Here is a 144179-nt window from a genome sequence, read left to right on the forward strand (position 1 = left end):
CATATACTGTTCATTTTCAGGAGTCAAACATGCTTTATATTTTAAATGAGCAATCTCTTATTATAATTAACATGGCTAGTTATCAAATGCTCTAAAATCAATACTACCTTAAAAGTACAGTTTGGTCAACTATCTGGTTAGGTATTGTTAGTGGACTTATTGCTCCAACACAGCCAAATATTTCAGACTCGAACAAGTGTCGCTAAATTGCATTGCTTTTTTCATTGTCTACTACTATTTACAACTAGAAAACGCAACTTTCCTAGCATGCTAAAGTAATAATATAACAGACTGAAATCTTCACAAAATTAATTAGATATTGTCAAATCTCAGCCTAATCCATCTCATAGTGATGAAAGATATGATTATAATGGGAGGACATAAATGTAATAAAATTCATTCTTTTCAAATTAAAGTTATTGTTTCATAAAAGCCATATTTTTGTAACTTGAAAGAAAATAGGGGACAATATTATAAATTATATGATTGTGATATGAAGATAGGGATTGATTTCTTTTTGTTTAAAACAAGCTAAAACAGCAGCAGTAGGAAATTGTAATGTTTAAGGATTAAAATATGTAATACTTTAAACTCTTCTCATGCATGTAAAATATTATTTACCAATATGTGTATTGTGTTGTACTGAGTAGCAACTCTGTTTTTAACAAACTGTACAAAATGAAGATTCCCACACAGAAGAGGCTCTAGTATAGATCCTGCATTGATCACCAAAGTTTTCCATAATGTTGCAAAAGATTTCTGGACATTTATTCATTTCTTGCTATTTGTCAGAGAGATAGTTAGACTATAAAATAGTTTGAATGGAATCTATTCATTTTTCAAGAACTGTTGTGATCTTTTTTTCTTAGTTTGAACCAATTTAGATTCTTTAAGGGTTATCTAGTCTTCTGAAGGGTTTCTCTCCAATGCTAATAACTGATTTTATAATTTATATGTGTTTCTTGTGGCTTGGACAACTTCTCTTTGCATTTGGTTTCCAGCCAATCCTTGCCTAGACTTCCCTTAAATTTCATTGTTTTTCTTAGCCTTTCTTACATGTCTAATATTGTCAAACCAATGAGTTTTTTTATGTACATTTCTATTCATCACATGATACTCTTTTGAAATGAGCAATGTTACACAAAATTCATAAAAAATAGGAAAAAGAGAATTTGGAGGAAAGACAGAAAAGGAACTCTAGATATAGTTTACACTAATATATCACTATATGTTTTTATATATTTGCAAACCATCTTTTCTTTTCATACTGTATCAATTAATACACTGCATTTGCTTTTTTAAAGGTTGCATTATCTAAAGTAAGCCCATCCATAATATAGAGCAAATAATTAATGTAGAGATTTTAACTAAGATCATACATCAAAGCAGCTGATTTCACCTTATGACAGCAGGTTCTTCAAACCATCTACTCTGGCCCCAGGATAGTTATCATTGTTTCTCATCTTTTCCCTACAGATTTAACACCTGTGTGTGCCTTTTCTTTACCACTTTCTCTTTCTTCTCTCTATGAACTGAACTACCAAAAAAAAAAAAAAAAGCCTTTTCCAGCAGAAACTGATTTTGACTTGATTCACTACAGCACCCAACTCCAGTTTTCCTTTAGCACTATTTTCCTTGTATTGATTTTGCATCAGTTTTCTTCATCGTTGTTGACCTGTTATATATTAGAAGTCTGAAAGATCGGGCCACCTCACCTGCATAATTTCTGATGCAGTTAAATTTAACGTCAAGATTTCAAAGACCGTGTTTCTGCTTCCAGAATTTTTGATTTGAGGCTAAGAATACAGCACCCGGGCACCACTACTAACTGTAACATCCCCTAAGTAGGATTGTACAAAAGTATCTAAAGCAATGGCAAACCACTGTTGGAAGAAATATCCTTCTGGGTTCAGTTCCAAGTGGGGAAGAAAGACACTGGAAACATGGTGACTGCTTGGAAAGATGATTTAATGGTGGACAGGACTACATGGCTTGGAGCTCCAAAGTGAAAAGGGTGATCACATACTTCAAGATGTTGGGTGAAGGAAAAGAAAAAAGGGAAGAGATGAGAGTCCCTTTGTTTTATGCCCTCTGTTGGGATTTGAATTTGAGCTTGTATTCTGATTGGTTGTCAGACTCTCATGGGGCCATGCAGGAGCTGTCCTGAGTCCCAGGCTTGGTTGAACCTTGCTGGACAATGAGGATGTAATGAAAGGGCTTTGGGCAAATCCCAAATAGCTCTACCTGAAGATCTTTGTTATGTAAAATAGACTGGCCCAGGCCAGAGTAATAGTCCATTAGCAAAGGTGGGGGGAGAGGGGCTGAGTTTCTGCCTCTCTGAGTTTCTACTTTTCTTTTTAGGGGTATTCTGCCTTTTTAGTATATCCTAAAATATTTCATTTTCCTAGGAGAGGGGTGGGTTTTAACTTCCAACATCACTTCTGAAATCTTGCCAAGAAAACTGCAGGGAATCATCATGCACTGACGATGTTTACTAGTCGGATAATGAAACATCTTCAAGCAAACAACCAAGCTCAGAGGCTCAGAGAGCACCAAGGATTCTTTCCACAATCAAGACTGGCTCAAGCACAAAACAGGACAAAAATCTTTAAAGCGGGGAACCCAGTCTTGCCTTGAAATCTACAAGGCTGCAAATAATTCGACTAAGTTCTTTGAAAAAGTTCCCAGCCTGTCTTTTAAAAATGGTGAAAAACCTGGAGGGCAGAGCTGGCATCACGACCATACGGCATGCGATCTTGGAGGTCTGAGATCGCTGCTGATATCTTTGCTCCTGGACGGTCCTATCGGATCTAAACCGTCCCGAAGAGACGGTGAAAGTGAAGAGTGCATCCTGTCGATCCCAGGGATACCGCAAAGTCCCTGGTAGATCCAGAAGCTCTTCTTGCCAGCGGCAAAGAGGCAGCCATTAAAACTGCTGAAGTTGGGACAGCTCCGAAAGGGAAGAGAGCAGAAAGAGAGAGTGTGCCGGTTTGGTGAGAACTTCTTTTTTACTCTAAGATCTGAAAGGACACCCTAAGGAAAAGAAAAAATCTGTAAAAGTTTTGACAGAAGTGATTAAGTGGCGATTTTAAACAGGAATGTCAAAGTAATGTTTGTTTGTTTTTTCTCATTGCTGGATTTTCTATATATGATCTTGTATTTTGAAACTGGACTGGTTTTTTCATTTATATCTATTTTTTTCTTCTCATTTTTGATTTTGTAATATTTTAGGCTAGAGGCTCCCTTTAGTTATTTCATTTTTTAAAAATATCTTTTTCTTTTTTTATTAATTCTTATGATATCCTGCTCGGAAAAGGAGGGGGAAAGTGAGAGCAAAGAAACTTTGTAACACTGCCAACTAGAGGCTTGGAAATATTCTATTTCTCTTGTGACCAGACAAAGCTGAGAAAGAAAGAACTGAGACTCTTTTTCAAGGGCATTGCTATTTGATAAGATAGAGGGAAGAGCATGAGAGAGTATTATTGCAGGTGCTCTTCTGGGTTTCTATCAACAGCTGGAGTCTGGTGTTGAAATGTAGGGGGAAAAAAGGTGATAAGTTTTTGGAGAAGAGTGTTATAATAACAGCCTTGGATAATTAAACAAAGTGCAGTGTGCCCTTTTTACTTTTCCTAAGTTGTGCTATCCCTCCTCACCAGCTTTATTGTATTTTTTTTATTTATTTTTTTGTAATAACTATTTGGGTTTTTGGGTTTGTTGGAGCTTGTCTTTGTTTTTCTTTCTTTCTTTTTTTTGGAAGTCCAATCTCTACGTTTGCTTTTTATTTTAAAGGGAAAGCCTTAAAAGCCTCTTTTTTTCCTTTCCTGGTATTTTTGTTTTTTCATCTACCTTTCTGGTTTATTCTTATGCACTTTTTTCTATTTGAGACCTTTCAATTGGATTAAGGTGTTGAAGAACCTGAAGAATTTTTTTCTTTTTTCTTTTAAGTTCTTTTTCTTTATCCTACTATTGATTGGATTAAGGTATACAAGAACCTGGAGAAATTTTGTCCTCCCCTTTTCCCCCCCTTTTTATTATTATTATTGGGCTTATTTTTTCTACTATTTTTATTTTGAACTATAATTGGTTACTTCACAATTGGTTTAGAAGAACCTGAAGGTTTTGAATTGCTTAAAATGAGTAGGAAATTTACAGCTCCTGGTTCTTCAACTTCTACTTCTTCCTCTCTACCATCTGGAGGACAATGTTCAATACAGACAATGTTAAAGCAAGAAAAAGAACAAGAAAAAGTGACTCTGCAGATGATTATGCAAGGAATTCAAAATATTCAAGCAAGATCAGAGAATATTGAAAAGAGAATAGAGAACATTGAACAAAGAACAGAGAACATTGAACAAAGAACTGAGAACATTGAACAAAGAACAAAGAACAGGGAAAACCGATGAAAAAGTGGAGAACATCCAACAAATGATGTTGAAGTATGATGAGAGATTCCAAAAAATTGAAGAAGATAAACAAAGAGACAAGAAGATTGGAGATATTGATAATAGATTAACGGTGGTTGAACAAGATAAAAGTGGTATGTTGAGATGGGAGATGGATAGATCAGAATTCTATCAGATTCCAAAACGTAGAGGAAGAAAAAGGACAAAACCTAGCTGAGATAATGATAGAAATACTGGCTGAAGCTTTGGAAATAACTCAAGAGAAGATGATGGATGGAATAGATGAGGTTTATTGAGTTTTCACAAGATATGCGATGAGAAATAGCTTACCAAGAGAAGTTCACATTAGATTTACAAAGAAAGCCATTAAAATGCAAATATTGCAAGTGGCAAAAGAGAAAACATTGAAATACAAAGACAAGGAGATCTTGACAAGGTGGTCTTGAAACAAATACCCAGAAGAGTGAGAGAGATGAGAAGAGAATACCGATTCCTGACTAAAATGCTACTTAAAAGAGGTGAATTATAGATGGCTGATTCCAGAAGGTTTAATGTTCACATGGCAAGAACAGAGACACAGAATTGACTCAATTGAGAAAACAGAATTATTTTATACAGAAGTTTTGGGAAGGAAAGAGGAAGAGGCAGAAAAAGAGATCTCATTAATTGAATTCCAAGAGGACTGCCAAATGGTGACTGAAAAAGAAGAAGGCGCAGTAGGTGGAAAGGCAGAAGCCAAAGAACAACGTGAATTAAGATCTACGAGAGCTGCTAAACCTAACTATAAAATATAACCATGGAAGAGAAAAAAATGATTACAATTAATATAAATGTTAAAAGAAGGAAAACCTTTCATAAATTGGAGAAATTAAAATTTGATATAATCTGTCTACAAGAAGTACATATTAAAAAACAATATGAACAATTGTTGGTACAGCCAAAATTAGGGAAAATATTTACTTCCTTGACCCAATGTAAGAAAAGAGCAGTGGTTTTATATATTAAAGAGACCACCCCAGCAAAATTGATCTATACCAATGATGATGGAAGAACACTAATGGTGGAAATAATGGACAATAATATGAAAACACTCCTGATTGCAATTTATGCTCCGAATGACAAACAAGAAGAATTCTACAAAAAACTACATATGAAAATAATTGAACTGGACTATGCTAATATAGTTATGATGGGAGATTTTAATGGAATTGTAGACAACAAATTGGACTATACAGCACAGAAAACAACAAAGCAAAACAGAAAGACTCTCCCTAAATCTTTTTTTTTAATGGTAGATGAAATAAACTTAAAAGATACATGGAGAGAAAGAAATGCTAAAACTAAACAATACACCTTCTATTCAAATAGACACTTATCATGGTCCAGAATAGATATGATATGGATGTCAACAGAATTAATATCTAACATTCAAGAAATAAATATTGAAACAAGTACTTGGGCTGATCACAATCCAATGACAATTAAATGGAAAGGACAAAAAAGAAGAAGATCCAGATGGACGTTAAGTAATACTATTTTAAAGGAAAAAGACTTCACACAGTGGATGGAGAAAGAATTGGCCTTTTTCTTTAGAGAAAACAAAAAAGAAGATACATCAATTCAGAATGTATGGGATACAATGAAGGGATATGTTAGAGGCTTGATAATAGACTATACAAAGAAAGGGAATACTATGAAAAGATTAGCCTCTAAGGCATTAGAAGATGAGTATAAAGGACTTGAAAAAGAGCTACAGAAAATGCCACAGAGAAAGGACATTAAGCTAAAAATGGATATAACCAAACATAAAATGGATCTAATAGAAAAAGAAGAATTAGCACAAAAAATTAGAGGTACTAAACAGAACTACTTTGAAGACACAAACAAACCAGGTAGATGGTTAGCATACGAATTGAGAAAGGAGAAAGAATCAAGGAAAATATTGCAATTAATAGATGACCAAGGCCAAGTTTGCCATGGTAGCAAAGAGAAGAAGGAAATCATTTGAGACTTCTATGGGAAATTATATATGCAAGAGAATATTGATGAAGAAAGAGTCAAGCAGTACTTACAGAATGCTAATTTACCTCAGATACCTAAAGAGATGGAAAAAATGTTAGAAAGCAATATCACGATGATGGAGTTAACTGAAGCACTCAAGAAGCAAAATAATGGAAAGGCACCAGGCCCAGATGGACTTCCAGCAGAATTTTATAAAACATTACAAGAATCGTTGAATTTTCCATTGCTAAAAGTTATGAATGAAGTTATGTTAAAGAAGAAGATACCTAAATCATGGTCAGAAGCTTATATTACACTTATTCCAAAAGAGGAGGCCGACTCATTACAAATTAAGAACTATAGACCCATTTCTCTACTAAATGCAGATTACAAAATTTTTGCTTCAATATTGGCAGAAAGACTTAAAAAATATTTAAATAATTTTATCCATCCTGATCAAAATGGATTTTTGCCAAAGAGACAAATTAAAGACAATATGAGAGTAATCATGGACACCTTGGAATACTACGAGGCACATTCTGAAAAACAAATGGCTCTGATATTTCTAGATGCACAGAAGGCATTTGATAATGTGAATTGGCGATTCATGTTATTACTGTTGGAACAGATGGGTTTTGCTAGAAAATTTATTCAAGCAATAGAAGTTATATACTATAAGCAAATGGCAAAGGTAATGATAGAGGGAGAACTGACAGAATCTATTAATATAAGAAAAGGAACAAGACAAGGGTGCCCACTATCACCTTTGTTGTTTGTGTTAACTTTGGAAGTGTTAAACAGAAATATTAGAGATGAAAAGAATGTAAAAGGAATGAAAATCAAAAAGGAAGAATTTAAGCTGCAAGCATTTGCGGATGATCTGGTTTTCATTTTAGAAGACCCTTTAGAAACAGCATCAAAACTGATAGAAAAGATAGAGACATATGGAAAGGTGGCTGGTTTGAAAATAAATAAAGACAAAGATTTTGACAAAGAATATGCTATTAAGACAAAAGGAAGAACTGGCAGACTTATTGAAAATTCAAGTCATGAATAAGATCAAGTACTTGGGGATACATTTGACAGCAAGATGTAGTACATTAAAAGAGAATAATTATATTAAACTTAAACAGCAGATAGCGCTAGATTTGGCGAAATGGGAAAACTTATAACTGTCACTAATAGGGAGAATTTCAACAATCAAGATGAATATATTACCCAGAATTTTATATTTGTTTCAAACAATTCCAATTAGGCTTGGAAAAGACTACTTTGAAGATTTAAATAAAATTGTGTTGAAATATATATGGCAAGGTAAGAAAGCGAGAATAAAGTTAAAACTTTTGCAAGATGCTAGAATTAGAGGAGGATTTGGTTTGCCTAATTGGGAATTGTACTACCAAACTACAAATCTGATGTGGGTTAAGGAATGGATAACACTAAGAAATGCTCGATTATTGACATTAAAAGGACATGACCTGTTGTTGGGGTGGCATGCTTTTTTATGGTACAAAGGAACTAAAACACAGGGGTATTTTAGAAGACATTATATACGGGAGTCTCTGTGGTTAAACTGGGAGAAGATTAAAAGACAATGTTATTTGAAAATTCCAGTCTGGTTATCGACTATTGAAGCATTTTCGTATCCTATAATATACAAAAAGGAACAAACAGTTAGATATGGTGAAATACTGAATGAAAAGGGTGAACTTAAATCTATGCAAAAACTAGAGGAACAAGGTATAAAGATGAATTGATTTTCATATGTGCAAATACATTCAAGGTATGATAGATTCTAAAACAGAAGGTTTCTATGTTAAACTGACTGACTTAGATAAGATTTTGACAGGTACTGATGAAAAGGTGATTAAAAAATTGTATGGATATCTATTAGAAATTAAACTAGAAGAAGAACAAGTTGAAGAAACTATGATTGCTTGGGGGAAGAATTTTGGATATGGGATTGATTTAGAGAAATGGCAAAAATTGTGGTCTCAAAATTATAAAATGACAATGTCAACAGCATATAAACAAAATTTGTATAAGATGTTTTACAGGTGGCATTCCCCCCCTTCCAAGAATAGCAAGAATGTTCAAGAATAAATCCGAAAAATGTTGGAAATGTCATCAGACACCTGGCTCACATTACCATATGTGGTGGACTTGTGCGGATGCTAAAAAATGCTGGACTAAAATCCACATGTGGTTGGAAAAAATGACGAAAAAACATACGGACTTGAAACCAGAGATATTTTTATTGGGAATTTTACCTGAAATATATAGTAAAGACTTGAAATACCTGATTGTAAATGTATTAACAGCGGCTAGGATTGTATTTGCTAAAAACTGGAAAAATGATAAAATACCATCATAGGAGGAAATCATTAAGAAAATATTGGAATGTGCTGAAATGAGTAGATTGACATTTGAAATTAGAGAACAAGAGGATAAACAATTTTACAAAATTTGGGATCTTTTCTATCAATGGTTAGACAATTAAGTACAGTAATGAAATATGTAGATTTTTAGAAAATAATATATAAAAGATGTATTTCTTACTATATCTACAAAATGATTTTAGGATAGATTTGGGATGATAATATGAACTGTTATAAAATAAATTAAGTAAATTATGGTTATCTTGTAAAACATGAATGAATAAAAGTATAGTCAAATGATTAATAATGATACTAAGGTATTTAATTTTTGATTGACAATATGAGATTATATGTAATGTAATTGTAATTGAAGACTACGAAATGGAAGCACAAAACAATTTGTAAACCAACCGGCACACCTATGGAAAATAGCTTGATGTTTTTATGTTTTGTTTGTTTATGTTTGTTTTTAAAAACCAATAAAATTTTAAAAAAATGATGAAAAACCTAACACAGACAACATGATTGACTGAGATGTCTTCCAGCTTCGCCGCTGTCCCTCTCTTCCGCAGCGGAATTGAGAGCGACGGCCAGACCAAAACAGGAAGAAGTTTAGCGTTGTTTTAATGATTTTGGTCCTTCGCGGCCTTCGTAGTCAAGGGGCGGGGGTTGCAAGTAGGATGAATGTACACGGTGTTTTTACGATCTTGATGTGCAACCCCGGAAGACGGCGATGGCGGCTGCAATGACGGCGTCGATCGCCGGCTGGTCCTCCGGAGAGCCTGGTCTCGAATGGGGTAAGGCCGGCCGTGGGAGTGGAGAGCTCGGCGGGAACCTCAAGCCGTACTTGGTCACCGCCGGCAGTAATGGTGGTGGTGGGGATTGTCCCGGGTAGAAGGGATTTAGTGAGAGTTGCACCATGTGGGGCTGGTTTGCCCCTGGTTTGTTCATTGCTACTTCTAGTTGTTTCCCCTTCTTAAGCTTTCTCGGGGCGCTTCCTCTTTTGCTCTTACGATGATCCCCCGAGGAGACAGAGGGAGGTTGAAGAGAGGAACGTGGCCAAGTTTATCTAGGGATCTCCCTACCTGCCGCCGGTTCAGCCGCCGGCTTTCGCCGATGAGTCTCCCTCTCTCTCGCCATGGGTATTTCCTATGTAGCTGTAATCTTATAGGGCAGGTGTTATTTATATATTATTTATATTCATATGTTGACGTTTATTGCTGGAGGCAAAGAAACTGGTTAAAAGCCATCAAGGACGTTCGTGACAGAGGCTCGTGGATTTCCTCTGTTTTTCTTACAGAAGGCGGTCTCTGTATACGCACTCTGTGAAACTGTAATTAAATAAGGTTGGACTTGGAAATGTTGTTTGAACCAGAGCAAGGACTTCTAAAAACACAACACACATTTATTGCCTTGACTGATTTTTTTTTTTTTAATACTTGGTTCTCCAACTTGAAAGATTTTTGGAAGTTTGTAGAATCACGGAAAGCCTTGACAGTTTCAGCCCTCAGATTTATTTTCTTACAAATGCAATTGAGAGGAGAAAGAGAAATGGGGGGGATACACAATATCTAAGACAGCAAATATTAATTTTATGGTTAATATAATGGCCAACTTTAATGGAAATGGGCTGCTCAGGAATGCCCAAATGACAATTTTGCCTCTTGTTGCCCTTTTTGGGGGTGGGGAGAATGTGCTTAAAAATGGGAAAATGGCATGAGAGAAAAACGCTGACTGTCCTCCAGTATTGCACCCCTGTTATAATTGTCCACAGGTAGCTTATGACTCCATTTATAGATTCTGCAAAAATCTAATACTTTTGTTTAATTACGAACAAAATACCTTCCGTGTGGCTTCTGTTAGTGGTGGAAGTGATAAAACATTCCATGATATCTGAACCAGATCCTTCTCTAGCTTTTGTTTCCCCAGGATGCTAAGGATTAGATATCTTCAATACATTATGGTTTTTGATGTTGATGTGTTAACAGAGAAACAAACAAAAAACAATTCCTAGTCTTTGAGTTTATGTAGTTTATTTAACTTAGTGAGTGTATCCAAATTAAAATAATCATGCAATTTGCAATAACATGTTGGAATTCTAATATTATTATGACATGCAAATATGCTACAGTATCATCTCATTGGCTGATGTAAGACCAGAGCTTAAAAAGTAATCTAGTTCACAGTGTAACATTGCTGCATATGTCAGCAGTGGTGCTTAAAGCCTACATGAATTTTCAATATTTCTCAATTTTATATGAGATGATTGTTCAAGTTTTAAATTGGTGAAAGTTAAAAAACAACTTATGGATTAAGATCAATATGGATCAAGTTTTAATCATTCAAAAGAAAGATAAGAGAACAGTAATTCCATTTGTGCTAAGTGAAATCTAATTGCTTTCTCTTGGTAGGTAGTTTTGTCCTACTTCTTAGACCATCTTGCCTAGTAAGCAGAGCAGCTGGGTCCAGATAGAACTCCTAAAAGTCTAATCTTAGCAAAATGAAAAACCTCATTCTGTCTTCCATTACTTCTTTCCCTGTCCATCAAAACCACAGCTACTTCCTGGAAGATACAAAACCACTATAGTAGGGCTGTCAAACTTGCAGCTCGTGGGCTGGATGCGTCATGCGCTAGCTATGCCGATTTAGCGAAGGGGGAAAAGTCCTGATACATCACGTGATGCCGCCATGATGACACGAGCTTGGCACTCCTGCACTAGGGAGATATTCAATTTCAGATCATAAACATAGCAAGACTCTCTTTTGCAGCACTGGCACTATGCAGGAAGCATGGCTGAACAGTCTGCTGGTCCCTCTGGTGCCAAGTTAGAGTAATGCTTAAACATAGGTCAAATCAATGTCCAGACCCTAATCCTATAGAAATGTTATAGAAGGAGTTGAAACAGGTAGTCCATGCAAAGAAGGCCACCAACATCCCCGAATTGAAACTGTTCTTCTATAAGGAGGAATGGGCTAAAATTCCCCCAAACTGATGTGTGGAACTGATCAACGTTATTGAAAAAGTTTAGCTGCAATTATTGCTGCCCAGAGAGAGCGCACCAATGCACAAATAGGTAGCTTTGGATCATTTTCCTCAAGAAATAAAATGAAGAACTATAATGTTTTTTAACTAATTGGTTTGCCTAAGTTCTCTTTATTTAGTTTTAGAACTAAATAAACATTTCACATTTTAGGTCATATTTATGCAGAAGTACTAATAAATTCTAAAAGGGTTCAGAGACTTTAAGCACCATTGAATAGGAACAGCTGGGAGAGGTCATCCATTGGGGTACTGATGATATGGATTCTAATCTCCAATCTGAACCCAGTGAGAGACACAATAGATGCCCTATCCCAGGCCTTGGAGACTTCAGGAACTGAATGGGGAAAGGCAGGCTGAGACTTGACTCAAACAAAACAGAGTTAATTGAAGAACTTTCTGACCATCTTGGACCCTTGAAAGGGTTGTGCTCCCTTGAGTTCATAGTTTCATTCATAGCCCTGGGAAACCATGTGATCAGCAGGGGCTTTGCCCAGCTGGGGCTAGTATGCCAGTTGTGACCTTATCTGAAACAGGATATTCCTAATTAGATTTCTGTAATTTGATCTCCTTAATGTTGTCCTTAAAGACCACCTGGAAACTTCAGTTGGTTCAGAATGCAAGAGCTAGCATGTTTGTTGACCAGTCTTGGCATTGTAATGATGCACTATTATTATAATTGGTTGCCAGTGTGTTTGTGAGTGCAATTCAGTATAATGGTTGCTACCTTTAAAGCCCTTAGTGCTTAGGGCCTTGGTATCTAAGATATCATCTTTCTCAGATAGTCTCTAGCTAGCTAGCCTGCATGGCTAGAGAGTATTAAGAGTTCTCATCTATCAGGAGGGGATGACTGAAAAGGTAGATATATATGTAAATAAACAACCACCTAATTTGGAAAAGGGCCCATTTCCTGAAAATTAAATGTGCATTTATATATTTTGGAATGAAAATAATTTGAAATAACATAGAATAAAATTATGTTCATTTCATAGTTGACACCTTCTTTGTTTTCATACCATTGCAGAATTTGCCCAGTGAAATGGTCTCTTCCTTATTTCTAGGAAATGAGGAAGGTCTGAATTATTTTGTGTGATTTATGTACCTTATGTCTTTATTTAAATCCTAGAATCTCTTCTCTTCAGTGAAATTGGTGATCTCTTAGGAGAAGATGAACTTCAGCTAGATGTAGAGAATGAAACCTATGTGAGTAAGAGGAAAGCATTCTTAACCTTAATTATTTTATAGTGTTGGTTTTTATTCTTTTCAATCCAATAAAATGCTGCAAAGAATTTTATGTCAAGGGATTTAGGATTTTGTTCAACCACAGAAAAGAAAGCAGAACAGAAAATGGCCATATTTAATAGGTGGAGAGAACTAAGTGATAGAAAGATCAACTAATAAACTGTATCAGCCTTGGTGCTATGAAATTTTTATGATCTTTCTGAATTTCAGATTTCACTAATCACAAGAATACTATGAAACAAGCCTTTATTTACACTGAGAGCTTATGCACCAAAGACAAATTGCTTGTGTGTCCAATCACACTTGACCAATAAAGAATTCTATTCTTACTTTTTCTGATTAGCAGCAGGTGGAACTTGCCGTAGATTTAACATAAGAAATTTGAAACAATCCGGCTATTTAAATAACAGAATAACAGAGTTGGAAGGGATCTTGGAGGTCTTCCAGTCTAACTCCCTGCTCAAGCAGGAGACCCTAGACCAGAATTGCCCAACCTTTCCAGATTGGCGGCCCGGAGCAGGGGGGGAGGGGAAAGGGGATGGTTTTGTAGGAGGGGCAGGTGGATGTGCACATGCTGGTACACGTGTGAATGCCCGTGATGTTCATGGCAACGCTTGGACAAGTGGGACCGCAAGCACCTGTAACGAGGCTCATGCAAGTGGGGCTGTGACTGCCAGTGACGATGCTTGCACAAGTGGGGCTGCAATAATGCTTGTGCAAGTGGGGCCATGGCCTCCCACAATGCTTGTGCTGATGCATGAGTGGGGTGTGTACACCAGCCAGCCACTCACATGGCCCGGTGGTGATTAGGCCACGGCCCGGTAGTGGGACTTGGCCCACAGGTTGGGGTCCCTTGCCCTAGACCATTCTCTGTCTCTTATTATTTAGCAAGCTTTAAAGGACCAAAGGGTACAGGTTGTAGAGGAGCCAATTAAATGTATTTATATCAGAAAGCATAGTTACTATCTCTAAAATTGGCCTGTGACTACCTTCATACTTGCACTTTCAACAGTTTGCTTTCAGGTCACAATACATGCATTTTCAGTTTTTGCATTTTGAATGTTTCATTTATTTGTTTATATGTATTTATGTGTACAAGTAGTCCTTGACTTAAAACCACAGTTGGGACCAGAATTTCAGTTGGTAAGTTTCCTAGTCATTAAGTGAATTGCACCTGATCTTGTGACCTTTTTGCTGCAGTTATTCAATGAGTCATGCAGATCACACAGTTGTTACACAAATGTGGTTTCTCTCATTGATTTTATCAGAAGCTTACTGTGAAGGTCACAGATGGCAGTCATATGACCTGGGATGCTACAACTGTCATAAATACATGCTGTCTACCAAGCGGCTGAATTCTGATCACATGACCATATGATGGTTGCAGGTGTGAGGATCAATTGCAAGTCGCTTTTTTCACCATAATTGAATGGTCATTAAGCTAATTGTTGTAAGTCAAGGACAACCTGTATTAGATATTTAAAAAGCTTTTTCACTGTCTCTTTCTCCTGCATTACTAATGTATGATGTTAAATTTATATTTTGTTGGCAAGTGACTAATCAGACAAAACCAATGTTGCAGTAATTCCTGAAATGGTGATTATTTCCATGTTAAAATATGGACTTGGAATTGGTTAAAGCATCTGATTATTGGGAATTGGGAGAAAGTGAAATATTAATTTGTAAAATAGTGTTATAGTGCTGTCATGGCTAAGATGAGTTCTTCTGTCTCTGTATAAAACTTAAACTTGTTCTTAAAATTAAAAAAAGCTTTTTGAAATTTTAATTTTAAAATTTCAGGCAAGATATATGGAAAGCATATATTGATATGTGAATTCTACTTATACTAACATATAAGTAATGGACAGTGAATAAAATAGTATAAGCAATTTGTATTCAATAATTACTGTTTAAATACTTATATATCATGACACAATAAATTAAATACCACTGCTATGGATTATTAAGGTAGTGTTTTATGAGGGAATATGCAATATTGATGGTCCAAAGTTTCACATTTATAATACTGAATGCTGGTGAAAAATAAAAGAGAACATAGGTACTGCCATGAGAGATTACAATGTTAAATATTATCTTGGTAAACATTCTGTAGCAATTAGTCTGTGTCCTGGAAGGCATGGCTTGTTTGTGTTTGATATATAAAGCATATAGTTTCAGAATTATAAAAGCAAGAAACAACAATGAGAAGAGATTACAATTGATCTGTCGATAGTAGCCTACCATTTTTATCCTTTATTTTCAACCTACCTTCGAGGAACTTATTTGATAAAGCAACTGGTCACTTCAGTTTTGCCATTCTTTTGTTGTTTGTCTTTCCATAACCTTGCTTATTGTCATTTATAGGAAAGCAACCTTGGTGACCTTGACTTTGATTTAGATTTGATGTCTTGGGATTCAGGTGCATGGGATATAACGAAGCAGACCCCAGCAGGTAATTTCTGGTTGAGTTTTTTAAGACAGTAAGCAGTTATAAAATTGTATAACTCTTTAAAATATATCTTTTTACTCACAGAACTTAAGCCAGGAGAGGGAAATACTACTTATCAAGAGCAGTTAACCTAGGAGAAATTAAGTTGCTTTGGAGGCAGACCAGGTGATAAGTTGAAGTCAAGTAGTTGGCTCTACTTGTTCTTTTTCATAATTAGAACACATGAGATATGGATTTGTAAAAAAGTTAGCATTGCTAGATGAACCTTATATTATTTTTCAATTGCATGCATTCCTTACAGTAATAGAATATTTTTTTATTTTACAAAGCAATTGACAAAATAGTTTTGACATTCTGTGAATAGGTTATTGATATATGGACAGAGTATTTGGCTATTGGTACACCAAGTTTGTAAATCTGTAGTGAATCAATAATCCCTTGTCAATCTTGAGCGAAGTACAGATATTTCTCAAGTTGATATGACATGATAGCAGTGTTCCAATATTTGAGGGGCTGTCACAGAGAGGAAGGAGTCAAGCTATTTTCCAAAGCACCCGAAGGCCAGACAAGGAATAATGGATGGAAACTGAACAAGGAGAGATTCAACCTGGAAATAAGGAGAAATTTTCTGACAGTGAGAACAATCAACCAATAGAACAGCTTGCCTTCGGAAGTTGTAAGCGCTTCATCACTGGAAGCTTTCAAGAAGAGACTGGACTGCCATTGGTCAGAAATGGTATAGGGTCTCCAGCTTGAGCAAAGGGTTGGACTAGGTGACCTACAATATCCCTTCCAACTCTGTTACTCTATTCTATTCTAACTTCCGAACACAATAGGGACCAGGAAATTCATTGTTAAGTGATGCATCCTGAAGTGAGGCATCAGGCAACTTGCGCCCATTTTTTAAAAATTATTTTTGCCACTGGCATTAAGTGAATCACCTGTAGTCATTAAACAAGACATTATTACATGAATGTGACTTGCTACCTCCAGCTGGTTTTCCCATTGACGTTGCTTGCCAGAAGTTGGCTCAAAAGGTTGCAAATAGTGACCACAGGGGTCTGCAGCTGTTGTAAATGCAAGCTAGTCACAGCAATTATTGTAAGTGCAATCTGCTTCCCAAGAACCCAAATTATGATCCATGTGACTACATAGATGCTACAATGGTTGTAAGTGCAAGGACTGATCATAAGAAACTTTTTTCAGCATCATCATAACTTTGAACAGATGCTAAACAAATGGTCATTTAGCAAGGCCTACTGCACTGAATATGGAGTTCTCTCCTAGACATTGTACTGTCCATTATTTTAGTTAATACAGAATTGAGGCTATAACTAATCAAAATACTATCAACTGACTAAGAAAATGGGTTTAAAATAACAGCATAGAATTTAATTGCAAAAAAAAATCTCTAAAAACAAAATCAAATGCTAGTTTGTTTATAGTAGGAGAAATTATATTTTACCAAAGCGAGTAAAAGTTAGTAGTATGATGTCTGCAAGAGATACAAACATAATTTTAGTTTGTACTTACAGAAGTATTGTTTTCAAATCTTGGGAAGTAATTTTGCTCCATGTTGAATACCTCAGACTCCATCTCAAGTACTTTTTCCAGTTTTGGACACCCCAAGGTTCTGTTGTGGCGGAGGGAAGAGCAAACAAGCTATAAGGATGGTTAAGGAAGGGATTGGAAACTAAATTCAAAAGCTGAGAGACTTGAGTATTGTGTTTAAGGCATAAAAAGGCTATAGAGACGCATGCATTTTAAAACTAAGCCACTCAGAGTTACTTGGTATAGAAAATGAATGAATAAATAAATATTCCTGACTATCTATGGAAGTGTAACTGTTTAATCAACTTCAGATTGAAAAGAGCTAGAAAAAGTTGAAACCTTCCAAGCTGAGGGAAAATGTCAGCTTGTTCAAAAAAGCTAGTAACGTAGTTTTAATCTTTTAGAAGAAAGCTCAGTCCATTCTGTAGGAGAAATAAATTCCAGATCCCCAGTACCCTCTTTATGAGGGGAAGGGGGAGTGGCTGTGAGCTAGAGCCCGACTATGAGCACTATGCTTTAGTCCCCAGTGTACTGAATGTGGAATATACCTTTGGATGCCATCCTTGAGAGAAATCTGTTAATTTTCTTTAATTCTTTCTATTAAAGATATAGAGTGCAAAGCAGAACCTCTCTCACCAACTGCTTCAACAGATTCAGTTCCTTCTCCTTTACCTGTGGACTCTCCAGTACAACATGTACCTGTAAGTAATTTTTGGGGGCTAGTTACCCTGTTTCTCCAACAATATGGCCTCCCCCAATAGGAAGTCCTAGCATGTTTTATAGGCATGAAATGAAATTAAGCCCCTCCCCCCAAATTAAGGCCTATATTAAAACATGCAAAATGGGGGGAATGGTGGGGGGGCTTGCCGTTAGGAAGTACTTTTGTTGCACACCCGGATATGCTGCTGCCTGCGTTGACCCCGATACTAAGTGCCTCACCAACGCCGAGGTCAACATCCAAGCTGTCGCTGCCCGCCCGCCCAAAGATGCAAGGGGGGGGGGGGAATTAAGACACCCCCGAAAAGACAGCCTAGCCATTTTTTCGGGGCTCAAAAAAAAAATAAGACTCGGCCTTATTATATGAGAAACACGGTAGATGCAATAAGGTAATATTTAACCAGATTAATATTCAAAGTAATCTTTATTTGTCATCGACTAATCCAGATCCAAAGAAACAATTGCATTGCTGGTTAACTTTTCCTTTATTGTTGGTGCTGGGTTTTTTGAAAGTATTTGGGAATCAATTAGTGTTCAGAAGAAATGATACAGAGAGCAAGTGCCAGTTTTGAAATCCAAGGTTAGGAGACTTGCCAGAGTTAGTGAGTGAGCTCTTGATGTCCAAAGATAAATTTACCGAATCTGGAAACTGAGACAATCTGTTAGATCTGCAAGTTTGTGGCCTCAACAGTATTCCACATCTCCTTAATTCTGTCTTTCCGCCCTATCTTTTTATCCACCCCCATCAGCTTCTGTGGTAATTGGTGGACATGCATGTACCCCATTTCCCACCATCCAGCCAGAGCTGAAGAAGCTTCTTGGATGAGAAGCAAAACATCTTCAAAGAAAAACCAGAAAGTCCAGTTGCCTCTTGATAAAGCACGTTTGGGACAACCATGACCTGGATGACTGAGAATCTCCATAGACATGGACATGCAGAATTTTGGATGGAAATGCAAATGATTTCGTGGCCTAGTTTAGAATTTTTGAGGTCTCCTATGTTATGCAAAAGTGTTTTAAATGCATTGTGACTAAAGTATAACTGGGAAAAATAGTTCTGCCGGTGTGTATTTGTCTTTTGCTTGTTTGTTGTAACAAGAAGAATTACAATGTTTGTAATTTTTTGAACATTGCCAGGAAGATGTGGAGTTTGGCACTAATTCTCACTTATCCACTGCATCTTTATATGACAAATGCAGCTCCAAATCACCATTACCTTTAGAGAAAACTAAGAAGTCTCTACCTAAAACTACGCGTTCAGGTATGATTTTTATTTGCCCATTTTCCAATATGAGAATAATAACACTGATCTAAATTAGTAAGAATAGCTAAGAATTGTGTCTTTCGCATATGCACAAAATAATTGTTGGGAATCATTCCTTGTTTTTAGATTTTGTATACTCATATAATATGTGGCATTATTATAGAAAAGATACTTCATCATAAAGACATAATCCCCTACTGTTCACATTATTTACAAATAATGTGCATGATTTAGAAACTTTTTTAACAAATATACTGCATGATTTAGAAATTGGCACTTTTAAAACTTTTAATTAGCTCAATTAAACAGTGCTGCCATACTGTTTTGAGTATTACAATGTAATGTAGAAGTAGTGTTGAGGTAGTTGAGGATAATTTGTGTTTGCCACTTTTCTTTCTTTAGTGTCTTCCTTACTTGCTTGTGATTTTTAAGCAGAGGTGGGCAGTGTATCAGCATCTTCTATAGCTAGAACATAAGAAAAAATAGTTACTGTTGTTAAGGCTATTCATTTATTTTCAAGTGTATAGAACAGGGGTGTCAAACTGTTTCATTGAGGGCTGCATCAGGGTTGTGTTTGTCTTTGGGGGAGCTGAGGTGGGCGTGGCTGGGGTGGGCATGGCCAGCTCGATGTCACTCATGTTGGGGGTGCCTGTGGTGGCCCGAGCACTCTGTCAGCGAAAACAGGCTCCCAAGCTCTGTTTTCAGCTGTGACAGCCTCCTGCAACCCTCTGCCAGTGAAAACGGAGCTTGGGAGGGCCACATGCAGCCCTCCTGATCTTCATTTTCACTGGCAGAGGCACCACTGGCCAGTTCTTTGCCATTTCCAGGGCAGCCCCGCAGGCCAGATCTAAGTACCCTGTGGGCTGCATCCAGGCTGCGGGCCTTGAGTTTGACACCCCCGGTATAGAGCCACCAGGCTGATTATGACTATAATCTATCACTATGATTATGAACCACCAGACTATAATGTTATGCTAAGTACACAAGCAAGAAAGGATATCTGTAAAAGAAAACTTGTCTTTGTGTGCTTCTATTTTCTCTTGTACAATTGAACTTAATTCACTGTTCCTTTCTGGTCTTAGCTTATTTTTCTGTTTAAACTAGAGATTGTCCTTAAAAGCAAGCTCTGTTTAATAAATGGTGTGCCACTTATTTGAAGTTGGCCAGTGATGAGTTTATATCACCTTTTCTAATTGATATTAAGAATGAGCCAGGATTTGAGCAAATTAAAAGCCAATACAGTTATTGCACTGAAGGAAGAGAAGGGAATATGCAAATGCCAGGCTTTACTTGATCTGACTCCAGTTGATATATTTGAGCCAGCCCATATATTATGAATAAGTAAAATGTGTTTTCTTTAAAGGCAGGTTTGATCCCGGGTTGTGTTGTACTGTTGGCTTCATTTAATGAAGTTCGTCTTCCTGCCCTCCTTATTATCAGAATTGCTATTTCTATTGAACTGCAGATAATTGCATGAGGAGGAATATTACCTTTAAAAAAAACTACTTCAAATGCAAATTCTCTTCTACAGCAAATGGATCATCGATGACCCTTAAACGAAGTAATCCAGCAGCCCCCAAACCATTAATTCAGCCCAAGCCTCTGTTGCGTGCCTTTTGTGAGACTCAGCCCAATCACCAGGCAAAAGCCATTGTCATTCCAGCTCTTCCCACACTCCTGACACTGCCCAAGCAGCCGCAAGTTGTTACTATTCAGCCGGCACCTTCAAAAGGTATATGAGTTAAGGTTGCAATGGGATGCATGCTAGGTTGTCAGGATTTAGCAAATGATGTTGAATGTGCAATATGGAGACACTGCAGTTTCCTAAGAGGATTTCTAAATATTTTTAATGTAGAATTGCTTTAAATGGGTACAATTTTAAGAAGTCCAACCTTCAAATTTACATTAGCTTTCTGTCAGCATCTATGACAAACATATCAAGTTTTATGTCTGAAAGGGCTTTTTGGGAGCAAATTGTGGTGAAAAAAGTAATTTAATTTCCAAATGGCAGGATTCTTGATCCCTAATTACAGGTAGTCTTTGCTTACCAATTGCTCATTCAATGACTGTTCAAAATTACAATGGCATTGAATAATGAGACACAGCTGACCCTTGAAGTTGCAGATGTCACAGTACCCAGCAGTCATATGATTGTGTTTTGGGTGTTCGGCAAACTGGCACATATTTATAATGATAGGTACATCCCATAGCCACATAATACCATTTGCAGCTCTCACACTTGGCTTGCAATAAGCAAAGTGGGAGAAGCGGGCAGGAACTTGCAAGTTTCAGTTAAATGATGTTGTGCTTAATGACCCATGGTGATTCACTTAACAATCACGACTGGAACTGTCAAACTGCCATCATAAATTGGGCATGGTTGGGTGATTTTTCACTTTATGATCGCAGATCCTAATTGCGTTGAGTAAGCGAGGACTGCCTATATTAGCAAGAAATTGAGGATTTTTAATTAAAACATTGGGAGAGGATATTTTTTATTTACTTAAAGCCTTTTTTATTTTCCCAAGGAATTTGTCTCCAGTGCATAAGCTCTCAGTGTACATACAAATAACAAAATATAATCATAAGATACCAATAATAGAAGATTATACGAAAGATGAGAAGGGTTCATTATATCTTATATCATTATATTCATTATATCCTTCTGTTATAAATATATCAAAATTAACATTTGTACATTGGAAGTGGAATGGCTGGCCACTAACCAGCCCAGGGCAATCTGTGTGATTTTGTCTCCTTTGGAAAATGAGTAGAAACTCACCTACACAATAGAAATAAGCTATGTTGAAAAGCAGTATATCTATGAATTTCAATTTTTGTTTACTTATAGCACATTAGTTGATAAGCAGCTCTGTCTAGATGTGTTGCTTAGAAACAATTTGTGGATATTTTATGTAGACATTATTTGAATTGTTGGTAATAAGTAGGTTGGATTGATGCTATAGAAGTGGCCCTCTGCTCTAATCTGCTCTTTAACTATAATTTATGTGCCACACATAGCAACCATTTTAAAATCTAATTACAGCCTCAAAAGTAGTAAGTGATATATTTGCTTTAGTGTATGGTATTTAAATGAATCTTCAGTGTGCAAACGCAAGCCTTTAGATATGACTAAAAGCAACGTATTTGAATTCTTCAAAAATTACTGGATGCCTAGGATAGAAATGTTCTAGGCCTATATATGTTTAGCTCTATAAAGTAAAGCAATATTTTGTCTTCTTTGTACAGCTATCCTGAGGCAAAACGTAGCATGCAAGGTAATTAACATTTTTGATAAGTACTAAATCGCAATACCAAATTTTTTTTGTTCCTGTCTTAGGTCAGCCACTAATGCTATCTCAGCCTGCTGTGGTTCATCTTCAGACATCTGGAATCCTTCCTGCTTCAAATCCAGCCATTGCTGTTAATGGTGGAGTAAAACCATTAACAGGTCACACCATTAGGGTATTACCACAATCGGCAGCAAAGAGTTTGACCAGTGGGAACCTTTCAGAAGCTAAGCCTGTTCTTCACACCACTTCCTCAAACACAAACATGGATGTAAGTTCTTTCCAGCTTCTTTGTAATTAGCCCTTCCACCTGGAAAGCTCATTTGCTGCTTTCAGGGTCCCAAAAATGTTTTAGCCACAACCGCTAGTGTCATAATTGACAGCATGCAGTGTCCAGAGGGGGATTTCACCACCCAGCACCACCCATTTAAATTTTTCTATGAACTGGCAATCTTCTAGATTTTCTACTAAAGAGAATATTGGAAGATAAGTAATACCTGCTGAAGGCTTGGAAATTCAAGAGGTGACATTTCAGTTGGTGCTTCTTTGCCCTTTTTATTTCTGGTGGTGGAGATAGTTCCCGGAGTAGCCTCTGAGAGTGTTTGTGTGCACCCACATGCTTATACATGGCTGACTGTATTCAGTTAGTAAACTATATATGAAAACTGCCAGGTAGTCTGGACTGGGCTAGAAATCCTGTTACATTAATTTTGTGTGTTGGAAGGCTTTTATTTTTGTTATTGTAGGGGGAGTATTCAATCATACAGTCTGAAGGAGTCAGATACCAGTTTTTCTCTTTAGCAGAAATTAAACTACTGATCAGCTCTGCCTTTACAACTTGGCATTCTTTTCAATATCAGATGCAGTGCCAAAGAAATGCCTTGTCAAACCATCTGGTGAGCATTGGATCAGTGAGACTGAAATGAGTATAACCTGTACTTTATCCCCCCCCCAAAAAAAAAAACACAGCTAAATCAACATTGCCTAACACTTCAATCAATACAAGCAAAATGTGTGCAAATTACTCCTGTTAACCTGGGTAAAAGGTCACTTCAATGCATCATCAGCGCAGAGACCAAAAAGGTTTCTCAACTAATCTATGCATCAAGCAAACAAATTCTGTTTGACCTCCAGTGGCACTACCGTATGGCTGGAAAGGGAGCTTTTAGCAGCTCTGTTTTTACAGAGGAAGAGATGGTAGAATACATAAGTTTATTGAGAGCTACTCACCTAACCTTATTCTTTCATCTGTGTCCATTCCTGGGAGATGCAGGGATTATTCTGGCACTACTACCACCATTCCATTAGTCAGAATAGGGAAAAGCTGGAATAATTGGAGCTGAATTTTATTAATGTGATGTGTTCAGGCTGCTTCCTATGTATTTCTTAACAATGGTCCAATAATACAATCTAATTTCTCCTTATGCTGTTGTGCAATGTCACACGGATATGAGAAAATGCTAGTTTGAAAATAATTTTAAAGGTATCTGATTGCTTCTGATTGTTTGTATTCTTTCTCTAAGTGTAAGCATCTGAAAAAAGTACTGTCAAATACTCAAATAGTCTTCAACATATGACCATTTGCTTAGTAACTGAAGTTACAACAGCACTGGAATGGTTACAACCATTTACAACTGATCCTTGCACTTATGACCGTCACAGCATCTCTGTGGTCACGTGGTCAAAAATCAGGCACTTGGCAACCAGCATGTTACTTACAACCGTTTTAGCATCCTGGTGTCACTTTACTATCACTTTACTGTCAGATTTACTATCTTCCCAATTGGCTTCTAATGAGCAAAGTCAATGGGAGAAGTTATATTCACTAAAAGCTTTTGATTCACTTAATGGCCATGGTGATTAGCTTAGCAAAAAAAGGTCATAAAATTGGGTGCAACTCAGTTAATTACGGCTTTTCTGGCTAACAGACATTCTGGTTGCAATTGTAGTCGTACGTTGAAGACAACCTGAATCAGATTTAGATAAAATTATATAAATTCAAGTAACTAGAGAAATGGGATCTTCTGGAATTCTTAGGAATACTTGTTTTTGTGCAATATAATGACACCTTTCCCTCCCCCACCCTCTTTTTAAAAGAAAAGCCTTTATTGTTGTCAATCGCCTGTGTTGGCTGTGTTTGTTGCAAATTTTCTGAGCTTTGAAGAGGTTTCCCCCCCCCATCATCTATTATTCCCAGATGAATGTTCTAAGACGGCAGCAGCGCATGATAAAAAACCGGGAATCTGCTTGTCAGTCACGGAGGAAGAAAAAGGAATATATGCAGGGTTTAGAAGCTAGACTAAAGAGTGCTTTGTTAGAAAACGATCATCTTAAAAGAGAGAATGGTTCACTGAAGAGACAACTAGATGAGCTGGCAGTAGAGGTAAGTGTATTAATTATGAAAAATTGCTTTCTATGGAACTAAGTGTTGCCAAACATTGAAAATGTGATATCGTAGAGTGAAAAAGCCATAGAAAATCAAATGAAACAAATTCCACAGACAGCGTATCAAACAATATATGGCCAGGTCAACCAGACGTATAATCCATCTCCCGGAAGATGGATTGTCTATTGTCCTGGCCCAATGCTTGCAGAAAAACTAGGACTTTGAAGCTTTTTAGAAGACTTAATAGGATTATGGTCATCCAAATCTGGGTAGAGAAGATCATTACAAAGGGAAGGTGCTGCCACAGAAAAGGTACACTTCCCATCATATCCTCAGGGAAGGGATCTAGAACATGCTCATTCAGCTATGGCAGAAATAGAGCAAATGACCCCACAGATAATCTGACCCCGTGCCATGCAGGGTAGATGGCATAATAAGTACTAAGAATTGCATTTGGAAGTCTGTTGAGAGTTTCTGCAGGTTGTGCAATAATGTTACATGGATCACCAGTGCCACTGCATCATGGACTAATTTCAGCTCCTTCATGGTCTTTGAAGGTAGCCACATGTTGTCCTCATTGCATTAATCCAACCAGCAGGGAACTAAGGTATGAGGGAGCATAAATGAGGCCTTCCAATCCAGTAAGAAAGAGATACAGTTGGCACACAAGATGGAATCGTGCAAAGGTCCTCCTGCCCATGACTGCTACCTGTTCTTCAAACAGGAACCAAGTTCAGGAATTTCCCAAATTGCACACTGATCCTGTGAGTCCCACCTCTTCAAGAAACAACTATGGAAAACTTCTGTATTCAGGTTCTGACGAGACACAAAATATATAGCCTCTTGGGCTTACTAGGGTTAAACCAAAGCCTGTTCTTCCCACAGTATCAAATAGCACATGATACTTAATGCTAGGAATAATCTCACTCAGTGGCTTCATGTAGGTATTAAAAATGGGGAAAGAATAGACCCATGAGACACCCACAAGAGCAGGTGTTTAGAACAAGACCTTTCTGTCCCAGAGAAAACAGGAATACCATAATAACACCCTCTTAACCCTTAGCTGTCCAAAAGGGTGTGATGAAAGATTGGTAAGTGTTCAAGGAGGGTCAGGATGGATGCACTTCCCTTATTCCAATCCTGTGATCAACAAATGAGACTAAAGGTATTTTAGTACTATATCTGAAAATGGCCAGATAACCAATTTCCTCCAGAGCTGCCAGCCAATCACCTTCCTCAGGAAAGTTGCTCATCATGGTAAATGCTGCCAAAGCTAAGGCACACACATTCAGTGAGTGCATCTTTCCAATATAATTCATGCTAACTGAATTAAAAGTGGGCAAGCTAAGTTAATAGGCGGTATCCCTCATTGAGCAACCTCTTGATACCAGCAACTTGATCATTAAGTGAAGCAATTGTTAAGTGAAACATCACAATTTTATAATTTTATTTTAACTTTGCTTTGCAGACCTGCAAAGGTTGTAAATGCGAGGACTGGTATAACCATAGTAACTGCTAGCAATCACTAAATGAATCAGTTACTAAACAGGAATTACCTGTAGATCTTAATAGTTATGAATAAAATAATTTGAGCAATTCCTTCTACCTTTGTCATCCAGTACACATACCTGATTGAGCAATCCTTTGAACATTGATCAGGACATGTATATTTTGTGATTGTCATATAGGCATATAATTTCTCCTGCTCATTGAGATCTCCAATGACATTTGCAATATTGGGAAAAGGATGAGAAAAACGAACAATAGTAGCTAGTATTGTTTTTAACCAAGGCTGCTGCCCCTTGATTGCCCTTTCAATGTTGAAAGTGAAGCTAGTTGATTATTATTTTTTCCTTTAATTTTCCATTTTCTATCTAGAATCAGAATCTCAAAGGTTCCCCACCAAAAAGAAGAGCATTCTGCGTGATGGTTTTGCTTGCTTTTGTAATGCTAAATTATGATCGGCTAAGGTAAGATTCATAGGGAAGAATATATTTGGGGGTAGTTGCAAAATAAGCACAAAATATGAGCTTATAATTTAGTTCTCACTTCAGTAGTAGTTTCTTGGGATTAGCTGGTAAAATTCTATTGATTTTATTGACTACTTACCAATCTTCCACTGGAAATGCATCTGTGGGCAAGCGGAATGACAATGACCTCGAGAGTTTTTTGGATATCGCAGCAGAATCTTCTACTACATAGTGATTGTATGATAGACAAATAATATGTGTCTATCATATAATCATTTGTTTTTCAAACGTGTGGTGTTCCTGATTATTATAGTTGAAAACCACTGGCTTAGATTATGACAACATTGGGAATTGCAGGATCTGAATCCAGCAAGGTTGGAAATAAAGTCTGAGATAAGTAAAGATTGTTTTCAAAACACCGTACAGATACTCAACATCCAGGACTGAGAAATGGGCAGCAAAATGTCTATTACTATATAAAGATATGAGAAAGTGACATATGATTCAAACACTGGAGTCAATTTTTAAGTATGGCTCTATTTCTGGATTCTGCTATAGCTGTTCTTCATCATTAATAACATTTATTCTACACCTGCAGTAAAGATAACTTATCTAAGTTTCACCTTTGAGTCTTCTGCTCTGTGTTTTTCTATTTACAGAGAGATTTATTGCTATGCCCAGGCTGAACTGTGACAGGAGCAAACTTTTCTTATAAAAAAGAACTTAAGTATTTGTGAAAGACATAGCAGTGGAATTGAGCGTTACAGAAGAAACATAACATATTCAAAGAATAGGGAGAACATTTTTTTTGGCATTCAAGAAATCCATATTCCCAGTGTCACCCCAAGAACTGACTAGAGTTTCCTCAGTGCTTTTGTTGGCCATTCTCAGAAAGATTATATGAGCAACATCACCAACATTTATTATGCAGAGGGTTTTTTTTTGTACTGTTCTCTGTATCTTTAGATTCTTTCATTGTTCTTGTTATTCTTTATACAGCATGTATATACTTTATTGAAAATCTTACAACAGTTTCAAAGGCAACTGTAGGTAATAGCACTTCGGCTAACATTGTTTTATATAAAAACGAAATACCACTCATGCAGTATCATGAAAGCTCCAGAACCATAAAGCCTACAAACTTGAAATTTGGCACATATGTTCCTTTTGGCTTCTAGGTGCTCGCTAAGAAAGGATTTTTCAGACCATTAGTATTTCATATATTATTAACATGCTCTGATGCTAAGGAGTTCTACTCCCCTTCCCCACCTGAAAATAACTCTGTTCCAACTGCAAGTTGCCTCACATTCCATTACCTTAGTAACTCTATAGCTATTTGCACCACTCAGGTGACCCAAGGACACTGACAAACCTCCAAGTTGCCTCAACAATTCTCTAAAAGGATGCAAACTACACTTCCAAACAGGAATGTACTTTGCCCTCAAAGGTTGTAGTATTTTTATTACCCACCATCCAGTCAGAGCCGAAGAAGCTCCTTGGATGAGAAGCAAAACATCTTCAAAGAAAAACCAGAAAGTTCAGTTGCCTCCTGAAAAAAAGCATCATTGAGACAACAGTTGGAGGATTGTATTTTACAACACAATAAAATACAATCCTGGTAATCCATCTCTCCATCATCCATCCATCCATCCATATGCTGGATGGATGGATGGATGGAAGGATGATGGAGAGATGGAAAGGAAAGGAATAAGGAAGGAAGGGAAAGGAGGAAAGGAGGATGGGAAGGGAAAGAATAGCCCGAGCACATAGTTTTATCGCGAAGCACAGGTATCCAGCTAGTAGTTAAAATATAATTGATTTTTATAATCAATTCAGTTCTTTGTGGTATTGTCCATTTCAAGGCTTTTGTGGAAGGTTTGTCTGGAAAGGGAAAGATCTTTCTCCTGGCATTTGCCTGTGTCATCAGTTTTTCATTTAAACTGCTTAAACTTCCCAGCCCCAATTCAGGATTGTTTTGTCCTTAGAAAACTTTTATAACTAGCATGTGTTTAGGATGAGATCATTGTTGGCAGGAGCAAAGCAGTTACTGTACAATTTAAATTGTCTGGTTCTTTTACTTAAACAGAGCTTGTTTTTAGCCAGATGTAGAAATCATATCCAGTTCAGCTAGCTGGACAGATAGCCTTCCAATTTGTCAAAATAATATGTGGCCCAGAGAAGATAGAGTAGAACTAAGCACTGAATGATGTTGGGCAAACTTGTATGTTGCTGATCAAGCTCCTGGTTTTGTGTTCTTCTTTTCCTCTTTCAATCTACTCATTCTATTTCATTGCTGAGCATTACTCAGTGAACCATATAGCTCAAAAGGAGCCCTGAAGTCAGTCCTTGATTTGCTGAATTTGACTTTCAGGAAGTCATCGTTATCTTTACTGTATGCCAATGTCAGTAGCAGTACAGTCGAACATACTTTTTATGTGCAGTATCTGGGGGAAAATTGTCTCTGCTGCTTGGCTCAAAGTTTGGCTCAAAGTTAACTTCCATGTTTAGCATAATAGAAAGTTTCTTGCTGAAGAGACTACAGCTCTTGTCAGGAGCTCTCTTGTGTGGTGAATGAAGTCACTGACTAGGAATCTGGAATCCTGTTTGAGGCTCATGCAAAAGGTTTGTTCCATTTCAAGAGGGGCAATAGGTTCTTGACCATATAAGAAATTATTTGTGAATAGTTCCAACTACATTTTCTTTAAAGGACAAGAATATTTTTTCCAATGTACTGCATTATTAAAATTAAGTGCATAATTAAAATTGAGGATAACACATAGTCTACATACAATAATTGAAGCAATAAATATTATCCTCATAGATTACAAGAACAATTGCTTGCTCTGTTGATTTAATACTTCACATTGGATATGAATTTTGTAAATCTAGTTACCATACCGTACCATACCATACCATATGTAGAAAACCAGTTTTGGCACCTCCTAATTGTAAAAAAAATATAAAAAAAAAATAGTGCAATGTCCAGGGCAAAGTCAGAAGTAGCAAGTGTGTTCAAGCCATGAACTGCATAATTAGTGCGTTGAGAAAGTATTCAGACCTCCTTCACTTTTGTCAATTTTGTTACACTGCAGCCTGATTCTACAGTTGTTGAAATTCATTTTTTCTCATTAATCCACACTCAGTTCCCGATAATGACAAAGTGAATTTTAGAATTTTAAAATGTTAGAATTTAAATTTATATTCTAAAATTTTAGAAATGTCTGTACATTTATTAAAAAGAAAAAAATCTGAAATATCACAGTGGCATAGGTATTCAGACCCTTCACTCAGTATTTTGTTGAAGCACCTTTGCAGCAATAACAGCCTTGAGTCTTTTTGGGTATGACGTGACAAACTTTGCACACCTGAATTGGGGGATTTTCTTTCTTGCAAATCCTCTGAAGACTCAATCAGGTTGAATGGCAGCTGTTGGTGGACAACCATATTCAGGTCCCTCCAGAGATGTTCAATAGGGTTCAGGTCAGTGCTCTGACTCTAGGACATTCATAGAGTTGTCCCTAAGCCACTCCTATGTTGTCTTGGCTGTGTGCTTATGTGTACTTACGTGTACAGCCCAGTCTGAGGTCCTAAATGCCATGGAACAGGTTTTCATTGAGAATATCCCCCGTACTTTGCTCCATTCAGCTTTTCCTCAACCCTGACCAGTCTCCCAATCCCTGCTGCTGAAAACCACCCTCACAGCATGATGCTGCCACCACCGTGCTTCACTGTTGGGATGATACTGGGCAGGTGATGAATGGTGCCTGTTTCCTCCAGATATAACATTTAGAATTGAGGCCAGTCAGTTCAATCTTGGTTTCATCGGACCAGAAAATCTTGTTCGTCACAGTCTGAGAGTCCTTCAGGTGCTTTTTTGCAAACTCCAAGTGGGCTTTCATGTGTTTTGTTTGGGGAGAGGCATCTGTCTAGTCCACGGGTGTCAAACTCAACTTGTCATGTTGCCATCATGTGATGTATCGTGATTATTTTTCCCTTTGCAGAGCTGGGGTGAGTGTGGCCTGCGTGTGACACATCCAGCCTGCAGGCCGCCAGTTTGACACCGCTGGTCTAGCCACTCTGCCATAAAGCCCAGATCGGTGCAGTGATGGTTGTCCTTCTGGAACTCTATCCCATCTCCATTCAGGACCTCTCTTACTTAAGGCCCTTCTTCCTAGATTGCTCAGTTTGACTGGACAACCATCTCTTGGAAGAGTCCTGGTTGTGCCAAACTTCTTCCATTTGAGAATTACGGAGGCCACTGTGCTCTTAGCAAACTTCAGTGCAGCAGAAATTTTATTGGAGCTTTCTCCAGATCTCTGCCTTGCCATAATCCTGTCTCTAAACTTTGCAGGCAGCTCCTTTGACTTCATGGCTTTTGCAGTGTATGCATTGTCAGCTGTGAGGCCTTCTATAGAGAGGTGTGTGCCTTTCCAAATCATGTCCAGTAAATTTAATTTACCACAGGTCGACTCCAATCAAGGTGTAGAAACATGTCAGCAATGATCAAGAGAAATGGGAGGCACCTGAGCTAAATTTCAAATGTCGTTGCAAAGGGTTTGAATACTTATGCCAATGTGATATTTCAGGTTTTTTTCTTTACAGACATTTCTTATACCTTCTTTTTTCACTTTGTCATTATGGGTACTGATGAGAAGAAAAATGAATTTCAATAACAGTAGAATCAGGTTGCAACATAACAAAATTAACAAAAGTGAAGGTGGTCTGAATACTGTATTTTCTGAATGGACTGTAATTCCTAAGTACTTTGTTCCTTTCCTTTCCTTTTGTTTTTTGCTGCGGTAGCTATGTCATCCTGGAAACAGAGGCAGCTCCCTATTGAATTACAGATAGATAATATGTTTGCGCTGCCATAAATAGCAGATAACAGAATAACAGAGTTGGAAAGGACCTTGGAGATCTTCTAGTCCAATCCCCTGCTCAAACAGGAGACTCTAGATCATTCCAGTCAAGTGGCTGTCCAGTCTATTCTTAAAAACCTCCAGTGAAGGAGCCCACAACTTTGGAAAGCAAGCCAGTTAATTGTTCTCACTGTTAGGAAATTTCTCCGTAGTTCTAGGTTGCTTCTCTCCTTGATTGGTTTCCACCCATTGTTTCTTGTCTTGCCTTCTGGTGCTTTGGACAATAGATTGAGCCCCTCTTCTTTGTGGTAGCTCCTCAAATATCGGAAGACTTCTATAATGTCATCCAGGTCTTTTCTTTTCACTAGACTAGATAAACCCAATTCCTTGTTCTTCATTTGAATAGAATAGAATACTTTTATTGGCCAAGTGTGGTTGGACACACAAGGAATTGTCTTGGTGTAAATACTCTCAGTATACATTAAAAAAAAGATACATTCATCAGGAGTCGAGAATCAACACTTAATGATAGTCAAAGGGTACAATAAGCAATCAATCATACTAGGAAACAGTCAATATAAATCGTAAGGATACAAGCAACAAAGTTACAGTCTTACAATCACAAGTGGGAGGGGATGGGTGATAAGGAGTGATGAGAAGATTAACAGTGCAGACTTTGTAATAGCTGAACAGTGTTGAGGGAATTATTTGTTTAGCAGAGTGATGGCTTTTGGGGGAAAAACTGTTCTTGTGCCTAGTTGTTCTGGTGTGCGGTGCTCTGTAGCGTCATTTTGAGGGAAGGAGTTGAAACAGTTTATGTCTGGGACGTGAGGGGTCTGTAAATATTTTCACAGCCCTCTTTTTGACTCGTGCAGTATACAGGTCCTCGGTTGAAGGCAAGTTGGTAATAATTGTTTTTTGTTTTAGCCTCCAGCCCCCTACTGTAGTGTTGGATTCTTACCCCTAGAACAATGATGGCTAACCTTTTCGGGACTGAGGGCCCAAAGCGCGCAAGCATGCACATCCCCAAAATGCAATACGTGTGCGTGCCCCACGCGTGGGCCCTGCCCCCTTGCGTGCACGTTCATTCCATGCATGCGTCCCCATGCCTGCATGCGCATCCCCTGTGCATGCATACAACCGGAGGTCCCCCCACATGCAGCCTGTCCCCGCACATGCGCCACAGAGACCTGAACACCAGCTGGCCGGCGGGAGGTGCACATGTGCATGCGTGGCAGAGCTGAGCTGGGGCAACAGCTCATAGAGAGGACCCTGTGTGCCACCTCTGGCACGCGTGCCATAGGTTCGCCATCACGGCCCTTGAAGATATTCAGCTCCATGATAGTACTCTTGGGTATAAATGTAAAGTAATTCCCTTTTAAAATTGTTTTTCCTATGTTTATAAAAGGAAACATGTTATGCTTGTGGTTCTGTATAAGACAGATTTTTAAATAAGGTGTTCACATTTGTGAATACATCCTAGAAAACTTATGGTCAAATGCCAGCTTTGTCTTCCAAAAATGAAAACAAAAAGCCCTTCTTTGTCTTAAGTCATATGAGTCTCCCAAAGCCTTAATCTAGCTACGTGCCTTTGGTGTTGTTTTAAATAAAAATCACAAAATGTTGCCTCTTTCTGAGCTGCAAGACAGCTAATTGAAATAGTTTGGGCTCAAAACATTGACCTGGGTTCAACAATAGGAGGGGAGGGGAGCTCTCCCTGGGTCTCTCTTTGTTCCAGTGGAAACTTTGAAAGCAATAATATTCTCCCTCAAGGAGCAAGTTCACAGCATGGGGGGTCCTTCTCAACTCACAACAACCCTTTGAATAGGCAGAGGGAGGCTACCGATGAGGCGTGGAGAGCTGTGCCCATTTTCAGATGGTATCTCAGTTACACCCTTTCTGGAGAGTCAGGCCCTGGCAACAGTGATGTACATGCGTGTTTCCCCCAGGTTATATTATTGCAATTTATACTACATAGGTCTGCCTATGGAAACTACTTGATGGGTCCCAAAAATGTAGCAGCCCACTTGTTAACAGACAAGCGCCACTGTTCGCACATAGCTCCAGGGCTTTGAGTGGCCACTGAGAGGCTTCTGAGTAGAATTAAAAGTCTAGGCCAGTGGTGGCTAACCTTTTTGGGTTCCCATGCAGAAAATTGCCCGTGCGCTCGGGTGCCAGCACCCAGAAGGCAATGTGCGCTTCCCCCCACGCCCCCTGCGCATGTGTGTGCAACCCCCCCGTGTTGCATGTCTCTGCACATGCACGTGCAATTCCCCCATGTGCCCCGCATGTCTGCACATGTACACATGTCTCCCGCACCCTCCTTGCATGTGTGCCAGATACCTGACAATCAGCTGTCAGGCTGGCAATGCACACGCATGGGCAATGGAGCTCTTCCGGGCGACCTCTCGCATGCCGGCAGAAGTGGCTGTGTGCCATTTCCAGCGTGCGTGCCATAGGAACACCATCACGGGTCTAGGCTTTGAGTTTTAAAACCTTATATGATTGGTACCCTGCTACTTTAAACACCACCCACTTGAAGTGGATCTCACCTGACCAGTACATAAATCTCACATTTTGGTTTTTCATGTGCACCACCATGTATTTATGCAGGATGCAACGTGAAGATGTACTGAATGTAAACTACTGTGTCTCTTGCTTTCAGTGGGTTTGAATGGGGACCTGATTCTGCTGAACATCTTGCCAGCACTAGCTACCAAAGTCGACATCTTCTTGAATTTTCTGCAAGCAGGTCTCAGGAAACAGATGGCAAGAATAATGATGGGTAAGCATAAAACTTCATACTTTAATGTCTTCCAGTTTGCAATATTCTACATATGCAAATGTAACAAATGGCTAACGTATTACTTATTTCTACTTAAGGGTCCATAATTGGTTGTTTTTTAATGATACAAAGCTATTTTGATCTGCTAACATTCCTCTCTGTCTCTGGTGCATGTATTGTGTCTCAGAAATGTTGAAAAAGTAACAAGACACAATTTCCCAACTATTCCTGAGGCTATCAGTGCTATGTGTCTGATCCCAAACTCTGATCTTACAAGTTGGGGAGTATTTGTGCTGCTGTGAAATTCTTGTTCCCACCATTTAACAGAGAAGTACTGCCTTTTCTAAGCAGAATTGATATCCTACGTAAAGCTGACCTTGCCATAATTCTGTATGTATTTGTCAGACCTAAAATATGTGTTTAGAACCTTCAGTTGCTACAAAATGCAGCTACAAGTTTTAACAGGAACTGCTCAATATATAGTTTTAAAATAAAATGAAGTTGCATATTATTTGATATTGTGTTGCTGATTTTGAATGGTTTCTCTGAGCATCTGAACTTGCTGCTATCTAGAAAAAAAGAAAAAGGGGAGAGTGTTTTGGTTAATATACGTAGTCCTCGACTTATGATCCCAGTCGAACCCAAAATTTCTGTTGTTAAGTAAGACATTTGTTAAGTGAGTTTGCTCTATTTTACAACCTTTCTTGCCACAGTTGTTAAGTGAATCACTGCAGTTGATAAGTTAGTAACTTAATTTATCAACTTATTCACAGATGTTAAGTGAATCTAGGTTTGCTTGTCAGAAGGTCGCAAAATGTTATCACAACAATCATAAATATAAACCAGTTGCCAAGCATCTGAATTTTGATCACATGGTCATGGGGATGCTGCAAATGTCATAACTGAAAAACAGTCATGTCACATTTTTGGAGCCTTGATGGCGCAGTGGTTATAGTGCAGTACTGCAGGCCACTTCTGCTGACTATCAGCTGCCTGCAATTTGGCAGTTCAAATCCCACCTGGCTCAAGGTTGACTCAGCCTTCCATCCTTCTGAGGTGGGTAAAACGAGGACCCAAATTGTTGGGGGCAATATGCTGACTCTGTAAAACTGCTTAGAGAGGGCTGTAAAAGCACTATAAAGCGGTATATAAGTCTAAGTGCTATTGCTATTTTTCAGTGCTGTGGTAACTTTGAATGGTTACTAAATGAACTGTTGTAAGTCAAGGACTACCTGTGTTTTGTCTGAGGGCTGAAAACTAGTTTGTAAGTACAAAAACTAGCATTCATTCTTCACCTTCAGTATAAAGTAGGGCTTTGGATTCTGTGCTTTTCCAATTGTTGTTGGGTTACAATCATAGAAGTGGTCAGAGGAAAAGTACTTCGAGTCCAGCAGTATCAGGAGGGCCTCCTGTTCCTTATTCTAATGCTTTGTTCTGCAAAAGGACAAATGTATTTCAGAAAAAGTCTCTTCTAATTTTAGTTCTTATGTATCTCTTAGAAACAGTTATGTTCCAGTATCTTGCTGCCTCCCTCATTTTTTCTGCAACAACTTTGTTTTTCCCAGATGGATCAGTCTAACATTATTGGAAACTTTTGAAATCTTCTGAGATATAGGTTTTTCCCATTCCAAATAGGTCTGTTCTGAAGCAGTTTGTTCAAATAACCAAATCCAAACATTGGGGCGGAGGGCATTCAAACTGCTGGAACCTTTGTCTGGAAAATAATCTATTATTTTCTTTGGACATAGCAAGCATTCTATGTAGTGAACTTGGAAAAGCATTGGGAGTTTTCTTCTGTGCTGAGACAGATTCATATCAATTTATAGCCTGGAAAACAGTTCACCTTTTGGTGTTTAGAGCCATGATCTAAGAAGACCTTCTCAGGGCAAGTCTAGGTTTACTGGCATATACCTTTGGAATGGGAATTCATTTTACTTTTATCTTAATACGCTTTTTCTTTGTTAGTAGGACTAGCAGAGAGTTTAAGCTGATTATGGACCAAAAGCCAATGGAAAATCCTGCTCTAATTTGCCAAGGGAATGGCATGCCGAATATAGAGGCCTTTTATTGTTTGTTTTCTCCAGAGCCTTCCCTTTCTCTGCCTGAGCAAATTGTTCTGAGCAAAGTAGTTCAGAAGACTAGGCCTCAGGCTTGGAGGCTGAATTTTCTGTAACATACTGCGGTAGAGAGAAACAATATTGTTTAATTATTTAACTGACCTTAATTAAGTGAAGAAAGAAATTCTCCTCTTGGAAAGTGAATCTATGCTGACTTACTAAGGAATGCTCAGAAAATGGTTTGGAACAAGGGGTTTCCTCCTATTACATTACTTCACAGAGAGTAATCCAGTAGCATTAATACTACAGAGGATCAGCACTGGATATAACAGTGGTGAAAGCAAGATGCAGTCTGTTCATAAGAATTTACATTATATATGAGTATGTGAAACTTGGGTTCATATTTACAAAAATAAAGGAACCCAGCAAAACCTCTTGCAGGAGGAGCACTTAGCTGTTTGTAAGGTGGAAAGCTGTATTTGAACTTTTAGTGACAATTTGGAAGTATACCTCAAAGCATAGTTGGCCTAAGATGAAAACTAAATCTTGTTTAATTTTAAGCCATATTTCAATAAAATTAAATTAATTACCGGTAGTTTATGTTTTAAATCATTTAAAATTTATTACATTGAAAACATTGAAAGTACTTTCTGGAAGGAAGTTTGGTGGATAGGAAATTGTGCACTACTCTATTATAGTGTGGATTAAACAAATACAAAGGAATTGTGTTATAACAGCCATACAAGGAGTATTTACCAGAGAAGGAATATATAAGGAAGTAGTAATATCACCTCATACTCTTTTGGAAAATGAAGAAATGATTGGGGGAAAAGGAAAAACAACAAAAAAGCATGCACATATCTACTTAATAATAATAATGTCTTTATTGATTAGCCCTTGGGCCATATCAAAGCGCAGAGTTCCTGCAACAAATTGTTACTAAAATTTAACATATCTACTTGAATGCTACCAACAAATGTTGGTTAAGATCTTAATCCAAAACTTTTTAAACTGTGCATTTCCCTTCCTGGTGCCCCTCAGTGCTATTGAGAGAACACATGTAGCTCAGGTTCTTGGCATTCTTTCAAGCTTGATTGTTTTGCAGATATTTCATTACCTGTCAGCTCTTGGGATGATTATGTTATCCAGTCTGGTTATGGAATGACTGCAAGAAAGCAACCAAGCCCAGAGAGCATCAAGAACGTAATAGTTTTGTTGGTTTCAGGCAATTCAGGTAGTCCTTGACTTACCATTCATTTAGTGACCATTCAAAGTTACAACAGCACTGAAAAAGGTGACTTAACATTCACCTTTTAGCATTTACGACTGTTGCAGCATCTCCGTGGTTATGTGATCAAAAATTGGGCTCTTAGCAACTGGCTCATTTATGACTGTTGCAGTGTCCTGGGGTCATTTGTTCACCTTTTGTGACCTTCTGTTAAACAAAATTAGTAGGGAAGCCAGATTCACTTAGCGACCATGTTACTAGCTTAACAACTATAATGATTCACTTAAAAACTGTGGCAAGAACAGTTGTAAAATAGGGCAAAAGTCACTTAACAACTGTCTTGCTTAACAACAGACATTTTGGGGCTGAATTGTTGTAAGTCAATGACTCCTGTATTACCCCAGAGACATCAGTGTGACACTAGAGTGCAAATTCCACTTGCAGCTCAGAAGAAGATCCCTTCCTCTGGGTGGCTACGTGAACATTTCTAGAAGTATAACTCTTCTGATCTTGACATTTTTAAGTGTGCCTGTGGTTGCTGTCTGGTGGCTCAAATGCCTAGAATGATTTCCATTGATTGTTTGCAAATGTTCTTGTTGGCTTGTTGCAGAAGTGTACTTTAGGCATTAAGTAAATGTGCACTTAATCATCTTCTGATTGAAATTTGGCTTTTTCAGCTAATAGGTGATTCAAACCTAACAGGTTTGAATTTCATTTCCAAGATAGCCACAGATGTGCCAAAAGCATAAATAGTTGAAAATGTTTTGAAATCAGGCAGTAAAATGAGACTCTTTGTAACGTCTTTACAATTAAAATTCTGTATCATAAACTATGCACAGTCATGACCGTTGAAAGAAAGCCAATATTGTTTGTGTTTGAACTTTCTGAAACAGAGGCCCTTTGGGGTAGAAAAATAGAATTTCCCATTCTGTCTTCTTCACACGTGTAATATCAGCCTACTTCATTGCTGAATTTATAATATTTTGGTTCATTTGATTTGACTATCTACTCCCTGGCCTACATCTTAGATTCCAGGTGCTGGTGGAGATAAGGATTAGTACTTCACCACAGCTACTCTTCTGTTTAGAATAGTCAGCTCACTCTTCTGTTAATGCCTCATCTGTTTTGCATCTTTTTCTTCTTCTTTCTATGCTTGATTCTGAGAGCTCATATTGCACTGTTGTGATGTATTTATTTTACACTCACTGCCTCATTCTTTTCTTGACTATGTTCCACCTAATCCCAGCTCTGATTCCCCCATGTTCTGTTTGACTGAGCCTGCCCTTCCTAATGTTCCAAGAATTCTTGTGTGGTCATACACGTGGCTGATTCTCAGTCCAATTTTTTAGCCAGGCATTGTTCTTGCCTTTTCTTGTTCTTCCCTTTGAGCTTTTGCATCCTTGTCTTGTTATTCTCAGTTATTTCAGACTTGTGTATTTGCTTCTGGTAAACTGTAGGAATTGCCCTTGCCTTGCTCATACTTCTTTCTTCCAAACTTCTCGCTTTTCAAGTAAAAGTGAAAAACATTTCAAAATCTATTTTTCAGGGTTGGTTGGTTTGCTTGCCAGTTTCAAGTGCTGGATTCTTGAAATAGAGAGAGTTGGAAAGGAGAGTAATAACTCTCTTGTAGGATTTTCAGCTGCAAGGATTATGCATACTTTGCATAATCATAATGTTAGAAATGGGCTCAGATATCACCTTCTCCAACAATGTAGAATCTGTTAGAGCATCTCTGACAGACAGACATTAAAGGCTCTGTTTGAAGATCTCCATGAAGAATTCTGCACTTTGTATAGCATCCTGTTCCACTAGTTGATACCTTGTATATTCACAAAGTTGTAACCTGAACCTACTTCCCTAGAGTTTTTTAACCAATTGGTTCTTGGCCTGCCTCCTGCAGAAATAAAGAATAAGTTCACTCCTTCTTGTGTGACTGTCCTTCAGGTATTTGAAGACTGCTGTCATATTTCCCTCCAATTTTCTATTCTATAGGCTAAACATACCCAGATGTTTTAAACTAGGTTCCTCATAGCGCCTGTTTTGAAATCCCTCATCTTAGTAGCCTTCCTCTGAACTTGTTCCTATTTGTCATGATCCTTTTCAAGTGATAGTGCCTTGAACTAGATACAGTGCCCTTAGTGCGGTTGACCAGGGCAGAGTAGTCTTGAACATTTACTTTTTAACAGCTATAATGCATTGCTGCTTCATACTTAACTTGTGAGTACCAACGGTATGTGGAATCTTTTCACATGTGCTATTGCCAAGATAGGCCTTCCCCATGTGTTCCTTTTTGATCCAGATGCAGAATTGTATCCTCTTCCCTGTTGACATCCATCCTTTTTTTCAGGCCAATTCTTTATTTTATTTTTCTAAACTTATGTCTTATATCAATAGTGTTACTCCCATCCCAGTTTTTGTCATTTCCAAACTTGATATGAAATCTCTTAATCAAGTCAGTGATAAAAATCTTAAGCTTTGAGACTTCACTCAGTATTTCCCTCACAGCCAAGTGGGGCGATTAATGTACATTCTTTTGTTGTGGTAATTCAGTCAACAGTGAATCCGTTTAACAGTGATATCAACTGGTTCATATCTTATCATTTATGAAAGAAAATATTATACTCAGCCATATGTTTTTACTGAACGAACAAAAGATTTTGTATCCTACTTGATTTTAATCTATTTTACCTTTACCTTGATTTCATTTGTTGAATTATTTTATTAGTTTCACAGGTGCCATTCTGTTTTTTTAATTTACTGCTTGTCTGTATAATACATTTATTTTTAAAAAATGTACAATGTTAAATATTTTAAAAAATTATTTCCTAGATATAAGCCATCGGTTTCGGATAACAAGGCACTCATGGTAGTTACTGAGGAACCAATAATATATGTTCCTCCCCGACCTTGCCAGCCATTTATCAACCGGACAGAATCACTCAGGTAAGCTGTTTGCTTATAAATAGTAGAGATGTTAGATGCCAGATAAGCATTAGGACCTAATGTTTGACTTCCTCAGTATTCAGTTCATTGGATGTATAAATGAAACTGGCTGGTGTCTTAATGATTAAAAGGAACATGTAAGTAACAAGCCAAAAGAGCAACCTGGATAATTTTCCTATATTGGATTTATAAGAGAGACTTGTTAAAGTTTTGAACAATTTTGTGACAAGGGACAAAGAAAAAAATGAAAAGAAATCAAGTTCTAGGGCATTATTTAAAGACATCAAGATTGTTAAAAGTAAAAGAAAGAAATATCAAGTTAGTTTATTGATTAAGTATAAAGTAGACATGTTGTTATCTCTGGTAATCTTTAATGGACTTTTGCTAATGAGTACTGAACAACAAGCTTTTAAGGATTTGTTTATAGAAAGATCAGATATGAGAAGAGATCAGTGTTGTATATTAAGAGAAGACAAGTTACTATAATTGTTTATACTGTACTGTGATGAAGTTATTTATATATTTCTTTTTCTTTAGTATAGTCATATTGTTTCTTTTCTATTTCTATTTTTTATTTCCCTTAGTATATTCTTATTGTTTCTTTTCTATTTTTACTTCTATTTTCTGAACTTTGTATTTTTTTCTCTATTGTATCTTTCTTAGTTCTCATTTTTATATTTTTAATTGTAATATTGAATAAAATTACCATATTAAAAAGTATCCTCTCATGCATTTTATGCATTTCAAATAAATTCTGTAATATTGACAGAATATTTAGTCAACACAATGAGTTAGGATGGCAATTTATTGGATGATTTGTTGATGAGCTTGCAACTCCATGTCCATTTCAGTGTCATAGTTCAAAGCAAATGTGTTTGATTGGCAGCTGTTCTGGAGTTTATGTAGTACATTCCAAATATCATTTAGGAATAAGAAATCTACTTATATCTTACCAATCTTCCCCTATCCGAGGCAGCTACAAACTGATTAAGAGATCCAAATTCAAATATTGAAATCTGATATAGATAAAGTGAGACATTATTTCTGAGATTCTTTTTTGAGGGTATAAACAAGAGACTAACCTGAATATGAGTTCAAAATCAGTACTTTTAAGTTATTATGGAGAATGTTGTCCTTGAATATATTTTTTCATTCCTACCATTATTCTGTTTAACTTTCATGTTATTTGTAAAGGTTAAGTCATGAACTAAGAGGTTGGGTACATAGACATGAAGCAGAAAGAACAAGATCAAGAAGGCTGTCAAATAATCAGCAGCAAAAAGAGCAGACTGTCCAGGTAGGTTTGTGGAATCATTTATAATTTATGGCAGCAGGAGAAGAGAAGGAGGAAAAATATGGTCCTCGGGCCCAGATCAAAAAGAGAATGCATGTCCTGGGGAATGAACAAAATTCTGATATTGTATTCCAGGGTCCCTATCTCTGTTCCTTTGTTATTTAGGTGATTCTGGAATATGAAATTACTCTTTTTTAAAAAAATATCTGCATTTCTGGATTATGGTTTACAGTTTATGGCGTTTTTTGGATAGGCCATTGGTTTTATGATATTTTATGCTAACTGCTATGCAAATATTGTTATATTTAAATAAAAACTGGTGGTCTTTATGTGAAAAGCATACGCTTTTTACAATTTGGTGCTGTTTGGATGGGGATTGTGAATTTTCTTGCATGCTTACAATGTATGCCTACAATGACTATGAAAACAGACTAACTGATGCATACCCAGTGGCATACATGTTGCAATTACTAAGGCCCATGTTAGTGTTTTGTTAACATTTTCATTGTTTGTGGCCCTGAAAAGGACCATTTAGGTAACCAAACATGGTTACTAATATGAAATTGGCCAGCCCTTATTGCTTATCACTAGATGGCATCACGTCGGCATAAACCGTATAAGCCTTTACATGTGATCTTTGGTGACAATGTGGTGCCAGGCTGCAATAATGGATTCAGTCAGCTCCTGCTTGGTCTTTGGATGCTTCTTGATTATTTTGTAACCAATCTTGGCCCACAAGTTCTCAATTGGGTTCAAATCCGGGCTCTGAACTGGCCAATCCAGGAGTCGAACACATGCTTCTCTATCCACCGCTGGATGGACTTGGCTTTATGACAAGGAGTTGTCATCTTGGAAGTAAAAGTCCTTCCCTACAAGTTGCTGAGCTGAAGGAAGCATGGTCTTTTCCAGGACTTCAACATATTGCTTGGAATTCATGATTCCCTGCATGATTTGTATCCGACAATACCAGAAGCAGCAATACAGCCCCAGATCATCACATGCAATGGATGCTTCACAGATAGATTCAGGCAGTACAACCTAAATTCTTCAGCTGGAAATCTTCTGACATACTTATTGCACTGATTCCCAGTCAAGTAGAAATTGCTCTCGTCACTGAAGATGAACTTGCATATTTCTTGGCCCACACACGTCGACGAGAGTGGTGAGCGTCTGTGAGCAAAGGTTTACTTCGAGCCCTGCAGCCCTTGAGCCCTTTGGCAAGCAGTCTGCAACGCACTGTGCTTGTACCCACTTTTACATCACATGTTTCACCCCAAATTCTTGTAATCTGATGTCAGCCTTCTAAATGCGTTGCAGAGCCAGATCTTGCCATTTTTGTTGACTTTCTTGGTCTTCCAAGAGCGGAGTCTGTCATCAACTGAACCAATTATTTGGTATTTTTCAACAACTCTGCTCACTGTGGTGCAATGACATTTCACTCTCTTGGTTATTTCTGTACAGGAGTAACCCTCTTCATGAAGCACAATGATGCGATGCCGCTGCTCAGTACTTACGAAAGCAAAGGCCTTCATCCTTGCCCGCTTGCCAGAGCTAAATTAAATTTCTCAATGCTTTTCATGCCTATTTATAGTCAGAGAGTATGACTACATTGATTGGCTCATAGATTTAGCCTGTTTGGTCAGCCAAAGCTCGCTGCTGATTGGCTACCTTCTCGAAAATGCAAGTTGTGTTTATTCTAGCACATAAGCTCATTCAAAACCTTTAAAAGACTTTAGTTATATTAATAAAAATTATGCATCTCAATCCGACTACATAAATTTTCATCGAAGTACTAATTTTGCGTGGTTTCTATGAGTGAAAAGTTGATTAAACATGTAAATACAGCTTAAAACTGAAAGCGTGCAGGACTTTTTCACGCAGCTCTGTGTGTGTGTGTGTGTGTGTGTGTGTGTGTGTGTGTGTGCGTGCACACACACACACACACACACAGAGCTGTGTGAAAAAGTCCTGAACGCTTAAATAAAATAAATAAAATTATATTTTTTCCTGCACATTGATATATCTTCTATAGAACTTCAGTAATGCTAAATCAAAGTTGTCTTTAAGTGATACTTACTTTTTATATTTAATTTGGTGATAAGTTATTTTCTTGTTCATTTTTTTTCTATCTCCAGAGTTCTTCAGGAAAAAATTCTGAACTAATGGCTCTTCCTTATACAGACAATAGTGTTGGGTAAGTCAAAATAGAATCTTCTCATCAGCATAATATTATATAGTTTAAAATGTTGCCTTATGTAGGAAATATTTAATTGTTTTACTGAAAAGAGTCAGATGCATTTATTGGCAATCCCCTGTTAACCCAGTTTTCATTCAAGATTCATCTAGTCAAGTATTCTGTTTCCTACAGTGGCCAGATATATTTTTCTAGAAAATTCACAAATGTACACAAGAACATTAATATTCCCCTTTCATTAGTTCTGGAACCCAGGATACAGAAAATATTGAATATGTCTAATACCCAAGGCCTAACTGTCATGCATGAGCAATTTTTCCTACTGTTTCTACTCTGAAACAATTGTCTTGCTGCCATCAGCATATAAATTCCTTGATGCCTAAATATTATGATACTGTAAGTAAATATTATGATACTGTGTACTGATTTCTGGCTTTGTACAGTGATATCACAAATGCATTAAAGCATGCTATTCCTGATAATTTGGAGAGCAAATGATAGCAATAGCACTTAGACTTATATACCAATTTATAGCGCTTTACAGAGTCAGCCTATTGCCCCCAACAATCTGGGTTCTCATTTTACCCACCTCAGAAAGATGGAAGGCTGGTGAGATTCGATCTGCCAAATTGTAGGCAGCTGGCTGCAGCAGAAGTAGCCTGCAGTACTGCATTCTAACCACTGCGCCACTGAGGCTCTATTGGATGCTATTGGATGTTTGGCTTATGATATATTCAGATGCTTTATGTATGCTAGTTCCAATAGTATCTTCTCATGTATTTCAGTAGGAATTCAGGAAGTGAGCTACAGGTTTATTATGCTTCACCACGAAATTATCAAGATTTTTTTGATGAAATTCACAGAAGGGGAGATACATTTTATGTGGTGTCATTCCGTAGGGTAAGTATATTAAAATGTTCAGCAATTACAAACATGGAAACATTGTCCTTTTTTATAACATTCTATTCAATAATTTTTGAAAATTGTTGTTTTTTTGATGAGGCTAGTATATCTTTTTAAGTCCCTGAGCATTCTTGAGAAAAATTGTAAAATCTTGATTGTGAAATTATATTATAGCCTGTTATAAAAGTGTTTCCCTATGAAGAAGGAAAACAAATTCTCCATGAATTTGATCATAATTTATTGTTCCCCTGAGAAAAATGAGGACCATTATTCTTTATTGGGAGAAGAAAATGAGCGTAAATGAGATGTATATCTGAAAAATATCAGTACATATTCAAAAAATGAAATCATATAGTTTTCTCTTGTGCAAATGGATCTGTTCTGTTCAGGTGTTTTTCTTAATTTATGCTAAATAAATACATTTATTGGCATCACATCTTCTAGGTATTTGCAATGGTTTTGCAGGGATATCAGGGATAGCAGTTTTTGCAGCAAAATATAATGGAATAGGGAGTGAAAATATAATCAGGGTCTTGACAGCTTATAGAAACCAATTTGTATGTGAGAGGACAGCCATGGGAAACATCTATTTTTACATTATATCTACCCAACCTAGTAATACTTCCTAGAAGGATAAAAGGATCTATTTACATTGTGGAGTTATTCCCATATCTATCAGCAGATGGAGGTAATGTTTAATTTTATTTTAAGAAAGTTGTTTTTCAAACATTCTACTCCATCAGTTTGCCTGCTGAGAAATCTCTGTATATTATTATGGATTCTGGAAAATATTCAAATATGCTCATTGTTGTCCCATGTGTGGACATGTGTTGGTTCTCTTTTCATCCAATAATTGCATGTTGCAGTGAAAAAAATGGTAAAAATGAGAGAGCTTTTAGGAAAACTTATCCTACATCATTATCGTTTCTAGCAACTCTTGTACTTTTGCACAATGATTGATTAGCCCTTTAATCTCCCTCTTCTGAAAAAGATTCTTGAATGAATGGTGGCATCATGGATAAGCCATACAGATGGTTTCTTTGGATGCTGACGATGAACTGCACCATTATCACTGGCACTGCGTTAAATTTATTTTTCACTTTTCTTCTGGGAGACCCAGAGGTGGGATTTTGTGTCACAGTACTTCCACTTGCCTGAGCAACCTGGTCTTAGGGAATCGTTACTTAGCCTTCAGAATGGGGTTTTCAGACCTATATTTGCCATATTTTTAATTTGAAGGCAGAAAAACCATAGATTTGAAGGAAAGCTGCCATTTGCACTTAGTAGCACTAAGCTAGAGGCACTTGACATCAGCCTGGAAACAGGAAGATCGTGAATTTTAGACACATACAGCCTATTGAATCACCTTGGACCAATGACACTCAGCTTTAGGAAGGAGCCAATGACAAACAACTTCAAAAATATTGCCAAGAAAATTGCAGGGACCTGTTTAGGCAGTTGCTGGAGTCAAAAACTTATTTGAAGGCATTTAAACTAAAATATTAAGCTAGGTAGACATTGTCTCTGTGATTGGTGGTCTGGTGTTTGGAGCTTGGTCTCTTTATGCAAATTTCCATTTCTCTCCCCTCTCTAATCCTTTTGACTTCAAGCTAAGGAAGCTGTGTGAGTCCTCTACCACTGTTGAATAGAGTAAAGGACTAATAAGGTAAATCAACTGGGATTCCAGGAAACAACAAAATTCTTCTATTCAGTAGATGAGACAACAAAGGATAGGGTTACAGTTCTATTTCAACTAAAGGATAAAGTATGCCCTTTAGAGATCCTTTGTCTTGAATTTTTCAAGAACAGAGAAAACAAGTATTTGGTTTAACTAAGAGCATCTGTTAAAAGTAATAAATAGATAAAAGTAATCAATAGATGAAATATTGAAATAGAATGTTTTAGCAATAGTCTTTATTTTGCTTTTATGCAGTATATAAATTACACATTTTAATAGACTGTATGAAGTTGCATATTGTGGAATATGTCATCAATGTCTTAATGTAAAGTTAATATTCAGCCTATTTCAATGTTTGATATTTAGTAAATGATAAAGATCCTTTTTATAGAATTGTAGAAGTGGAATGGAACCATTTAGCCTTTTGAATCAAAACCATTGCTCAGTTAGGAATCCAATGGAAAATGTACTATAATACATTTGGTAAAGGGAAATTATCTCTGATTCCAATGTCAAATTGTTCTAATTAGAATGTTTATAATATAATATAAAACTTCTTCTTTTCCCTGGTGTAAAAGTATATGCAGAATTACATTAACTTTCTACATTTTAAAAGATGTGGTCATATTTAGTATATATTTTTACTACACATTTGCAGACATATATAATCAGTCAATCAAATCTTTATTATGCTCATAGATCAGTATAAATTAACTAAATTGCACTATAAGTAAAAATTCACTAGCATATACAAACTTAGTGTTTTTTGTTTGTATGTGTATATTTTGAGACCCAGACAGAATTAGTTGATTTTTATGACTGAAATGTATGCATGTGCTGTATGTAGGTAGAACTTACTTAGGATTTTACTTAGTCTGGCACATATACTTGGAATTTTGAATGTATGTATGATTTGAGCACTCTCAAAATGACTGATGAGATGTTCATTCAGAAAGGGTTATCATGGCCAATTACAAAACGCATTTATTAAAATATAAAATGAGGAAATTTTTTGCCTGCTGTTTCTTCTCGTTCTTCCAAGATTTTTCCTACCACTCCCAGCATGAAGTTACCCTGTTTCTCCAACAATATGGCCTCCCCCAATAGGAAGTCCCAGCATGTTTTATAGGCATGAAATGAAATTAAGCCCCTCCCCCAAATTAAGGCCTATATTAAAACATGAGAAATGGGGGGAATGGTGGGGGGGCCTTGCCGTTAGAAAGTACTTTTGTTGCACACCCGGATATGGTGCTGCCTGCGTTGACCCCAATACGAAGTGCCCCACCAACGCCAAGGTCAACATCCAAGCCATTGCCGCCCGCCCACCCGAAGATGCAAGGGGGGGGGGGAAATTAAGTCACCCCCGAAAAGACGGCCTAGCCATTTTTTCGGGGCTCAAAAAAAAAAAAGACCCGGCCTTATTATATGAGAAACACGGTAGATAAAATCTCTTTCATCTTGAGCTTCATTTCTGATGATTTGAAAGATATATTTATGCATCAAATCTTTATTATGATCAAAGATTAGCATTATGAGGGTGGGTATAGTCAATTAAAAAGGATTAAAAATACACTGAGTCGAATTTTTTTTAAAAAAGCTAAAAACAAATAAATATAAAAAAGAAAACGTCCAAAAGGAATATAAAAGGGGGGCGGTGGGAGTATTAGATGAGTGTAGGAAGACTATAAAGGTTAGTATATCACAATATAGAGCACTCTTAGAATGACAAACTAGATGCTCATTAATTCTAGCTTATCATCTGATAGATTTTAAATGCTTCTGTGCAGAACCTGACAACATGATAGGTTGTAACCGGGTTAGTATCTGAAAGTAGAGACTGTAAAATTGTCATGTGCATCCTGGATATTTATGCAGTAATGACGAGACGAAGCTTAGTATGAATATGTTTGTAATGAAGATACTGGGAGAATACATGCTCTGTTGTTTCTGTATGACAATGTCCAGAAGCATTGTCTCTCCAGGTAGGAAAACTTTTGGGTATTGGAAGACAGCAGAGGGGAGGGCATGGCATCATACCAGAATAAACCTCTACCAGGAGTACTTCAAGATTAGTTAAGTATACCATAGGGGAGGCAGAGGGTTCACAGGCTAGGTCCAGTTGGTGCTCTTGTGTTTGCTATGTGCTGTTGAATGAGTGCCTTGGCCTAGTTATATTCTATGCTGAGTAAAAGGCTTGGAGAGAAGCCCAACTGTGAGATTTTACTTGCCATTGCCTTTTCCCATGTGGACTGAAAATCATCCTTCATAGTTAAATTGTATTTATGCAATTTTCTTGAAAACACTTTAAGAAGTGATTTGCTATTGCCAGAAAAAGAGAGAGAGGGAGGGAGAGAAACTTTCTAGGTTCCAGTCCTTTTGAGGGTAAAAGACTTAACATGTGTTGCCTTTGATTCCCTGAAGGAACAGAATAATATTTCCTTATTGATCACATTTTATTGTGATCATTATATTTCAGTTTTGTAGTAAAAACAAAAAAAAGTATATCAGGTTTCTTGGGGGGGGGGGGGGATTTGTTTATTCATATATTCCCTGCTGTTATTTTTACAAATAAGACAGCAAGCATATGAAGTAATCCTTTCTCCTTTGATTTCTCCCAACAACAATAACCCATGAGGTGGGTTGGGCTGAGAGAGAGGGATTGGCCCAAAGTCAACTAGATGTTTTTCATGCCTCAAGCAGGACTAGACCTCACAGTCTCCTGGTGTTTAGGCAACACCTTCATCACTGCAACTCAGGAAAGATCAATATGTGTACTCCAAGGTTCATTTTTGCAATTCTGAATGGCTATCTAGAATCTACTTGAAATTAAAGAGCCCAAATATGTAACTTCTCTTTTATAGTCTCTCATTGAGCCTTAATCTTGGTTTAAATAGAGTTGGTAAAACTGGAATATGTGTCGGTAAGAATAATAAAAAACTTAATCTTTTCCCAAATCTTACTTCCAAAATTACGCCCTCATTTTAAAATTGAAGTTGTTTAATAGTTGCAGAACAGGGAGTTTATGCAGGAGAACAGAACATTTATGAAGAGTTTTGCTGTTTTTCCGACAACGTAAAATTATTCTTTTCTTCCCAATCAGAAGTTAATCAGTCCCTTGAACTGACTTTCTGCCTTGAATTTATAAAGTCACAATTGTACTTTGGGCCATTTCCAGCTGCATTTTATTTCTCTCCAAAGTGCGCAATTGCAATTACTGATTTTATTGTATTGGTGTTAAATGCCCTTAACGCCAGGCAAGTTCCATTGATGTACTAGACTTCTCTTTCATATAACTCTTTTTTTCCGGAGCTAATTCCATACAGATGAAGCCTTTTCCTCTCCTTGGCTCTTTGTGTTTAGCCAAGTTTGCAATTATACAACAGACAATGTCTAGTGTGTTCTAAAGTCCAGGTGCAACAACAGTGAAATATCAGATGCCAATAGATCACAACACCACCTGTTGGTTAAGAATCATAGTAGCTTTTCTGATATTTAGCATCCCTGTATTATAATTAGTTTTTTCTTCTATTATCTATGCAGAGGACATAAAGCATATTCAGATTTATAAGAAACTATTTCTAGATTGGAAAGAAGATTGGGCTGCATCAGAAATAAAGTACCATGTTTCTTTGTAGTGGATTGTACCTAATTTTAAACATGTAAAGTAATAGGGTGGCATAAAATTCTTATGAGGATAAACAAAAAGAATATACTCTTAAAATGTAAAATAGTAGTAATTATTTTCTTTGCTTTACATCTGACAGATAGTAACAGCAGATAATAAAATACTACCTTTTCAGATTAAGTATTCTGTGCCATTTTAAATTAATATGAATAGAAATCTCTTTTGTATCCAGAAGATTACTTTCTGAATAGTAATCCTCTGGCTTTTATATCTGCATGCTAGAGATCTTCTTGATGGGAAACACGATTATTATTGATGGATTACTGGGTGGCATAGTCGTTGGCAATCTGTTATTAGGTGCTTTAAAATTCTATGGCTAAATATTTAAACATTTGCATCCAGTGATCCCACATATTTATTTTCTGTCCCTCTTTCTCTGGATGTAGATATATACAAAATCTCCATACCTGCGATGCCGAACATTTTGGGCTCAACATATAAGAAATTCAGAAAATGCTTTCCTTGATTCTGCTGTCACATCCCACCCCAGGCAAATGAGACTCTACTTTCCTCCCAACTCTCCTCTCCCAACCCCCTAGAAGTTGCATGACAGGGCCTTATTCTTGCATTTTCTGGCACCTCAGAAAATTGCATGAGAATTCTCGTGATTTGGGGGGCCAGAGACTATACAAGACCTTCTTGTGCAACTTCCAGAGCTTCTGGAAGGCCTGGCATGTCACCAAAAATGGCATGATGTGTCACCTATGACCCATATGTCACAGATTCACCATCACTGCCCTAGGCTTTGGAATAGTCTGTTTGGATATTTTCTTACCATGCTCCAAGAAAAAGTTGGTTTCAGGATTGCATAGGAACTTCAGGACTGTTGTTTTCTTTATATTTTCCTTTTCCTGTGTCCTTTATTTTTACAGAAAAAATAAAATGTGTGAAATGCCAGAATTTAAAATGAAGTGGTACTCTGATGTTGTAAGTTTTTCCTCTTTTGCCACTTCCTTCCTGTTTTGACTCAATTTGAAAGAAAAGACACTTGCCAAATGGTGCTTCAGTTTAAATTTGGGGTCTGAATTCTGTATTGTAAATTCTTATCATAAGCCATAGTCAAAGTGACCATGCAAGAAACAACTAGGAAAAGGTTAACGCAGTTTTTTCTAGGATTGTTAGAAGGAAGCGATCTAATATATTACGGTGTAATTATGGATAAGACAATGTCTGCTACAATGCTTAAATAAGAAGGTTGTGTTTCTGTTTCTTCATTATTATAGAAATAAAGAGTAGAAAAACAGTGTGGGTAGATTAGCTATGTAACTGGAAAATCAGTACTGTAGCAAGTCATATCTGAAAAATAAATGTAATGACCCTGGGAAAATGTGAAACTTTTAATAGAAACTATAAGCAATAAACTTATGTTAGCAATAAACATATCACACTTTAAGAGTTTTTTAAAAAAACATAAAAATGCTGAGACTCTAATTCTGTTTGATTGATTATATTATCAGAAAAAGATACAAATTAGATGCTTTAGAGCAGTGGTCCCCAACCTTTTTTATGCCGCGGCCCGGTACCGGCATCAGCTGGGCGCCGCCATCTTGTTTTGATGAAAAAATGCTTCCGGTGAGCTTTCTACCCGGAAAAGCTCACCGGAAGCACTTTTTCATCAAAACAAGATGGCGGTGCCCAGCAAACCAGCGGCCCGGTAGGATTTGTTCCATGGACCGGTACCGGTCCGTGGACCGGTGGTTGGGGACCCCTGCTTTAGAGTTTAGAATGGATGTGAGATTTCCCATAGCCGTGATTCTTGCTCTCTATTGGCTTTTTACTTGCAAAAAAAAAAAACACCCTGAAAATTTTTTTGGAGCCTGTGACTATGAATAGATGTTTTAGGAAACTGCATAGATTGCCTATTCTGAATTCTTTGGTTTCGGTTGATTTAAGTTCTATGTCAGAACGTTGGTCATCAAAATTTCTTCTTTGGGATAAGTATTACCTAGTAGGTGAACAGTCGTAGCTCATTTGTGTGTCAGTGAAATTGCTATATTTAGGCTGTGATTAAAATTCCCTGCTCTATGACTGTGGTAAATATGAATTTGTTGATGATAATTACATAGAAGGGGAAATCTTTTTTCCCCTATTTTTAGTGTTATTTTTAGCATAACTAATAATAGTGAATATTGCTAGCATTAAAAAAGTAAAAACTTTATTTCCTGGGTTTCTAAGGACCAGTGCTGAGTTCTAATTACTATTTTAAATGGCATGGTCATGTTGCAATTTGAATTTACAAAAAGCTACCATTTTTGGATCCAAAAAAATTCTATGATATTGTGGGCGGAAATTTCCTATAATCCAGTTCATCTCAAATAGACATGTAGACTCTCAGAATGCTCAACAACGATCATGCTTGCTAACTAATCCTGAAAATTGAAGTCTGCAAATCTGTAGGGTACCCATATTGGGGAATGCACCCTAATCTCTGTTGAAGAAATCATAGAAAGAACGAACAGGAAGCCTGGCAGAGTTGTCATACTTTCATAAATTGAATAATTGCTTACCTCAACAGATACTTCATTTATTTGCTGCTGCTGTATTTGTACATTAATAATAAAACTATACATCATTTCCAAAACAGAATTAGGATCATAGGGGATACATGATGTCTTTATTCCACTTAAGGTGCCTTTCTGCTAACACATTAAAAAACTAGTTACAATTGCCTGAAGATTTTGAGTAGAACTTAGTTCAAATGAAAATAGATTTCTCCTGTTTTATTTCAAGAAGTTTTTGCCATGTTCTGATTTGTTATCACATTAGTGAAGCTAGTGTTCCCTTTCTCCTGCAATTATGAAATTATGTGGATTAATTACATATTTAACTAGCCCCTTGGAAGCAGCTGGAATCATTCTGGAAATATAAAAGGCCCTAAAATTCATCATCATGAAAGCCTGGTCTCCTGACTAGCCACAGAAGAAGGCATTTTCAGAACATATAGAGCCTTCCAACTCTGACCTTGGGGTTGGGAGGTGTTATTGTATATTTATTTGATTTATATCTCACATTTCTACAAGGCTACTAGGAAAGCAAAATAAAAAATGGGATATAAAAAGTGAAAAACATAAATTGAAGTCAATAGTGAAATTGTACACTAAAATCATAATAGTTAAACATTTGCTAAAAGACATTCTTTTTATCTTCTTAGATTCTTTATAGATTTTCTATATGCCAAATGAATTTTTGTAGGATATTCTATACGCTTCTGCATTTTGAATTGATTCTGGGCTTGGAAGAGAATTTCTGTCAAAATGATAATTGACCAGTGAGATTGTTGTAGGGATGGCTTTTCACATTGTTTGACACATGTAGGAGCTGAATTTGTTTTACTTTTGACTGGATTTTGATTGGTATCATTTGGAAAAAACAAGATACAAGAAGTGTCGTGGTTTAAGAAATAGAAACCATACATTTATGCAAGCAGATATGCTTAAAATGATTAAAGCACTTATGAATCCCTCAGTATACATGCTAAGTTTATCCTTGACTGGTGATTGATTATGTGTCATCAGGTCATAATTTACTTTTAATGACCTCATAGTTTTTCTCTATGACAATCTGTTCCTAACCTGGTCTTTCAGATCTTCCAGGGGTGCCCCTGTCACCACTAAGTGCTGCTGATCATTCTCTGCTCTTTCCTTCTATCTTTCCCATGCTTAAAGCTTTCTCCAGGGAAACAGATCTTCACATAATGTGTCTGAAATAGGATAATTTGAGGGCCAGTTTGGTGCAGTGATTAATGTGCTGACTTAGAAGCCAGAATACTGTCAGCTCTAGGCTTTCCTTCAGTGCAAAAGCCAACTGGATGACTTTGAGCCAGTCACTCTCTCTCAGCTTAATCTTCCTCACAGGGTTGTTGCTGTAAGGGAAAATAAGAGGCAGGAATAGTAAGTATGTTCCCTGCCTTGAGTGGTCATTTTGTGCCTCAGCTGAGAACTCTGGATTAATTTGTTTGATGATTAATTTTGATGATTAAATTGTTTGGTTTCTTGGCTGTCCAACGGTATTATAGTCATTCTAAATCTGACATCCACCAAACAGGTTAAGAATATATTTCATATGAAACATTCAGTCATGCTGATTGAGAATTATGGGAGTTGACAGCTTCAATACATTTTTAAAAAACTAAGTTAGGGGATTATAGTATTCCTAGACAAAGTACAGACCCTGTAGTGAGGTGAAAACATTTGAGATTAGAAGTACTTACCTCCAACATTTTCAGATTTGTTTATAAAGTAAATAGAATTATATGGATTTTTTTTTACAAAAAATGAAAAGGTATTTGTGAATCTGCATTTAAATAATAACGGAGGAACAGAATAGTTAGCACAGTAGGACTGCTAGGAATAATGGAGAGGAACAATACATGGAAATGGAATAATATGAAATATTGTTGAACAATCTATGTAATACAAAGAAAGTTGATTTCGTAAGTACTGGCACATAGAGCTTTTACTTGGCTTCCTTATAAACTGGAAGGGAAAATATCTAATCTCTGGAGTGGGTAAATTCCTTGCTAATGAAGTCAAACTTCCCGACTAGCTCCCTTTGTGCCCTCTTTCTGTGCATACTTTTTCAAAACATATTTTTCACAAGACCTCATAGATAAAATGTAGATAACTTTGAAATTAAGTTGGAAATCTGAAATTCTAGGATTTTTTTAATCTTTTCTGTCCATCTACACAAATGAGAAATGTGGTTTTAATGCAACACAATATTAATTTCCAACTTCAATAAATAATAGGAAGTGGCCAGTAGAAGATTTGTAAAAGCTACCCTTAAACAGTTTGCCATTTTTCTCATTCATGCAGTTTTTATTGTGCCACCTCCTAACGCTAAAGGGAAATTATTGAGGGAAGCATCTGCCTTCCTAAATATTAAAGAGATGATTATGTACCATCAAGTCATTTTTAGCTTGACCCACATAGATAGATTTTCTCTATAATGATCTGTTAGGAGGAAGTCATTAAATGCTTTTTGTGTCTTTTATGGTTATTTTTACTAAGTGATTCTAAAAAAGTTGTGTCAAGCAATTTGATGTTCGAGTAGATGTCACATTGCAGCTGTATTTATAGGTAACAATGGTATCTCCTAGTCTCTGTCAGATTAAAGTAAACAGACTCATTTAAGTAACTGAATTTGTCAAAATAAAATATATTACTGTCTCCATAATTTTATGCATTTTGATGTGGCATATTTGATAGTTAATGTGGCCTAATATATCAGAAATATACCATTTGTCAAAAATGGTGTAGGGTCTCCCGCTTGGGCGGGGGGTTGGACTAGATGACCTACAAGGTCCCTTCCAACTCTGATTATCTGTATCTATCTTATCTATGTGTGAATTTAACTACAGTATCTGGGGGAAAAATTAAATCCTTTATTCATCCATGGTTTTGGATTGTAAGAAAAAAGACTCACATTTCATTGAGCTCCTCAGTTATGGCCAAAGTAGTATGAAAAAGAAAGTAAAGCATTATTAATTGTCAGTTTATCATTTGAGATACAAAATGCCTAAATTTATTGTTAATAATAATAAAATACATGGTAAAAATTGAAATATGACCCTTAAAAACCCACCATCTGCTCTTTTCATGTGAAGTGTCATCTAAAGACAAAATAAATCAAACAAAGTTAGACTCCAGAGCTTTGTAGCTCTGAGCCAACACATTTAATGTGTTGGAATGGCAATGCAAGAGAAAGCCTAGAACTCAGTGCCTGGCATAATGGCTGGAAAACTATCTGACTGGAAAGATGATGTTGCCAAATTAGACTGTGCTCCAATTTTTGTCATGGCTATCCTCTAGTTCAGTAATCTTCTGAGCATGATGCTCTATACATTCTAAATTCAGTCCAAGGCAGTATGTTTCTTTAATCAAGTTGAAGTACAGATTTTGTTAGCTGCTGAAGGACGCTAGCAAAGGCTACACATTGTAGACCTTTTTCCACAGCAGCATCTAAACAAGGAAGAGCAACAGACAGTTCCTATTAAGCAGGGCTCCGTTAAATTTCATGCCACATTTGTTTTCAAGATTGGCACTCCTTCTTTTGATCAATTAGCTTCAAAGATTCTTGAGGCTAAATAATCATTGTTTTGTAGCATGGTTTTTTAAAATTAACCACATTTTTAGTTAAAATAACTCTTATAAGCCACCTGGAAAGCTTAAGATGACTGCTAATATAAATTAATGTATAATTATAACAATTTATAGATTGATATAAGTTGTATGTTAAAATTAATAATTTAGTACATTATAATGTAACAGAATAGCATGGTGGCTCAGCAGTTAAGATACTAGGCTTGTCTGCTGGAAAGCCAGCACCCCAGGTTCAAATGCCCTGTGATGGGGTAAGCTCCCATCCTGCCCCAGCTCCTGCCAACCTAGCAGTTTGAAAGCATGCAAATGCAAATAGATAAATAGGTGCCACTTTGTTGGGAAGGTAACAGCACTCCATGATGTCATACTGGCCACATGACTGCAGAAATATCTTTGGATAGCACTCGCTCAATCGCCTTGAAATGGAGATGAGCACCGCCCCCAACGACTAGCAGATTAAAATCCACAGGCACTCCTGTAGCTTACCTTTTTATAATGGAGCAGTAAAAAAGAAGCAGAGAATAAAGAATATTGAATAAACTGCAATTAATTCAAAAGTGAGAGGTAGTTAAAAATTAAATGCTAACTTCTCATATCAACATGGAAGCCAGAAATCATGATAGAGCTATTGTTTCAATTAAAAACAAATAGAACCGTGAATTAATAGTAATGATGGGTGAAGATTTGGTGGATAAAATGGACAATCTGAATGGTGGGCATTCAGATTGTGAACTATTTTTAGCAAGAGTTTTGTTTTGTAAATCCAAATGGGAATGTGACACTCATAATATTAGGATTGGTTTTAAAAATACAAGAACACTTCACTAATACGATAATTCAAAAAAATAATCCAAAGGAGGCAGAAATAAACTGGTTCAGTCTTTCCTGATGGCTATATTCAACTATGATATTTTTATGGAAACAGCTACACAAGTTTCAATTCTTGTCTCAAGATAAGAACGTGCTGAATTGGTGTGGGGTTTATTTTAAATGCTAGCTCCCGAAAATACATGTATCTGGAATCTATAAGGAGATACAGCAGTGTGTCAAAGGTTCTTTAGATAGGGACTTATATTGGTTTTAATTTTGCATTTTATTCTTCCTATTTTTTTCACATTTTTCACAACTTAATATCTGTAACATATTTTTTAGGATCACCTGTTGTTACCTGCCACTACGCACAATAAGACCAGGCGACCAAAGATGTCAATAGTGTTACCTGCAATAAATATCAGTGGTGAGTATGGAAGTTAACAAATTGTCAAAAAATCTGTTTGTTTCATTACAGTCAAATTGTATGAATATTTCATGGACATTTTAAAATTATATTTGTTCAAGTTCAGTCTCTTCTGGTGAGCTGTGGTTCAAATAGTAATATGGCTGTAATTTTGAATTTTATTTATTTTAGTTATACATCGCAAAAATCATATGATTCATTCCAGTTTACATTCATAAGGGATATTAAAACAGAAACAGTAAAAACTAGTGCTACTGATTATAGCAGAAGTAAGAGTAAAGAAACAATAATCGTAACACTTACCAGCAGCATCAATCTAGCAATGGACAATGTGAGTTTTCAAAGAAACTGCAGAATAGATGGATGGATGGATGGAAGGAAGGAAGGAAGGGAAGGAATGAGAAAGAAAAGAAAGAAAGAAAGAAAGAAAGAAAGAAAGAAAGAAAGAAAGAAAGAAAGAAAGAAAGAAAGAAAGAAAGAAAGAAAGAAAGAAAGAAAGAAAGAAAGAAAGAAAGAAAGAAAGAATTAATTCTTTATTGGCCAAGTGTGATTGGACACACAAGGAATTTGCAAATGTTCTCAGTGTACATAAAAGAAAAGATACATTTGTCAAGAGTCAAGAATCATAAGGTACTTAATAATAGTCATAGAGTACAATGACTCCATTCTGGCAGGTTTCCAAAAAGAAATCAGGGTTTGTGCTAATTTGACTTCTGATGGGAGACTGCTATTCAAAGCCACCACAGGAAAGCACCATTTTGGAGTCTTAATGAGTTCTATAAGAACTCAGGAGCCAAGATATTTATGGTCATAAAAATACAAACCTGCATTTCAAGTTTTATACAGAAACCTATTGAAAGCTAGTGCAGTGCCCCCAGATCACTATAGGCCCCCTAGCAATAGTTGCTTCCACTCACCACTGCGCAGGCAGCTGTGTTTGGCAACAGTAGCAGCTTCTGGGTAACCTTGAAATTACAGCCCCATATAAAATAATGATCTTTTCTAATCATGATCTTTTCATGAACACTATTGTAGGACCTTCCACCTCAGGTAGAAGTTGTACCAGACAAAGTTAGGCAAAGTCTTCTTAACCATTCCTTGTAGCAGTAGCATGAATCAATAAGAACACTCTAGTTATAGACCAGATATTTCTGATGGAGTGCCGTCCCATGTAGAGTAACATTTGCACCAGCATGACGGTTTGTAAACACACGGCTTCATCTGTTTCTAGTTCAAGTTTAGTTTCCCTCTCCAGACCTTCAAAGTCATGACAAATCCAGTTCAGTCCAAGGGTGACAACGAACAATCAGCATATTGATGATGCCTTACCCAAACTGATTGATGACTTTTTCAATGGCTTCATATAGATACAGAGAAGAGGATTTAGTCCTATAGGACTCCAAAAGGGAGCCTCCAGGTAGCTGACTTCTCCTTCCCCACTTACATGGATTGGAATTGCCCACTTAGGGAAGAGCAGAGCAAATAATCTAATTTTGCTCTTTTGTTTTGCTCTAAATCAAACACAGAAAGATACTGTGGTTGATAGTATCAAGAGCAACCAAGAACTCAGAGAGGACCGCAGTGAGTGTTCTTCCACCATCCAGATCCTGGCAGAGAGTATCTACCACAGTGAGTGACCGTTCCTGTTTTAGATGTCATACCCTGACTTGAAACCTAACTGAAAATGATCCAGAACATTTTTTATTTTTTTTGCTGAAGCAATGCCAACTTCTCAGAAATAGGTAGGAACTATACATTAGGTAGCCAGTATAGCTGAGCCCTGGTGGCAGACTGGTTAGAATACAGTATTGAAGGCAAACTCTGCCCTTATCCTGTAGTTTGATTCTGACAGGGCTTGAGGTTGATTCAGCCTTTCATCCTTCCAAGGTTGGTAAAATGAGGACCCAGATGGTTGGGGGCAATAGGCTGACATTGTAAACTGCCCAGAGTGTGCTGTAAAGCAGGAGTCCCCAACCTTTCTGGTTCTGGACTGGCTCCAGTGGCAGTGGTTGGAGGTGGGGGGAAAAGGGGATGGTTTTGCACAGGTGTGCACCACTTCCACAAATGCAGCTTCACATGCTCACCCATTCCCTCTGGGCCACAGCTTGGCACCAGGCCGTGGGTTGGGGACCCCGGCTATAAAACACAATGAGGTGGTATATAAGTAAATGCTATTGCTATAGCTGAATCCAGGGAGTCTCGTCAAGAATAAAAATCACTTTATGGATTTAAATATTTAAAACAATTCTTTTTTTAGATTAGTTCACTTCAAGATACTGATATGAGGAATCACATGATGGAATGCTTATAAAAACAAGCAAAGGAAGAGAAAAGTTGGAAAATCAATACTTTCGATTTCATTGAGAGGCTCATATATGCATTCATGCACACGCTCAACAATAGGGAAAGTTTGGGTGCATTTAAAGTGTTTTTAAATATCGGTATAACTTTGATTTCTTAGAATTTTTATTGATACTGCTCCTGTTTTCTATTTTAATATTATTTAATTTGGTCTTTTATACCATATTATTTTTATTCAGTAAAGCACATAAAAAGTATTTTCTGATTAAAGATCTTGTGCAAAGAAAAGGACTAAAACTACAGCTTAAGCATTTTAACTATTATATTTTCATAAACAGTATGGGAAAATGGAGATGATATTAGAAAGAAAAATGCTTAAATAAACTCTCAGTTTAGCAGTCTTTATATTGATATTTTACAGCATTCTGTATTTATAGAGAACTTTTCCTCTAATTATTCAAGGGTTTACTCTATTAATTAAATCATAATTTGATTTTGGCATTTGTTTGCAAAATATGTGCAGTAGAAGCAATTTCTAAGCAGACTTAGGCTTTCACACCTGCTGCAAGTAACTTATCACTTGCTGTTTGTACATCTGCTCTCGAGACATGTAATGCTATAGAAGCTCTCATGTTTCCATTGGAAATGTGTTTGCTGTCCCTTTCATTCCAAGATGAAGTTTGCCAAAAAGAATCAAATGGTGCTTTTGTTCCACCTAAAAAACATAAAAAGGGATCCTGGTGAACGTGCCCACAGGATCTTATGATAGATCAAAAAGGGTTATAGATTTGCTTTCTGATGCACTGATTGCTAAAGTAAACAAGTATATTTATTAGAAAAATTAGATAACAAAATATGTTTTACAAACTAAAGAGAAACCTTGCAAAGACATAGGTGATTGTGGTTTTATTTGCTGAAATTTGATGGCTCACTAGCTCTCTATCTTATTTTCATTCTTGAAATCCAGAGCCAGATTATATATCTTATGGTGTCATATATGAGGCTTCATGTTTTCTTTCATCCATTATAAGTATGCACACATGTACCATAACTCTCTGCTCTAGTCAGTAGTTTGCAGCCTGGGGAATTATCTGTTCATAGATAGCCTACCCAGCATAAATCTAAAGTACTGTATATACTCGAGTATAAGCCTAGTTTTCAGCCCATTTTTGTGCTGAAAAAAATCCCCTTGGCTTATACTCGAGTCAGATTCCCTCTGAAAAAAATGGTGTGGAGTTGCGGCCTCCGGTGCGACTCCCAACAGCCCCAGCCGGGAAGGGAAAGGCAAAAAGCGCTTTGCTTTTCCCTTCCCCAGGCGGCGGGACTGGGGCCGCCCGGCGCGGCAGCGACTCCCAACAGCCCCAGCCGGAAGGGAAAGGCAAAAAGCGCTTTGCCTTTCCTTCCCGAGGCGGCGGGACTGGGGCCGCGCCGGCGGTAGTGACTCCTGACTCAGGGGGCCTCCGAGGAGGGGAAGAGAGTGACTCCTGCCTCCGCTGTCATCATCATCTTCTTCTTTTGGGTTGTGAATCAATTAAACCTTTCATGATAGTGAGATCGCTTTCCCAAATTAATTATTTTTATTTTTGAAATTTACCAGTAGCTGCTGCATTTCCCACCTACGGCTTATACTCGAGTCAATAAGTTTTCCCAGTTTTTTTTGTGTAAAATTAGGTGCCTCGGCTTATATTCGGTCGACTTATACTCGGTATATACGGTATTTAAAATGTTCCTTATAACATTTATCTTATAAGAAAAAAAAACATTTATTGTATTTAATCTGCAAGAGAAATTTAATGGATCTCTACAATAACTGAGATTGGGCATGAAAACATACATATGGTCCAACATATGTCAGCAAGTGTGAGTAATATCTGTAAATCTGAATGGTTCTTTAATGTTGTTTAGGGTGTGGTATTATAATTCTAAGTAAGATTGTTTAAATCAGGAATGAGTGAACCTCCCCTGAATCACCTCTTCTGAATTCTATCTGAGCAGAAAAATCTATTTGGATGGTCTCCAGAATGTTCAAAAACAAGTCTTGGAAGCTTTTTCAGTATCATCTCTAAGTACTTGAAGTGTTTCTGTAATTATCATATGAATTAACTATTGTTTTCTCTAATCTTTTTTATAGTCTCTGTAGAAAGGCATTGAAAACTTTCGAATATTTTTTTCTGTTGAATGTTGAGATAGTTACTGAAGAACAGGTTTAATTTTTGTTATAGGATTATTTTGCTTTATGCTATTACTAAGATATGGATCCGGAAAAACTAATACTGGTGCCATAAAAATACAGTATATATTTCAGTAGTATGGTATTAATGTGTGACATCTTGATAATTTAAAGCATTCTTCCAAGATATCAATAAACTGAACTACTTTCATTTTTAGTATGATGTCCTGAGCTGTCTTGAGCTAATTAGATCATTAATACAGACAGTCCCGGAGTTAAGAATTCAAATTTGTATGTAAGAGTCAGAAGTCACACTTACGCATAGACTGCCTATTACTAAAAATGGCAGATGGCTTTCTTTTCCCCCTGCATCAGTACTTCATGGAAATACTGTGCAGTTACAGCAGTTCGGTGGCTCAAGGAAGGAGAAGGCCATCTGCCATTTTTAGTAACAGGCAGTACGAGTTGTCTACAAGTCAGATGTTCTCAATCTGGGGACTGCCTCTACTTAAGGTTTGTGTGAGTTATTAATAATGTAGATGTAGTATTAAAGTACATTAATGAAATCGCATTACCATTTTGCTACATAAATCCCTGTTCAGAGTGATCATGTGTTAGCAACAATATATGGCAGAGACGGTGAAATGTTCTTAAGTTTCCCAGAAATCCTGCTAATTGGTAAATATAACTTCTTGGTTCTTATAGAATATCTATGTATTAAAATGTAAAAAACAGATAGTCCTCAACTGTTTGGGACCAGAATTTCTAAGCAAGGCAGTTGCTAAGTGAGTGGCCCTCGATTTTATTACCTTTTTTTTGCAATGGTTGCTAAATGAATCACTGTGGTTGTTAAGTGAATCATGTGGTTGTTAAGTGAATCTGGCTTCTCACATTAACTTTGCTTGTTAGAAGCCATCTGGGAAGATCACAGATGGCGATCTTATAACTCCAGAGCACTGCAACCATCATAAATATCTGTCACTTGCCAAGTGCCTGAATTGGATCACTACCTCTATAAGTCATGTTACTTATATTGTGGAATGCCGTATTGAAAGTGACCTCCAAAATCTAATCTCAAACATAAATGATTTCAATCATAAAGATATTCTTTAAAATGTCTAGGTATCAGTTACATAACTTCAATTTGGTTGCTGTTCATCTTTCATGGTTCCTGGACACAAAACTCTTTCTTTTCTTTCATTGCCCATAGCTTCTTGTTAACATAAGGATTCTTGCCCCCAAATCTCAATATCTGGAAAAGTATTCACAGAGAGCATCATGTTTGTTTTGGAGTGTATTCATATTTTAATCTATATTTGGAGCACTTGCACTGATTTAGATAACATATTCATAAAGCAAGAATAAAAGAAAATGAAATTTAACTTCTAAATAAATAATTTTATAAATATCAGGTTTACAGTACTTTTATCATAAATAACATTTAGTTTCTTTAAAACTGTTTTATAAAATGAATCAGTTATTCTGGCATGTTCACAGATTAAGTTGCCATTAATGCACATTAATTTGATATGAGTTTCCCATGTGCAATTAATCTTCCTGTCTGCCACATTTCCCAGAGTAACTTAAACATCTGCTGTCATAATTTCTTGGTCTGTAAAAAGTTTTATGATTTTAAAACCTTGCTTATAGTGAAGAGACTGACATCTGCAGTTTAATCTTTTTTGGAAATAGAATCAAACCAAAACCTGCAGCTTTTAAACTATTCAAGATGAAAATAATTTACAACCACAATTGGGACTGGAACTTCCATTGGTAAGCGATGCTGTCATGAAGTGAGTTGTGCCCAATTGTACCATCTTTTTTGGTAGGGGGGGGGGGTTTATTAAGCAAATCACCAAGCAAATTATGCAGTCATTAAGGGGATAGGCTCCTCCCACAGGCTTTGCTTGTCAGAAAGTGGCAAATGGCTTTCATGTGAACCCAGGAGCATTGTAAATGCCAGCTGATTGCCAAGCACCTAATTTGTGATCATATGATTATGGGGACAGTATGATATTCATAAGTGCAAGGATCGTTCATAAGTATTTTTTTTCCAATGCTGTTGCAACTTCAAATGATTGCTAAATGAATGGTTGTAAATTGAGGATTGCTTGTAATAGCCCTTCTAAGCTCTTAGAAATCTCTGTACATATAGAAAGAGCTGTTCTTTTATCATACTGCAACCCAAATAACCAAGTTTGATTAAAAATATATAGATAACTCATCTACAGGCAAATTCTTATAAAAATAAATAGCTTCAAAAAGTTATTTCATATAAAATGTATTTTATATGCACTTTAATGGCAAAATATTTTCAACAACTGTATTGTCTAGTGATCCCATTATACAGGTAAGGTTACCAAGGCACCTTACTTCCAATGAACAAATCGTGACTAAAAAAGAATATTGGATTGTAAAATAAGCCAGATAACTAAACTCTGTACTGGAAAGGGTTTATTTATTTTATTACTGCATAATATAAAATACAAAAATAGAAAAGAAAATAGTAGGAAAAATAAGGAAGGGGAAAGTGTAAGAAAAAAAGGGGGGTGAGAAAAGGTGTTGACTCTCTACTCCCTTTGGTGCAGTAGAATAAGATAATAACATCAAACCTCAACTTTTTAATTTTACATAATAGTATAAACTAGCCATTTCTATAACAACAAACCTATCCAATTGGTAAAACCCCAAATCAAAGTTCATTTTTTTCTACCTCAAGCACAAACTCCAGAAGCGGTTTCCAAGTAGAAACAAAAGTAATTGTGTCTTTTTTTCTTTAATCAAAGCAGTCAAGTTTAGCCATCTCTGCTAACTCCATCAGCTTTTGCAGCCATTCATCCCTTGTGGGAATCAAAGTGTCCTTTCGTTTTTGTGCATAAAGTAATTTTGCTGCCATCAACATATGTAGCACCAAAGTTCCAAAAGTCTTTTTCCATTAAACCCAAAATCAAAGTTTATGGTTTTATCTTTATATTCACTTTTAATATCTTATGCATTAGGATGTGAATTCTACTCCAGTATTTCTTTGCTTTGTCACATGTCCACCATAAATTATAAAACATCCCTTCTTTACTTTTGCATTTCCAACATTCATTTGAAATACCTTTACACATTCTGAACAACTTATCTGATGTTAAATACCAATGATACATCATCTTATACCGTGTTTATCACAAAATAAGGCCGGGCCTTATTTTTTTTTGAGCCCCGAAGAAACGGCTAGGCAGTCTTTTCGGGGGTGACTTAATTTCCTCCCCCACCTAGAGCGGCCCATACGCACGTATCTCTCCATGAGGCCGTTTCTATCGGCCGATGAAAGCTCCCCGAAGGCAGAGTCCCCAGCCGCTTCGGGGCGAGGCATGGCTGCCCGTGTCCCCTCGCCATTAGGCAGTGTCTTTCAGACGATGGAAGCTCCCCAAGGGCAGTCACCAGCCACTTCGATTGGCCGGTAGAAGCAGCCTCGGGGCGAGCAGACACACACACTCCCTCGCCGTGAGGCCGCTTCTACCGGCCGATTGAAGTGGCTGGTGACTGCCCTTGGGAGCTTCCATCGCCCGAAAGACACTGCCTAATGGCAAGGGGACACGGGCAGCCACGCCATGCCCTGAAGCGGCTGGTGACTCTGCCTTCAAGGGAGCTTTCATTGACCGATAGAAGCGGCCTCGCGGCAAGGGGAGTGTGTGTGTACGCTCGCCCCGAGGCCGCTTCTACCGGCTGAAGTGGCTGGTGACTGCCCTTGGGGAGCTTCCATCGCCCGAAAGACACTGCCTAATGGCGAGGGGACACGGGCAGCCATGCCTCGCCCCGAAGCGGCTGGGGACTCTGCCTTCGGGGAGCTTCTATTGGCTGATGTTCTATCGGTAGATCGGGGTATTCTAGCCTAGGCTACCTGCAGGGCACCCCTAAAGGCAAGTTTTCTCCCCACCCCACCCCGCCCTTCCCCCCATTTCTCTTCACTTCGTGTAGTTCTAACGAACGATGTGAGAAATGGGGAAACGCATGGATTAAATAGGCCTAAATTTTGGGGGTGGGGCTTAATTTCACCTCATGCTTAGAAATCATGCTGGGCCTTCCTATTGGTGGAAGCCGTATTGTTGGAGAAACACGGTAGAAGTTGTCTTTTAAGTTATAATTTAGTGTAAATTTTAATCTTTCATCCACATATTCTTCCATTGTTCAAGCATTACATTATATCCAATCATTCAATGCTTCACATATTCATTTTCCAAATACAGATTCAATAACAATTTATAGACCATAGCAATAATATGTTCATCACTACCATACAGTAGGATTTCCAGTTCCTTTTTCACAAAATCAAATCCATATTTTTTGATGGATTTAAATCTTTCAATTATAAATATGTTAACCAATGGCAGACATGTCCTTCTGATTCTAACTCCTCCTTAGACTTAAAGATAGGATCACCAAAATTAAAAAATATTTGACAATAAGTTCACCAGTCCGGCTTTACCATCATTTCTTTTCTAAAAAAAGCTAAAAAGGCGGAGGGGGCACCCAAAGAGGCAAGTTCACAGAAAACCTTGTTTTATATTTATTCCAAGCTGGATGGCACATCTAACAAAATAGTTATTAAAATCAACATTTATTTTAACCTTGTCATATCATAAATAGCCATGCCACCTCAATCTTTTTCTAACAGACATGTGCAAATCTACTATTCTGGGAAGGGAATGTTCTGGATAACAGCTAGACTAATCCCAAAATGGCCAGGCGGTATAATGCAGTGCACTGCTACAGTACTGTATCCACACCAGCTACTGACTTAGCCTCTACTCTAAACATCTGGGAGAGCCCACTATTTCCTGACCTAAGACCATCTATTGTTTTTTCACAACTGTAGGAGATATACCTTTCTTTTAACATTTAGGCAACATCTTGTTTTGGTTTTGTTCTAATTTTCACCCTTTCCCTTTAGATTTTTTTCCTCTGGTGTAATAGGAAATGAATCATTTTCTTCATAACAAATCTTTAGAATTTCATTGATATTTGCATTGTCTTCGCTTAATCCTATTCTTTCTTAGCTAAATATATCTAATTCTTAGGCCTTCATTTTTCCATGCCTTTGCCAAGTTATGACCAGTTTAAAATACCTGAAATATACCTGCATTGCTTTTGCTGTCAAAACTTTGTATGTGTAATTACTGACTGCAAGCTGTTGTAGAACCATAAATGAGCACTATTGATTACATAGCTTAAGAGGAAAAAAGTCAATAGATAGATAGATAGATAGATAGATAGATAGATAGATAGATAGATAGATAGATGGACAGATGGAGAGGGAGAAGTTGAGGAAGGAGAGAGTTGTTCTAGATAAGGAATTAACAAAATGCGTAGAGGAATAAATGCAGATACCCAGTACAATCCCTGTTGTTTTTTAGTGTTTTCTTAATGATAGTATTTAATCAGCTGTGAATCTATCTTCGAGGAATAGTCATGCCCACAAGTTATTATATGTCAACAAAGATATTGCAGAAGTTTGTGGCAGAGTTCATCCTCATGGATTCTATTTTTGGTTCTTGCTAAAACATTGAGGTCTACCAACTAGCGCCAGACAGAAAATGATTGAATCTAAAGGCATAATCTGATATCCCATGAGCCATATCCTCATGTGTGTGTGTGTGTGTGTGTGTGTGTGTGTGTGTATTAATTACCAGAGAATAAAAATTCTTTTTACATACTTTAGCAGATTAAACACAATGCTTTATAAAGGAAAACAATCAGAATGAGAAATAATAAAATTATGATGTTCTCATTAAAAAAAACTGCAAGACATATCTTAGACATACAGTATATGGCAATTTATTCCAGTCTACTTTCAGTTCACCATATCATAGGAGACCTGGTACATGATAAAATCAAAGTGTACTGTATTGAAAGCTTTTGAACAGTTTTTTATGTTTGAGATAGGGTTGGCTCAAAATGATTTATTCATGATAAAAGTAGTAATTTTTATAAATATAAAAATAATACTTAATAGTATTTTTATAAATATTCAAAGACAGTTTAATCATCAATTCTAATTTTTTGGCAAAAATCTAGGACAAAATCTAGGACAGTTTCCTAGAATCTCACTTGTTGAACAGTTTACTTACTTTTAATCTAAGTAATCCTTTTTGCCAGGGACAAATGTCACAGAGTTATCTTTACAGGATTTATTAAAGTGAAATGAATAGACTTTTCAGAATGTCAGCAGCTGAATTATTGTCTATAAGAACCAATTTATTTACTAAGACATTAGACAAAGCCTTTTTTTCATTTCTTTCCAACTGCTTTTGTGAGAATTGGTGAGGAGATGGGATTTTCTTTTAATGATAAGGGGATGAGGTTGCAGGTGTCTATTTACTCAACCCAATCTCCTGAATCCCTATCAATCTGAGAATGGACACTTGATTTCCAAGAATTTTCAAAAGAGCTCATTTTATTCTTTCATGTTTTTCTAAATCTCAGATTCTATCAGTTTTACTCCAGGAATGTTAAAAGCACATTTGTAACATTTTTATGTTTATGTTAACTAGCAGCAGTCTTATTACTACTGATGTCAGCCTCAAGAGATATCCATCCCTACCTATCCAGATATCTCCGCTCCTAATTATGGCTCATTTGTTGCTATGCTTTTTATCATCACCTAGAGATGACCACATGATTTTACCCGCCAATATTTTAGTTTCGGAATTGATTCTGTTTGCTACCATTCATTTTCCAGTAAAAGATAAATTCTGCTCTACACCATGGAGTTTGAGTATTTCTTTCTTGGGATCTAGAAGGAGCACAGTCTGACAACTGTAGTAAACTGTCTAGAATTGGCTCACTTTGTCCCTGTATCTAACAAACATAGCCTTGCAATGGTGGTGAATATCTGTAGCTCGGATGTAGGATGAGGGTGGAGGTTCATTCTCCAAGCTTGTGGGTTGGTTTCCAAATGTTTTGTTACCAGGCTACCAGCAGAGTTTAGGAGTTGTCAGTGTCAGTGTTCTTTTGTTTATAAGGGCTTCGTGTGGTCAGTAGGTCTTGTGATGAGGAGGTCATGTCAGGTGAAGGTCTTGTGATCGGTCAGGTGTGGGTCACGTCAGGTGAGGGTCTTGTGTTGGGTCTTGTGATGGGGAGGTCACATCCAGTGAGGGACATTGGGAGGTGAAGTGCTGGTTGGAGGGGATTGCATGGGTTGGTTGACAGTTGGTGCCAACCTTACTAGAAAAAAATCTTGGCAAGCTTCTAGGTGACGAAGCTTGCCTGTTTTTAATAGTTACAACCATACAAAAATTATCCACCCCCAAAACAAGCTTGTAATAAAGAAGGAAAGCAAGATTCTGGCAGTCTTCAAAAAACTCAGAAGAAATAGGACATCTCTCCCCCACTCCCTTTTTCAGTTCTGTTGTAACTTTGAACAATCACTAAAGAAATGGTTATAAGTTGAAGACTATCTGCAATGCTAACCCTTTAGAAACAGGCACTAGGATAAAATGCAGCAGTGTATACATGCATTCCTTCCCTTGCTGGAGCACTTGTAACATTTTACTAGTGATTCTTCAAGTGTTTGTTTCCATTGTCTTGTGAATATGAATTGAGTGTTGTTTCATTTGGTATATCAACTTCCCTTCCAAGCCATTTTTCAGAATATTGAAAGCTCTGGTGTCTTGCCATCCACTGTTGGCTGTTGGTCAACTGGGTCTGGAGACTGAAAGTCAGATTTGAGAATGTTCCTTGGAAAGCTGGGCTTGAGCAGATTGGAAGATGCTGGGCTTTTGGACTCTGAAGAAAGCTCTGGGAAGAGAGAGTTGAAAAATCAGGAAATGGAGTGGGGATGGTGCCTTTGGATGAAGAGGGCTGGATTTCAGCACCAACCTTCCCTTTTTTTAAAAAAATGTGCCTAACTTTCAGTGTATTACAGATGCAAACCAAGCAGTATTTTCACCTCAGTGAGTAAGAGAGCAACTTGTAAAACAGACCAAAAAATGATTAAGTTATTTTTGTGTATAAAGATTACTAAATCTGTATAACTTAAAAATTCATAAGTGTTTAGTCATTTGGACAGGAAACAGCAGAGAAATGAAATAATAAAGCAAGTTCTGCAGGGAATTTTCATCCTGTCTTGTTTTTCTAACTTGCCGCCTTATGTATTAAAGCAGCAGGAAAGCAATTTTAGAGGTAATAGAAGTAGCCTGACATGTTAACATATATAGAAAGAACTGGTAATGAGCCTCTGTTTTGGACAGGGTCTCTTTTTCCTTTCTCCCATGCAAGATATTGTAATAGCGTTAATCCAAACACATTTGGTAGAAAGGTTGAAGCATAAATTAATCAGCTAGGCTTGCAGATTCATGCAGTTGGCCCACCTCAGAACTTCACATAAACATTTATTCCAGGCTCTGTATATATATGCACTGCCAGTTTCTTGCCAAAAATGGGGATGAAAACTAGTTTGAGAACTGGATTAAAACTGAGGAGCTTTATAAACAATTCTCTTGATAGGGTATGTTATTTGATTTTTTTTATTGTGATTGCCTTGTCATTCAATTTAACAACTGACAAGATTAACATCTGACAAGATGTTGGTAAAAATTTAGTTTGAAGCTCATAGTATAGCTGTGAGAATGCCTGGTAGCCACATATTAGGCTTTTCATTAGCATAACCAATTAACGTATTTGTGCATCTGTTTTTTCTAGGGAGCATCATCTTTATTTTAATTCAGGCTTTGTATCCATTCTTGTTTGTTTGTTCGTTTGTTTTTCAATAGGTGCAACATATATACTGTATTTGAATCAATCTATTTCAAACAAGAATCAGAATCCAAAAGGAAAGGAAAGGAAAGGAAAGGAAAGGAAAGGAAAGGAAAGGAAAGGAAAGGAAAGGAAAGAAGGAAAGGAAAGAAGGAGGAATTACAATACAGATAAAAGCCATAATAAAACACACCCTAAGATAATACTATTTTTAAGAATGCCATTTTATTATTACAGCATAGCACTTTGGTGCCAAAAAAAATATAACCCCACAACCTCCTTGTGATCTGACATCAGAGCAATGAAATTCTTCCTGGCATTTTAGGAGAGAAATGACTGTACCTGGCTCTGCCAAGATTGGGTAGAAGGGGTAGTGCAGTTTGTTGTTCATGTTTATTGATGTCTCGGTTTCTCCAAATACTTCAGCTTTGAGGATGTTACTGTTCAAAAACACAAGGTAAGGCATTGCATTGAGCTAGTCAGCTGGACAGTTAATATATCTATGTACTAGTAGTGGATTTGTTTGTAAAGCAGGATAAAGTGTATTTCGGCAGGGTTGTTTTATAACTGGAAGAACAGATTTAGGAACTGGAAGGAGTGTTACATGCTTTGCTTTGCTTTGGAATTCTGTGCGTAGATTGTTTAATTTTCCACTCTTGCTGTATTAAATTGAATATTTGGAAGAACTCTGCTCCAAATGTCATCCCTTGAGTTTTAGTCTATCTTTAACATATTTTTTACAATGGAAGTGAAAACGTATTTCGTCAGCCAATCCATCTTACAGTCCATCTTTTCTCCCTCTTGTGCTGCTGCAAAACAAAAGTACCATTTTAAGGAGACCAGGAAGGGGGGTATCTAGTTCATATACTGTGGACAGCTATTTTCTTGTCAAAAAATCTATTTTCAACACGGCTGAAAATGTAAATAAATTACATAATGTTAAAATCAAAATTAAACGGGTTAGAAATGTGTGAAATCCTCTGATGCTGTTCTATGCATTAACTTTTTTTTTTTTTTGAAAAGAGTCTGTTTCTGCCCCTTCTTAGCCTCTGCAGGCATGGCTGCAGGTCTGCAGGCCAAGGAGCATGACAGATATTGCATGGCAGTGGCCTGCTAGTAAGGGTGCTTCTATTACCACCCAGTACACTTAGCTACATTCCTTACTCAGTTGGGATTTGGGCTCCACAATCCCATTCTTAGCTCATGGGCTGTGGGCCAGCCTTAGCCCTGGGCTTTGCCAAACTTGTTTAGTGACTCTTCAAGAACAGCTAGCAGGGCTGGCAATAGGAACTGATCGTTTTGTTGTGGTTTTTAATGTCACTTTATTTGCTGGAACTTTTCTTTGTTCCAAGATCTACCTGTAATAATTATACTGCTGACACAGTGGTTCTCAGAGTGGCTTATTTTTTAAACTATTGTTTACATAAGAAATGATAAGGATACGTGGTATGAGGGCACTGAATGTTATTTCATCTCTGAAACTAATCATTTATTTTTGCATCAAAATAAATCAAAATTTAAATGTTCATTTTGATTTATAGCAGAAAAGGTAATATAAAATTTTATATAAAATTTTAATGCAGTATGAGTTGTTATCAGCTATTGGAAACAGTACATGGCAAATATATATCCAAGTGCTTATTATATTCACAGTATATATCAATGCACATATACACACTTGTATTCTGAAATTTATTTATTAAAAAGTTTTATATGGTTGCCCATTTCCCATGCAGCCCATAAGTTTGTTCCATGCCAGTCGCATTTGTTAGAAACGCCAAGCCTTCAGCATTTTTTTAAGGTCAAAGAGGACTTCTGAAGCTTGGCTGGAACAGAAAAGGCAGGCTTCCTAGCTCCCTTTAAGCTCCCTTAAATGACAGCATGCCTACCTGTTCTGTGCCATGTAGGGCTTTAAAAATGATAAACAGCATCTTGAATTGCACATAGAAGAAAATTACATCAGGGATGTAATCTGTACACCCAACACTGGACATGCCACCACATTGTGGACCACTTGTAGGTTCTGGGTAGTCTTCAACGGCAGCCCCATATGTAGCTTGTTGCAGTAATCCAAAGGAAAGGAGCAAGGCCTCTTGGTCCAGAAATGGGGCACAAGATGAATCTTTGCAAAGACACACCCCTCTCCCTAACACAGCTACTACATGTTCTTTGAGCAACAGCTGTGGGTTTAGGAGAACCCCAAAAATTATATTGATAATAATTCAGTAAATGGCTGTTTAACCTTTTCTCCATGGGTGCAGGGATGTAATAAATAATCTTGACAACCTCAGTGCCTTTGTCCAAGAATCCCAAATCCTTCAGATATGAAAGCTTGCACAAGGTATCTTAGGCACCTTATAAGTAAAGAGACGCATAGCTCCTGAAATGTCTAAATTGGCAGGAAAGATTTTACAGGGACATAAGGAGTTGTCCTGGTAAGGCTGTAAAAGAGAAAATAAATTCAAAATCACACCTGTCCATGAGTTTCCTGAAAAGCACAAATAAACAGGGCCCAACTTGAAATCATTGATTGCTAATATATCAGCATTGTGTTGAAAGTTTGCAAGCAGGAGGGCAGGTTGTAAAAATAGCTAGTGAAAGTAATAGTCTATTCAGATTTTTTTCTTAAATGCCAGTCCCAAAACAACCAGGTTCTAGGTTCAAGGAATATTAGAAAGGTGCTCAAAGAAAGGGTTCAAAGAATTCCTACACTTTGTAACTGTTTCATCTTTGCTAGGTTATTGAATAAGATAGCAAAGGCAGTTAAGGCCTAATGCAGCCAAAGAATGCCTAGATTAGCTTCAAGGTCTCATACTCTTTTCCACGAATAACTTCTAATTTGGCATATTGGTAAAATTGCACTCTTATTCACATATTACTATAAGGTTTAAAGTTTACATGTCCTTTATGTGCATATTTGTTTTTTTAAAAAAACAAGTTTTATTAATTTTCAAAACACACAAGTCATCATTATCCATTACATATTTAAACCTTTTTCCATTATAAACTTAACAAGTCAGATAAACTATAATTCTGTTTTAAACCATTTCCATATAAACATACAAAAACCTCTTATCCAATTTCTCTTTATTTCTCTTTACTCTTATTCAATTTTATTATTATTATTTCATCTATTTCTTTCTGACTTAGTTACCATTATTCTCATTCTATATTTCTACAAGGTTTTATTAATTCTCCCCAGAAAAAAAAACATATACCCACAACACACAAAACATAAAAAAATCTTTTGGAAAGTAACTTGGACCCAGGTATCTCTCTCTTCATGGACTTCAACTGTATTCATGCTCATCTTACATATCATTACTTATTTTATTTACCATTCTAAGTCTTCTATATTAACTTCTCCACATATTTCACTCTTCTTAATTCTATCTTAATTAATCATCTTAATTTGAGTCATTATATTTGTATCTTTTGTCCATTCTTTATTGTACCTTTGTCTCATTCCTTATTAAAAAAAAGAAATTTCTCCTGAAATCACTAATCAGAGTATGATGCCTTTCTATCTCCCCACTAAATTAATCAAGTTAATCTTTAAAATAACACCCAATACCCAATCCGATTTTGCTTGGTACATTCTATCTGAATAATACATCCAAAATAATTAAATACATAGTTAAACAATAAATCTAAATATTAAAAACAAATACTATAATAAAAATTTTATAATAACATCAATACCATAATCTTATTAAACTCTTTAATTAATACTCAATACTAAACCTCCTCATATTATTAAATTTTAAACCAATCATTATTAAACATTTCAACATTTTAATCTCTTATTAACTCTTAAGCCATTTAAGTTTTCTATTTCTAATACAATACTACAATATCATCTTATGTACCTTGCAAAATCTCTTTGAAGAAATTATATTTTATCCTTTATCCCTAAAAAGATTCCTTTTTCCCATTTAATTTCAAAACTTTGTAGCTTTTCTCCACCTTTTCCCTTTCTTTCTTCTCCCAACAAACCTTTCTACCCCCTTCTTCTAGCCTCTGCCTTACTGGCTTCCCTTCTCTGTCGTATTCCTTTTCCCTTTGTTTACTATCATTATATTGATTTTGCATCTTATTTTTCCTTTCTTAAATGTTTTTTTAAATCTTAAGTCCTTTATTTCTCTTCCTTTCCCTCTTCCTTCCCTCTTGGTCGAGTTCTGAGATTTATTAAAGATGGCTGCCTCACCTTCTTCTTCTGCTGTCTTCATCTGTTGTAATGTTTGTTGATAGTTAATAAGCGCCATTTCTAAAAAAAAGGAAGGCTTCTTTCAAACCAGCTTTACCATTTTTTTTGCTTGTTCATAATCTTTTCTCAGTTCCTCAATAGAAAGAGCCATTATAAATCTTTTCTTTTCTTTTCACCTTCTTTCTTCTTACAGCAACCAAAATATTCCAAAGGAAAGATAAAACAGTCCCAAAGTTATCAATCAGTCCAAACCAAGGCAGAGTTCTCACTTTCACCTCCTAGGGTAGTGTCAATCAGAAAAAAAGAAAGTCCAAATCTGTTTCTTAAAATCTTATTGCAATATATTTTAGTCTTTCAATCCTTAAAGCATCTCCTCCAACAAAGTCTTAGCATACAGATTTTTTTTCCTCTCTCTTCCCACTCATCGCTTAAAGCCAGTTTTCACCTAAAAAAAAATAGGTTTCTTAATATTCACTTTTATTCCATAGGAAAAGAGGGTAAGCTTTCCTTTCAGCACCATCAAACTGCCGCTTTTTTCCTCTTTTAGAAGGTATCATTCAGAAAATCATACTTTTCAGGAATTTTGTTAAATATGTCTTAGAGTCCTAGGAACCAAGAAAAACTTTCTCCTTCCAAACACTTTCTCCACTTCCTCCTGCGCATTCTTACCCGGCTGCCAGCTTCTTTGTGGCGGCCATTACGGACCGCCGCTGCACCGCTCCTGGGAAAAGGGGTTCTGCCGGCCGGGAGGGGTCTGCAACACCCCAAACCCCTCTCCGGATCCCCTACCTTCAGCTGCCCCTGCAGGGCAGCCTAGCTCCGTATCCGTCCGGATCGGAGCCCCAAAACGGCTAGCGCGGCAGGGATCGCACAGCTTCGCGAATCCCTACCGCTCGCGGCCGACAAACTGGAAGTCCCCCTTTATGTGCATATTTGTTAACACATGATTCTATAAAACATTTTTGTTTGGATTATTCATTTGTTTGATTAAATAAATACAAAGAGATAAAGAAAGAGATATATATCTCTATACAAAGATACTCTGGGCCGCTTGCAACAGGTACAAAACATAAACACATATATTACATCAGGGGTCCCCAACCACCGGGCCGCGGACCGATACCGGTCCGTGGATCATTTTGTACCGGGCCGCAAAGAAAATAAAAATAAAAAATAAAATAAAAATGGTGGCTTTCTTCGCCTTCGGTGAATGCTGCTGGGATCAGGGATCAAGGACACAAATGAAAGAAGGGGAGGGAGGAAGCAACCAAAGCCTGTCCTACTCTCTGGCTCAGTGGCTTCGGTTTCCTCCCGCCTCGTTCCTCTCTCAGTCGCTCTCTCGCTCCTCCACCAGCCCAGGAAGAAACTGCTTCAAAGAAGCCGGCAGGGTGGCTTTTCCTGTCGGTGCAGCTCCTCCAAAGCGCCCGTTCACCCCCACCCCGCCGCCCGCGGTTCAATCCAGTGCTCCGCTCTGCCTGCCTGCCTTCGTTTCTGGTGGTTTCGGAGCGCAGCTCCTCCGGCGCCCGTCACCCCCACCCGCCGCCCGCAGTTCAATCCAGCGCTCCGTTCTGCCTGCCTGCCTTCGTTTCTGGTGGTTTCGGAGCAGCTTTGGCTGAGAAAAAGAGGCGAATAGTTATTATTCTCAGCCGAAGCTGCTCCGAACAACCAGAAACGAAGGCAGGCAGGCAGAATGGAGCACTGGATTGAACCGCGGCGCGTGTGGGGGTGAACGGGCGCTTCGAGGAGCTGCGCGACAGGAAAAGCCACCCTGCCGGCTTCTTTGAAGCAGTTTCTTCCTGGGCTGGTGGAGGAGTGAGAGAGCGACTGAGAAAGGAACGAGGGATGAGGCTGAGGGAGAGAGGGAGGGAGACACCTGAGGGATGAGGCTGAGGAAGGCAGGGCCAAGAGGCGGGGCTTCTCAGCCGTCCTGCAGGGACTTGTCCTGAGCCGCGGAGACAGCCATGGGCCTCCACCGCCCAGCGCTCAGTTTTGAAGGCGCTCCTCAGCCCAGCGCAGTTGCTGAATCTGCAGCTGAAACCCTCCGTTTAAATGTCCCAATAGAAGAGAATATCTGTCGCTCAGGGTTGCAATGAGGAGGCATTGGCGCTCCCTGAACTTGGTGGTTTGCTGGCAGACGTTTTATTACCTGACTAGGTAACAACATCAGATGTTACCTAGTCAGGTAATGAAACATCTGCAAGCAAACCACCAAACTCGACTCTCCCCCCGGTCCTTGAAAAAGTGTTTCTGCATGAAACTGGTCCCTGGTACAAAAAAGGTTGGGGACCACTGTATTACATGTTTTGTCAGTTGTAATTGAGCAGAGATCATAATGAAGAACTAAACTGAACTATTAAACACTGACTTTCAGCTGGTGTGCTGACATTTTGAACCAAAAGTACATGGCTGTTCTGAAAATACTGGAGACCGCTGGTTAAAAGCAATTTGAAAGCAAACAAAAGCCAGTCACTTATGAGATCATCATTCTGTTTTGTCTTGATGGTGTTTCTTGTGGTTGCTGCTGTTGTTTTTTAATCCCATGGGTAGCAGTTTGTTTAATTTGCTGGGGTAATGAGGTTTTTGGTCAAGATTTTATTCCCTTAGTATCCCTTTTATTGTCTTGACTTGAATCTCATGTCTAGCATTTTCTGGGAATTGAGCTTTCTCCTCTTTTCCCATCACATTCCATTTTCCAGAGCGTGGGATTCTAACTGGGCACTGCAAATGAAACAGGATTGTTCTTAGTTTTAAAAATAATCTCTTTGGAGCTCTCCCATCTCTAAATAACAGTTACATATTTCAAATTTCTTTCTTGATTATACATTGATTTCTTTTCGCAACAAGGAGATTGTAACTTGTAGCATCTGTCCTGAAAGACCACTGTTTGTATAGATGTCTTGACCAAAGTTATTTCCCCTTTTACATCTCAAGCCTCTTCGATATACTCAACTGGTATCTAGTCCCAGGTATTATGAGCTATTAAAAATGATCTGCAGGAAGGAGAAGTTGAACCTCTATGTAACCTATTTGTACTTTCCAATTACCTGATGTACAAAGCAGTATGAAATAAGCGTGTATTGAAAATTGCAATAAATAAAACATGTAAAAAAACGTTTGCAATAAAGTTGAGAGCAATTTACACAGAATAAAACAATCTTTTAATCCTCTAAAATAGGGGTGTCAAACTCACATTGTCATGGTGGCGTCATGTGACATATCTGAACTTTTTCTCCCTTTACTAAACGGGGCGGGACCAGCATATGACGCATCTGGCCCATGGGCTGTGAGTTTGACAGCCCCCCCTAAAAAAAAAAAAAAAAAAATCTAATAATATCCAAAGGAAAAAAAAAAAAACAAAAAAGCGGGGAATAAAAAAACAACCCCCCCAACCCTTCCAAATTGTGTAAATCAAAATTTTCCCAAAAAAAAAAAAAAAATAAAAAAAAATTAAAAAAAAAAAAAATAAAAAAAAAAAAAAAAAAAAAAAAAAAAAAAAATAAAAATATAAAATAAAAAAAAAAAAAAAAAAAAAATAAAAAAAAAAAAAAAAAAAAAAAAAAAAAAAAAAAAAAAAAAAAAAAAAAAAAAAAAAAAAAACCAAAAAAAAAACAAAAAAAACAAACAAAAAAAACCCCACCACCACCCCCCCCCCCCCCCCCCACACACAAAAAAAAAAAAAAACAAAAAAGAATATTCCACAACAGTTATGAGAATTTTACCTAATTAAAAGGAACAATGTGTTATAAAATGAGTTATAATTAAAGTGTTGATCCAAAATGGCTTTAAAGCAGGTTCTTGCATTGAAATAAAGCCCCTGGATTCATAAAGATGCTTTTTCTTTAAGTTCAATAAATATAGTACCAAAAGAAGATCTCTCAAATTCTGATGGTATGTGCTTGGAGAGGAGTGTATTTTTAGCAACTTTTTGCTGTAATAGTAATTGGTGTTTATACACATATTTGGTAACGCTTAGCAACTCTTTTGATGGAAATATTGTCCAGACAGAGGTGGAACAGCTCAGTTTAGTCTGAGTCACAGCATTTGCAAGAAGTGAGTTATGGGATGAGTTACAGCTGTGCCACTCACGTGCAAATAATCTAATGTAAACCCTTTTTGGATTTGCTTTGGAGTTCCCCCATTCCTGGGCAGTCTTTGAGGGAAAACTAAAAACTGTGTTTTAGATTTTACTCCTATAGTGTTTAGTTGGATAAGCTGCATTTCCATTCATCTTCTGGCTTATCTGTCCTTGAGTAAACAAGAAAGACAAAACTTTCTTTTAATTCATATTTTAATTAGTTACTTTTTAATGGAAGAAAAAGAGAACAAGGATATGTAGTATCAATAACTAGACAAAAGAAATTACCAGGGTTCTACCAGATTTAATGCTCAGATATTATTGAGGGAAAATTACCATAAAAAAGAATACTTTAAGTTATTTCATAGTTAGAAAAATAATGTGTCTCCTATATTTTGTTATTTAATGATATTTAATGATAATGAAGTTTTTAGAAGAAAAACTTCTAAATATATTATATGTAATTAGTTTCTAAATTCTTTTTTATACTGCAGCTAATATACATTATTTATAAACATTTAAAATATAAACATTTAAAATGTTTATATATTTCTGATTGCATTTCTTTTGGACAAATTAATTTTCCCCTTAGAAACCATACCCTGGATGCTTGAATTTGTCTGCATAACATATAAGATATAGAAGCCGTTCTCATTTGAATAAGAAAGTGAAAAGTTGATAGCGATAAAAACATACGGCAATGACTTTTGAGTAGTTTTTAAAATTATATTTGAATTATCAGGATATACCTTTACAATTCTGATTTGGGACCTTCTAAATTGCAGCTTGATGTCTTAGTTCATTCCTTCAGTTTATTTATGTGTGTCTTTGTGCCCATGATGAAGAGTTGATTATGATGTTATTAGTGATTCCACACTTATGCAGAAGTGTCACTGAAACATCTGTGATAAGGATGGAATGCCACTTCCATCCAAATTGTGCCATAGGATGTTCCTTAGAACAACCAATGTGGTTTCTTTCCCATGACCACATTTGAATCCAGATGGCTACGGGTCCAGTAATCTATATCCTTCTGTTTCCTCTGCAACTGCAGTCACATCACCTTCTCAATAATCTTTTTACCCAAGAGAAGTTTAATGATAAAACCACAGTTAATTCAGTTTTGTTAGATCTCTGAAGTGGGGAGTGGTCACATTAGTTCCTTTTTAAGAACCTCTCACATCTCCCCTTCTTTCAAAGTGGCATTAAACTCCACATCTTTTCCCTGCCTGCTTTAACTAGCCAATTGAGGCATGGGTTGAATCTGCAAGGGGCAGAACTAAAGTAACAGTGGACTCTGCTGATTTCCTCAGAATTGACAGGTCAAAAGCCTCCTAGATCAGTGGTCCCCAACCTTTTTTGTACCAGGGACCGGTTTCAAGCAGAAAATTTTTGCAAGGACCGGGGGAGAGAGAGGGAGGGGGGCTTTTCCTGTCGCCGCAGCTATTCTGAAATGCCCGTTTCACCCCCACCCCACCCCGCCCGCCCGCTTCAATCCACAGTGTCCCGTTCTGCCTGCCTGCCTGCCTGCCTTAGTTTCTGGTTGTTTGGGAGCAGCTTCGGCTGAGAATAATAACTATTCGTCTCTTTTACTCAGCCGAAGCTGTTCCGATTCAACCATTAACGAAGGCAGGCAGGCAGGCAGAACGGAGCACTGGGTTGAACACACACCCCCGGCGCGGGCGGGCGGGTGGGGAGAAACGGGCGCTTCGGAGGAGCTGCTGCGACAGGAAAAGCCACCCCCTTCTTTGAAGCAGTTTCTTCCTGTGCTGGTGGAGGAGCGAGAGAGCGACTGAGAGAGCTGACCCAGAGAGAAGGACAGGCTTCGGTAGCTTCCTCCCTCCCTTCTTTCATTTGTGTCCTTGATCCCTGATCCCAGCAGCATTCACCGAAGGCGAAGAAAGCCGCCATTTTTTTAAAAAAAAAATTCTTTGCGGCCCGGTAGAGAGTGCTCCACTTGGGGACCCCTGTCCTAGATGACACCACCACACCTCACTTCTGTCATTTCAAATTCTGTTTGTCCAGATTCCAACTTAGAGCAAATGTGAATCATTCAAAAAAATTGGCTAGGAGATCACAACTTACATTGACTAGTCTTTTAGCCTATTCTTCCCCAAAAGGATCATGGACATTTTAAATGTAGAAGCTGGCCAGCATTTCACAGCTGCAATAAGGGCAGAGAAGTTACATACTTTGCCACCTTTAGTACTGAATAGGCTTGTACGTGAACTCTAATTCATATTTGCTTCTTGTTTTCCACCAGCATTGCTCCTGGCATCTCTATCTGCTTCATTTCTTAGATCTCCTCAGTAAACCAAGGAGGTGCATGGGATAAGTAGACCACTCATAAAAATAATCCTGTCAAGCACTTTAATTGCCTCTAGCAAATCACTTCAAAATATGTTGCCAAGACTGCAGGGACTTGACCAAGCAATTACGAAAAGACAAGACTGATGGGAAGTCCATTTGTGTCTAAAACTATGAAACTATGCCTTTCATTTTGTTCATTCATTCATGTTCTTCACCATATATTTTGTTTATATTAGTTGTCACTTGGTGAGTTTTTGAATATTGACTTCAGTCAAGAATCATGACTTGATTAATTGGTTAATCCACGTAAATGTTTTTTTAGAAAAATAGAAAGGCAAGCATTAGATTGCAGACTCATTGTCAGATATAGTGTTCCCTGCTAACAATTAGGAAAGTAATTGGTCATTTTGTCCACTACTTCATAAGTGTAATCAAGGCCCAGTGTTATCACAAGCATATTCATGCTCTTCTGTTGCAGGCTTGGATCTCTATAGACTGCCTTGAAAATCAATATATTGCTGCCAACATACCACCAGTTGGGAGGTATCTGCACTGTATTTGCACATTCAGGATTGATAAACAACTACTGGCATATTTATAAATCAGGATATCTAGATAGAAGGAGGAGGGAAGTAATTTCCTTAATTATCTTATGTAATTCTGCAAAACAATTACAGCATAAGTAACCCACAGGACTAAAATGTTTTTTTAAAATGTGTGCTCTTGGCCAGCTTTTCACTGAACATCATGTAATTGAACAGCTGTCATGTACAGCCGGGTAATACTACACAAATATCCTGCAGAAAGTTTCACTCCAGCTAGTTTCAAAGTTAACTAAATAATTAAGAGGAAAGAAAATACTAATGCTATTAAATTACCCTTCTCCATTCTGGAACTCTTGGTAATCCTCAGAAGTCTTAACCAGAATGATCAATAACCTTCCTGGCTGGGAACCCTGAGAGTTGCAGTCCTAATCCATTGGAAGGATTCCAGATTGGGCAATGTTGGGTTAAATAAAATAATAAATGTATCAGGAATCTTCAACAGTTTTTTTAAAATTTAGTCAACACTTTGAAAGCAAGCTGTGGGTACTCAATTTCTACGATGGGTGGGTGGGTGCCTATTCACAAAATTCCAACTTAACAGAAAGGCTCATTATCAATTGTTAGTTTGCTTTTTGTCTCGAACTGGGCAATATATATTAACAAATAAATCCTGCCCTGAAACTTCTTTCGTTTCTTCATTCAAAAAACTCTATAATAAGTCCTATGGGATTCTTGGAAATGAAATGGATTCTGGAGATTGATATTATATGAACTTCCTTTTAAATTTTTGTTTAAAAATGTGTTTTAGACAAGCACTTTGGTATCCATCCACAGGTTCAATAATGAGGATGTCTACAATAGACAGTTCTTGCCCATTCTCTACAAATATGACTGGTCTTGTCTTTTTGTTGGGATGCTTCCCATGGACTGCAACTCTGACTTGGGGGGCTGGGAAAGCTGTGTTACTCCTAGAGTAACATCCTTAAGTTGGGTTTTAAAAATTCAATAGCAAAATCCAGCACCAAATACCAGCATTTAGGGCCAAAATAAAGTCCAACGCATCATTTTTTCTTTTTCAAGACCTTTCCCTCCATCTGGCTGAAAAACTACCCAGTCATTAATCCTTCCACTTTTAGCATTAATTTATTTCCTAGATATAAAAAGCAAAGTGAAGCAGTAGCCTTGGAATACATTTTACATTCCAGTAGTCTTTCAAGACAAGGATATCACACCACCTTAATTGTGCAGATAGTTTTCTAACCATTAGCTTTAGTTTTCATTAATTTGTATTTTGCTGAAAAGAATGATCTATAATTTGATCTCTTGGAATATTTATGGGATTTGATCAGTAAGCAACTTTATTTTAAATACTGCAGCAATGTCAAGTATGTCTTTATTAGTTTACTTCAAAAAAGGAGACATAATAACCAGCAAACCAAAATATCAAATAAAATAACTAGAATCAAACCAACTGCAAATTAACCAGTTTATGCATTGCCCTCCCTCTAAACCTCTCACATAATTAAACTATGTTCTGATGCTACCAAAGGAGAGAAGGAAAAGTAATCTGTACTGCAAAAAAAGATGTTAACCATTATCTCTTCTTATTTATCTTATGATAGCAGAACTCAAATGGCCCATTCATCTCAAAAGTCAGCAGTCTTGTCTTCCTATCATGGAGACATCCTGTTTGCTCTGTCAAGCATCTTTTAGACTTTTTAAGGAGTTGTATCAACTTCAGAAAAATTGGATACTTTTCTGAAATAACAAGTTGCTTTCTACTGTCTTCCATTTATCCATGAGCTCTGATGATCTGTACAAGTGGTTTAAGCTATGGCTGGTATAGAGGTTAACCTGGAATCCTAATGTATCCTGGAACATAACAATAAATAAAGCACCAATGGAAGAGGAAACTGTATATGTAGGTCAGGATTGAATTGTGGAGTCCTTGGTGCTCTCTGAACTTGGTTGTTTGCAGATTCAAAAAGTAAAAAATCTCCCCAATCAAGAAACTACAACTCAGACAAACAATTAGTAAACAACAGCCTAATCAAGGAACTACCTTGATTAGGGAGAAAATAATATATAAATAAAGAGCAAGTCCCAAAGCTGTCTAGCACCAAAAATGTTAAGTTTCATGCCTGTCCCATATTTTATAATTAATTTCATCTGTCCAAAGGCTAAGACAACAATTTGCACAGATTATGACTGATATGCCTTCTGTTTGAAAGAAGATATTTGGCTGCTGCCAGTGGCATCCCATCTGCTTTTGTCTCCATAAGCACCTCGGAAGGTCTCAAATGAAGCCCTTACCAAGGCTGTCTCCCACTTTGGGACTTCTTTGTTTAATCCTTGCTTTTTCCCAACAAGAAACATGAAGGCAAAAGGAACTCCCAAGAAAGCCAGTATTTCAAAGTACTTTAAAATGAGTGGACTTCCTGTCCCCCACAATTGATGTCATGGGCTCCTGTAAGGAGGCCAGTCTAGTTCTTGGTCAGAACATTCTGCTTTGGGTTTCATGTGAGGCAAATTACATCTTATATTTTAATATCTATTGTGTTAGGATTATTAAATTATGGGCTTCATGATTGGGAGATAATTAGTCATGGAGATGAAATTTAGGGCTAAACTCATTTTCTATGTATGTAGAGGAGAAACGACGTTTTGTAATTGAGTTCATGCACTAAAAGTGGAAAAGTCAATATTCAAAAAGGCTGAGAAAGATTGGATTGAGAAACAGAGGTCCTATAAAAGAGAATTACTAAATGAAATTGACCCATGCCTGGCTTAGTACAGGGCAGAGCCCCCAATCTTTTTGGATCATGAGCAAATGTCGACAAGGACAACATTGAAATGGAATTTTGTCACACCCTGAGGCTCCCTTTTCCTATCCCTCATATTTTTGCTCTCTCTCTTTTTTTAAAAAAGAAAAGATGGCCACTCTTCCCAAAGCAATGTTGAATTTTAGCTGCATATCTGTTTTATTTTCTTTGAAAGCTTTTGAGTCCCAAAAGAATACTTGGAAGTAAAGAAGAATGCCAGAGATACATATTTTGCAATACAGCATACTAACTTTTCATTTTTTAAAATAAAACTCAGAGTAACACCATTTATTGTACACCTCCATATACTTTTACCTTTCATCTTATTCAATAATTTATATTTTTTACTATGTGGTCTTCCTACATTCCAAGTTGCAGTCTTCCACATATGCCTTAGGATACAAGTTCCTTTGAATCTGTGTTTTTCAACCTTAACAACTTTATGCATTTCAATTCCACGAATTCTTTAGATAATTGCTTATAGCAGGAGTGGGAGTATAGTAAAGTTTCAGGCTAGGCATGATCAGGGTGGTATTTTCTTCCCTTAGTATGTTTTCTGTTTCACTACATCCTTGTTATTAAATTTTCATGAAAGAGAATCAAACTTTTCTGGATACCAGTGAAGAGTACTGTTTCACTGCAGACATTTAGCTCATTCAGAAACAAATAGCAAGAACAAAAATAACCAAGGGCAGTTCAGGCTGCAGAATTTTCTGGAGTGAACCTCCCATGAATGTAGGAAGCTGGCCACCTACTGAGAGGTACTGGGATGGTGCAAGTTTGAAGGCCAGCTGGCATGTATGCAAAAATGTTAGGAGGGAAGACTGATTGATTACGTAAGTGATGAGAAAAGCTTCAGAAAAGCTTCATTAGTCTTAATGAAGAATAAGATTATTCAGGGGAATCCTACATAACCTACCTTAATTAAATGAGGTGGTTTAATTATAAAATTAAATCTCATCACTTGAGACTTTCAAGAAGAGATTGGACTGCCATTTGTCAGAAATGATGTAGGGCCTCCTGTTTGGATGGGGGGTTGGACTAGATGATCTACAAGGTCCCTTCCAACTCTGTTCATCTGTTGATCTGTATAGTTTCCAAACTAAGAAACGGGGTGGGAGTTGAAATAGTTCCTAGTGCAATTTTGCCCATTTTCCTGCCAGAAATGGTGTTTTAAATGGCTAACAGTAGTTAAGCATGCATCAGGAAAGATAAATTTAATTCACAGCGAATTAAAAATGCATCAGACTAAATAGCAACCAACCAGTAAAAGCTTATTTCTTAAATAAATCAACTTAAATGCCAAAGTTAAAGAATACTGTCTTTGTAAGAAAAAAAGATGCTACGGAGAATACTCATCTGGCCTCCATTAGCCCAGAGATCCAGAGACAGATGGTGTACCCAAAAAAACTCTCTTGTTTTTCTTTTCATATTCCTTGTGATTATGGGGGATAAAAAAGGGGGCCTTGCTCAAGGCCAAGCTCACTTGGATGAATGTGAGCCTTCTGACTGCAATTTGTTTAGGACTTTGTCTATGATAACTTCACTTGCATTGTGCTCAAATGCACCAAAAAACCATCAAAGCCCCTCAGATTAAGAAATCAGTTGTTCCCTGGAAAGGATTATCTTAGGTTTCCAAATACTTGTGAAGGCATAGGTAAATGTGTTACAATAGTCAAATGGAATAATACAGCCAAGAATTAGGGGTTCATCATCACATCCAGTATGATATACTTCTCAAAATAGCATACCATTTGTAACTGTGGCAGCAATCTTGGTCACCTAGTTCAGGTCTGAATACAGGAATATATATATATAAGGCATAGCGGTGTATTTCCTAGTCTGATCTGTTATGAGAAGGGACAGAGGAACAGATCCAAGAATCTAGTTTTCAGTTCACTCTTCTTAGCTATCTATGTAGGTGTGAGTTTTTTGTGCAATTGCCACCACCATTGACCAACAGAGCAATAGTTGAAAGACATAACTTGGCACTAGAGGAACCAGTAGACTGCTTCAGCCATGTGTTCTGACACAGTGCAATTGCTGTAAAAGAGAGAGCCTTGCTATGTTGGTAATCTAAAGCTGAGTGTCCTTCCAGTAGTCCTGTATCTTCCAGGAGGCAGCCATGTACCTAATCTGGGTGCGTAGGGAAGCGCAGAGAAAGAAGCAGTGAAAGAGAAGGGGAAGCTTTTCATAACTAAGACTAGGCCCTTGGGAGTTCTAACTGGACCCAGTTGCTCTGCTCACCGGGCAAGTTGGTTTAGGAGGCAGGAGAGAAATCAGATTTCACAGATAGTGGAATCACAGCTGTCTCCACTTTCTTTTGAATTATTAAAAACAACTCGGTTCATTTGAATTAAGTTCGGTTTCTTAGCCTCTAACTTAAAATTAATTTAAAACTTCCACCAATTTAAAACTTGTACAACAACTTCAGATAAAATTAAGGGAGAAAATTATTTGCATATTGGTAACCTTGAACTCTTTTTTAATAGATTCCAATTGCCGATGCTTATTTTCTAGAAGGCAAATCAATAAAGCTTTAAAAAAGCTAAGTACATGGTAGAAGTGAGGTGTTCATTCCCAAAAGATGCAGCTTCTCTTTTCAGTTCAGTTTTCTGCTCCTTTTTTTCACTCTTTTCGCATAAGACAAATTCATCTGGCTCAAAGTAAATAGCTTTGCCAAGTAATTGGCTGGATCTGAACCATAAATCCCCACTCAACATTATGTAAAGCTGGTGCCTAAAGGCCCTCCCAGCTTAAACGAGCAGCTTTGGTAAAACTTCCTTCATTTGCGCCACTCCTTCCCCAAAGGGAAAGAAAAGCCAAAAAAAAAAAAAGAGCAAGTAACTTTCTAGTTATTACAGTGTTCTGTATGAGGTGACAAAATGCGGCAGATGTTAAGAAGTGCCTTGAGTAAAGTTCTGCAGCCCTGATATTGTCCTAAGAGGCCAGATTACTTTTATAGACTGGTTATCCATCTCTGGTTTAGCTAAATCTGAGGAGGGCAATGTTTCAGAGGTCTAGAGCTACTGTGACCTTGAAGAAATGTACTTCTAGTCCTAAATGTAACAATTTCACCCAAATAAATATGCCCCAAAATAAAGACTATCCTGTATGATAAAGACTTTATTCTCAAAATAGTATATTGTTGCTCTTTTTACTCAAGCTTATCTTCTTTGCATATATTAACTGTTGTAATCATTCTGGAACACAACAGAGAAAAGAATGAGGAAATTGGAGGTCATTTGGAGGGAAATTCCAGATTGCATGGTTTCTATCATTTTGGTATAGACGAGTGTAGGGAAGAACTTCCTGCTGTTTAATGGTCACTAAACAGGGATAAAATTGAGAATTACAAAACCAACTTTAGCTTTCATTTCTAAACCCTTATGGGAAAATCATCAAACTAGGACACATTTTAAATGCTTTCTCTTTAATTGAATATGGATGCCAGTTGAGTTTAGATAAGGAAGTATCATCAGAAATAGGACTCTCATTAATGCTGCCAAAAAAAGCCAGTGTAGTCCTAGGCTACATCAACAGAGGGATCAAAGTCCCTCTTTATTAACCTGAAGTGTTAGTACCGTGTTTTTCCAACAATACGGCCTCCACCAATAGGAAGGCCCAGCATGATTTCTAGGCATGAGGTGAAATGAAGCCCCACCTCCAAAATTTAGGCCTATTTAAACCATGCGCTTTCCCCACCATTTCTCACATCGTTCGTTAGAACTACACGAGGTGAAGAGAAATGGGGGAAGGGCAGGGGGTGGGGAGAAAACTTGCTTGTAGGAGTGCCCTGCAGGTAGCCTAGGCTAGAATACCCTGATAGCAGCTCCCCGAAGGCAGAGCCCCAGCCGCTTCAGGGCGTGGCGTGGCTGCCCATGTCCCCTTGCCTGTAGGCAGTTTCTTTCGGGCGATGGAAGCTCCCCAAGGGCAGTCACCAGCCACTTTGATTGGCTGATAGAAGCGGCCTCGCGGCGAGGGAGTGGTGGCCTCACCCGAGGCCGCTTCTACCGGCCAATTGAAGTGGCTGGTGACTGCCCTTGGGGAGCTTCCATCGCCTGAAAGAGACTGCCTTTAGGCAGGGGACACGGGCAGCCACGCCACGCCCTGAAGCAGCTGGGGACTCTGCCTTCGGGAGCTGCTGGCAATAGAAGCGGCCTCGTGGCGAGGTATGTGCATATGGACCGCTCTAGGTGGGGGAGGAAATTAAGTCACCCCCGAAAAGACGGCCTAGCCATTTTTTCGGGGGTCAAAAAAAAAAAAAGGCCCAGCCTTATTTTGTGAGAAACACGGTACCACTTTATACTGCTTTGATAAGTATAGTATAGTATGATGAAATGGAATACACCATCCATTTCTGGTCACCATGATACAAAAAAGATGTTGAGACTCTAGAACAACGGTCGCCAACCAGTGTGGGCCGCAAGAAAATTTTGGTGGGCCGCAGCATGCTGAGGCGGGGAGTTGGGGCAATCCTGCAGTCTCCCATGTCGTGGCTGCTGCCTCCTGCCTCAGCGCATCGAGGAGGCCGAGCAGCAGTGGGAAGAGCACGGACCTCCTGAGTCGCAGGAAGCAGCTGCCCTCAGGTGAAGATGTTGCGAGGGGGAAGCTCTACCCCTCTTCCTCCTCGCCAGAAGCACTCGCATGTTCAGCGGGAAGGAGGTGGCTTGTCGGGGGCCAGAGGGGCAGTGAGGGCTTTGCGTGTGAGCGCTTCTTGTGAGGAGGAAGAGAAGCTCTTGGGGGGGTGCAGGAGATCGCGCCCTCCCCTCGCAAGCCAGGTGAGGCTTCCAGCTCGGCCCTCCTTCCCTCCCCCAACTCCAGGCAGCCACACCTGGCAAAAGAGGGAGAGGTTTCCTCTGACTTGGGAGAGATATGAAATGACAGGAGACCAGATTTTTTTTGGGGGGGGGGTGCTCTGCTTTTCTTATATATATATATATATATATATATATTGTTATAATTAAATAAGCATTTTTATATTTAAAAATATATATTTATATATATATTTATATATTTATATATTACAAAATTAATTTTTTAAATAGTACATTTATATTTAATATAAAAAATAAAAAAATATTAAATATATTATCTTTTTTAAAAAAATTCATATTAGTGGTCCTCCAGATTTAAAAGTATGAGTTTGGTGATCCTTGAGGCCCAAAAGATTGGCAACCCCTGCTCTAGAAAGAGTGCAGAGAAGAGCAACCAAGAGAATTAGGGGACTGGAGGCTAAAACATACAATGAACAGTTGCAGGAATTGGGTATGTCTAACAAAGAGAAGGACTAGGAGTAACATGATAACAGCCCTTGCAATATTTGACAGTATAGTCATAGTAAGGAAGGGGTCATTTTAATCTCCAAAGCATCTGGGGACAGGAGAAGAAGTAACGGAAGGAAATTTATCAGGGAGAGATCCAATCTAGCATTAAGGAGAAATTTTCTGACAGAACAATTAACCCAATTCTGTTATTCTGTATTGTGATATATTTTTGGTCTCCATTGCTTTTTATATCGCTCTGATTCCACTGATGTTTATTTTGAATCAAATGCCATCAGGCTACTGTAGGACTTACCCAAGCAAAAGGGAAAAATGACTTTTGCACTACAGAAATGATTTGGAATAACGAAGGAAAATACAACTTCTTTTAAATATGGTTTAGTGATGACAACAACATGGAATTTTGATTAGATAAATGCATAGCATTGACAATAAAAAATAAGGAAAAAATTGAATTCCTAGATGGACAATGGAAGAAAGTTTAAAATATTTGGGCATTTTAGAAGCAAATAAAATGTTGCAAACTCAAATGAAAAAAGAAAAACATATCTCAATATATCAAACAAATAAGAAAAGTTTTAAATTGAAGCAGAATGGTATTAATATAATCAAAGCCAGTAATACCTAGTCACTGGAATATGCTGCCAGCAGTAAGACTCAACACAAGCCAAACTAAATGCTTTGGACTGCAAGTCCTGAAAATTTACAATAGTACAGTGTGTGCTACATTCAAAGAGTGATTGTGTGGAAACAAGCAATAGAGGATGACATCAAAGATTTAAATGATTACCTAAAATCAGAAAAAGAGAAAATGATAATTGATGTGTTCAAAGAAAATATTTTGATTGTGACAGCATTAAGGGCAGCATGCAAAAATCAAAACAGTTAAAACAGTGAATGAAAAATTGGAAAAAGAAAACCTTTGCGCAGTCAAAAGAAATAAAAAGCAATTGCTTCATATTGCATCCATCAGGAGTAACAGTAAGACTAATATTTCAGCTCCAGAATAGGTACTAGCAAAAAACAAACAAACATTTAAAAAAAAACTTGAAAAACTGTAAGCAACTTATTGGGGGGGAAAATGAAGCTGTTAACCATTCATTGAATACATGTACATGTAGCAAAATTGTCCTGTCAGATTATAAAATAAAAAAATGTGTGGCAGAAATAATATACAGGATGTATCTTAAAGGTATGAATTTGATATCTCAAAGTATAGGTATGCTGATAACATTGAAAAAGTGACTCAGAATGATCATATAAAAACGTTATGAGACTTCCAAATTCAATTATACCACAATACATCAGAAAAAAACTGGAAAAAGATGTTGCTTACAGCTTGATAACCAAGTGGCACTAGGATATCCCAAAAGGAACTGAAAAGATTGAGAACTATTGTGGCTTAACCATGGAATAAACTGGCAAACGTTTTTCCATAGGTGTTGGAGTATTAGAAGTTACAATAAAATTAACAAAACAACTGAAAAATTAGAAGTATTCAGCCTTGCAAATTCAGCTATCAAAAACACTTGTAACATTCTCAGACTTTTAGATACTGCTTGAATTGATCCTAAACCATCATAATATTTGCTGAGCATTCTTCAAAATAGGATAAGTAACAATATATCTAAATCTGAAAGAGCAAAGCCTTTATTATAAACTGGATGTTTTGAAGTATTTTGAAGTATGACTTTTCTTTTAGAAGTAGGTTGATTATTTGTCCTAAATCATTTTCTTGCTTTTAAAGCCTGCCTGCCATTTTTCTAAATAAATTACAGGCACCCTTGCTTCTGTGAAGTCATTTTAGTTTTTTTTTCCTTTTATATCCCCAATATTTTTATTTCTGATTAATTCTTCCTTCTTCTGTCCTTTTGTAGAGAAAATAATTAATGGGCAAGACTATGAAGTTATGATGCAGATAGACACTGAAGTAATGGACACCAGGATCCTGCATATCAAAAGCTCATCCATCCCACCTTACCTTCGAGAACAGCAGAGGAACCATACGACGTCCTTCTATCATTCTCCTCCAACTGTTCCAGAGGCAGCTTCTGCTGTGAGAACGATCAGTGAATCACCCCAATAGGCTCTCCAAATGAGGCCTTCATATGTGCTCTGGGACAGGCAACCTGTGTAGGTTTGCCATGGCAGTGTCAGGGGCAGTATCCTGTCTTAGACAACAGCTTCAGGTTTTTGGATCTCAGGATTCTGTCTGCTTTTAGACCTAGCCAAAAATAGTTTCTCACCCACTCTGTCTAGATTATCTGCCATCTTTATAAGACAATATTTAAGGGCCTAAAAACTTCACGTTGTTGAAAGGAATACTAACATTGCAATGGGTAAAATAGTGTTATTGGTGGAAGTGAGGCTTCTGTGGGGTTAACTTAATTCCTGGGATGGGGGTTGGGCACTAAATGTCATTTCTTTCCCCTACCTTCTTCGAAATAAATATCAATTTTTTGGCAGTTTCTGAAGAAGAAAGGAGCCACATATAAATTACAGGGTATTTGTCGCTAATTGTTTGTATTCTATTTTTTATTTTAGTTGGTCTGTAGAGTTTATCCTTCGCATTCTTTATTCAATCTTATCCTGGGTTCTCTTTCCTGTTTCTTTTTACCAGTGGGGGAAGGTGGAAGAAAATAAGGAACTACAGGCTTTTGTTTACCAAATTAGAGTTTAAGCCATTTGCTACACTCTCTATTTTCTGTATTTTTTCATTATTTTATTCAGTCTCTAGACAAAGCCCTATGTCCTACACTGCCTTTTTCTTGTACTTTATTATACAACAAATGCCCAGTCCAGCTATTTTGCATTTGTTACACAAGATACAGATGTTTTGTTGATACCGCCCTTTAACTATGTGCAAATAGTTGTAAAGTATTGTTACTGGGGAAATTATAGAAATTAAAATTCTGCCAGAATGTACCTGAACCAGTTTCATGGGCACCTATTGACCGAACCTTGCAACATTATTAACGAAGAGCTTTGTTTTGAACACTCTCTTATTACTTTGGGCTAAATATTAAGTGAATATACTGGAATTGGGGCAAGTGGTGCTTCTCTATTGGCCCAGGTTCTGTGCGCATCTTCATGAGCTTCCTACATGAATTTGCTCATAAGAATAATTTATGTCCTCTGGTTTGGCAACAGGGAAGGATCAAAAAGGGTAGGTTCTAGGGGAAAGGCCCCCATTCATACCGAGAGCGCTAGATCAATGAGAACAGGTTCTCTGCTTTTTCCACTCCACCTCTTCCATTGGCATAGTTCATGCCCACATTGGGCATATAGAATACCCACATTGGGATATACTTCAAGATTGGGATAGGGGAGGATGTGTTGCCCAGTGCATAGATCTTTACAGGGGATACAAATTAGAGCATAGTACTGCATAATCTACTTTATTTATTTCTTATCAAATAGCTAAGCCTCCTTTAGATGTAAATATCCTCAGGGCAGATTTCATAGCAAAGTTAAGACTAGTGAGGAAAGAGGAGCACTAGGCTAAGCATCTGTGAAGTGGGAAAAATAAGCTCTGAATGTAAAAGGCTGCTTCAAATAGGTGGAGAACGTATGCCTCACAAGCAAAGGTTTGTGTGCCTCTCAGCAAAGAAAACCTCCATTGGCTCACTCCCATTGCATAGTCATCATCTACTTTTCTTCCCTTCTGTATGTGTGTGATTTTGTTTGACCTCCAAAATTCCACTTCCACATCTTGCACTCTTTTATTAAATATTATCACCATTTCCACAAAAATCCACTTCAGGCATTGAACAGATATTTATGCAAATGTATGAGCAATGTGATCAATGAGCAATATGATCAATATAACAACAGATCTGAAAGGGTAAGCAGTAGAGTCTTCCCTGAAAAGGGGTAGGCAAAATTCTTGTCTGTAACTGTTGTGTTGTGGGTTGAATCGTTGATACATTAACTCTTCTGGATAACAGATTGAGTAGGAGTTGTAATATTACATGTGTATACTTCAACCTGAAAATGTATCAGCTTTATTTATTTTCTGTGCTGGATGTAACCAAGGTAAAGTCAATGATATGTACATCTGAATTTCTTTTAAGTCTTTCTTCAGAAGCATAAAAAGTGACCTGGACAAAACCTAACAAAATTAAACAAAGATAATAATCCACCGTAAACAGTAGCAAAATAATTAAACAGCATAAAACTAAAATCCTTACAGAACAAGAAAAGAAACTGGCCGCAAAATTAGGCCAAGTCAGCTTCACCCCCATATTTTCCACCTGCTCTGCCACAATTCTTGTTTGTGTTGTGTATTATAAGCTCACAAGGCAAGAATCCTTTTTTATTAGTTATTCTGTAGAGTGCTATGAACATTGATATATCAGAAGCACAGTGCATAACCCTGTCTTGAGAGTAGCATGAAATTACTTGTTAAAAATTCTGTCATCAGAATTGCATTGTACATGGAGCTGAGGATCTCAGAGCATTCAGTCTTGAGGGACAAAACAATTCTGTTATTTTTTTTTTGAGAAAATTCGTCTGGCTCTTACTGGAAATTAAGTAATGTTTTGTAAACATTATTTGATTAAAGAAGGCGTTGTTCACTTGGATGCTGATGTTCCTTCGTGCCACAATCAGGAGAACACTTTTCCCTGTTAACTGTTCCCTATACACATCCATACTATGTGCAATTTGACGCTGGAAAAATAAACAAAAAGATGTTTGAATGTGCACTTAAAAAAACAGTAGGGAACAGATCAGTGAGCAATTTACTAGAAGTTTTTTTGGGTATCTTGAAGATAAACCTTGGTAGTTATCCTGGTTTTCAGATTAATTTCACCCAAGATCACAATTTTCCAGATGAGAAGCATTTTTAGTTCAGCTAATTTTTTTCCTGCATCTTAAAGTTAGTGTTATAATAAAAATCTTTTGCAATCAAACTAAGTTGTATATCCATGAAGCTAATTGCCAACTAAAATCTAGCAGTGGTTTTGAATATCAAAATATCCCAGATCCAATTTTGCTAAATATATTATCTTGAGAAAAAGTATCTGCTGGTAGAAAAGTATACCTTTTGAAAAGACGAATCAGTGGGCTGGGGAAAAGAGAATTCAAGACTTAGAGTCAATCAAACCTAAGTTTGTTTTTAGTTTTCTGTCTGCCTTAAGCATCCTTCCTTGCTTGAAAAACTTCCCCTTCTTGAGGGCCCTTGTTCATCTCTAGTCTGGCCAACTGTAGAAATCAGTTTCGAGCTGTTCTCCTGCCAGCCTCAGCATTTCTTTAATATTGCCTGTCCAAAATTAGCCAACTACTTTTGGCTGAGTAAATGTCCCGTGTTGCTTTTTCATTACTGTGCTGGAAATACAACTTTTTGCAGAACACTTTATTAAAAACAAACAAGCCTTCCTCCTCTGAGAAAGTATATGGACAACACTTTCACAAAAGCCTAAAATTTCTTGAGTGTTTTCTTTATAGACTGTGGCATCTTTAAACAATGTTAAATTTGTATCTTGCACATTAGGTTGGGTCTGTGCTTTGAGTAATGCTGTAAAGTAGGTTCTGTTAATTTGAGACACTTAATTCAATGGCCTACTTTTAACAATTGTTAGGTTTGTATTTAATGTGATGTTTTGGTTTGTTTGTTTTGCTAATTATCTTTAAGTTATTTCCTTGTTTCAATATTGTGCTTATTTTTTTGAAACATCTGAATAAGAAATCATTTTTGTTATCTGAAATTACTGTTGGAAGAGCGATTGCATTGTCTTTTTTCTTGGTCTTTAAACAAGATACCTAGAATTGAAATCAAACTACAGGGACATCACAGTCAAGAATTACTATTGTTTACATTCTGTTCTAAAAGATAAATAAAATATACCTGTAGAGCTGTGGTATTTATTTTTATATCTGCATATCATCAAATTCACCTGTTACAAGATACCATAATATTACCTAGAGTACTAAGGAATCAGTTCCTTAGCACAGGGGTCCCCAACTACCGGGCCGTGGACCGGTACCGGTCCGTGGATCATTTTGTACCGGGCCACAAAGAAAATAAAAATAAAAAATAAAATAAAAATGGCGGCTTTCTTCGCCTTCGGTGAATGCTGCTGGGATCAGGGATCAAGGACACAAATGAAAGAAGGGGAGGGAGGAAGCAACCAAAGCCTGTCCTACTCTCTGGCTCAGTGGCTTCGGTTTCCTCCCGCCTCGTTCCTCTCTCAGTCGCTCTCGCTCCTCCACCAGCCCAGGAAGAAACTGCTTCAAAGAAGCCGGCAGGGTGGCTTTTCCTGTCGGCGCAGCTCCTCCGAGCGTCCGTTCACCCCCACCCCGCCGCCTGCGGTTCAATCCAGTGCTCCGTTCTGCCTGCCTGCCTTCGTTTCTGGTGGTTTCGGAGCAGCTTCGGCTAAGAAAAAGAGGCGAATAGTTATTATTCTCAGCCGAAGCTGCTCCGAAATAACCAGAAACGAAGGCAGGCAGGCAGAATGGAGCACTGGATTGCACCGCGGGCGGCGGGGTGGGGGTGAACAGGCGCTTCGGAGGAGCTGCGCTGACAGGAAAAGCCACCTTGCCGGCTTCTTTGAAGCAGTTTCTTCCTGGGCTGGTGGAGGAGCGAGAGAGCGACTGAGAGAGGAACGAGGCAGACACCTGAGGGATGAGGCTAAGGGAGGGAGGGGAGACACCTGAGGGATGAGGCTGAGGGAGGGAGGGAGGGAGACACCTGAGGGATGAGGCTGAGGAAGGCAGGGCCGAGAGGTGGGGCTTCCCTGCAGGGACTTGTCCTGAGCCGCGGAGACAGCCATGGGCCGCCACCGCCCAGCGCTCAGTTTTGAAGGCGCTCCTCAGCCCGGCGCAGTTGCTGAATCTGCAGCTGAAACCCTCCGTTTTAAATGTCCCAATAGAAGAGAATATCTGTCGCTCAGGGTTGCAATGAGGAGGCATTGGCGCTCCCTGAACTTGGTGGTTTGCTGGCAGACATTTTATTACCCGACTAGGTAACAACATCAGATGTTACCTAGTCAGGTAATGAAACGTCTGCAAGCAAACCACCAAACTCGGACTCCTCCCCGGTCCTTGAAAAAGTGTTTCTGTGTGAAACTGGTCCCTGGTACAAAAAGGTTGGGGACCACTGCCTTAGCACACTAGGCCAGTGGTGGCTAACCTTTTTCGGCTCCTGTGCCAGAAGGCAATGCGCGCACAACCCCCCTCACGCACTGTGCATCTTTGTGCATGCACATGCAATTCCCCTTGCGCGCCATGCATCTGTGCATGTGTGCACAATTCCCCTCACGTGCAGTGCGTCCCTGTGCATGCATGCACGTCTCTCACACACACCCTCTGCCCTCTGTGCATGCATGCCAGATACCTGACAATCAGCTGTTGGGTGGCGGCGCGCACACGCATGCAGTGTGGCTCTTCCGGGCAACCTCTCGTGTGCTGGGGGAAATGGCTCTGCATGCCACTTCCGGCACGTGTGGCATAGGTTCGCCAACACAGCTCTAGGCAAAACAGGAACATTGGCAGGATTACGAGTAAACAACGTATTTAGGGAGTTAGTGTGCTCAGATAACTTTTGTGAAAGTGTTAAAAATAAAAAACTCGGGTAAGGATCATTCCCTATCAATCATTGGAACATCTGGGAAGTCATTTTAACTTCACCCTGGCAGGCCCCTTGTTCCTTCACAAGAAATATGTATTATAACTGTCCCAATATCTAGATGTCCCTTCATCTCTTGGCTAAAGAATTCTTAGCCCGTCTACCAACTACTTGTTTCTCCTTTTTTCCTTTGAGCACCATCCTCAGTTGCAGAATATGAACGTGATTGAAGGCATCCCTCTTTGGGGAGACTATTGCTGTTCTCAGTTGAACAAAGAGCTCCTGATGTTTTACGATTACCCAGCAAATCAGAAATAGCCTTCCTAACAACACTGTTAGAATGTTCAAAGCACAAACATATTTTTCACCCGCTGTGTCATTATATAATGGGATTGAATGGAAGTTGCATTTTGTAGTCTACTGTTCATGCCTTTCAAAAGATACTAGAGTGCCACCCCAAAATATGAAATAAAAACACTCTAAAACCCAGAGCATTGGTTATGGACAGGGTGATTGACCCTGTTTGATCCCATTGCAGCTGGAAAGGGCATGGCTTCCACAGTAGAGCTTCTCTTTGTCTCAATGGCTTCATCAGCATTGGAGGGAATGTGCTGCCAGCTCAGGAAGGTGCCATTTCTTTCACTTAGTGAACAGCCACCTTTCATTGCCAAGTGCTAAAACAAGATCCAGGCAGAGGAAAGAATCAAGAGATGTGGCATCACAGACCAGGAAACCAAGGCAAACAGCTGTTGTGGAGCAGGATAAAATAGCTGAAATTATCAATAATTCATCCACAGATGTGTGCGTGTGTGTGTGTGTGCACATGCCCAAATTTGCAGTCACATTCTCCTATCTCCACTATCTGTAGGTTTATTTAGTATAATAAAAAACACATTTCAGAGGCATCATGATTTGCAGCTGCCCTCCTTGTATCTGTTTATCCAGGGAAAGTCACTGTTCTTGCCAAATGTAAAGATACCTTTAAATATATGCTTCCCCCAAATTCCCTGGGTACGTTTCTTGTTTTCCAGGATGCCTGTGGTAACCTTTCAATAATGTAAATGCAGAATACTAGCAAAAGTGAGCAGGAAACAATTTCAACAAATGATATAGGATGTTTTTATTGACAAAAGCTGTAATACTGGGAGTGCGTAGACATAAATTCAGTTGACCACGAGATGATTGAGGTTATGCTTGCTGAAGCATCTTACCCTGGCTGGATTGTGTCTTGAAAATGTACTTATTATGAAGGGAGTTTGCAGGAAGGCTTCAACAATCAATTCCCATTGGCTCACTTCCATACTCAGCCAATTAAGGTTTTGGGAGAAGATGCTACATGAGATGAATAATCCTTGGATTTTATTTATTTATTAATTGCATACTTGGATATACAGCATTTGCTTCCTTTCCGGTCTTTAATATTCTCACCCAAACCTCTAAAATACTCCTTTCCACATTCCCTCATTTTAGTTTCATCCCAGACCATTTCATCACTTTTATTTTTAATATTCACATTGTTGGTAATGGTTTGTTTAATCTATTTCATCCATTTCCAAACCAATTCTTTGTTTCCATCAAAATCACTCTATCTTATTTTTGATTCTTTTAATTTAATCATTTTTAACTTTTATCTTCTGCAGCTTTTTCTTTATATATTTCAAATAGCTTTCCTCATTTATTTATTTTTTGCAGCAATCATGCTGTGAAATGTGCTTTTCCTCATCCACAGCATTTTTGTCTGCATTTCTTCTATCAAATGACTCATTGGAAATAAATTATGCAAAGAGCCTCAGGACTCTGTCCATTTGCTTTATCTGTCAACAGGATAACACTCCAGAAATGAAACCGACCAGTACCGAGCTAAGCATGACATTAAGTTAGCATTCATTCAGTTATTTACACTTGCTTTTCTTCCATATGCATTTTCCTCCAAGATCTATTCTGGATGCTGCCATTATGTCCTTGTATTGTTCAATTAATTTTTCATCACAAACAACCGACTCATCTCTATTAAACAATTGGAGGAGAAGAGTCCACATTTCATGCTGGTTCAGTTTTTTGCCAACTCCTGGGTGTTGAATCCAGCCACTACCCCAGCAGTGAGGCAAGGCAGTGTAGGGGCTAAAAGATGTGCATCTAACATCAAGAACAGGCTTCTATGAATTAAAAAATGCCTCCAAAATACCATAGGATTGCAATCTGAACTAAAATGTGAATATAAAAAGCCACAGCAGTTTAGACAGGAACCCAACAAGTCATATAGGAGCTGATCAGCAAAAAAGAGAAGCACATAGTAACAGCAGAAATGTGAATAAGACGCTGGTTTACTGAGTTTCAACACTGATATTTTATTATAAAAATGTTAACTTTAGAAGGTTTTCTCATCCAAACCAAGTTTTCTATTACAATAATAAAGACAAAAGCCCTGTGGTTTTCCCTTTTGGGGTGTCTGCACTTGGCAGAGTTAATGAAGACATAGGTCCCATTGTCTCAGGGTAGGCAGTATATTCCATATAAAAAAGTTATGCCCAAAATAAAAGGGTTGATTTGGTATATGGACTGTTCTACAGTCCAATTTTATTTTAAAAAAACTTTTAAACCCACACATTTACTCTGATTTATAGAATTAAAAGCAAACGTGTTTATATAAAAAGGTGCTGTGACCCATTAAAATCACTCCCTTGTGTCCTTAATAAGCAAAAATGACATTGTAAGTAACCTGGTGGCCGTTGTCCCAAGCATAAAGGAGCCGATCCTTGGGGTTGTAGTCTATCTGAGTGGTGTAGGAATACTCATTCTCGAAGAGCAGGCGAGGGATAATCTGGGTATTGGTGTGCGTGTCGAATGCATATGAAATATTGGCATTTCTCTTGTTGTAGCTGTCAACAGCATAGAGGACACCGCAGATGACAAAGGAGTTGCCATAGAAGTTCTTCCGTAGACCCGTCTGCCAGGTGGTCTCCTTACGGGTGCTCAGATCCATGGCATTGAGTTTGCTGAGGACAATCACCTCTTGGTTGAAGCTATCATAATTAATGGCGGGATAAATGATCCATAGGCCATTTTCATCCACAGCAAAATCTACATCTGAATGGCCGCGCCACCGCCAAGGGGTCTCCTCCTCATAGGCTACATCATGCAACATGGCCCAGGCAGCCACGTAGCGCTGCTTGAGGTCATACTTAATGAGGTTGCGGGTGAAGGCTCGGTTGTAGTAGAGAGAACCATTAAAGACAGCATGGCCTGTTCCCATCCAACTGTAGGGCAACTTGTACGAGTTACTCCATCGGCCTAGGAAACAGATGGTATAATAATTTAAAGAGCACACTTGATCCTAATCCTACTTGCACATATGTTTCCTGTGAAGATTCCAACAGAGACATTCTACCCACTGCTTAGTGGCAGCTGTTCAGGATTTAGGCAGATGTCAAAGATTAAATCTGGAGATTTACTCATGTGTTACTGAACTCCTAATCTGGAACATACTAACTAGATGTGAAATTTATTCTCCCACATTTTCTTCTGTAGATTTTATCATTCGAGTTTCAGTATTTCTTTTTTCAGTATTCTGTACATCTGCAGTGTATCTGCTATTTGTATGCTTTCAGTTTTTAAAAATCTGTTAACAGTAAGCATATCCGCCTTGTGGCATACAAAGTATTTTAATATATAGCCATGGATAGTTTATATGACTCTTGCCAAAAGTAAAGACATCACCATATGCAAATAAATCTAAAGCACTTAAAATTAAAGATAAAGCACCACAAATTTTGCATTCAAAATTTAACAGATTTCAAACAGTTTGTCCATTAATAGAAAATCCATTTAGCTCCCCTATGTTTGTTATAGGGGGAAACTGGATTGATGCAGAAGTGCTGTATTTGGCATATACCCATTGTGGGCTTAATTCTCTACAAGTAGTTCTAGGTTAATGACTGTAATTGGGACAGGGATTTATGTTGCTAAGCACCGTGGTCATAAGGCACAATGTCACATGACCACATCATTTAACAATGGCAATCCTGGCACTCCCCATGGCCATCATTACCTGAATTCCTCTGATTGTTAGGCAAGGACCCACCCTGAGCCAAGTCATTCTGGGTTTGGTCCCTCCTATTCCTGAGTCTGGGTAAAATAATGGACTGCATCCTCTGGAACTCTCCCCACCTGCTTATCTCACCACCATATCTTAGTGCTTTTGGCTGCCTGCCTGCCCAATGCTGGTAGCTGGTAGCTGCCCCAACCCTGTTTGTACACCAGCCAGGGCCGCCATCTTTGCATCGGGTAGAGGTTGTTGTTGTTGTTTTTCTGCAAAAGAGGCCCAGCCCATGAAAGACAGCTCCAGCACAAAAAAGCACCAACTGAGGAGCCCTAGCTGGTGTTCAAAGTGAGAACTACCTGTAATGTATTTTTTATTTCACAGATTTCTAAGACTTTTGATCCCAAGCTCATTTTAATTGCCCTTTCTCCAAATGCTTGTGCTTGTAACAATTCAATTTTCCATCTAAACCATCTAAACCATTCAACAGATGCATCAAATCTCCCCTGACCTCCCAACCCAGTATGCTTCTCTTCTGTCATTTATCTTCTATGGCAATTCGCCCCATAGTACAAAGCAAACATAAAACCTTGTCTGAAGCTGTCCAGATTCCGGAATTCCACCAATGTATTGCCATAATAATAGTTGGTGACATAGATTCGCTCATCTTTGGCAACTGGATCCTTCATCCAAGCACCTTCATTCCGCCCATAAGTATTCTGAATTACTGGCCCAGTAATAGTGGACAAAGTGTCCTTGCATTGACCTGAAAAACAAAGAATGTTTAGAACTTCCTAGGTATATGTAAAGGCTTTAAGGTGCGCTAGCTTCTCTCTTTACACACACACACACACACACACAACACACACCAGAGGGAGGGACGGAGGGAGGGAGGGAGAGAGAATATAGAGATTGCTCAACTATAAACAAGTCTGGGTGGCTGAACTTTAAAGGCAACAGTAACAAAGATAACAATCATATGTGTCCAGAAGTAAACCATTCAAAAACAAGCCATCCTGTAGGGCCTTAATAACTGCTTTAACTCCAAGATGTCTGATGCTATCCTTTCCAGAGGTAGGTGCTGCTTCCCAAGACCCACATATGACATTATTTAATCAAGGGGACCTGGAACTATCTGATCTGCCTGATTTTCCTAAGTGTTTCCTTGAATAACCAGGCTATGACACGTGGAACTTAATAGGTGATAACCAGAACCTTGAACTGCATCCAGAAGCAACTGGTGTGACATGGATACGCCATGGAATGACCATTACTGTCTGTACTGCTACTAGTGTAGTTTCTGAGTGGTCTTAATGGCAGCCGCACGTGGGATACATTGCAATAATCCATTCATGAGATGACTAGGATCTGTGTGATCTTCTGAACAGCCTCCCAATCCAGGAATGGATTTCAGTAATGCACTAGTTTGCTCTTTGCAGAGGCCCTCTAGGCCAGGGGTCACCAACCTTTTGGACCTCAGAGACCACCAAACTCTTTGAGCAGGACCTTAAAGTCCAAGACCAGATCAGACTTGACTGAACAAACATACCCACCAAACTTAAAAGATAGAAAGTCCCCAAGACTAAAGGGCCAAAATATACACAGCTACTCAGTCCAGTCAGGACTGAGCCTGAGACTGTCCTCATGCAGCCTCTAGATACTGGGACACACATAGACAGTATCACTTGGATCTCCCAGGGTCAAAATGTATAATTGGGTGTCATCAGCATACTGATGACCTTGTGAATCAACAAATGATCTCATTCAGTGATTTCATGTAGATGTGTATTTATTTATTGAACTTTTATGGATTATTATCATGCACAATAAGCCTATGCATAACAAAACAAATAAAAAAGCAATAAAACAACTGTATCAAACTTACAAAGGAGCACACCATACTTCCCACTATGGTGCCATCACATCCCATCAAACCAAAATATGCTGGAACAATCCCAGAAAACTGAGGAGAACCACTACAATATGGCATCACTCTACTCTCAATCCCCACAGCCAGTTCAGAAAGAGACTTTGATCAATAGTATCAAAAGCACTGAGGATCAAGGAGAACAAGAAAGAACATATCGTTCCCACCCCAGCTCTGCCAAAGATCATAAAAAAGCATGATGCTGCTTGAAACCTGACTGAAATGGGTCAGATAATCTGATTGATCCAGGATCCTCTGGGGCTGTTGCCCGATCACATCAACAACTTTTCCAAAAGAGGGAAGATTTGAGATTGGACAAAATTGTCCAGGACTGTTGGGTTCAGCAATAACTTCTTGAGGAGGAGCCCACAATCATCTCTTTCATGGTTGAAAGGATCACTCTGTCTCTCAAAGAAACTCATCACTGTATAAACCATATGGACCCAATCTCAGGTCATTCCCCGCTGCCCACAGGCAGCCTTAACAATCTAGGGGTGAGCCTGGATGACAGGTAATCAAGTGCATAGTTTGAAAGACCCTATCCATATCACAGTATCCAATCCACTCAACGCAAAACTATGCCCGAGTATCTCAGCCAGACTTGCCCAAATGATAGCCACCTCTGAGTGGATTTGAGAAATGTTATCTGCCAGAAAGCTTAAATATACCTTACAGTGCTTATATAAATTTCCAGTATTTGTCCTTCCCCAGCAAGTAATTAGTCATCTTAAACAGAGTCACTAGACTCTGTCAGTGGATTCAATAAAATGGCAAAACAAAAAAAGCCATTTCACTTCTTTCCACCATTCCGTAATCTAGTCCAAACTGAATATTGCTTGGTGATCAATTGCAATCCCTGGAATTAACAATCTCCAGATCTCTTGCCGTGAAATCAAGTAGATTAGGCAAAGATGGTGCTGGGCAGCAGGGAATGCAGTATATCAGCAGCAATTACTATTGTACCTTATAACCTGATTTCAACCAAGGATGCGGCATTCAGTTATTTGCAGCACAGACTCTAGTAGATAAGTATTAATATCGTGCCCTCCAGCCAGCTCTAGGATGATAGAAATCCTGAAAACTGGGTGCACACATTTCAGGAGAAATGGTGGGTAGAGACAGCCTACCATCTTTTCTTTGCAGTCCCAACCTGTAACCATTTCTTCCCATAAATAAGCAGACCAAAGGTATGGGAACTGATTAATAATACATTTTAGTGATAAGTGCCTAAGCAAGAATATATTAATAAACAGAACGATGATGGCACAAAAGATAGTCAAAGACAATTTCTAGACTCTAAATCTTTTAAAGTAGAGGCATCACAAGTTGCTAGTACCAAATTCTAGGACTGACTAATAGAACAAAAGGGTAGTGAGCAACAGCGGTCTTGAACCAGACATTTTGCCTTTTGATAATTTATATGTTTATTTTGGTTCTGGCCAATTAAAAAAAAATGACTTTCCTCATATAATACGGGGTTTCGCCACACAGTAAGGGAAATTTTTAAAATAAGTAGGGCCACCTAATTCTCCACATAAGGAGAACTATAGTATGATGGTTTTTGGTAGTGTCCATGGGGTTTGGAGTGGGTTGTCATTTCCTTCTCCAGTAGATCACATGTTGTCAGAACTCTCTGCTATGACCTGTCCGTCTTGGGTGGCCCTGCACAGCACAGCTCATAGCTTCATTGAGCTATGCAAGCCCCTTCACCACGACAAAGCAGTAACCCACGAAGGGGCTGAAACTCAAATACTTTGGTCACCTAATGAGAAGGAAGGACTCGCTGGAGAAGAGCCTAATGCTGGGAAAGATTGAGGGCAATAGAAGAAGGGGACAACAGAGAAATTTGGTGGCTGGATGGAGTCACTGAAGCAGCCGGCGTGAACTTAAATGGACTCCAGGGGATGGTAGAGGACAGGAAGGCCTGGAGGAACACTGTCCATGGGGTCGTGATGGGTCACACATGACTTCGCAACTAACAACAACAACAACATAGTATGATGCACAGATAAATCTCTAGCCCTGTTTGTTGAAAACCTGGGGCAGTCAACCGGGCCCACTGATTTCATGAATAGAAATAAAAGGCCAAAAAACAACAACAACCAGATAGTTCCAGGTTATGTCAACCTCTGCCCAATTCATTCATCTATTCCTCTAGAAAACAAACTTTATCTCGCAAAGATAAAGTAAAAACAAACATCCAGTATAAGTCTGGATTTCATAAACTACAATAAGAAAGCAGAAAAATGTGATTTAAGACCAGCAGAGACCCAAACATAATAGAGGGCAACTATTTAGATTGCATGGAAACAATACTGTATTAAGGAGAAAAGCCTCTGACCTTCCGGGGCAGCATTTGTGTTTTTGTGTCATAACAGGGCCCTCTTTAACCCTGTCCCTGGGACACCAAATCCGCTTCAGATTCTTCCTCTGATCCATCAGGCTCTGTCTCAATGCTGTCTCTACCCATCATGCTTTTTAACCCAAGAATTCGTCTCTGCAGTCCTTGACATCATCCATCCATTAGAGAATTTAATACTGTTTTACTTATAATTTATTTAAGTCCCCTTCTATTGATTTGGCTCAAAGTAAGAGCTTTCTTTATACCTGTTGTGGTTAGCCGGCAGCAGGTGCGGACAGCTGAGGAGAGCGAGGACTCAGATGAGGGGCCAGGACCATTAGGGAGTGGACTGCTACCTTCAGAGATTGTGGGGGCTGGCAGCAGTGATGAGGAGGTTCCCGAGGAGCCTGTGCCAAGTGCGCGTGCATGCAGGATTGCTCGCAGGAAAGAGCAGCTGCAACAGCACGGGCAACTCCGGAGTAAGGCTGCAAGGTAATGGCCCCTCCTTTAAGAAGATAAAAGCCAGCTGTGAACGAACATACTTTGCAGAAGGCAAAGACGTTTTGAACTCAGCCTCGTGGACATTAAGTTGATATTTGAAGACTCTTGTAAACTATTTCTTATCTGTTGTTTTTTGGCAGCCTTGAAAAAACTTGGCAAGACTCTTTCTTGTCGGAGCTAATTAGTTGGAAGCAGCCTTTTATCTGTGAAGAAACAGGATTCTTAGCTGAAACATAAAAAGGTTATACTTCTACCTTTGTCTTGTGTTTGCTCTCTTGGAACCAGGTTTGGGTCAGAACAATACCATTCTAATGTTATCCAAGTCACTAGTAATGAAATAAGATAAATGGGAAGGGAAAAGAAAACAAACTCACCAATGCTGTTTCGGATATCTTCCTCATCGAGGTTATATTTCGGTGTGACAGTAAGGTTAGGATTCACAGAGGCTGGAGAGGTCACAGTTTTGCTCATGGTAGGCTCAGACGTCATTTGTATGTGGAAATCTGTTGTGGTTATGCTAATTATGGGTGCCCCCATAGTAGCTGTGTCCTGTTCTGCTGTAGTTGTGATTGTGGGAGCCTGAGTGGCAATCTGAGACAGTGTTTTCAAGGTCCACGTTTTATTTTTATATGCTGCCCCAGTTACTGGAAATTCAGCTGTTGCTGTGGTCTCCGGGATTTGGGTAGTAGAAATAACTGATGAGGTAGTAACTGGGGTTGATTCTAGAGGAAGCACCTTGTCTGTGGAAGACATTGGTGATTCTGTTATTGTGCTCATGTTCGCAGGCATTTCTTTTCCATTGGGTGCAGTGCTTGTAACATGCGCCTTCAGGAGTTGAATATCATCGTGTAAAAGCAGATCTTCCATAGGTGGTGGTTTCCTTGAAGGGACATTTGACAGGTAGTTGTGATGCAAAAGCTGGTCCTCAATCAGCAAATCTATAGTATCACCACTGAAAGACTCTTCTTCTGCTAAAACACAGATTTTTTAAGTATTACATTTTTATCAATTATACAGTTATAATTGATAATAAAATGTGAAATATAAAATATTTTTAAAACTCTACATATGTTACATTAAAATCATTTTGATATATTTATTCCCTGGAATTAAACACTTTATAATGAGATGACTGACCACTTTACTGAATTTGGTTTGATTTATTATTCCTAATTTACCAGCTACAGTTAGACAGTCAGAAACTTTAATACCTGGAAATATTACAGAAAAATAGATCTCTCTGTCCTCCTCAAATCCATTCACAACCCAAAAGGGCAAGACACCCTGTCACCACTAAATTAGTTAAACTGAAGATTTAACTGCACTTAATGTCCCCCGAGGGATAGGAATGGATGTATTGCAATATCATTTTTCCCAAACTTTCCAGGCATTGCCACTCTCCAAGCAAAAGTCATCCATCAGTTTGATCTTTAGCTCACTCTGGATTCAATTTCAAATGGAAAGACATCATTGTGTTCTCCAGGACTTCTGGAGAAGCCACCAACATCACCATCTCCTTTTTCAAACATGAAAGGTTAAAAATTGGTCTGTAATTGCCCATCTTTGAAACATCCAATACAAATTTCATAAGACAGGTGTTGTAACTGTCACCTTTATACAAAGAGGCATTTTACCCACTCCCTCGCAGAGGTGTTTGTAATACTAATGAAATCAAGACTGGGGGAATGAACATATGTGAGCTAGTAAAAGCAAATGTCATCTTTCGGATCAGTTGCTTGGCAGAGAAGAGGAAGTTAAGAAGCAGGATCCAGCTTTCCTTCAACAGCTGATTGGCAGCCCTCCAGCTTTGTTTAGTAGACAAAAACACTTGTCCACTAAACACAGCTGGAGAATTATTGCATAGATAATTGATTGCAAAATCTCCTTCAGGATATATTTAAAGCAACTGAGTTGGGTCATGTATGAATATATGCTTAATTCTCTGAATTCTGAATTGCATTTAAAATATAGAGACACAAGTAGATAAAGCCAAAATAAGATCTGGGATGAAATGTGGAGGCCACATAATCCAACTCCAAGTTATGAAGCAAAAACACCTGCTTGCTCCAAGCTGCCTGCAGTCTAGTCCACAGAGTGACAGCGACAAAGAGCAGATGCACTGAAAAAGGGACTTTGCAGAGTAGAAAGCACCATATGTTCAACAGCAAATGATTCATGTCAGGGACATGAACATGCAGTCATGCACACCAAACATTCTCACCCTCTAACGGGGATAATTGACCAAATGGAAAGGTTAATCTCTAAATCCCAGGCTCTAAATTGGATGGAAGCCCTAGCAGCGCAATTCATACCACATAATATAATCTATACTGCATCAACAACTGAATAAGTCTGAGATCACAACTTAGGAAGTGAAGACAGTGGCTGATTTCAAAAGCCCACACTGAGACTCATTTAGATGTGTTCATTTGTTTAGTAAAACTGTTTCTAAGAATATAATTTTCAAGCCATATGGTATTTTAGGCCCATTCCTTGGCTCATACACACAAACCTTTCTTATCAGTCTTGAACACTTTTGTCTTGCCAAAAAGTTTTTAACTATTATATTTTTTAAAAAAAATGTATCAGTGATATCAAGTTAAAATAATTTAAGAATTAGGAAAAGCTGTCTAACAAAATTTTATTAAAGTGCGGTTTCCAAAATTATAAAAATTATGTTTTTTTTAAAAAAAAACATTAACTCACGTTCTTCAAGGTCATTTTCTGTTTCAGCATCTTTGGCCTTATAGTATGTGATTTCTCGGACAACATTCTGTTGGGTGGGAGGCCTGCTCCTCACGTGAAGTTTTCTTGCTGAAACTGCCTGTGGATTCATTGCCCCTGTAGCTGGGAGGGCATAATGCAACGACTCAGCAGAGCTTATATGCCGAGAAGCCTTTTCATTGTGTACAAAAACTTCTTCATATTTTTCCTTTAAGAAACCAAAATTGTTAAAATTATAGCCTTCTTAAACTTATCTCAGGGGACACATCCATGAATTGGAAAACCTCCAAAAGTCCTTCCCATCAGTGGTAGGATTCAATTTTTTTTACTACCGGTTCTGTGGGTGTGGCTTGGTGGGCGTGGTGTGGCTTGATGGGCGTGGCAGGGGAAGGATACTGCATAATCTCCATTCCCTCCCCACCTTAATAACATGCTTTCCAGCTCCATTCTCCTGTGCAGGGCAACAAAAGAAGACCCAACCGATCAGCTGGGACTCGGGAGGCAGAGCCAGTCAGAGGTGGTATTTGCCAGTTCTCTGAACTACTCAAAATTTCTACTACTGGTTCCCCAGAACTGGTCAAAACCTGCTGAATACCACCTCTGCTTCCCATCCATTATCCTCTTTTGGTGGCAACCCAAATTGCCTAAAAGGCCATCAGAACAGGTTTAAACTAACTTCTCTTTGGAAGGAACATGAAGACAGTCTGTTTGGCATTTCCACCAAGCAAATTTTGTAATGGTTTAACATACCGGGATTTCTGAAGCATCCTATGACCACATTAAGAAGGATGCTTTTAGATATCTATCAATACCAATTAGTCCTAGAAATATAGTAAAGCAGGTGGTATTACATCAGTGGTGGGAGGCTACCGGTTCTGACTGGTTCTAGCAAACCGGTAGTTCCGACCATCAGCTGACCCCGCCCACCCGCCCCCACCCTATCCTGTCCTTTATTTCCTTCTTTCTGGCTCAGTTGATTCACGCAACGCAGCTGATTTCCGCGCCTCAGCTGTTCTACTTACTGGGGCTACTCTAAAAGGTAAGCATTTGAGCTTCAAATTGGTGTATTTTGAATACTGTGCGCGCACACAAAGCATGTGCTCGCAAAACCGGTTGTTAAACCGGTTGCAGCCCACCACCGATTACACCAAAGTAAAAAATCTAGTATTATTCTCCAGCTGCAGTTTCCCAGAACCCTTTAACAATACTGTGTTGCAGTAATCCAGTAGAACTATTCCTGAGGCTAGTTTCTCCTGTACTTTCCTCTGTATGCATTTGATGAGAAAAGTATCACTGTGTATCATATAAGTTAGGGAAACCAGAGCTGTACCAATGAATTAATTTGAACAATTTATTTCTCTTTTCTCTTAGAAATCAGCAAAGACATAGACGTTGATTAGATAAGGCTAAATAAAATGAAATCCAACTAAAGCAAGAGTGAGGTAAATTTGTTGCAGATCCTTCTGACTTGCCAGTTGCAAGTTGCTTTAACAACCACACAGCATCTGTATTAGACTTTACTTTTATCAGTTTAACATGGTGCACAAATTCTATTCTCCTAGGCAAAAGCAGCTTGTCAATGTCATGCCCTAAAAATAATAAGGTTTGTTGGTATCCTCTTTTCATTATTAATATTTTAGGTTTGGGTTTTTTTGAATTTTAAATTTTCTATTTGTGTTTCATAGGTCTGGAATCATAAATAAGTCAAAGGGTTTGGGAATTAAATGCCTGTTGTCTAATTTTCTGACAAGCTGACAGCATCTGTGACCAACATCTTCAAAAGCTAAGGGAACTGCTCGGTATTAGAATTCTGCTGTTTGATCTTTCATCCAAACTAATCTGTAATTGGATTATTTCATGGGAATCAGAGAAAAGTTATTCTAGACTGATTCTTTGTCTGGGTGATTTTTCAAATTCCCTTTTGTGAAGAAATCTGAAAGGAAACTGACTTTTGTTTGCCTGATTTTGAGACAGACTAAAGCTATGTGTTTCTCTGAGTTAGGCTGCTGAAAAAAATCCCTTTGTTGATGGTTAATTAAAGATTGTTTGATATTGGTACAATGTAAAGCCACAATCCAGGTTTGGTTGATTGATCCTTAAACTCTCTTCCTTCTTGTTAAAGTTGTTAGAATATTTGTAAATCTCAATGGCTTTTCTATGCAACCATATAGCATCATGGTTGCTAGTACCTGTGTATGGCTTTAAACTGGATTTTATGTCCTTTGTGTAGCAATGCATATTCTGATTTGTCAGGTTGTTCTAATTGGCAATCCTTTCATGTTACTTTAATTGGGTATTAATACCATGTTTTGCGGATCCAAGATAAATCTGGCAAAAATTGCAAGGGATAAAGTAAAGTAATGACAAGAGTAGACCTCTACTTTCCTGAAGTGATTGAAATAATTTTTTGAACTTTTTGTTGATTTATAAATGGTTATTTAAAAAGTTATGCTTTTCAATGATTTACCAGTTTGATCCGTAACTTTCTCAGTTTTAAGGAAGAAAGACATTTCCCAGTGGGAGTGGGTTGTCCTTAGATGTATATTCAATGTTATTTTTATTGCTGGAGCACACGGCTTGCCTGATTCCCCTGGAACAATATCCATTACCCTGTAAGCATTGGCAAGATGGCTAAACCCATCTGACAATCTGCCAGCTCAGGGATATGTCTGGCAGAGGCACTAACATTTTTGATTATGCTTGTCTTTTGGCAGGACTAATGGTTAGAATTTTTATGTAGATAGAAATATGTGTTCATTGTCTTTCGATATACTGTAAGCCCTACTTTTCCTTGACTGATCAAAATGTTAAAAAATGCAAGTTGCCTATATTGTCCAATCTCCATAGTAAACTGAATATTATAGGGGATAATATTTAGATGGTCTAGAAATTCACTGTGTTTTTTCTCACCCTGACTCTAAATCACATCCACCTACAGAAATCCAAAGGTTGGGTTCAAAAGCACAGAATCCAGTTCCCATTGCTCAAAAAAAAATTTAAAAATTGCCTGTAATTGGACTTAGTTGGCTCCTCACAGAACTGTATATTTTAAAATGAGGGCAACAGAATTCTGACTTTATTTGTAAGGGATATTTCTAATGTTCAGAAGGGGTGGAATAGAAATCTGATTGAGTTTTGTGCCTTACCTCTGTGAGTGTATAAGCTGCAGCAGCATCCCTCTGCAATGAACTCTGGCTATCAGCATGGTTGTTGGAAGAATTAATTGTGCTATCAATGTCCACCTCCTGAAAACTTTCTTCTGCATTCTGTCTCTTCTGTTTATTGTCTTTGGTGAGGTTTCTAGACACTTTCTGGAATAAGTTTCAAAAGTGAGAAAGTAAACATCATTTATACCTGGAATATATTCAATACTTTATAATTCGTGTTGGGCAGGGAGGCAATGTAATATCAAAGATCCTCTTATTTCTGGGTTTTCCTTCTGCCTTCAATGGTCAGTTGTTCCCTTGAATTTCCAGAAACAGGGGGGAAAAGCCCAGTCCAGTCAGTAGCCAGAAAAAGAAGGCATGTAATCACTTTTGTGTTTTAAAAATACACAAAGGTATTAATATCACAGAAATGAAGCAGGCAGGACCAATTCAGTTCCACTCAACAACACCTGCTGGTATATTATCCTCCTCCTGCTCAAATTGTAACAGCAGCAGTTCAATACAATATACGCTTAGACCTGGCCCAGTGTAGCAGTAAATGGCACATAATCATCTGTAATTATAATTACAATTATTATATGAACAATAGCAGTTTGAAGTTAATAATTGGCAAAACAGTATAGATCACCCAGAAAGCTAACTTTTAGTATGCTTCCTGAAAGTTTAAGCTCACGTCAATAACCATAGCCTATTATTTCCAAAAAGAATCAAGCTCTATTTCTAAAAGGACACCAGATCTATCGATAGTTCCTTTAATTGTTCCCATGGGTCAAACAATGCCATGCCAGGATGTGGCATAGCATTCCTGACAACTGAAGCATCCCTGCATGCTATGGCTTCCTAAATTCAGCATGCAATAACTGCCTAAAATCTTTCAACACATGTTCTCCCTAGGTCTCAGGGACTAGGAAGCCAAGCTAATTAACTATTGGTGCATCTCCTGCTACAAAGGAAATGCAGCACAAACAACTTTGCAGCATTTGCCCTGGAGCTGCAGGGTAGGTGGTAATTTTCTATTGGCAGGATTTCCCACTTAACCCCTTCCTGGGATTTCCCTTGGCTCATTTCTAGTGGCCAAGTGGAGTTCTTACATTCGGACAGGCTGTGGGGGGTGATTGTCATTCCCTCCCCCCTTGGCCAGTGGGCTGGCGACATGGGATGGTAGAATCCAGCCATGGGTTCATTCACCCAACATTAAAAAAGTCCGCTACTAAAAGGCGTAAACCCAATGACTGTGTAGAATTACCTGAAGGCTCAAACACACCCCATTATATTGTATATAACTAAACATCTACCCCTCCTACTACATAATTTAACTGCAAAAACTTGATTGTGGCCTTAAAATAATCAAGGACCCTTATGGCATTTTTACCAACAACAGCAATGCTTTATCATGAAAGTGTGTGTTTTCTATTTTGTTATGTGGAAATGGATATTTTATAGTCGATGGGATGAAATGGCTTCTCTAAAAGGCTGCAGTTCCTCCAATTCTAATGGAATGCAGCAGAAAAATTACTTTTAGATGTGAAAAAAAATTGCAGATAATCCACAACAGCCATCCTACAGTCAAAAATTAACTCTTAAGAGAACTTGGGGGGTGGGGGGAGAGAGACACCTGAAAAATAACCAACAATTCTCTCCTGGAAATCTGGCCTATTCTTTAAACTCCAAGCTCTTCAGGAAACACCATATATCTTCAACTCCAGCTGCAGTGTAAGACTGGAATACTGTACTGGTCTTCCTTATTGTAACAACTAAATTATGAAACAATCTATCTTATATTGTTGCTGTGATTTTTTAAAAATAAACATGCTTATACATAAGCCACTTTTCGTTGGAAGTAGAAAACAGTGCCCAAAGAGACTCACCTTAAATTCTGCTCCCAACCCAGACAGGACTCCAAAAACTGTTTTCTATTGCAAGTCACCCTGTCTCTGGCTCCTCTTAGCCCAAAAAGTGCAATTTGCAGTAAGCACCACTTTCAGGAACAAAAAGTTTTAGAATCATAGGGCTGGAAGGGATGTTGGAGGTCTTCTAGTCTAACCCGCTGCCCGAGGCAGATCTTATTGTATTCTGGACAAAGAGCTGTTCAATCTTTTTTTTAAGGCTTCCAGTGATGGACCATCCACTACTCTGGATGTGATGCTGCAATTCAGCATATTGTTCCTCTACTAAAGATCCAGGTTACAATTCAGTTTTACTAGGCTATGGGCTTACCAAAACTGCATATAAAGTTGGAACTGAGTTTTACAGAGTCAGACTGTGGGTCTACCTAATTCATCTCCTGTTCTTGCCATCAACTTTTCCCAGGAGTCTTGCCTGTAGCTAGCAGCAAGAGCAAATACAAATATGACAGTAATATATCGAAGTTCAAATTAAAAATAAACAAATATCAATGACAGGAAAATTGCCAAAATACTTTTAAGCAGTGAAAGGAAGCATAATAGCTCCAAGGCTGGACTTGGTGCAGTTCATATAGGGCTCAAAAGCCATCCACGCGGGGACCAGATAAAGATACTTAGGAAGAGAACTCCACAGTCAGCAATTCTTCAGACTTTACTCAGCACAGAAATTGGCTAAAAAGCCGTAAGTGCTTCCCTAGAAGATCATAATAACTAGGCAAGCTCATATGGAAGCCAGCAATTTTCCACAGTGGCTTTGGGCTTTAAGGGGCATAAATAACACTTTGAATTAAACTGAGAAATGGAATGCATGTCTGTGTAGTTATTTTAATAATGGAGTAACATGATCCTCAAAGACATTTCCAGCTAACAATCTGGCTGCTACATTCTGCACCAATTGTAAATTTCCAGATACTTTGTCAGAGCAAATTGTGCACAGTGCACATTACAATAACCCAACCCAGGTGTACGTTAAGGTATGAGTCACTGTGATCAGATCAGACATCTCTGGGAAAACACACGTGCTCCCATCTAAATTGGGCACAAGCATTTTCAACTGTAGCCAGCATCTCTGAATACTGCAGCATTGCCAATCTGGTGCCCTCTAGATAAATGGACCATTATCTCTGTGAATTGTGAGAATTGGACCAACACATCTGGTAGATGCCAGACTGGGGAAGACTGGCAAAAAAGTTCAAGGCCCACTTCCACCATAACAGATTGGATTGAGATTCCATTAGGCTTCCATCTTAACTTAATATCCATATATTCTCTGCAGCCAATTGCTATGCAGTGTGTCCAAAACTCAATTCAATCATATGATTCAAATAATCAAAATATGTCAAATATCAAAAGTCTACCTAGTCCTCATAGTAGGTCCAAATAAAACTATAATTGAGGACAACATAAATTAAAAGGCAGGTGCATTTGGGCTTATTGAAAAAAAAACATGCATTTTCTTATGTCCCACGTATCCATCCATAATTGCACCACTGAAATGTAGCAGTCAATCATTTCCTACCCATTTTCATCATGAAAGAAGACATATAGTAAAGCTCACATAACTTATACATACTTCATCACTTTTTTTGTAAAAGGTAAATCCTCTCAGAGGAAAAATAAGCCCAAACTGCCCTCTCTAAAATGCACTGTCCAGTCACCATCCAAGTGCCCTGCAGACCTCTAGTGCGTTTTTGTTTTTTTTAGATTCTCACTCCAAGATATGAGAAGATGTAAAACTAGAATTTGATGTCAAATTTGAAATGGTTTCCCATTGTTAAATGCAGGGTATTGTAGCAGCCTTTTATTTATGGTTGTTACTTGATGAAAAAACAGTTGTTTCATATTTATAGAGTTGTAAAATATGCTTTTAATAATCATGCAGTCAGTAAAACTTCACCTGCTGAATTATTTCCAGATACTCTGGTATTGAAAACCCCCCAGTCGTTTACAGAGATAGTCACCTGTTTAAATTCTCACACTGAAGGAGAAGAACTTTTAAGTGGTCAACCTTGACTTGGTCACATTCCATATTTTGACTGTGAAATATTTTTTATTTATTTCTTTATTTCTTTCGCACATTAGTTTTCAGTAGTTTCTATTACTAATAGTCTTGATTCTCAACATGTTAACCTATATAATTCCCCAACTCAGCATAGTCTTACATACAGTATATCATTTTTTTAGTCCACAATGTAGATAATTAGTCAGAGGAAGTTTGATTTCTGCATGTCAGCCGTAAAGAGAGGGTTAAGATAATCCCTAAAGGAGATGGAATTCATCTTACCTCTTCCAGTTTCTCCACACGACCCACAAGTTTCGTTGTAACAGAATGCAGTTTTAGCAAGTCTAAACCATAGAAAGCATTTTCTAGCATCTCAATGACGGCTGCAAGCTGCAAAACAGATAGTAATATTATGATGATGTAACAGTTATATACTTTAGATTTGCTTTCCATTAATTAGCACACTTTGCATACAATTTTAATGAAAGCAGTAAATATAATAGCTCAACTATGACAGTCACTGGACAAGTAACCATAACTTAATCTAACCAGTTGCAGTGGATCTGAGCATCTAAGCAACTGGTACTCTAAACATCAGTAAAGGAAGTATATTATTTATTTCAATGTCTTTAACAGTAATATGATCCATAACATAAAAATCACATTTCTTGCTTTTCACATAGAATATTTCTATCCATTATCTACCATAGCACCACTCTGCTGCTACTGCTTCAGTGCCACCGCAATGCCACAGTCAGTCATGGTCACACGGTCATCCTTTCCAAAGCTCCCTTCCAGTTTTCCATAAGAAAAGTCTTTGCTTGTGGATGATGAGAGGGAGTGTTGGCAATGGGGTTGGGTCGCAAATTGCTTAGGTAAGTCTTCTCCACCTATGCAATTTCCCCAACTTTCACTGTGCCAGCTACTCATGCTTCCCAGCGCACACTGCCTGATCAGTGCTACACCTCTCGCATGCTCCTGCACCCTTCCTAACCACATCGCAACCCCGAATGCCTTCCATAACCCATACAGTATCTTTTGCACATTCCCACACACTCTTCTTGACCCACACTGCAACCCCATGTGCCTTCCCTGACCTGTGTGGGACCCCTCACACATCTCCGTGCACCCTGCCTGGCCTGCACGGCATCTCTTGCACATTCCCGCCTAAACTTTCCAACCTGCATTGCGCCTCTGCAAACCCTTCCCAACCCACACCGCACCTCCACACACATGGTTTTATACCAGTGGTGGCTAACCTTTTTGGGCTCCTGTGCCAAAAATTGTGAGCGTGCCAGCACGCCAGTACTCGCATGCCAGCACCCAGAATGCAATGTGTGCTCTCCCTCCACATGCCCCCTGCACATGCCTATGCAATCCCCACCCCCACACTGTGCCTTACAGCTGATTTTTCGGCTGGTTTGAGGCCTTCTTTGGCCTCCCAGAGGCTTGGAAAAAGCATCTGCAAGGCTTCTCAGGCTGAATTATAGGCCCATTTCGTCACTTCCGGTATTACAGGAAGTGACAAAACGGGCCTATAATTTGACCTGAGAAGTCTTGCAGACGCTTTTTCCAAGCCTCTGGGAGGCCGAAAAAGGCCTCAAACAAAACAAAACAAAAAATCAGCTGTGAGGCGCGGGCATTGCGCAATGAGGTAAGTTTGCCTGCAGCTCCCGTCCCAGCACAAATGGCTCTGCCATAGGTTCGCCATATCGGTTTTAAACGCTTATAAAAATAGAGAAAAGTATATTTCTGTGTTTTTTTAATACATACTTGATCTACTTGGTCACCCTATGAGAGAGAAAAAGACCAGATCAAGAAACTGACTCCATAGGAACACTAGAACAATAACATTTTGACATATAGAGAATCCTGCAAATCTGAAAGGTAAAGTATTTTATCTTTCCTCCCTTTTATAACCTTCTGAGTCAAAGAGGAGCCAGTCTGAGCTCCTTCCTAGTATTAACTTCTCTGCCAGGGTTCAACAAATGGTTCTGCCCTTATTGTTTCTATGATGGTTTTTGAATAACCCCTTCAGGGCCATTTCCATGGCTCTCACCCTCCATCTCTACATTTCTGATCTGGTAGAGCATTTGTGCATCTTGTTTTTCAGATCTTTAATTAGTTTTGATTAATCCAATCTATTCTAAAATTCTTGGGTTTGTACATAATTCATACATTAATCTTCTAGTGTTATAACTGATTGTTTTCTTTTCAATGCAGATTTGATCCAGCTATGACAATTTAAAATTTCCAAATCAGAAAATATTGCACAGTAACTTTTCTTGTTACTAAATATTTGGAGTACAATAAGAGGCTCTTTTATGCACATGCAATTTACACAACAGCTGGAAAACATTATATTAAAAGAAGAACAAGCTCTTCTTTGCCACTTCCACCAATTCCTTCTTTAGGCTAGACAAATTAATAATAATAAAGATATTAAATGGCATAGAGAAGTGTTGATGATAAATTGCCTTGAACTGGGTTTGGCAGAAGTACATCCTGAATGGCCTAGTTCTTTGAGTCCTCAGCTTGAGTTCTAGAGCCAAGGATGTTTGCATAACCCTCTTTAAGGAGTTTTTTGAATTGGCCCATTGAAAATTGAAGGAGGCAATCTGAAAATTACAGCTGAACAAAAAAAAAGTTGCCAGCTATTGTGACCTATATAATACTGCACCTGAAACAGCTGCCTTTTCTTTTCTAGCCATGATTGGATATGCCGGATACAAAGCTCTAAACAACTTGGGAATCAAGATTTGAAGGGAGATACCTGCTCAAACTGATAGAATAGAGAAACCCCTGTCATCATTCCACCATCAGAGGAAGTATATGTTGTGAATTACACTGTGTGAAAAAAATTAGGGACCCATCACCTTATTCTTAACGATACACAAAACTCACCTTTCAATGATCTAGACTGCTCACTACAGGAAGCAGTGGGACCAGTACAGTCAATAAAGGGATAATGACAGGGAGAAGTGAAGTGGTATTTTAAAGAGCAGAAAGTAGTTCAGGAAAAGCTCAAAGCAACATGGCAGAGTACCTGTTCCACACACAGAGGCTCCAGATTCAGTCATTGCTAAACCTTGACTAGTAAAGGCCTCTCTCTGGGACTTGAGCAGTGGATAAAGTTGGTAGGATCAGCAAAAGGTAGGTGAAAAAAAAGAAATGCAGAGCTAATGAAAAGGAAAGGCTTGAAGGCAGATTAAAAAAAATCTGAAAGAAAAGTCACTGTGAACCATTTTGGTCCATCTAATTCTAAATTCAAAATACATGTTCTGTGCACAAAATGATAATATTACTTCCACACACACACACAACTTTTCATGCTTTATTATATTATCAGTGGAAGATTCAAATCAAGAACAACCATATTCATAGTTCAGGATAATCACTATGCCATATGTTGTACCATAAAACCAAAGCATCTCCATTGTCACACTGAAATGTTTTTGGACCAAGTGAAAATTTAATTATATAATTTCAAATAATACATGCTGATTTCACAAGTCACTGTAGAATGTAACAAGCTGCTATCCCAGCACAAATTCTCCAGTATGCTGTTCTTCTGGTGTGTAAAGACAATAATTCAGTTGTGACCCTCTCAATCATCCATAACATGAAAGTGTAATAGTCAGACATTATAAATGTATTGCTTTGAACACTTGCAAAAGGCAACAATACTGCTGTCTGCAGCTTTTTGTTCAGTCTGTACAGTCTAAAATCAAATTGCATAATATATTGACAGGCAGGAAAAGTACCATGCTTTTTAAAATCCTCTGGTCTACTATGGCAACAACAGCTTAGTGAAATCATTTTGCTTGAACAAAATGCCTTTTGTTTCACATAGTTCTAAGGATTAGGAGGAGAACTGGTCAGCAATGCTAGACTAGCATTTGAAGCAACAGGTACACTTATTAATTTTAAATTCCAAGAACAAATAGGAAGAAACAGGCACTCTTCAACACTCCAAACTCCTATGTTCTTAAGCTCAATTTCTTCTCTTGGTTGTCAATGCAACCTACTACCAAGTCAAAAAAAAAAAGGTTGGGGGGGGGCCCTCAATGGTTGTATTCCAGTTCTAAACGTGTTATGTAAAGAGCCAATATTTTTGACAGATGTTTTTCATTTAAATGAAACAAGTAATGTGTTTAAAACTAACTGGACTTCTACAAACACAGGAAAGAAAGAATATGTTGCTGAGCGTGGTTGATTATAATGCATCTAACAGCATGTGTCCACAACTGGCTTTCTAAAGAAGAGATCTCCAAATTCCGCTCCAGGTTCCCAAAAGGCCAAAATACTGCACTGGCAACTTGAAAGGCAGCTACTATTGCCAATCTTCCTTTGAATGGATGTAAACCTTCCAGAGTTTGCTTTCTTTTCATACAAGTAATCATGAGGTCCACCTTCTGGTCAATGCCTCTAAGTGTGCTATTGAATAGGGTGATTCCTGTTTTCTTTTGAGAAGTCTTTTCTCTGTGGAGAGCTTACTGTTTTGCCATTAACTATATAGGCTCTGAAGCAGGACAGGATAGGACAGGATTACAGTTTTGAAATTAGAAATAAATTGAAACAGAAACCACCATAGAAATAAAGTTTCTATAGCAGGTAAGCAAGGGTTTCTTAGAAGCAAGTGAATTGAAACACGGTTAACTTCTCTCAAGCTCAGAAGTGCAAAGATTACAAACCACCATGAGCATAGATGGAGAAAGCAAAACCCAAGTCTGCCATTGCCTCTTCTATCTGGTATGGAGACTTCCCCGGATTCTCTGCAGCAGTGACCCATTCAGAAGGTTCTAAGAAGCAGAATATAATCCTATTTCTTTTGCTGAGGAGAGACATTTATTCCATTGGAAAATGTGGAGAAGAGCATCTAGGATCAATGGGAGACTCTTTCTCAAACTTGGGAATCCAGCAAGTGCTGGCCTCAGTCCATATAATGCACAGGGGACAGCTTATCATTGCTTTAATCAAGAGAAAACCATCCTTCCAAATGTTTATATTTTTAGTTCTAAAGAGGCTCTTTCCGAGGAATATACAACTGACAAATGAGGAAAAAAGTTTAAAAATAGATGGATTAAGTATGAAATAAATCATTTTTGCAGATCATTAACAGATCATTGCTGTAGGGAAAGGCATAATTATGCCTTAAAGTAACTACAAATAATTAAAGAGTCACCAAAAGTTTGGGGGATTTATATCATTTGCCAACAGAATGGTAAAATAAGGAAAGGATGTTGGAGTAGGTTTTCATAATGTTCTTCTAGTGACTCTTTCTGAGATGGAATATTGTCCCATGTCACCTGGCTACTCTATTGAAACAGAAGTTAGCTGGTCAAATTGTTAAACGGGTTACAGTTTATTTGAGGCTGCTCACATTTGGAAGGGCTGATGGCTCAAGTTTCATCATGCCCTTCAAGGACAATGTTGCTGGAAAAACTGTAACAATGATCTCCAGTTACGTTTTGGACAGCTAAACACTTATAAGCAGAAAATAAAGAAATACAGCCATGGCCAGAACAAGTACGTGAAGTTGGTTGCTGCCTGCATTTTTGGCTCAGCCTTGCAGAACAGGCTTTCTTTTCCCTAACAGGATAAGCCAAGTAAACATAAGCAGTCACCTGGAGGATCTGTGGTCCCAAGGTGACAGCAACTGGACTCTACAAACCAAATAAAGCAGAACACTAAACGAACCCTCTGTTTCAGAGTCTGTACCAGATGGGGAGAGTAAGAGCTCAAGGGGCTGCCCCTGCTTTTATGCTGTGCTTTAGATTTCCCTAAATGGGGCTGTTGCCTCCTAATGCCAATAGCAATTCAATAGGTTCCACTGATGTGATCCAGTAACACAATTCTTAAGACTTGTAATATTTCCAAGTTTATAGCTGTTAGGAAAAACATGCTAGTATAGTATGTGATTTTGCAAATCAAGACTAGAGAGAAGAATGTTGAGGTGCTTCTTGGCCAGTTCTTTTTTAAAATCAGTTTTTATTTCCAGCTGAGAAAGGCAGGGAATATTAAAAATGCATTCTGATATTTTTTTTCCGGAAAGATTTTTTTTCTTCCCTTTCCCCTTGCTGTTCATCACAGACCTGCTGCATCAATAACACATTGCCACGTACATGATCTCCTTTAGCAGATAATTTCCCACAAGAAATGCAAAATATAAATGATATAAATCTGTTGAGGAAATCAAGTGTAAGGTAAACTGAGCTTAATCTGTAGTGAAACCTTTTGCAGCCAAGAAATATAAAATGTTTAGATAGCAAGAAGCATATTCACAGAACTGATCAGCACATAATTCGTATTCATTAATAATATATCTTGGATAATTCAAAGCTCAATATTTATATATACATATATTTAAATAATAATTTAGCTCAGATATAGGAATGTTCCACACTTGAGCATGAAGAGGATATACAATCATGACTTATCTTTGGATGGCACTTCAACTCAAGATCTTATGAGAGCCAATGTACTGGAATGGTTGCAATGTTGAACTGCAAGCGAAGAGACCAACTTTTTGGGTGCAAATAAATTAGGGAAAGATATATCATACTGATATATCATACTGATCTCCTTTAGAAACAAAGCAGGATAATTGTCATAAACTCTGGGATTCATATCTCAGTTTAATATACCATTTTTCCTCATCTGCCATGTTCAGGATATTTTGGACTGCAGATGTCCTCAACCAGCACATTTTCAGGCCACATTGGCCAGGAATTCTGCTCCGCAGTATGAATTCAGATTGGGAAAGAGGGTAATATGTGATAGCAGTTCTTAGAATGAAGCACCTTACTTATTTGTTTGCAGTGTACCCATCTGTCTTGTCCTTCCCTCAGAAATAAGTTTATGCAGTTTGAAAATAATTCTCTTTTGTTTACCTTTGGAGGGCCATGTCTAAAAATGGCAGTACTTATTCAACTGTGACATTGAAGCTGCCATGATCACTCTCTGACATGATTTTTGCAAGCAGAAATTACAGGGAGTAACACTCTGCTAATTCTGCTGGATTTCTCAGCCACTTTTACTACTATTGTCCATGGTATCCTTCTGGACCATCTGCTCTTGGCTGTGGGTTGGAGGCACTGTGCTCAATTTTTTTGTTCCTGTTGGATGGCTAATTCCAGAAAGAACTGCTGCTAGACTGACTTTTGAGCTAGGGGGCTTTTCAGGATTTTGATTTTTTTTATCTATTTTTTTCTTTCTGGCAATATGAAATGTGATCAATAAGCTCAATTTCTCCGTTTCAACTGATCCAGCCAAGGTTTGGCATCGGAAGGGATAATATTAATATTTATGACCAATAATGAGGATTAAGAAATGAAGCTTGATCCAATGGGCAGATTCTGAATATTGGTTCTGATCTATCTGCTCCTTTTATTTTTTTACAGAGTTGAATCTTGACCCTCAAATTAATGTTTCACAAAGACATAAAATAATTACATCCAGTTTGAAATGGTAGCAATTATCTTTAAAGCGTGAGAATTGGATGCTAAAGAACATCTTCTGATGTCCTGATATTTTGGAGTTTGCATCTCAAGAAATGTTTGAAATTCTGGGATTCTCCCCTTTTAATGCTAATTTTAACTTTTAGTTTTATGTCATTTGTATATTTATAGGAACCAGCCTGAAGATTTTTATCTGAAAGACAGAGTACAAACTCCACATTCCCATCTGTGTTTGTATTTATATTCCATTTTATACCTCCCAATTTGCACTCGATTTATTGAACTGCTTAAGCCAAGGACACTGATTTAACCAGAGATTTCTGAATCTGCAGCCTTAGGACATGTCAAAAACCCTCTGCGAGCCATAATTGAAGCCCATCACTGGCAAGAATGGCCTGGAGGAGCAAGGGAGAAAAACAAGCAACAATGGTAGAAAAGGAGCAGATGGGAAAGTATCTATTCTGGCATCCAGTGAATAGATAGTTTCCAAGGAATTACACCTTCCCTCCCTCTTCTCTAGATCAGTGTAAAATCTATCCTTTCAGTCTATCACATCTCCACTTAAACTGCTAAACACCCAAGAATGCACATTTTTGTAAGAAATAAGATTGTTCCATGATGGAATCTTTCCTTGCATATTCAACAAAGGAGTGTCTGGAGTGTTTTTTTGGGTCATTATGTCGCATATATCTGTTAGGTCTCCATCCTACTGCACGTGGGAGAATTCAGAGCTACATATTTATTAAGACTGTTGCTCTTCCTGCTCCCAGTAGGCAGAGAGCTGAGAAGGCCAAGGGTCTGTTCACTTCCTGCTAGGTAAGAACAGAACTTCACCATGCAATCTCCACAGCAATAAACTTTGGAGTGCATTTAAAGAGCCACATTCAGAACTAGTTGCTAAGCCCACTGCCAGAGTTTGGTCCCTTGATATTAAGGGATGAGCTGGCTGCGATTATGAAGCTGCAGTCCAACAGCTGAAAGAACAGGTTGGAGAAAGCTGCTCTAGGAGCAAATGAATTTCTCACCTGCTGGACAACCAAGCCAAGAGGAAGTACTGCGGCTGCCACTCTAGTTAACCTGATCTTACTGTTTCACAGTTTACGGTTTATAAAATTAACTTGACATTATAATGCTGTGCATCTCGTATTATTTTTAATCATTGTTGTTTTAATAGCTAGCGATAGCTACATTACGAGCATAGATGGACTTAAGTGCCATTGGCTTCTTGCTTCCAGGTATTATTCCCTGTCCTGCTGAGACTGCATGAACAGACAGACTGGGGCTCTCACACCTCGCCAAGCATTTTATGTGGATTGTTTGGTCTTGACATGGCCTCTCTGAACTGAATCACCCTTGGTTTTTATACCAGGGCAATTTAGTCAACAAGCCACATTTTTGAACCATGGTTTAGCATATAAACCAGATCACAACTTAGGATTTGGACTGTGATTAGGGGAAGCATCTCCAGTTTGCAACTTGCTGGGACAAAATTGGGGAGGAGATTGTTTCATGGCCATGCTGCATACTTTGGGGTAGACTGGGGGAGGATTGCTACTATGGTATACAGTACAGGTAGTCGCCAACTTATGTTCATTCGGTGACTATCTGAAATTACAACAGCATTGAAAAAAATAACTTATGACCATTGTTCACATGTACAATGTTGCAGAATCCCCATGATCACGTGATCAAAATTCAAATGCTTGGCAACTGACCAGTATTTGTGACGGTTGCAGTGTCCCAGGATCATTTAATCCCCTTTTGCAACCTTCTGACAAGCAAAGTCAATGGGGAAGCCAGATTCACTTAACAACTGTGTTATTAACCTAATAACTGTAGTGATTCACAACTGTGGCAAGAAAGGTTGTAAAATGGAGCAATTCACTTAACAACCATCTTGCTTAACAACAAAAATGTTGGGCTCAATTGTGGTCATAAGTTGAGGATACCTGTCCCCTGGTATCTCAGCCTTGTACCTCTGCAAGTACTGCAAAGAAACACCAAATCTCCAGGTGAATCTCCTGTTAAAACCTGCCTTAATTTTCCCATTTACTTGGGAGAGGAAAACCCGCATGGCTGCCCTTTGGGTAGAAAGGTGTGGCATCAACTGAAATAATAAAAATAACATTTTTGTTAACTCAGGAGTAAAAGCTCAGGAAAGGCAAATACCTTGAAGTCCTTGTTGTCTGCTTCCTGCAGTTTTTTCAGCCTGAAGTCCCCTTCGCAGGGATTGAGAGCAGAAGGTGGAGCCACACAGGAGCACTTGCATTCTGGTCCAGAAGTAATTGTTTCCACCATGTAAAAATCCTCAGCTTTGAAAGAGCCTTCGTTGATCCTCTGACATGCTCCTCTGCCCAGGGGTCTCACCACGCACTTGCACTGGCAGTTTGAGCCTTGGGACACCGCCTTCACCTTGTCATAGTCACCTAGCAACTAATCAAGGAAAGGCAGGGGAGAGGAGGGAAAGGAAGCCAGTCAATTTGTCCTGGAATTTTTGGTGGGTTTGCTTTGGACAAATGTTTGGGAGAAAGTCTGACATTCTGAATCCTTGAAGAAATGGCTGTCTGGCTTAAAAGGTTGCTGACATTTCATGTTCGCTATTCCTTGGTTATCTGAAAAAGTAATTTTCTTCTACCACCTAAAAGAATCCGAAAGCCAAACCCCAAACTAGTCAACTTGCGCCCAAACAACTTTGGTTTCTCTTGGGTTTGGGGAAATTAAAAGGTTGCTGTGCTCAACGCAGACATTCTCCAGAATGATCTCATTTAAATATAATGGGAACAATCTGTTGGGAAATTCTCAAATTTCTTCAAATTTCATTGAAGTGAACAGAGGAGCTCCACATGAGATCTTTGTATCTCTCCTTTATTTTCATGCATCCTGTACATGAAATCCTGCTGGGAAGACAGGCTATCCTAAGTTAGGTATATTTAATAAGAGTTGCCTTCAGAAAAAAGTAGAAGATACGTTTTTTAAAAAGCCAAAGCTATCAGGTTACATTTGATAGGAAGCTAGAGTTTCCAATGTGTAATGCTAGTCCTACATAAATAGGACATTTTTCTGGTTGGATTCAAGAGCAAGGCAAAAGTTGTGAAACAGACTGGCACATCCTGCCTAGCTAACACAAGGTTTCAACAAACATTAAACACAATTCAAAGAATTTCCTTTAAGGGAATATGCCTGGATCAGATACAACTTTGTATAATAAAAGTAGTCAAACGTATGTTTTTCTGATTGCACAGTTCATGCAGATATTTTTCAAGGGATTTTGGCCTCCATCATCCAGGCAGATATGTGCCAAGGCCATTTTAAGCCTTTTTCCTCAGCATCAAACCCAACACAATTTCAATTTACATTGCACAATTACTTCAATATAAATGCATGCAAGTGATTTTGCTCATGACAAAGAGGAGGCCCAGCCACCACAGGCTGTACAAATGTTGCCATTTGCAGCACTTCTCTCTTTTAGCTGGCTTTAGCTACAAAGGAAAACCAAGAGGAGCTAAGTGAAAGCTGCTGCAGGCTCTACGCACCAGAGGAATTGACAGATACAATTGCTCCCCCAGCACAATTATTTATGTATATACTCAGCTCTGTTCAATTAGTTGACTAGAAATAACTAATATGTTGCGGGCAGAGGGAGAAGGGAATTGTTGCTTTTAGAAAGGCAACAATCCCAAACCTGGTCTACTAAATGGAGAGACCAGAGATCTACTTCAGAAGGCCTTTTGTCCCAGATATCTGGAGTAGTCAAATGCATAAGGGTGCTGCTTCTGTGTATTTCACAGTTCACAAAGAACACACACAGAGAGAGATTTTAGCAGATGCCCCTTTTCCATATGTTTGCTTCTTCTCCGTGCACTAAAACTACATCTGCTTGTCCTTTTTCTGCACTGATCGACACCCCTGGGTCTAACAGGTACTAGATGAGGACAAAGCAAATTGTGTACAGGTGGAGTATAACACTATAATGCAAAGCTTGCTGATTCTACACAATAGAAACCCTTGTAGGTTGTTACTGAGTGCAAGGACCCAGCTTTCCTGAAATGAATTTAAGAAGGGTTGATTTAATGCAACATATTCAATTCAAGACATAAACCAGCCTACAATTTTAGGCATAGCCCTTTGGGTGTTAGCCTTCAGCAAGTCCTGCTAAGTTCAAATCTTTTAAGCAAAAAAGCTGTCTTTATTTGGAAGCCTACCTGTAGATTCCTTGCTCTGTTCTTCACTGCTTCTAAAATCATCCCATAAAATCAAGCTTATGTTGAAGACCTAATTAGCTGTGCCAGCTCTGTGCTGTGTCAAATTGCCCTCTACAGCATAAACCTCCCTGGACATCTTTTACTTCATGCAATCCAAGCTTATTGGTAAGCCCATTCCAGGATAGATTTCCCTCCCGCAATGCACACAATATTAATTAGTTGTGAAGGACTTTTTGCACCTGTTCAAGAGGCATTTCTCGTGGCTGTTTGTTTGTTTTTGTGCCAGAAGAGAAGCCGGGGTGAGGGATGAATCTGTGCACTTCAAGAGCAGAGTGCCGGAGCCTTTTAGAACTCCTTGCAGTCCACTCCCCATCGTTCCTGATGCGACGCTGGGAAATCACCCCGAGGGTCCGATTCCCCCGCTCCCTTCCAAGGCACCGACGCCTTACCTGCGAGAGAATGTTCTCCTGGTTCTCCGCTTCGTCCTCCAGCGGGGGGCCGGTCGGAGGCGAGCTCAGGCTGGCGTTGGCGGTGCCCCACCACGCCGCCAGCAGCGCCGCGGCGCAGCAGCAGAGCAGCATCCCGGGCCGCGCCATGGACGGCTAGCGGGCGCCGCTGGGGGGACAGCCGGGCATGGGGCGGGCGCGGCGGCGGCGGCGGCGCACGAGCGGTCGAAGTTTCTCCTCTGCCCGGTTGGAAAGCCAAGTGGACGGGGCGCGCCGGGGGAGGCTGCGAGGGGGAAGGTGGGCTGAATCGGGCGGCGTTGCTACCCGGCTGAGGGAAAGCGAGGCGGGCCAGAAGGAGGAGTCACCCTCTTGCCCCCGCTTCTCCTCTGCGGCTATTGTGTCGTCCCGTCTGTCCGCCGCAGGAGCTGCTGTGGGGGAAAAGAGGGCGAAAATAGCAGGCTCCTCGTCCTCTGGGGGTGCACTGCCCGAGGCCCAACCCAAAGGCGGTTCTCAAAAGAGTTGAAATCTGCGGCGAAACCCCGGAGAAGCAGATGCTCAGCCGAGGACAGGTTGAAGGCGCTAGAAAGTTAAAATGTTCTACATCCATATGCAGGGAATATGTGGATATGTGCATAGACAATCCTCTAGGGACGCTAGAGCCAAAAGTAAGGCTTCCAGATGTACGCAGAATTGGCGCCTTTCTGCTCAGTTTCAATGGCATCATCAACTGAATCATCATTGGATCCGAGTGGAGGAACCGGCCGCTCATCTTTGAGTTCACAAAAATTCCCTGGTTGAAACTTTTGTTTCATGGCTGGCCAAAATAAAGGAAATCACCATCAACTTTCAAGTGCCTGGTTTAGTGCTTGGGAGGCGGAAATTGTTTTGTGGAACAGTCTTGGTGGCAACAATGGTTTGGATAAGGCCAATTAACTGCAGTTGATTCTCCTCTCCAAAGGAAGTGCTGGGAATAGAGCCCTTTCTGGAAACTGGGTAAACTGGCCTTGTTCTGGATAAGTTGCACCCCAATGTAATGTGGAGGTCTTCCTTGATTCAGAATTTTCATTAGAGGGACAGGTGGCTTCAAGGATGAGAAAAGGCACACAGCCAGTTCACTGACCCTGATTATTCCTGGAGGCTTAGCTTGTATTGGCACATAGTATATCTCAATAACCTAATCAATCCGTGACATGAAGACTGGAATTTCCTCCTTGGAGAAGCACACTTTTTTCTTCTGTTTTTGATATCTAATCTGGCACTTTAATTTGAGAAGATTTGCCCTTCTCCTAGGGCTGAGAAAGAAAAAATGTCCCAAAGTCATCCAGCTGCCTTCATGCATAAGGAGGGACTTGAATTCGCTGTCTCTCATTTTCTAGCCTGGTATCTTAACCATTGCACCAAACTGGTTCATGATCCACCCATTTAGTCAGGAGAAATTGTGTTCTAACTCAGTGATCCCCAACCTTTTTTACGCCGCGGCCCGGTATCCCCAACCTTTTTTATGGCGCGGCCTGGTACCGGCATAGCTGGGCGCCGCCATCTTTTGATGAAAAAGTGCTTCCGGTGACCTCACCGGAAGCACTTTTTCATCAAAAAGATGGCGGCGCTAGCGCTTCGTGAGCTTTTCCGGGTAGAAATGGCTTTCTACCCAGAAAAGCTCACCGAGCGCTAGCCCGCTTATCTTTTTGATGAAAAGTGCTTCCGGTGAGCTTTCACCCGGAAAAGCTCACCGGAAGCACTTTTTCATCAAAAAAGATGGCGGCGCCAGCAAGCCAGCGGCCCAGTAGGACTTGTTCTACGGACCGGTACCGGTCCACGGACCGGTGGTTGGGGACCCCTGTTCTAACTCACATGTGAATGATGGCGATCTGATTAGACATCAGTTGGCTGTGTGAAGGACAGTGTCTGGTTGACTGCTCCAGCTTTGGAATCTTTGCTAAATGTCACCAGTTGGCAGGAAAATATGCAACCATCATGGCAGTAATCTTAGAATGGGGCAAAATCCGATTGTGAACATTTTCACCCTTTCTTTTGATAAATAAAAACACGGAAGTGAATGGAATCATGAAGAGATTTGAGTCACACACAGACATAATATTGTGCTTAAATACATGAGACCAGATAAAGGAAAAGGAAAAAGTAGGTCTAGTACTCTTGTGCACTTTCACAATTAGGCAAATCCACTTTATCTCTTCCCAGTGTGTCAGAGCCCCAGAAATCTGCAGAGACACAATGTTCTGTCCTTATCGTTTCAATACCTACTGTGTGCAACAACACAGACCAGAGGCTCAGAGATAAGTCCATGCCACTTTGCACTTACACACCACTATGTCTGGAATATATTTTACATACCAGGCTGGGCTCTATTCTTTCAGAGAGACCAAGAGAATGGTGGCTAAAGAAGCAGGTGGTCTGGGAATCAGAAAGGCAGAAACATGCCTGTATTGACCTGAATTGGCCAAGTAGCCGATCATCTCCCTTCAGGCCATTTAACCTCACTACTGATGGAAGGGGAAGGGACAGGCATCGGATTTTACAAACCTTTGTACTGGTGTTGGATGCTATTGACACAAGGGGAAAACTAAGTCCTAAAAACCAGGATGAGGTCAGCATGTCTCAACCATTGGGAATAAGATGAAGACAACGTCGGGAGTCAGAGCAGAAAAAAAGACTTTGGTAATGCATATTTGTGCCATGGTTAAGTGCCAATTGGGAAAGTATCTATGCTTACTGTGTTTTTTCTTTAGGTTTTTCCCTGGCTTTTTAATTATGAAGCAACTATCTTCTGTTTTAATTACACTGTACAGCTTCATAGGCAGGTCTGAGAGAAACATCAGGTTGTGCAGTCCCAAGAAAAGATGCAGCTATTTTAAAGAGCTGCAGGCAGGTACACCCCAACCTGCTTGCAATCTCAAACACTGCAGCGCATATTAGTGTTGGAGAGAGAAGGAAACAGACAGACAGATTATGTCTGGGACAATTTCTTTAACCATCCAGTCTATTCAATTTAGGAAGACATATTTCCAATCCCTGCACTTCAAGAAGTGAAGTGGGCAAAACTCAGAGGCAGCCAGTAGAATAGCTTAACCAGCAAATTCCAAGTGGACTTCCACATCTTAGACTTTAAAAAAGTATGTTTGCCACACCTTTGGGCTTAAACAGTTTTATCCATATTTTGCTGTTAACATTTAAGATAAATGTTATTTTGCTTAAATTTTAAGCAACACATTATTATTATTATTATTATTATTATTATTATTATTATTATTATTATTATTATTATTATTATTAGCCTTATTCCTATCCCATATACAGCTATTAAGATAAATAATTATAACAATGGCAAGTTATGTTGAATATTAATGGTATAGAAGTACAAAGAAGAGAAATAAGGAAAAACATTCAGAAGCTTTCACTGGTGCAAAATGTGGTACTACATACATGCTCCTAGAACAACACACGTTACACCTCTGTTCCGCAGTGGGATTCAAATTTTTTTACTACCGGTTCTGTGGGCATGGCTTGGTGGGTGTGGCAGGGGAAAGATACTGTAAAATCTCCAGTCAGAGGTGGTATTTGCCGGTTCTCCGAACTACTCAAAATATCCGCTACTGGTTCTCCAGAACTGCTGAATATCACTGTTAGGAATGTAAGTCACCTAACAGCTATTTGGGTTGGACAAGATATAAACCAGGATAAACATTTTAAAACTGTATCTTTAAGAGAATCCAAAAATTGTAATTGGATGTGGTTTCTCAAAGAGCCATAAGATGGAGCCAGAAACCTGGGTTGTCTTAGTCTCAGAAGAGAGTGTGTCTCAGTCTCTGTTTTTCCTTCTGTTGGAGGGTATTGTCGTTCCTTCTAATTGACTGTTATTCTTGGATTTGATGTAAGTCTGATACTGAACTGTTTTTGACACTGGACTTTGTTATTGGATTATCCCTGGACTAAAAACTGACTGATCTTACCTGTGAATGACTTTGGACTGCCTATTTTGAACTTTGCTTAAACTTTCTGGAAGTAAAAACCTACATTTACTGTACAGTGTATCTGTGTACTGTATGTGTATTATTCAAACACTAGTCTCAAATACGTCTCCTTGTATGTGCTCATTCTCCTAACGGGGAATTACCTCAACAATCACCTCTGCCTCTGTTCCACAAACTGCATCAGTTGCCTGTTGCTTTCTGGGTTCAATTCAAGACGCTAGTTTTGATCTTTAAATCCCTTCATGGCATGGGATCAGGTTTTCTGAAGGGCTACCTTTTCCCAGGTATATCTACTCACCCAATCAGGTCTAGCAGGAAGGGCATGTTATGGGACCCATCTGCTAAACTAAAAAACTTCATCAGGTGGGACTCAGGAGATGGGCCTTTTCTGCATGGCACCTAGACCTGATCCCACTGGCATTTATGAAATCCCTGAATTGTTCTTTTCGGCAGGCTTGGGGATCCCAGAGAAATGGGGAGCCTGTAAGATGATTATTTTGTAAGTTGGATGTTGATCTGTTCTCCTGCGGTTTTATTTTTATTCTGTATTTATTTATGATAGTGTTTAATGATGTTTAATAGTTGTTTTAAACTATATTTTAACTGTTATTTTAGGTTGCCCAGAGTTACATTTGTGAGATGGGCAGCTTTATAAATCTGGTGAACAAAAAAAAAAAAAAACCAAAAAAAAAAAAAAAAAAAAAAACAAACAACCCCCCCCCCCCCAAACCCCCCCCAAAAAAAAAAAAAAACAAACCCAAAAAAAACCAAAACCCCAACCCCCCCCCCCCCCCAACCCCCCCCACCCCCCCCCCCCCCCCCCCCCAACCCCCCCCCCCCCCAACAAACAAACAAACAAATGAGGATGTGGGCTAACCAATTTGCAAAACCAACTATGATGATTTTAATTGGTTAAAATCTCTGAATTTAGGCAAAATTCAAACAGAACTGACGCTTCCTAGGACATTATCATGACATAGTTCTCTATTTCTGCCAAATATATCAACAGCAAAGAATGGGATGAAGCATAGGCTGTAAAAATATGGGAGGAAAGGGGGGGAAAAGTCAGCAATGTATTACTTGTTTCACTTTCTAGCAATACGCCATTCCTTCTTTTATAGCCAAGATAAACGAATAAAGGCAATCCCTGGGTTAAGAATGAATTCCATCTGTCTTTGACTTTGTTAACTTTGTACATAAGTTGGATGTCATACATAGGAATGAGCTGTCTATAGCATTCTCCTTAACTCCAGCTGATAAAGGCACCCAATGTTGTTGTGAACCATTGAAACCACTGTAAACAGGCTTTATACTGTATTAAAAATGCATGGCTTCTGAGGTTCACGAAAGCATCCCATGGCTAACAGTCCATTGGATCAAGGACAATAGACAGTCCATCTGTAAGTATGAGTTGTATGTAAATCAGACGTCCTTAACTGCCTGTATCCAAGGCATAAGTGGAATGCAGTGTTTTGGCATTAGATTTCTATGCCAATTAAAAAACAAATATCCAGAAGGCAGCTTGGAAACAGGAAAAAAGGAAACATTAAGAGGCTACATGCAAATGTATCCAGCTGAAACTATGCATCAAATAATATGATGAAAATATTAGATATTAAAGAAATCACAGTTTTTGGAGAATTATTAGACATTACTACCTCTCCACAAGACATCAAGAATCTATGTCAAATATTTGTCAGCTTCTGTTAAAAAACTGGTGAGTTCCTTAGAAAGATTAAAAAATACATGGGTAAAAAATTTAAATGTAAAAATTAAAAGAGACAAAAGTTACTATAATGTTGATTGTGATGATCAATGTATACTGTATACTGCACCAGTCAGAAAGAGAGCTGTGAAAATATTTACAGACCCCTCACATCCCAGACATAAACTGTTTCAACTCCTTCCCTCAAAACGACGCTATAGAGCACTGCGCACCAGAACAGCTAAACACAAGGACAGATTTTTCCCAAATACCATCACTCTGCTAAAGAAATAATTCCCTCAACACTGCCCAACTATTTACAAAGCCTGCACTACTATTACTATTAATCTTCTCATCGTTCTTTATCACCCATTCCCTCCCACTTTTGACTGTAACTTTGTCACTTGTATCCTTACGATTTATATTGACTGTTTCCTAGTATGCTTTGATTGCTTATTGTACCCTAAGACTATTGTTAAGTGTTGTACCTTATGATTCTTGACTCTTGACGAATGTATCTTTCATGTACACCAAGAGCATATGTACCAAGACAAATTCCTTGTGCATTCAATAACACTTGGCCAGTAAAGAATTCTGTCTGTCTGTCTGTCTGTCTGTCTGTCTGTCTGTCTGTCTATCTATCTATCTATCTATCTATCTATCTATCTATCTATCTATCTATCTATCTATCTATCTATCTATCAAAAATGTTCTAGTATGGAAGCAGAAGGACACAATATCTTTATTTTAATGGGGGGAGATTCAACACTAAGAGCACATGCACCAAGACAAATTCCTTGTGTGTCCAATCACACTTGGCCAATAAAGAATTATCTATCTATCTATCTATCTATTTATCTATCTATCTATCTATCTATCTATCTATCTATCTATCTATCTATCAAAAATGTTCTAGTATGGAAGCAGAAGGACACAATATCTTTATTTTAATGGGGGGAGATTCAACACTAAGAGCACATGCACCAAGACAAATTCCTTGTGTGTCCAATCACACTTGGCCAATAAAGAATTATCTATCTATCTATCTATCTATCTATCTATCTATCTATCTATCTAACTAACTAACTAACTAACTAACTAACTAACTAACTACCGTATTTGCCGGCGTATAAGATGACTTTTTTGCCCTGAAAAACATGCCTCCAAGTGGGGGGTCGCCTTATACGCCGGGAGGACTCCGACTCCCACTTCGAGCTTGAGTTGCAGCCGGGAGGGAGGCTGGGGGAGCGGTGTGTGTGTGTGTGTGTGTGTGTGCGGGTGTCACTCACCACGCGCTGCGCAACCTTTCCCCTCTTCCTTCCTTAGCGGTGTGGGGAGGAGAGGATTCAAGATCCTCACGTGCTGGCGTACTTTTCTTTTTCTTTTTTTCTTTTTGCACGCAGGTTTTGCATGCGGGCGGCTGTAAGTTAAGGATGGGGAGCCCCGGGTGGGTTATCAGGTTTTACGGTGCTTCCAACATGTGCGAACGGTGGGAGAGCGGAGAAGAGAGCGAGCGCGCCCGCTGTGTGAAATCCTGCCGTCAAAGCAACACTGGGGGAGACAGGGTATAAATTTACCAGGTTAATGTAGCAATGGTGATTAATGCCCAGAACATTGTTTGCGGGTATTGGGGTGTGTGTGTGTGTGTGGTGGTGGTGAGGAGAGGTTGTCCTTTGAATGCGGAAAAGTAGGTGTGACCTTGTGTAGGAAAATAAAGAGATCCTTTTAGCGTGTTTGGCTTCTTTGCCTCCCCTCGTTCGTTTTGACGTGGAGATAATGGCCTTCGGGCGGGAGGGGAAGAAAACGGTAGCTGGATCATTTCAAATTTCACTTACTCTCCTGCCTCACTTCAATATGTCTGAGCGACTCCAGATACTGGAAGACTTTTTGAATGAAAGTGTTACCTCCATTTTTTTTTTTAAAGAGGGCCACTTGGGGAAAAAAAAGATTCTAAGGAATTCCTTGTTTCTTGATTAAAGAGAAGGCATTGAATATACTGTTCCTTGGCAGCCTTTTCAGTGTCCGGGTTTTTGGTGTGTGTGTGTGTGTGTGTGTGTGTGTGTGAGAGAGAGAGAGAGAGAGAGAGAGAGAGAGAGAGAGAGAGAGAGAGAGAGAGAGAGAGATCAGCTGTATTGAGAAGAGAACGTTTCCTGTGTTCTCATTTTATTTACAACATATTTTACGCTTAATGGTAAGCAATGAAAAATATTTTTAAAACTCATTTCTAAACTCCATAGCTATTTGCATATTCTTGGTTCAAAATTGGATTAGCTCATTTCAAAATTGTCCAAAGCAGAAAAGTGCGTCAAAAAAAAAAAAAGTGCAAAAGTGGAAGGTGTGTGGAAGAGGGGGTAGTCTTATACGGCGAGTATATAACAAACTCTATATTTTGAGTGGAAATGTTGGGGGGTCGTCTTATATGCCCAGTCGTCTTATACGCCGGCAAATACGGTAACTAACTATCAAAAATGTTCTAGTATGGAAGCAGAAGGACACAATATCTTTATTTTAATGGAGGAGATTCAACATTTTACATATTAAACAATCACCATGATCAGAATAGTTTACATAAATATGGAAAAGCATACAAAATAAACAGATTTGCAAGTTGAGAAATAGCAAATTAACAAAACTATTTCTGGGATAATTCTCATACCTGTGAAGTCTCTGTATAGGGAGAAAAAAGGAATGTATTTATAATAATATTTGAAATAATAGTCTTTCTCTGTCTTGAACATACATTCTAAAACCTGCAGAGCAGATATTACAAAGAAAGAAAAACACAGAACAGTTAAAATAGCCAAGGATCTGAATATGGTCCATTTTCTGTATATAGTCCATTACTACTGTAATGTGGGGCTACATGGGGCTATTCTTGAAGAGCACCCAGAAGCTGTTACCAGTCTGCTTCTGGGTGCAATTCAAGGTGTTGGTGATCACTTTTAAAGCCCTTCATGGCATGGGTCCAGGTTACTTGAGGGACCATTTCACCCCACTGGGATTGGCCTGTACCACTTGTGCCGGCAGAGGAGACATGCTGCAGTTCCGTGAGCCAGATGATTCAGGGTTCTGCTGTTGCTCCTACCCTTTGGAATACCCTGCCCCACCTCCACCCATGTGAGGTTGGCCCCAACTTCCTATCCTTTCATAAGGGCCTAAAGATGTGAATTTGCCAGTTGGCCTGGGGCTCCAGTAAGGCATCAGCGCAATGGAGGTGGTTGATTCAATGAACACACTTCCCACCCACTCCGCCCCCACCCTCTCCATGTGTCTTTGGTTTTTAATGTTTGTTTTTAACTTTTTATGTTTTAACTTATATGCAACTGTAAACTGTCCAGATTTACCCAATGGAAAGATTGGCAGCCAATACATTTTATAAATAAGTAAATAAATGTAAGGAAAGAGATAACAATTTGAGCCTTTTCAATATAAAGTTGGAACTCGATGTTTGCTAAATTTGCTAAAATTGATGTGTCAATTTTCTTTTATTTTAAATCAATTTTTCCATAAGAGGCTGTTCAATCAAAAATGCACTGTGTGTTTCAGAGTATAGTAATATCAGTTTAACGTATGGCTTCTGTCTATTGAAAAGTTTGTGCAACTTAGAAAAAAGAAATTCGCACCAGGAAATTTTCCATTTTTATTTATAAAATTGTTAATTTATCCTTATTTAAAATGATTACATTGGATTCCCAGAGTATGAAATTGACTAGCAACTGGGCAAAAGGCAAAGGGGATTATTAAAGGAGGGTGCTCTTTTTTCTCTCATTCCCAAATGGATTGCTAGCAATATGAATCCATTCCTCTCCCTTCCTTTTTCCACTTTTAGGCAAAAAATCTGAACTAAATTATATAAACAGGTAATCTTAACAACAACTTATATCTTCAGGTGCAATAATATAAATCACACAAAACGTGTGGCACCTTCTCCTTCACTTAACCATAGTTACCTAATGTGTATCTAGTGCTCATAATCTCAGCACAGCAGATATTTGCTATGTAATTTATCATATGCTTACTCAGCAGAAATTGTATTTTAGAAAACCACACCATTGCTGTGTTTCACACCCAAAAGAGGCTCCAGTTTAGATCATGCTGAGATATCCCTGACACATTATCACATTCACAACTGTGAAGGACATCAGGCCTGGAGGAGGAAAAAAAAACCTTTCCCCCACATACAACCAGTACCACATTTTGAGTACTGAGGAAACCTGATGACCCCTATAAAAATGTCTCTTCAACTGAAAAATTTCTAGGTGTCTGCTGCAAACAATTAACAATTGCTCTTTTACTGGGAAAATATATTGCCTGAAAGTGCCTAACTAATTCCAGCATGGGATTTTACAAGGAACAGCTTACTTCTGCAGATAGCTGATATGGATTAAGAAAATGGCATACATATCTGCATCAGCTGCATTAAAGCTGTGTGAAAACTGGAATCAAGAACACCACCGTTATTAAATCTAAGCAGACTACTTTCTATATTAAGAGACCCAAAACAGTCTTTTATGCCTCACTTCAGAATTCATTCAAATTCTAGTGAAATGAATGGGTGGATAACTTTTGATGGAAATAGAAAAGGACTCTTCCACATCTGGGACAACATTTGATTAATAGTCTGCCTACAATTTTAATGAAGTGAAGGTCAAGTGTTTCTAATTGGCATTGTATGTTAAAGTGGATGAGATGAACTGTGGTGATCATCTTTATCAGATCACCATCAATCTAATATGATTTTGAGAAGAGGAAGGTCACAATCAGGGACCATGTGATCAATGACTACTAATCCTGATGACAGTTCACTATTTGTGCCATCATGAGTGGCATGTTTTAAATACAAGCTGTAAAGAAGCAGCAGTGAAAGAAAACTATTGCTCTGACTACATGCAGTTTTTCCTGTACTGCTATGTTAGAACAATAGTTGTCACACAGAGCAGATGGAGTGGTTGAGCCTGTGCCTTTGAGACTGTAGGGGGTGCTTCCATGAAATGAAATTTCGCACACCCTAATCTCATTTCATATAGACATGTAGCTTTGATCGCAGGAATCATCTAACAGAGAGCAAGTTTGGTATAGTGGTTAAGGTATCAGGCTAGAAACCGTGAGATTCTAAGTACTAGTCCTGTCTTAGGTACAAAGTCAATCACTTTCTCAATCTTAGGAAGGAGGCAAGAGCAAACCATTTCAGAAAAACCTTGCCAAGAAAACTGCAAAGACATGTCCAGCCAATTTCTGAGGATTGAACAGAAGGTGGGGGGAATCATCTATCTAAGAAGATTATTGCTTAATGATAGGATGGCTCTTGGTTGGAAGATGTAAAGAGAGCAGGAAAATAATTATGGTTTGATTGATAGCCATTAAAAAAGGATGCTAATAGTAATTGTGTTTGTACAATGACAAATTGAAGCGAATCAGAAGGAAACTCAGGTTGGGATAGGATGGGGATATTATATAAACCCAAGATTTATTACAGCTCTGTCACGTCACTGAGGTTTAGCAGATATCTGTCCAATATGGACAGATAGAATGGTTTCTGCATGAGACACTAGAGTTTTAGGGCCTTTTGCATGAGTCTTATCCAGGGGTGGGATTCAAATTTTTTAATAACCGGTTGTGTGGGTGTGGCTTAGTTGGTGGGCAGGCTTGGTGGTCATGTAACTTTGAATGGTCATTACACACAAGCAAAGTACCAGCAAAGGAGTGGAAAAAAACTCCAGAGACGTTCCTGAGACAGGAAGTCTAGTCCTGCCAAGAATGTAATAAGGGTTAACGGAGAGACAGTTTCTGTAAGCAACACCAGAATGCTTCCTTCCTGCCTTCCTTACAGGATTAGGCCAGTAATTTCTTCTAACAACCAGTTCTCCGAACTGTTTAGAATGTTAACAACCGGTTCTAGGGAATAGGTGCAAACTGGTAGAATCCCACCCCTGGTCTTATCCCAGAGGCTTGCTAAATTGCAAATGATTGTGTTGAATACATGATCACTATCATTTCATTATGTGGATAGTATGTTCCAGAAGACATTATTTCCTTGGAACTTTCAAAAGACTTACAAGAAAATCTGAAAATCTCTCCCCATCTGTTCCTGAGCAAGGTTAGCATCATAGCATAATGACCAGTGGTTGTTGGTTGGGATTCCCACCCCTGCACATTGAAAACACTCTTTATGTAATTTGGTAACTGGATAACTTATTACAGTGACACAGTGTGGCTCCATTTTTCAATGATGTTTGTGGGAAGGCTTCTTCTGTGTCTGTTTTATGCAAATAGAATTCTAGTGTACATATCAGGGGCAGCTGGATATTTCATTTCAGCCCCATACTGTGCGTTATAAAGAGTTTATAGGTCATTGTATATACTCCCTTTACTAGAGAGATTGCCAGGGAGGGAAGACAATTTTTATATAGAATCTTCCGGGATTCAAACCCAGCTATTACACGTGCAGTAGCAAAATTCTGTGTTGCTGCAATGTCTACTAGAAAAAAAATGGTTACAGAATTATAGCTGTCAATTTGTGACAATTTTTGAAGATAGAACAAACTTTGGAAAATGATGTTTACACACATACTTATTGGCTCTCCACTCATATAAAGCAGGGAGTGCCCCTAACTGTTTGAGAACATGTATTTTCTTAACGGATGTTTTTATCCATTATTAATGTATTATAATGTGTCAGTATTTTTATATATATATATATTGTAAATAGTGATGTCTATTGCTGGTCTAAGACCGTAATAAAGTTATATTCTATTCATTCCAGCCCTCTTTGGTTACATTATTTGTCTAAGCACCAAACTGGGAATGACACTCCTTTGGTAACTATATTTATTTTCCCAGAGATTAGTCCATGAATTCATTGGGAAATTTGGGGTAGATGATTTGCTGAGAGAGTGGAAATTCCATCATGTATTTTGCCCACTGGCTAAATACAGCTTTTACAGCTGAGTACAGTAGTAAATTACAGGTTCCCTTCCCATCTGCTCTAAAATAGTAAATTCCTTCTCAGCAACTTCTTAGACATAATTAATCATCCCACTCCTTCATCATAGATGAGTGTCTTAATTTAGATCTCAAATAAAACATTTTTCCACCCAAAAACTTCATAGCCAATTTAGAGCATTTTTTTACTCCACAGGTAGGCATTTCCACCGCCCCCAACATCACATTCCCTTGTCTTTTGAGAGATCAGTACCAAGATATTCATTAGGTTTGTTTGCAGTTGTTTTGTTCCACGTCCCAGTGATGCTTCCTTAATGAGCAGAATGAGTCTGTTTGGATTTCTGAACAAAAGGAAAATTAACCATGTAAAAGTATTTAAAGAATTTTAATAAATAAATGGCAAAAAGCAAAATAAAATTTTGAGCCAAGTAAGTTATAAATGAATTAAGGGTCCAGGCAAGTTTAGAATATTGAAATTTTGCTATAAGATTTTGGAACTAACTATATACAATAGCCTGTTTGAGTTGGGTGGCCATAGAACCTGAACAAATAAATAAATAAAATAAAATATATGAGGTTTGGTTTGGTCTAGTGGTTAAGGCATCAAGCTAGAAACTGAGAGACTGAGTTTTAGTTCCAACTTGAGGACAAAGCCAGCTTGCAGACCTTTCTTTTTAGTTGTAAGAAAGAAGAAAATGCAAACCATTTCTGAATATATATTATAGGGACACTTTCTGGCACTATAACTGCAAAGCTGTAGAAGATCTTTTTTTTCCTCCAAAAAAGCAAACAAGTAAATGAGAAGCTTAGGTTGTCAATTATAGATCAAACTTCAGATTTCATGCTTCAGTTAGAATTCATACTGAGATAATATCCATCAAGGAGAAAATAATTGATATTGAGAACCTGAATTGTAAGGGGGTAGAAAATGCCTTAGGCTGCTGGCAGATGGCCAGTGACAATAGTATTCCAAATATCTCATGAAATTTGAGAACTTTCTATAGGCACTTTGAACCTTACAGGTGCTAAACCTGCTGCCATAACCATCTAATTTTCTTCGATTGTATGCTTGCAAAGACCCTGAGCAAAAACCTCTGACAGGGCTCTCAGCCATACCAGGGGTCATCTGCGTCACTGAATCTGAAACTAAGATTGGGACTATTTTTCTGGGAAGTTTGTTTCTGACTGATCTGATTGCAGTGCTAATGAGGCAGGACTTTTCAGCCATACTCAGTACTCCCTTAAGGAAATGCACTGCAAACGTTCTGCCCTGGCCTGACTCCCTTGAAGCAAGTCTGCTCACTGTAGTACCTGAGTTTAGGAACCAACAGAGATTAAGAGAGAATGGGATCTGAGAGTGCTTAATAGAATGCATTAGAAAGCTGCTGGACACCAAGTAAGAATGATAAATTTGATCTTTGGGCTATAGTTATAGCATATTGACCAAAATGTGCCCAATTTGACTGCTATCAAATTATTATTATCAACAGAAAATGTTAGTATATGGTTGGATGCAGAGGACAGGGGCCTTGCTCTAGCTGAACGATTCTTGAAGTACGCTCTTCCATCATTTTAAGCCTGTGCTCCTTTTTATGATCTCAAATAGCGCAAGGGGATAGCCTTTTCCTTTACTTCAGATCTTGAAACTAGGGAGCAAGTTGGATAATAAGAAGAAAAACAGAGCAAAAAAAAAAAAGTAGCAGCATTCCTGGGTGGGCAATAGAGCACACTGGCCAACAATAAATCATCTTGCTGATTGCTGTACCTGAAGGATAAAGAAAAGCCTGTTGGGTTTTTTTTGGGAAATGTCCCCACTAAATTCATTAAATTAAATGAAGAAGTTAAAGAAGTTACCCAGGCCTTATTATGCCAAGATAACACTACAGGTAGCCCTTGTGTTACAATAGCAATTGGTATCAGAATTGCCATCACTAAGCAATGTGATTGTAAAGCACGATAGTGCATGATTGCACCACATACTAATGACAATCATGGCAGTCCTGGCTGTCATTGTAACCCCAAGACGTGCAGGTTATTCAGTGAGAGAGACCTTCAATGTGCCAGCCACAGCAGGGGGCATGCCTAATGCAATAAAAGATGTCCCAACAAGTGCTAAATAGTCCTGAAGTTATTTAACAAATTAAAAAAAGACCTTTTTCAAAAGAAAAAAAGGAAAGAAACATGCATGTTATAGATGTAAACTGCTTGTTGATAAAATTCAAGGGTGTCAAACTCATATCGTCACGGCGACATTACATGATGTATCGGAACTTCACCCCCCTTTATTAAACCGGGCATGGGCGTGGCCAGCGTGTGATGCATCCAGTCAGGAGTTTGAGATTAATGAATGAATGAGTGAATTCTTTATTGGCCAAGTGTGATTAGACACACAAGGAATTTGTCTTGGTGCATATGCTCTCAGTGTGCATAAAAAGAAAAGATTCATTCATCAAGAATCATCAGGTACAACATTTAATAATAGTCATAGGGTACAATAAGCAATCAAATCATACTAGGAAACAGTCAATACAAATCCTAAGGATACAAGCAACAAAGTTACAGTCCTACAGTCACAAGTGGGAGGGGATGGGTGATAGGAATGATGAGAGGATTGATAGTAATAGTAATGCAGACTTTGTAAAATAGTTCGACAATGTTGAGGGAATTATTTGTTTAGCAGAGTGATAGCATTTCGAGAAAACTGTCCTTGTGTCTATTTGTTCTAGTGTGCAATGCTCTATAGCGTCATTTTGAGGGAAGGAGTTGAAACAGTTTATATCCAGGATTTGAGGGGTCTGTAAATATTTTCACAGCCCTCTTTTTGACTCAAGCAGTATACAAGTCCTTAGTAGAAGGCAGGTTGGTAGTAATTATTTTTTCTGCAGTCCTAATTATCCTCTGAAGCCTGTGTCTGTCTTGTTTGGTTGCAGAACTAAACCAGACAGTTATAGAGGTGCAGATGACAGACTCAATCATTCCTCTGTAGAACTGGATCAGCAGCTCCTTGGGCAGTTTGAGCTTTCTGAGTTGGCACAGAAAGAACATTCCTTGCTGTGCTTTTTTCATGACGTTTTTGATGTCAGGTGTCCATTGTAGGTCTTGTGATATAATAGAACCTAGAATTTTGGAGGTCTTTATTATTGATAATGTG

The 144179-nt window shown here is 38.4% G+C and overlaps 2 protein-coding genes across 4 annotated transcripts; one reads left to right on the forward strand and one right to left on the reverse strand.

Moving 5' to 3' along the window:
- Positions 1-9494: 9494 nt before the first annotated feature.
- ATF6 (activating transcription factor 6) lies at positions 9495-95967 on the forward strand. Its single transcript, XM_026686931.2, has 16 exons — positions 9495-9579; positions 12949-13025; positions 15429-15516; positions 17671-17765; positions 18919-19042; positions 20577-20777; positions 22386-22606; positions 24533-24718; positions 26600-26691; positions 34216-34335; positions 40450-40563; positions 41758-41860; positions 43993-44051; positions 44837-44951; positions 57571-57655; positions 91990-95967. Exons 1-16 carry the CDS (start codon positions 9516-9518, stop codon positions 92196-92198), a joined length of 1953 nt encoding a protein of 650 aa, XP_026542716.1. The 5' UTR covers positions 9495-9515; the 3' UTR covers positions 92199-95967.
- Positions 95968-100007: 4040 nt separating this feature from the next.
- OLFML2B (olfactomedin like 2B) lies at positions 100008-129003 on the reverse strand. 3 transcript variants are annotated; one of them, XM_026686928.2, is made up of 8 exons: positions 128396-129003; positions 125914-126177; positions 116567-116674; positions 112358-112522; positions 109194-109419; positions 106862-107455; positions 102308-102484; positions 100008-100970 (listed from the first exon to the last, which is right to left on the reverse strand). In XM_026686928.2, exons 1-8 carry the CDS (start codon positions 128540-128542, stop codon positions 100369-100371), a joined length of 2283 nt encoding a protein of 760 aa, XP_026542713.2. In that variant the 5' UTR covers positions 128543-129003; the 3' UTR covers positions 100008-100368. The 3 variants fall into 3 exon arrangements, with proteins under 3 accessions (XP_026542713.2, XP_087817048.1, XP_026542712.2); XM_087960922.1 differs by having other exon boundaries at positions 106862-107452; positions 128396-128864; XM_026686927.2 differs by having other exon boundaries at positions 106862-107458; positions 128396-128864.
- Positions 129004-144179: the final 15176 nt, after the last annotated feature.

Source organism: Notechis scutatus, chromosome 3, assembly GCF_049901735.1.
Source record: "Notechis scutatus isolate UNSWTSFEM ecotype Mainland chromosome 3, rNotScu1.2, whole genome shotgun sequence".
Classification (NCBI taxonomy): domain Eukaryota; kingdom Metazoa; phylum Chordata; class Lepidosauria; order Squamata; family Elapidae; genus Notechis; species Notechis scutatus.

What these genes read in the sequence shown, in the direction of transcription:
- ATF6 (XM_026686931.2), top strand. Translation starts at nt 9,516, where the DNA reads ATGGCGGCTGCAATGACGGCGTCGATCGCCGGCTGGTCCTCCGGAGAG. An exon ending in TCAGCCGGCACCTTCAAAAG is followed by an intron (nt 20,778 to 22,385) that starts GTATATGAGTTA and finishes TTCCTGTCTTAG; the next exon opens with GTCAGCCACTAATGCTATCT. An exon ending in CTAAATTATGATCGGCTAAG is followed by an intron (nt 26,692 to 34,215) that starts GTAAGATTCATA and finishes TCTTGCTTTCAG; the next exon opens with TGGGTTTGAATGGGGACCTG.
- OLFML2B (XM_026686927.2), bottom strand. Translation starts at nt 128,542, where the DNA reads ATGGCGCGGCCCGGGATGCTGCTCTGCTGCTGCGCCGCGGCGCTGCTG. An exon ending in AGGAGAACATTCTCTCGCAG is followed by an intron (nt 126,178 to 128,395) that starts GTAAGGCGTCGG and finishes TTCCTTGATTAG; the next exon opens with TTGCTAGGTGACTATGACAA. An exon ending in GTGTGGAGAAACTGGAAGAG is followed by an intron (nt 112,523 to 116,566) that starts GTAAGATGAATT and finishes AACTTATTCCAG; the next exon opens with AAAGTGTCTAGAAACCTCAC.